Consider the following 144,179-nt stretch of genomic DNA (forward strand, 5'->3'; position numbering starts at 1 on the left):
CCCACAAATAGAGCTTTCTTTTGGTGGTATTTGATCACCTCTCAATTTTGAAAAAAATGCATTTTTTTACTTTTTGCTATAATAAAATATATATATAAAAAAAACATTTTTTTTCCTCAGTTTAGGCCGATACGTATTCTTCTACATATTTTTGGTAAAAAAAATCGCAATAAACGTTTATTGATTGGCTTGCACAAAACTTATAGCGTCTACAAAATATTTTTAAATATTTTAAATATATTTTAAATATTTTAAAATATTTTAAATATATATATATATATATATTTTTTTTTTTACTAGTAACGGTGGCGAACTGCGATTTTTATCGTCACCGCGACATTATAGCGGACACATCGGACAATTTTGACACATTTTTGGGACCATTGTCATTTTTACAGCGATCAGTGCTATAAAATTGCACTGATTACTGTAAAAATGACACTGGCAGTGAAGGGGTTAACCATTAGCTGGCTAGGAAGGGGTTAAGTGTGTCCTAGGGAGTGATTCTAACTATTAGGGGGCGTGGCTACGAGTGACACGTCACTGATCACTGATGCTTGTTTACATTAGCATCTCCCCGTTTTTCAGCTCCGTGAGACGATCGTGGGTATCCCCGCAATCCTACTCACGGAGCTCGCGGCAGGGTCGTGTGTGTGCTGCCGGCAGCGCGCACGCAACCGCATGCCGGCAAATTTAAAGGGACGTACAGATACGCCCATTTGCGCAGCCGTGCCATTCTGCCAAGGTATATGTACATGCGGTGGTCGGCAAGTGGTTAAGTATTTCTCTTTGTTTTCCAAACTCATTATATACCCCTGTCATTGTGATATATAACCAGTGTTTATTTTGACCTCAGATTTCGATTTCGTTTTAGTCATAGTCTTTTGACTAAAATGCCATTTTAGTTTTAGTCTTATTGTAGTCATCTTAATTGTTTTAGTTGTATTTTAGTCCAATAAAATAGTGTTTATTTCCTCGACTAAAATATTTTCATTGAGGGAATTAACACTGTTCTTGATTTTATAGCTTGGAAGGAAGTCATTAAATTCATGTGAGATTTTGTAATACTTAACAAGAGCAAAAGTCAGTAGAGCGAGGCCGTGGCAGGTTTTAGTTTCAATTTTGAGCCTTTATCAATTCTTGGATGTGTCATGACAAGTCTTTATTAGCTGTACCTGTAATCGCCCCTACAGTCCCTAAAGCAGTGAATTCCATCTGTACAACCTTTCATAACAAACCGGAGGAAGTGCGCCTGTTTACATGACATACCTGAGGCGGGAGGGGTCCCTTTCCTTGGGGGAGAGATAAGATTCACCTTCCTAGAGCTGCTCAGATAAAACCTCAGTCAGAATATACACATCATGGAATCAGCACACAGGAAAGGCTTCTACACTCAGGAGATCAATAAAACAAAATGGGAGGTTCCGGTGCGCTACAAAGAACTGAAAGCCATCGGCTCTGGAGCTTACGGGACCGTCTGGTAAGTCCTTAGAACTAGGGAGTTGGGTCAACTCATACATTTTTCAGATCTGTACTTAAAGAAATACTGAGGCTACCATCGCTGACCTGATACGTTTTGTGGCTTCCATCTCGGATCTGGAACAAGCTTTAGCCAGTAAAGTCAGAACTCTTGACTTACTTGCAGGTCAGTGACACGGGATCCACTGGATCAGAAATCTCAGAAGAAGGTCAGCAATGGTAGGCCATATGTTTTTCTTACATAACCTTTCCTTTAGAAGACCAGTGAAGACGACCGGTAACACTTGTAAGCAGTGGCGTCGCTAGGGGGTGGCTTTTGGGGCTATAGCCCCGAATCTGGGGCCCATAGCCCCAAGTCTCTGCAGGAGTCCCCAAGGGGAGGGGAGGCTCTCTGGGTACCCTGATTTTAAAGGGGAGGCTCTCTGGGGACCCTGATTTTAAGGGGGAGGCCCTCTGGGGACCCTGATGTAAGTGGGGGGCTCTCTGGGGATATACACACACATGTATATTACATGTGTATGCCCGCCCAAGCGCATGACTTTCTTTACTATGCTGCTATGGGCTCTAGCCCCAGATCTTTTGTAGACCTAGCAACACCCCTGCTTGTAAGGGTGCTGGACTGGGACTAAACAGGAGACGTGACTGAGTTGCCCAGCTCAAATTATAAAAATGATTGGATAGTAATTTTTATTTGCAGATTGCCCTATTAGCAACTATTTACATTATCAGCGATGTCTTCCATTATTACATGTACTGTGTATATTCCATGTACATACCTCCCAACATTTTGAGATGGGAATGAGGGACACCTACTAGAAAAAGTATGTAGGCAGAGGACACGCCCTCTGCCACGCCCCCTTAAAGGAGAATTACCTAAAAAAAAAAGATTCATTAAATCCACAAGGGCTTTTTCTTAACCACTACTATTCCTTTATATTGGCTTTTACATTTTAGAAATGCAGCCATTTAGAATTTGGGCGAAAGGTTTAGCACTTGGAAACACTTTTTGAAAGATAAAAAGTGCATTTTATATACAACTATATAGATCAAACCAAAATGAGGGACAAATGAGGAAGAAAGATGGACTGGGGGACATTGCTCCAAATAAGGGACAGTCCCTCGAAATCCGGGACAGTTGGGAGCTATGTACATGGTGCAAGCGATGGAAGCAATGTCCACACTTTAGCTCCCGTTCACATCAAGACACATTGTGCTGGTAGGGTTGCCACCTCATCCCATTAAACCTGAACACATATGAGTTACACAGGTTCTGAGGCTAATTTAATGCAGATAATGCACTAAGTGAGTTTAATTACCACCTTAATCAGCCACAGAACCTGTGTAAACAATATGTGTTCGGGTTTAAAGGGATGAGGTGGCAACCCTATGTGCTGGGCAGCCTTCTTTAACTCAGCCCACCGAATAGACAAGTCAATTTGCCTTGTGTTCTGTGTATTCAGTTCACACCACAGCGTTGGAAAAAAAGAGGACATGCTCTACTTTTTTTTTCACCGTAGCTTACTGCAGTGTTGCAATGCATTACCCTGCTGCAATGCGTAAAGGTGAATTAAATGTCATATTGATATTTCAATAAAGTTATTTTTAAAAAAGGTAAACGGTGTGATACCATGAACTCTGTGTACAGTGCCTGCAGGGCATGCATAGTGCAGAATACACCCTGACTCATTGTGTAAGGCTGGATTCACACCTATGCATTTTTAGTGCTTTTTTGCATTTTGCAGATTTGCCCTACAGAACCTGTTCCATAGGAAACCATGTTAAATGGACTGTAGTACAAATCTGCAAAATGCAAAAAGGCACTAAAAATGCATAGGTGTGAATCCAGCCTAAGATGCCTGGAATGGAGCTGGGTGCCGCGTGTCGTGTGTACGCGGCATAACTGGTCCCAAAAGCTTGCATCTTCATTAACTTAAAGTGTATGTAAATCCTACCAATGAGTTTCTCTTATTTGGTCCCTTTTGATCTATTTAATATACCATTGTACCATTCCCAGGATTTACAGAATGAGCCGGGGTGTATTCTGCACTGCAAATGCACAACAGGCACTGTACAAAAAATAAAATAACTTCTGATGCCACGTACACACGAGCAGACTTCCCAGCAGACTTGGTCCGGCGGACCGGACTCCGTCGAACAATTCTATCGTGTTTGGGCTCCAGCAGACTTTTTTTTCCCAAAAGTCAGACGGACCTAGAAATAAAACATGTTTCAAATCTTGCCGACGGACTCGGGTCCAGTCGAAAAGTCTGCTCGTCTGAATGCTAGTCCGACTGACGAAAACCCATGCAAGGGCAGCTATTGGCTACTGGCTATCAACTACCTTATTTTAGTCCGGTCGTACGTCATCACGTACGAATCCGTCGGAGTTTGGTGTGATCGTGTGTAGGCAAGTCCGCTCGTTCGGAAAGTCCGTTGGAAGTCCGCCGAAAGTCCGTCGGATAGACCGTCAGACCAGTCCGGTCGAAAAGTTCGCTCGTGTGTATGCGGCATTAGGGGAAGATACTTTACCATCCCAAAGTTTTTTTTTTTTTTTTTTTTTATACTTGAGTTTAAAAATATTGTCCTAGCATGTATGTTTATTCTTGTGCAAATAAGAGGAGTAAACACAGGCAGATACCAGAAATGTTGGAGGACATCATTGTTATTGGCCAAAAATATCCAGCATAGATAATAGATAATTGACAGGGGGGGGGCAGCCTGCTGAACCAATAGAAATAAGGATTATCACCTTTCTTGCCAAAACTACAACTACTTTGAGTATTATGATATTAGGTGATAAAATTTATTTCATCTAGTCAAGCTTGTAGTCTGTTGTTACCCCATATAATCAGGAATGAGCACCCTCAGGTTGCACATAGTGTAACTCTTGACTACTGTGTAATTATCCATCTCTGATAAAGATAAGTGGGAACATTTTGGCAAATTTTTTTTTGCCACAATATATCACCAAAGCACAATTTTGCTCACTAAGGTGAAAATGTAAAAAATGCTTGAAAAAAAATGGACATTTTTGTGTATTAGAGTTCACATATGTGCAAATTGGATGCAGTTTCTCTACATCCGATTCGCAATTCCCTGTATTTAGGCCGCTGTCCGCATTCCAAAAGTGTCCTGTGCATCTTTGGGTCCAGATAAAGTGCAAATTCAGGCAAAAATTTGGAACCGGTGAACAGGGACGCACTGGACCCCATGCTGTGAACCGTGGCTGCACATATGTGAACCCAGCCTTAAAGAGGAACTTGATTCCCCCTTGTGTATATTTTAATCTCCTCTTACCCTTAAAGCTGGGCTATCTTCAAAAAATTTACTCACACATTAGTTGAATCAATTATTGATCTGCTGTGATCCACCACTCCATGCTGCATGCTGGTCCTGCCATCTTGTCTTTTTACATCATCAGGAGCCTGCTGTCTATTTCTGGTTCAGACAGCCAGCACCATAATGACGTGCTGCCAGGTCCACCTTCCACCGGCCACTGTAGTAAAGTTATACTGTAAAGTTGAAGCCTGGAATATGTGATGTGCATATCTCAGAGGGCTGTAGAAGTGGAGACATCATTCTTGCCCAGACAGGGTTAGCCTGGAACGTGGAAAAATTAAACCAAATCAAAATGGCAAATTTAGATTGCGGGGTTTTCCAGAAAAGTAAACATTAGGGTTTTATTCAATTATTATGATTAGTATACAGGATTTATATAGCACCAACAGTGTATGCAGCGCTTTACAACATAAGGACAGACAGTACAATTACAATACAAGTTAACACAGTAGGAATCAGAGGGCCCTGCTCGTTAGAGCTTACAATCTAAGATTGAGGGTCAAGAGATACAAAAGGTCTTAACTGTGGGAGATGAGCTGATGGAGAAAGTGGAAATACAGTTGTTCGGTGGGAGCTGGGTAGGCCTCTCTGAAGAGAAAGGTTTTTAGGGATCATCTAAAAGTGGACGGAGTAGGAGATAGACAGATCACGGTAGGGAGCTCCAGAGGATGGGAGAGGCTCGGGAGAAGTCCTGGAGGCAAGCATGGGAGGAGGTGACAAGGGAACTAGAGAGCAGCAATGTTTTGGGAGGAACAAAAGGAATGATTAGGTTGGTATTTTGAAACAAGGTTAGTGATGTAGGTGGGGGCTGAGTTGTGGATGGCTTTGTAAGTTGTTGTTAGTATTTTGAATTTAATTAGTTGAGTGAGCAGAAGCCAATGGAGGGAAGGTGGTAAGGTCAATGAGTCTGGCAGTAGCATTTATGATGTACTGAAGGGGGGATAGCTTATTAAAGGTAAGCCAGTGAGGAGGGAGTTGCAGAAGTCAAGGTGGGAGATGACCAGGGAATGAACTACAGTAGGAGCTTTGTGGTGTCATTGGTTAGGAAGGGGCGTATTTTGGAGATGTTGCGAAGGGTGAGAACATTGATTGGATGTGGGGCCAAAAGGATAGTTTAGAGTCCAGGATTACACCTAGAACCTTGGCATGTAGGGATAGTTAAGCCATTGATCTTAAAAGAGAAGTCAGGGGAAGAGGCACATGGGGAGGAAATATTATGAGCTTGGTTTTGGGTAGATTGAGTATGAGGAAGTGGTGTGACATCCAGACAGATATGTCTGTTAGTAAATTAGTAATGCGTGTGGAGACTGATGGAGTGAGCTGAGGGGTAGAGAGATATATTTGGGTCCCATCAGAGTACAAATGGTATTGGAAGCCATGGGAGGCTATTAGCTGACCCAGGGAGGATAGGTCCAACAACAGAACCTTGAGGGGGACCCCGACAGAGAAAGGAAGAGGAGAAGAGGAATTAGAATTGTAAGTGACAAGGTGCGGTGGGATCGGTAGGATGAGAATCAGAGTACAGTCACGGAGACCAAAGGAGTGAAGTTGAGGGAGTGGTCCACGGTGTTAAAGGCAGCAGAGAGGTCCAGGTGTAGGAGTACAGAATAGTGTCCATTGGTTTTAACCATTAGCAGTTTGTGAGTTTTAGGAGAGCAGTTTCCATGGAGGGCTGAGAGCAAAATCAAGACTGTAGGAAGGGATCAAGAAAGTTGTTCTCAGTAAAATGGTCGCTTAGTCAGTTGTTCAAGGAGTTTGTAGGAAAAGGGTAGCAAGGAGATGGAGCAAAGATTATTATGATTGGTGGGGTCCAAGGAAGTCTTTTTAAGTATGGGTGTGACTAGTGCATGTTTTAGAGAGTTGGGGAAGATGCCAGAAAAGAGGGAGAGATTGAAGAAGTGAGTTAGAGAGAATAGAGCCAGAAGGTGACCATAGCATTTGCGAGGAAACAGGGTCCAGGGGGCAGGTGGTTAGGTGGGTATTCAATGCTTTTTGTATTTGTGAACTGTTGCTATAGTCTTTTATTGTATCCTTTTTTTATTATCTCTCTTTTTCTTTCTGGCACTAGAAAAGGTCAAAGATAGTTAAAAGGATCTTCTGTAACCCTGAGGAGCCACTTAATGCCCATTGTACCTTTGTAAAGCACCTTAATTTCCAATTGCCCATTGACTCCAATGTATATTACCAAAATGTTAAAATTTCACCCAAATCTCCAAATTTCTGCTCAGTTTTTAGGGAAGTAAAACTCCCTTTCTCATCCCTCGTCTCAGATAAACCATGATGGATTTAGCCCAGGAAACCAGAGAGCAGTCTAGTATACCAAAGATTTATGGGTAGCTATGCTGGAAACCGTCCATTATCAGCAAACACAGAGAAAGTAATTCCCTTTTAATGGCCCTGTTATCGTTCAGTCAGAATGATGCAGATTTGTTTCCATGAATTTGCATTTGCATTCACATAGCTCATGCTGGCACATTGCCTCCAGGGGAATCAGACAATCAAATGGTATAGCCAGTGGACGATCAGGGTGTTTCTTTCACGATTCAAGGCTAAAAATGTAATTATAGCTACTGACAGTAATGCAATATATAAAAAACTTGATAAGTGTAGGGAGCCAGCAACCCCCACTTATCTATTATGGGATTCCTCAAGCTCGTCCATATACTTTCTATATATTATTGTGTAAATTCCTTCTTATTTTTTTGTGGTATGCCCTATGATCTAAAAAATATGTCTCACCATCTCAAAATTTTCTGTGCTCCTAAATGCTAAATACAATTTGTCCCATTTAGATTGGTGCAATTGATCCAGAGTTAGCATGGTCAGCAATGCGCCCCCCTCTCCCAGTCCCTACCACTGTCTGACCACACAGCTTTGTAGGAAATGGATAACTAACTAGTGCTAATTGACAGTCTTCATCTCTGGTTGCAGGTGCACAAGTACTGGGCACAGCGGGGGGGGGGGGTTACCATGGATCACAACACGGGTTACAACACAGGGAATGACAACAGTAATTGCTGGCTGCTAATAAATATTCCCCTGTTCTCATAGTAGTAAAGGATCAGTCAGCTCTGATGGGGCTGTGTGATCGATCTGACAACTCCTAGTAAACATTCACTGCATAGTACTTTGGAACTTTACTAGCAGCTGGCAGGTTGATCACACAACCCCACCAGCGCTGACTGATTCATACCTATTGTGAGTGTCGGGGGATATTTACTAGCAGCCAGCAGATAAATCACACAGTCCCACCAGTGCTGACTGGTCCTTTACTTTTGTGGCTGCATTTACACTAGAAGGAGGCTGTGGCTTCAGTGTTGAGCTGTAACTCCCACATGCAAATATCAATAAATTGGGCTTCAGCCTGGGCTGGAGCTGACAGCTGGCACAAACAGAAATAAAGAAGGGTGTATTAATGCAAAATAAGAGCACAGATCAGAATGGGACCAACTGCTACATGCAATGGGTCCCCTGGGGGATTCAACAAGGATATTCTAATTGCAGTGATACCTCTTCTTTAAAGGATCAGCTCTAATTAGAGCCAGGAATATGTATTCAAACTGGCCATCTGTTTACTGGTTTTAGTATTTTGATATTTGCACTCTAATAAAGAAAAAAAAAAAAGATCTAAAACCCATTTTTTTTTATTTTGCTCATTGCTAGCCACGGGTAGAAAGTTTAAAGTTGGACACAATTACATATAGAAAATGCTTTGAAAGGTGTTACAATTATCCTCTCCCATAGGAAGTTATGAAAAAATTCCTGTCCCTTAACCCCTTCCAGCCCCAAGAGAATGGAAGAAGCTATGAGTACTGCCAAATTACTGGGAGCAAGCAGCTGGCAAATCTCGTACTTACACAGATAAATACATTGGGAGTAATTATAAGTTAAGCTAACGACCTGCAGTGATGACTGCTCAGTGCAGCATGAAAATAGCATTACGTGGATGGGCTTTTCATGTTCGTGCAATGCCTGGCCTCTTCCATACATAACCTGCTCAGTTATATGGAAGATGATTTGTCTGGCTCCGCCGTACAGTGCGGCCCATTAAACAAAGCCTGAATGGTGATTCTGCAGAGGCTGCCGGTAATTAGGCCGCAATTAAACAGTCATTACATTGAAAAACTGCTGACGTTTACAGTGAATCATTAGAGGACATATATCCCTGCGCAACCGACTTTAAAACAGAATTTACTTCCAGTCAGCAGTAAATAAACTTATATAATGGCAGGTAACCACTTGGTATTTTGTATTTTAAAACCTAACTCCAGGCAAAGAAAAAGACAAACATTAATGTGGGTCAGTAGTTATTAATACAGCATTAAATTATTTTTTTTATTTACAGTTTAGCAGTAAATCAGGCTTCAGAAAAACTGGAATTGTAGCGTTGATCTAGCCCCCTGCTGGTTGCAAGTGGTAAATACAATAACATACAGTATTTTCCTACAGCTCAACTAAGGACTCCGTGACTGAGGAACGTGTTGCCATTAAGAAATTGCTGCGCCCATTCCAGTCTCTGATTCACGCCAAGAGAGCTTACCGGGAGCTACGCCTTCTAAAACATATGAACCATGACAATGTAAGTCCACATATCTAGACCAGACATAATGTGAGTAATGGTGGTGTTGCTGAGAGCAGCCAATCAAATTTCAGCTATTATGTTCCTGGTGTACAATTTAAAATTAAAATGAACAATGATTAAAATTTTCTATGCATGCCAACCTTGTCAAAATGTCTTATCATTTAAGTATGAGGCTCGTTCATACCTTAGAACTGGAAGACTGCTTGAAGTGTTGCATGTTCATCACATGTGTTAGTACATGTATTTTGGGGTGATAGATTGTTCTTGCTGCCCGATGCTGGTAGATTTAAAAAAGGGCCACAAAAGACTCTTCCAAAAAAAAAATCATTCCCTACACTAAAACACCCCCTAGCACTTAAAGTATATCTAAAGACAAAAGATTTTATTCTAGTTTTGGAAACAGCAGGGAAGGTTTAGACTGCATATGTCAAACACAAGGCCCGTGGGCTGAATCCGGCCCGCTAGGCCTTGTCATGTGACCCTCACACCCAGTTTTGCTGCCAGAACATGGAGGAACTCCATTCCACCTATTCCAGCTCTCACTCCTCACTGTCACTTGTAAACACAGGGGTTGTGGGTTGCACACTGTGCATAGTTCACCCTTAAACCCTGCACTCTGTACACAGAACACCCCTGAACCTTGCACTCTGTACATAGCGTACTCCTGAACTCTGCACTCTGTACCTAACGCTCTCCTGAACCCTGCACTCTGTACGTAGTACACGTGCAAACCCTGCACTCTGTGCAAAGGGCGCCCTTGGAACTGAACTCTGTACATAGCACACCCCTAAACCCTACACTCTATACGTAGTGCACTACCGAACTCTGCACTCTGTACGTAGCATAATCCTTAACACTGCACTCTGTTCATAGCATAATCCTGAACTCTGCACTCTGTACGTAACGCACTCCTAAACATTGCACTCTGTAAGTAGCGCACCCCAGATACAACCGGCCCTTTGAGGGCAACCATACGTCTGATGCGGCAGTTATGAAATTGAGTATTGCACCCCTGGTTTAGACCTTCTGCTAGGTTTACATTGTTCCCGTTATGGTGACAACTTTGGTGTATTAGTTTTCCCCTCAATGCATTCGGCCAACATAGAGTTTTGGCTATGGTTCTTCTTTAAATTAGCCTAAAAATGTCCATTTTGACCTCATGTAAATGTAAGCTGAGCTCTCACCACTCTCTTATAGGTTATCTCTCTGCTAAATGTCTTCAGCGCTGATGACTCCTTGGAAACTTTTCAGACATTGTAAGTATGTAGGCAGGTGCCTATTGCATTATTTCATGTGCTCATCGGGTTAATGTCCAGTACTGGATGGATTAATGTGATGTGGTGATTCGGCCCTTTTTGGTCTGTGATTAGGGTTGCCACCTCATCCCTTTAAAACCGAACACGTATTAATTACACAGGTTCTATGGCTGATTAGGGTGGTAATTAAACTCAGTTGGTAACTTATCTGCAATAAATTAGCCTCAGAACCTGTGTAATTCATATGTGTTCGAGTTTAGAGAGATGAGGTGGCAACTCTATCTGTGATGCTTTCTGTTATGGGGATATGTACAATATATATAGATATCTATATCTATATCTATCTCTCTCTCTCTCTCTCTCTCTATATATATATAGATACATATATATATATAGATATATCTATAGATAGATATATATATCTATATAAATATATATATATATATAGATATATCTATATATAGATATATCTATATATATATATATATATATATAGGTAGATAGATATATATAGATATATATATATATAGCGATGTGGGATGCATGAGCCAGGGGTTGTTGGTCATGGGAGTTGGAAAGACCATACACGTAGAGATGTTGTGTTGCACAGAGTGTGGTGAGTGGGGTTACCGAGTCTGCAGCCATATTTTTTGGGCTGGGAATGATCACAAACTAAAAGTTTGTGCACCACAGCATAGCCCAAATAGAGTATAGCAGCATATCATTAATAGAAAGCAAAGAAAAGGTATGTAACAATTGGAGAACTGTGATGTGGAAATACAATGGAATCATTGATTTAATACCCTTTTATTCGAAGCTCTGAGTTAGTAACAACGGCTGGCCTGATTTACTTTATGAAGAGTGAGAGTGTGCTCCTACAGTGAATGAGCATGGGAATTGAAGTGTAACCTTCTTGTTAACCTTCTGGGTAAAGGAGAGTAAGAAGAAGGGAAAGAGGAGCAGCCATCTTAGGAGAAGGGGAGGTGGTGGTCGGTGACGGAGGTTCTGTTGGCAAGGTGGACTTGGGGCTTTATGGTTTTCCCTTGTAAGCGGCAGGGTCCCTATGTTAGGACCCTCTGTGTAACAGAACCCTTCTAGGGACTGGGCCTTGACCACACAGCCTTGAGTAGTTTACAGCAGCTTACCTTCATACCTTCAGCTTGAACAGAGTACAGTGTAATGTTGAATATGTATATTAAATTGCAGGTGGATAGAATTTGAGCTCGGCACGATATCAATCAAAATGACTCTGTAGTCAGTGTCCATGAAGCTGTGTTGATCTGCACTACTCAACGCAAGGGCATAAAGTAAAAAATAGTTCTCTATTAGCCCTTCTCTCACCATAATGATACATTGAAGCCATTTTAAACCCAAAACCAATATTGCAATATATTGCAGTTTACAAATCATTTGATGTGGTGGCTGCATTCATTTTCCTTTGGTGATCTGGCCAGTAACACACCTCCTGCATAAGAATGCCTCCACTCTGGATGAAGGAGCACATGGGGCACCTATGGACAGCAGCATTGTCAGCCTGGGGGGAGGGGAGTGTTAGATGTACTAGCAGATTTAGATACACTAACATATTAAATTGATATAACTCCAGCTCACTCTTTATAAGCAGTTGCAGCCAACAGTTCATTCCTTTTAGGATAAAAGTTTTATATAAATAAATGAAAGTTGATCATTGTAAGCACCCCTGTTAGCGGTAAATGGTTTGTCTCATCTTTGTAATTGATATATCAGCAAGAGAGCTTTTTCTTTTGAAAAACAACAGCCTGACTGTCTAGATCACTAGGTGAAAATATAAAAAAGCATTAAAAAGAAAACAAATGCAGCCATCACATCTAAGCATTATTAAGCTGCAATATAATACATTCATACAGTAAACTAGAAAAGCTGGGAAGGAGACTCAGCACAGGAGTCTCAACTTGTTCCAAGGGCTTTACTGGTACCACATCCTCTATTACAAGAGACTGAAAAATAACCCAATCCCTAACGAGAAAAACTACTAGGACTTTAGAGGTACCACACCAACAAATTTTAAGATAAAGTTCACATTTTTTATTGTACAAAACATTAAAAAGAGGTAAAATACAAATGTCAGAGATCCAAGTGCTATTTCATTGGTCATAAGGAAGGTCTCATATAAATATCTTAATCTCTGACATGTTTTTCGCAGGACACCTTTGCTGCCATTGTGCTATATGCTGGATGTCCAGTGTGCTTATGTGCCTTTAAGGAGGGGCGGGCTCCCTCCAGGCTCCCCTTCCCTCTCCCTATCCATTATAAGACCCCTTTCACACTGGGGCGGTTTGCAGGAGGTATTGCGCTAAAAATACCGCCTGCAAACCGCCCCTAAACAGCCTCCGCTGTTTGTTCAGTGTGAAAGCCCGAGGGCTTTCACACTGAAGCGGTGCGCAGGCAGGGCGGTGAAAAAAGTCCTGCAAACCGCTTCTTTGGAGCGGTGAAGGAGCGGTGTATTCACCGCTCCTAAACCGCTCCTGCCCATTGAAATCAATGGGACAGCGCGGCAATACCGCGGCTATAGCCGCGCTGTACGAGTGATTTTAACCCTTTTTCGGCCGCCAGCGGGGTTAAAACCGTACCGCTAGCGGCCGAATACCGCTACAAGAACGACGGTACAGCAGCGCTAAAAATAGCGCTGTTGTACCGCCGACGCCCCCACCGCCCCAGTGTGAAAGGGGCCTAATGTATGTGCTTCTACTATGCAAGCTCTCAAAATTTAGAGTTATGACTACAGAAAATACTGGTGTGCCTTGGCGGGCTCTGTAGCTTAGGCATGTATTTGCAAATGTGTGTGGACTAAACCCCTGTTTTAAATGCATACTGATAGACAGGATAATTTGGTTGGTTGCAAGCTAGTTGGTAAGTTAAGCTGGGAATTTCTTCGGTTTTGTTTTGAATGCATGGCCCTTCCTTGTGCTCCTTGCTGCAAAGACCAGTTATAGGTGGGGGCAGTGGCCATTTGTTTGTACTTTCACATGACAAAGCCCACTTCCTCAGGGGGAACTGGCATATATCTTTGCATTCCATATACAGTGCCTTGAAAAAGTATTCATACCCCTTGAAATTTTCTACATTTTGTCATGTTACAACCAAAAAATTAAATGCATCTTATTGGGATTTTGTGTGACAGACCAACACAAAGTGGCACATAATTGTGATGTGGAAGGAAAATGATAAATGATTTTATTTGTATTCAGCCCCCCTGAGTCAATACTTTGTAGAACCGCCTTTCACTGCAATTACAGCTGCAGGTCTTTTTGGGGATGTCTCTACCAGCTTTGCACATCTAGGGAGTGACATTTTTGCCCATTCTTCTTTGCAAAATAGCTCAAGCTCTGTCAGATTGGATGGAGAGCGTCTGTGAACAGCAATTTTCGAGTCTTGCCACAGATTCTCAATTGGATTTAGGTCTGGACTTTGACTGGGCCATTCTAACATATGAATATGCTTTGATCTAAACCATTCCATTGTAGCTCTGGCTGTATGTTTAGGGTCATTGTCCTGCTGGAAGGTGAACCTCCTCCCCAGTCTCAAGTCTTTTGCAGACTCTAACAGGTTTTCTTCTAAGACTGCCCTGTATTTAGCTCCATCCAGCTTCACATAAACTCTGACCAGCTTCCCTGTCCCTGCTGAAGGAAAGCATCCCCACAACATAATGCTGCCACCACCATGTTTCACGGATGGTGTGGTCAGGGTGATGTTCAGTGTTCATTTTCCACCACACATAGTGTTTTGCTTTTAGGCCAAAAAGTTCCATTTTGGTCTTATCTGACCAGAGCACCTTCTTCCACATGTTTGCTGTGTCCCCCACATGTCTTCTGGCAAACTGCAAATGGGACTTCTTATGGCTTTCTTCTTGCCACTCTTCCATAAAGACCAGATTTGTGGAGGGCATGACTAATAGTTGTCCTGTGGACAGATTCTCCCACCTGAGCTGTGGATCTCTGCAGCTCCTCCAGAGTTACCATGGACCTCTTGGCTGCTTCTCAAAATAATGCTGTCGTTGCCCGGCCTGTCAGTTTAGGTGGACGGCCTTGTCTTGGTAGGTTTGCAGTTGTACCATAGTCTTCCATTTTCGGATGATGGATTGAACAGTGCTCCGTGAGATATTCAAAGCTTGGGATATGTTTTTATAACCTAACCCTGCTTTAAACTTCTTCACAACTTTATCCCTGACCTGTCTGGTGTGTTTCTTGGCCTTCATGATGCTGTTTGTTCACTAAGGTTCTCTAACAAACCTCTGAGGGCTTCACAGAACAGCTGTATTTATACTGAGATTAAATTACATACAGGTGGACTCTATTTACTAATTAGGTGACTGCTGAAGGCAATTGGTTCCACTAGATTTCAGTTAGGGGTGTCAGAGTAAAGGGGGCTGAATACAAAAGCACGCCACACTTTTCACATATTTATTTGTAAAAAATTTTGAAAACCATTTATCATTTTACACAATTATGTGCCACTTTGTGTTGGTCTATCAAAGGGGTCCCCAAACTTTCTAAACAAAGGGCCGGATTACTGTCCTTCAGACTTTAAGGGGGCCGGACTGTGGCCATCAGGAGTACAAAATCCCCCATCACTGGTGTCACTGGGAGGAATTCTGCCCCATCATTGGTCTCATTGGGAGGAATTGTGCTCTTCATTGGTGCCAAATAAAATGGCACCCAAAGGGCCGGATACATCAAGTAAAGGGCCGCATCTGACCCCCAGTTTGGAGACCACTGGTCTATCACATAAAATCCCAATAAAATACATGTATGTTTTTGGTTGTAACATGACAAAATGTGGAACATTTCAAGGGGTATAAATACTTTTTCAAGGCACTGTAGCTTGTTCCCAGAATTAAAGGGGCGCAGCCACCACATAGAGACCCGGCCAATAAGAACGTTGGAGACTGTATATAAACTAGAGAGGAGGTGGTGTAGGCTCCTTTAGATAAACCATAAGGGAGAGGGGAGAGAACACAGTCTGTCCACCATCACCCATAGTATGTAATGTAAAAATAGGCGCTACTCTGTGCCATTGAACAAAACATATTATATACAGTATGTGAAAATATTACAACCAAACATAACAATGAACCATGTATTAGAAATCTTAGTAGTTTTTCTTGTTAGGGGTTGGTTTTCGGTGCAATATAATAAATCTTTGGCTTTACTGCCTTGAGCTGCAAAAAAAATGCAGCATGTCACCGCACCACAGCAAGTTGCAACGTGCTGCAGTGCATAGACTTGAATAAAGGGCTATTTAATGACGCTTCAATAAAGTTATAAAAAAAAAAAAAAAAAGAAAGAAAAAGTAACAATGCATCACATTTCCTCTCAACGCTCCTGCACAACGCATGAGCTCTTTTTCCCATTCAATACTCACCTTTTCTTCACCCCCCACACTCCCTTCAGCCCTGGAAACTGACACCAAAGAGGGGAAGGCATGGTTGCCTGGTATGGCCTGAATATAATATATATTTGTGCTTCTCTCCTAGTTACCTTGTCATGCCATATATTCCCCTGGACCTGTCGCGGGTCATGAAGATACAAAAACTAAACCACAGCATGATTGTCTATCTCCTCTACCAGATCCTCCGAGGACTACAGGTGAGGCATGGTGTGAGTGTATTGATTGCTTAATGACATTCACTGTAAGAGAGAATCTTTGCCAAGTGAGGGGAAATCCCCTCAAAGAGCTCATTTACACTGGCACTGCCCTCTGAAGAGAGATCCGTGGTAGATCGCTTTTCAAAGGGTGTTTGATGGGGGGGAGGCATTATGCAGCCTATGTTTTAATCCTAAAAACCTGCGCCACAACTGCGTGCAGGGTGGTCCCATCACATTATGAACTGGTCACTGGGAGGATGGTTAGAGCAGGGGCACAGAGAGCGATAATACCTGATAGGGGTTCTAAGGCTAGAGTCACACTTTGTGCTTGTTGGGAACACACGCAAAATTGGGCACTTTCCTGACACACAACAAGTAACACCAGCGCTAAAACATGACCATCTGTGGATGGGGAGGAAAGGGCATGGTTAATCACATGGGATCTGAACACACATAGAAATGCGCTGCCCTTTAGCGGACATGTGATGGTCCTAGTAAATGTTAATGACACCCCTATGGATTGGCTAATGGGTGCATTTTTACATGCGCCAAACTGCATGGTGTTGCAGCGTAAAAAAGCATTTTCTTTTTGTAAGCCAGAGTTTAGTGTCTCTTGAAGTTTGTTCTGCCTATAGTTTGCCTTCCTTGGTAACTTTCACCCTCACTCTCTAAAATACAGTACTAAATATTTTTTTTTGTAAATAAAATCTTTCCATTTTCACTATATACCTAATTTTATTCCCAGTAAAGTAACTACTGGGTTTCTGTGCTTCTCAATGCAAAGCAGGGATATTAGACAAGTGCAATTAGTTTCATTTCAAATTTGTTTTTTAACGAAAATTTGACAAATTCATTCATTCGAAAATTTGAAGTTCGAAAATCTGGAAATTTGAAGTTCGAAAATCTGGAAATTTGAAGTTCGAAAATCTGGAAATTTGAAGTTCGAAAATCTGGAAATTTGAAGTTCGACAATTCAAAACCTCGGAAATTCAAAACCTGAAAATCCGGAAATTCAAAATTTCAAAAATCGAAAATTTGAAAATCTGAAAATTCAAAAATCTGAAATAATAACTAACTAATAATAACTTAACTATTACTAACTATATTATCTGTTAGTTAAAGTAACGAATACGAATTTATCCTTAAAGAGGAGTTCCACCCAAAAATTTAACTTCCGCTTTAACGAAGGTGACATCCCCTGATATGCTACATTTGGCATGTCATTTGTTTGGGGGGGAGCGGAAATCCTCAAAAATTAGGGTTCCAGCTCCCACTTCCTCCCGGGGCCCTGTGGAGCCAGAAGTCAGATCACCTCTCCCTCTCGGCAATCATCTGGGACACGTCACAGGTCCCAGATGATTGCCCAGCCAGTCACAGCGTGCCGCGCAGCTCACCCATGCGCAGTGCATGCCCACAGTAACAATGCCGGCGCCGCAGAGAGGAGGGGAAGACGAGCGGGGCTTCGTACGCCTGCATCGCTGGACCCTGGGACAGGTAAGTGTCCGATTATTAAAAGTCAGCAGCTGCAGTATTTGTAGCTGCTGACTTTTAATTTTTTTTTTTTAAGTGAAACTCCACTTTAAGTTACGAATTATCCAAAATAACTAATGCCGTTTCTAAACGAATGGAACTTAACAAATTAATAATAATTAATAATAATAATAATAATAAAAAAAGTTTTATTATTAATATAATTATTTATTATTCATTTGTTCTGTTCCATTTGTTTAGATGCGGCATTCATTATTTCAGATAATTTGTAACTTTGGATAAATTCCTATTTGTTACGTTGACTAAGCCAAATTTGAAAGGAAATTCTAATACCTATAATTTAATAGTTAGTAATAGTAATTATTATTAGTTAGTTAGTTATTATTTCGAATTTTCAGTTTTTCAGATTTTCGTTCTTTTGAATTTTCGGATTTTCATTCTTATTTTCGGGTTTTCAAATTTTTAGATTTTAAAATTTTCGAAATTCCGAATTGACGAATTTTCGAGTTACCGAATTTTCGAGTTATTATTAGTTAGTTAGCTATTATTTCGAATTTTCAGATTTTCTTTCCTATTTTTGGATTTTCTCAAAATTTTGACGAATTTACGAATTTTTGATCATAACGAATGACCCGAAAAACAAACAAAAAAACCCCCAAAAAACAAATGAAACGAAAACAAATACATTTTTCGGCAATGTCTAAGGGATATCATGACTGGTGGGAGTTGCTTTAAAAGTGGGCTTTAAAGATGACGCTTAATCCGTTTTATATTTTGAATAATCAGGTTCCTCATCTCCCCCTTGATCATCATGCTAATAATTTTTACCTTTATTAATATTTTATTATATTTATAAATGTATAATATAACATTATAAAAAAAATATAATATTATCCAATCAGTAAAACTGTCTTCCAGCAGAGGTCCGAATCGTATATTTGTTGTGCGACTCATATCCTTCACAACACAAACCCCCATTTTATATCAGAGTACTCGTTCCCTCTTCACATCACAGTCCCCTCTTTACATCAGTGTCATCAGTCCTCCCCTTCGCATCAACATCCCCCATTTACATCACAGTCCCTCTTTACTTCATAGTGGCCCATCTTTACATCAGGGTCCCCCCCTTTACATCAGAGTGCTCTTCTTTACATTATGGTCCTCCATTTTACAATCCACCTTTTACATCACAGTCCCCCCCCCCCCCTTATATTGCAGTCCTCTTTTTTACATCACAGCCCCCCATTTACATCACAGTCCCCCCCCCTTATATTGCAGTCCTCTTTTTTACATCACAGCCCCCCATTTACATCACAGTCCCCCCCCCCTTATATTGCAGTCCTCTTTTTTACATCACAGCCCCCCATTTACATCACAGTCCCCCCCCCTTATATTGCAGTCCTCTTTTTTACATCACAGCCCCCCATTTACATCACAGTCCCCCCCCCTTATATTGCAGTCCTCTTTTTTACATCACAGACCCCCCATTTGCATCACAGTGCTCCCCTTTATATCACAGCCCACCTAACATCTCAGTCCCCCCTTTACATTACAGTTTTCCTCTTTACATTAAAGCCTCCCCTTTACAATACCACCCCGCGTTATATTGCCGTCTGCAGCCTTTACAATGCAGCCCCCCCCACACACACACACTTTACATATCAAGCTACCCCTCTACATGACATCCCTTCTTTATGTTACAGTATCCCCCTATCAAATCCCGACCATGACACCATCTGCTTGGAGTTTGCATGTCCTCCCTGTGCCTCCATGGGTTTCCTCCGGGTACTCCGGTTCCTCCCACACTCCAAAGACATGCTGGTAGGTTAATCAGATCCTGTTTAAATTGGCCCTAGTATATGAATGTATAAATGTGTGTTAGGGACCTTGGATTGTAAGCTCCTTGAGGACAGGGACTGATGTGAATGTACAATGTATACGTAAAGCAGACCGCCGTCCGCCATTCAGTGATGCCTGACCTAGATGATGTTGGACGTCCTTCATCCAAAAAAATGAGGCAGGCTCTATATGACCTGCTGCAGCTTCTAATGCATATTGTGAGAAGCTCACAGTGTGCAGTGATATCAGAGTAAGCCATTTTAGTACAGGAGAGGAGTCTGTAGAACTGTGCAAGACTGGAGGGAGGACTGGAGGTCAACTTTAAGGAATTCCCACAGAAAATGCACAATTATCCAATAAACAGATGTTGATCTTAGTACATTGGGGTCAGGCTTTTGTATGAGAACATAACTTAGATATTGTCAGGGGACAATGGAGGAGAAGGAAACATCCCAGGACTGGGGGGGCACAGAACAGACCCCTGTGATCGCTGACAGCCCCTCCCCCTTTATTAATGTCACCCTCCGCTTGTCAGCCCATCTTATCAGCAGCTCCAGACAATAAAATACTCAGCAAACATTCCATCTACGTGTTCAGACACCTCGCCGCCCGTCCGTCCGCCCGCCACAAAACATGTCCTGGAAAAATAAAACTACGTTTATAATCTGCATTTATAGGAGCCGGAGGAATGTGCCCGGTGGAAGGGTAAATGTGAGTCAGTCTGCCAGGTACGGTCTGCACTCTGCATTCACCTTATGAAACGACTGATCGAAAATACAAATAATAACAAATATCAGACCAGAGCGGATATTTAAAGAGGAAGTAAAGCCTCTGAAAAAGAAAAAAAAAAAAAAAAAAATACACCCTGCAAGACAAAGGCATAATGAGCTAGTATGCATAGCATACTAGCTCATTATAAATTACTTACCTGAGATGGAAGCCCCCGCATCGGCCCTCGTTCGCCTCCTCTGACGGCACCATCTATCCCGGAGTGACTTCCAGGTATAGCCGCTCCGGCGCTGTGACTGGCCGGAGCCGCGATGACGTCACTCCCGCGCATGCGCGCTGGTGCCGCCACTAACGGCATGATCGCCGTTAGAAAAGGCACGCTCAGTGCGCCTGCGCCCGATGTCTACGGCACATACTTCCCCTTCAGTCTTGCACAGTTGTACCGGCTTCCCTGCTGTTCTGAAATCACTTCTTTTTGAGCCGAAAAAACGAAGGACAAGTTTGGAAATTTTCTGACGAACGAAAGAACGATAAATTGAAAAGGTTAATGTGTTTCCAGTCTGAACTGTTTGCACTAGGTATATGTAAAAAAAAACAAAAAAAAAAAACATGGATTCATTTATGTCCACTGAACGATTTATCGGTCATTACATGATGGCACTATCGTTTTCTCTCACGGTCGAATGTCCATTTTTTTTAAATGGGTTCGGCCGATTTTTCATATAGTGTATGGCCAGCATTAGGCTACTTTCACACTGGGGCGGTGGGGTGTTAGTGGTAAAGCGGTGTTTTACCGCTGTTATAGTGGCGCTTTTCGGCCGATAGCGGGGTGCTTTTAACCCCCCGCTAGCGGCCAAAATAAAGGGTTAAAAGTGCCCGCAAAGGGCCAAAGCGCTTTGCAGGTGCCTCGGCAGCACTGCCTATTGATTTCAATGGCAGGGGCAGTGGAAGGGCAGTGTATACAGCGCTCCCGCACCGCCCCAAAGATGCTGCTTGCAGGACTTTTTTTTTCGGTCTTGCAAGCGCACCGCCCCAGTGTGAAAGCACTCAGGCTTTCACACTGGGGTGGCTTGAGAGGCACTTTACAGGCGCTTTATGGGCGATTTTTTTTTTTAGCGCTAAAATGGCTGAAAAGTGCCTCAGTGTGAAAGTAGCCTTAGTGCCAGGCCCGGACTGGGACAAAAAATAGGCCTGGGCATTTTGGACTGAGCAGCCCATGACATGTTAACCGGCCCCTTCCCCACTCTCCACCCTGATGGATCGCCCGGGAGAGGGGGGTACCCAGCAGAGGTGCAAGGGGGGGCGAGGGGGACTGGGAAAGAGCATGAAGGGGGGGTGGAGAGCACAGGAAGGAACCTTGAGAACATGGGGTGGGGCAAGAGCACAGGAGAGAGGCAGTGAACACAGGGAGGGAGAGGAGAGTACAGGGGGGGTCGGAGAGCACAGGAGGTGGGGGGTTGGAGAGCACAGAGGGAAGCAAAAACATAGGGTGGGGTGGAGAGCACAGGGAGGGTGGAGAGTACAAGGGGGAGGCAGCGAAGAGCACAGAGAGGCAGGAGAGCACAGGGGGAGGCGGACAACACTGGGGGGGCTGGAGAGCACTGGGGGAGTGAAGAGCACTGGGGGGCTGGAGAGCACTCTGGGGGAGAGCAGGGGGGAGGTGGAGAGCATGGGGTGGGGGATTTGGAGAGCACAGGGGGGCAGCAGAGAGCGTGGGGGATGTGGAGAGCACAGGGGGGCAGCAGAGAGCATGGGGGAGGTGGAGAGCATTGGGGGGGTGTGGAGAGCACAGAGGGGCAGCGGAGAGCATGGAGGAAGCTGGAGAGCACAGGGGGGAAGCCTGAGAGCCAGAGGGGAGGTGGAGAGCACAGGGGGGCAGCGGAGAGCATGGGGGGAGGTGGAGAGCACAGCGGGGCAGCGGAGCGCATGGGGGGGGATGTGGAGAGCACATGGGGGCACCAGAGAGCAAGGGGGGCAAAGAGTATGGTGGGGAGCACGGGGAGGCTGAGAGCCGAGAGCCAAGGGGAGGTGGAGAGCATGAGGGGGCAAAGATGATGGGTGGGGCAGAGAGCACAGGAGGGGCAGCAGAAATAAGCAGGTTAGGAGGAGCAGTGGGGGTGGCCTGCTTCTCCTCTACCTTTTGCAGGCATTCAAAGACTGCAGGAGGAAGATGGAGAGAATGATTCTTCTATATGCAGCCACTCCCACTGCTCCTCCTATCCAGGTTACAGGGGGGCTGCACTCATGTTCACTATAATCTGGCTCCAGGGTGTCTGCAGCAGGTCTCCTCTAGCTCCTCCCTCTTCGTGGTCACGCCTCCTGGCACAGACAGCTTCACTATACATGCAGTTGCAGAGAGCTCCTTTATATGGTTACTTATGCATGCCTCCCAACTTTTTGAGATGGGAATGAGGGACACCTATCAGCAAAAGTATGCAGGAATAGGACACACCCCTTGTCACGCCCTCTTAAAGGAGAATTGTACCAAAAAAACACACAAGTACTTTTTTACCACTACTGTTCCTTTATATTGGCTTTTGGAATTTACAAATGCAGCAATTAAGAAGTCAGATGAAAGGTTTAGCGCTGAGAAACACTTTTTGATAGATAAAAAGTGCATTTTATATACAACCATATAGATCAGACCAAAATTGGGGACAAATGAGGAGGAATGAGGAACAGAGGGACAGAGGGACATTGCTCCAAATCAGGGACAGTTGGGAGCTATGCTTATGTCTGTCTTCTATCTGTTTCCAATTGGCAGCTGAGGACTGCGGTGATATGACTGCAGTGACATGCGTTGCGTACAAACCTACAATAAATAAATGGCGGCCTATGGCTCGGCGTTGTCACTAGTATGAAGAAATATGTTTAATGTCCTCATTTATGAGAAGACCTGTTTAAACAAACAAGTCATTCCCCCATAGCAGAGTTCTCAGGAGTAAACTTTTCGGTCCTATGCGGAGAGGAAGAATTATGGCCGAACATTCATCGATTTGTTCCCGCGCAGTAAATTTATGAACACCCCTGCACTGCAAGACTGCTGAAAATCAATCGGAAGAAGCCGTGTAATAATAATAATAAAGGAAGCCGAATCTCAAAGGATTATTTTGGTGTATTTCCTATGAGAAATGATTAATAGCAGAGTGTTCACCCAGGAAGTTTCATGGCGGTCCCTTCACTTGCTGTTATCAAGATCAGAGTGTCAGAACAAGCTGATGTTTCCAAAATATAAATTGCGTAATACCCTTCCTGACCTTCAATTATATACTATATTGTCAAAAGTATTGTGACGCCTGCCTTTACACGCCTATGAACTTTTAATGGCATCCCAGTCTTAGTCTGTAGGGTTCAATATTGAGTTGATAAAAAGATAAGATAAAAAAGTGATCACTGAATAAAATAATGGCAACGTGGGAAGCAAACGCCCTACGTGTTTCGACTGAAAAGCCTTCAACTGGGGCAGTTCAGGTTCAAGTCAACACCCTGTGTCTAAGAACTCCCACTGTTCGAGAAAACTGCTTTCATCTTTATTTATGGACTCTGGTTACAGAGTTTAGCATATGACATTACAGATATTTATACTTACTTCAGTAATCTTTGTGGTGATTCACTTCATTACTAGTTACTATATCATGTGTGTTGATTCACTTCATTGTTAGTTACCATATCACGCACAATTTCACATGTGTTATTTTTTTTGGCATTTATATGATTTATGGTTATAGTTTAGCGCTGCACTTATTTTATATATATCTGTTGTGACTTGGTTTGTCTGTGTGCTAGCCGCTACTCGTTATAATATCTACACAATTTTATTTTTGGGCCAGCGCAGTTTCTTTTTTATATCATGTGTGTCAAAGCAGCCCTTTATTGATCCATAAAATCAAATACACAGAAGATGAGACTTCTAACATGTTTCATGTACACAGGAGCTTAGTCATAGAATGAGTAAGAATGGCCTTCTATGACTAAGCACTTGTGTGCACAAAACACGTTAGAAGTCTCTACTCATCTCCTATGTATTTGATTTTGTGGATCAATTAATAATCCACTTTGGTATATGTGCGTGTACTGTTATCCATCTTCTCTGTAATAGAGATTGCCAGTGACCAGCTGTAGGAGCACCTGACTGCGGCACATAGGCCTAAGCCAACCTGAAGCGATAGCATGCTTTATTGATATAAGTCAGCCAGTCTCAACCAAGGTTCCAGGCAGTGGTGGCTGGTGACGTTTTAGGATGGGGGTGCCAGACCCCGCCCTCCCTTTTTGACCCCTCCCACATCTCATAAACCCCACTCCTTATAGAATCCACCCACTCCGTCCCCTGTATTCCACTTGCTTCCACCCATAGGAGGTTATTTACTAAAGGCAAATCCACTTGAAATTGCACTGAAAGTGCACTTGGAAGTGCAGTCGCTGTAGATCCGAGGGGGACATGCAAGGAGAATAAAAAACAGCATTTTAGCTTGCACATGATTTGTTAATAAAATCAGCAGAGCTTCCCCTCATTTCAGATCTACCCCTCAGATTTACAGCGACTGCACTTCCATGTGCACTTTCAGTGCAATTTCAAGTGCACTTTGCACTTGTAGTTTGCACTTGTAGTGCAAAGTGGATTTGCCTTTCGTAAATAACTGCCATAGTGTCAGGAGTATACAGCTCAGCATCACAGGACAGAGTATAAAGATCAGCCTCACAGATCAGGGTATATAGCTCAGCATTACAGATAGGGTATATAGCCCAGCAATACAGACAGTGTATACAGCCCAGCAATACAGATAGTGTACATAGCCCAGCATTACAGATGGGGCAAGTAGCCCAGCAATACAGATAGTGTGTCGCTGACATCACACCACCCCCCCCCCCCCCCCCCCCGTGTGGGGCTAGCAGCACACCACTGACAACTACCAACGATGGGGCACTATTTACGTCCACTGGACACCGGGACATTTTCTACTCCTACTGGCTCTAGTCCAGCCCCCCTAAAGTCTGAAGGACAGTAAACTGGCCCTTTGTTTAGAAAGTTTGGAGACCCCTGGACTATGGGATGTGTAATGTTCACAAAGCAGAGCACATGTGAGAGTAAAAACGAGAGTTTCGGGAGCTCACATAGGATGTTACAGGAAAGCAGAAAAACAAAGTAATGCCGTGTACACATGAACGGACTTTCCGGCGGACAATCCAATAGTGTGTGGGCTAGTCCGGTAGCTTTTCGGAATAAAAATCCGACTGACCTAGAAATAGAACGTGTTTCAAATCTGTCCGACGGACTCAAAGTCCGACGGACTAAAATTGGGAAAACTGTTCATCTGTGTGCTGGTCCAATGGACCAAATATGACGCAATGGAAGCTATTGGCTACTGGCTATTGAACTTCCTTCCCGTTTACGTCATCACGTTCAAACCAAACGGACTTATGAACGGACTTAGTCCTATCGTGTGTGGCCAAGTCCGTTGGTTCGGAAAGTCCGTCGGACCTAGTCAGAAGGTCCGTCGGAAAGACCGTCGGACCTAGTATGCCGGAAAGACCACTCGTGTGTACGCAGCACAGGGTCGCTAAAGCCAATATCCCCCCCCCCCCCATTTAAAAAGAAAAAAAAAAGCTCCTACTTACCTGGTGGTGAGTTCTGCACATTTCAGATACTTACCCACCCAGCGGTTACAGCAATGTCCAGCTAAGACCCTCTTCTCTTCTGGCAGCGCTTGGTCCCGCACCACCATTTTTTGGTGTGATGTCATCAATAGGCTGCTGGCTGTTCTGGGTTCCTTCAGTGCGCATGCGGCGATGACGTCGGCGCAAGCGTATATGGTAAATATCTCGTAAACCGTGCAGGTTTAGGAGATATTCACAGTACCTACAGGTGAGCCTTATTATAGGCTTACCTGCAGGTACAAGTGCTGTAACAGAGTCTACAACCACTTTAAGTGTTACTTAATCTTAATAGCCTTATAATATAGGTGCAATGGGCATTGGCCAAATAGCATACATACCTCGTAAGGTTTTCTGGGCTCTGCATCTCATCAATGCTATTTCGCGGCTATATTTTCACTTACTAAATGAGAATGTACCATCATTTATACAGCTTGCTATAGAACATGGAGCTTAGGATAGAAAAAAAAAGGTTTAAACTTTAAAAAGCATTTTTATGCCGCAGTAGGTGATCCTGTTTTCTCCAGTAAGGAAATCAATAAATGCGTTTATCATAAGGTCTAACACCCCTGTGCCAGTAGGAAGCACATTCCTCGGAGATATTTATTGCTTGGAGGGAGTAGAGACAGAAATAATATCAATCTTGCTCCTGTATGTTTACAGTTGCCTCCTACTCAATAAATGGGCCGTATCAGAGAGGAATGCCGGGATCACTGTACATTCCACCCCAATCTAGCTGTGCTTATCTGATCCTCCAATGCCGGGGACATTCATCACGGCTGTCAGCAGGCCTCACAAAGTGCTCCTGTTCATGTAACCAGCCAGACCCTCTGTGTAATATTTTATATTTCTCATATTTATATAGCCCAGACAGCCAAGTATGTAGAACCGTTCTCCAAATGCATTTACAATCTAATATCCTTATCGCGTACACACAATCACATACAAACTAGGGCCAGCTTAGCAAACACTAGAAAACATCTCCTCCCGATGGTCAGAGGGGGAGCTGTTCTGTAGTCCAGCAGAATAGAATTAGGGAGGACTGACAACACTACTTGGGATCTCAGTGTATCAGTGGTGCAGTGTTGTCAGCGCAAACAGGAAGTTAGAGCTGAATGCCTTTTTGCATCATTTATTACTGTTACAGCTATTAATATATCGCCGACAATTTATGCAGCTTTTTTACATACAGTATATATTGTGCATCCACATCAATGGGTTTTTTCTGTACTTGCAGCATTTTTAGGGCCTGTGTTGATGGGTTTTTCTTTGCTTCAGATGACTTTTGTACTCCTGCACAAGTCTAATGCCGCGTACACACGATCAGACTTTCCAACGGGAAATGCCGTATGTGAGCTTGTTGGCTGAAAGTCCGACCGTGTGTATGCTCCATCGGACTTTCCGCCAACAAATGTTGGCTAGCAGGTTCTCAAATTTTCCACCAACAAAACTTTGTTGTTGGACTTTCCGATCGTGTGTACACAAGTCTGTTGCACAAAAGCCCATGGACACTCGGAATCAAGTACGAGCCGGAAGCAAGTTTGAGTCAACATCCTTCGGAAAAAATCCACGGTTTTGTTGGCGGAAAGTCCAATCGTGTGTACGGGGCATAAGGCTTCATTACACTTATGCTCTATACACACGATAGGATTTTCCGATGGAAATTCCGACCGTGTGTGGGCTCCATCACACATTTTCCATAGGAATTTCCAACACACAAAGTTTGAGAGTAGGATATAAAATTTTCTGACAACAAAATCCGTTGTCGGAATTTCCGATCGTGTGTACACAAATCCGACGCACAAAGTGCCACGCATGCTCAGAATAAATTAAGAGACGAAAACTATTGGCTACTGCCCCGTTTATAGTCCCGACGTACGTGTTTTACGTCACCACGTTTAGAACGATCGGATTTTCCGACAACTTTGTTTGACCGTGTGTATGCAAGACAAGTTTGAGCCAACATCCGTCGGAAAAAATCCATGGATTTTGTTGTCAGAATGTCCGAACAAAGTCCAACCGTGTGTACAGGGCATTATTCTTTAATGGCACCCCAAGGCAATGCAATTCTGATCGTGGCGCGGTGCAATAGCGTGCCGATTGCGTCAAAACGTGAGTTTTAAATACGGGCTATTCTTGTCGCCCAAAAACGTGCATGAGCTTCTTTGTGGGTTACAAATGTGCTATGTGCGATACGCAGAATTGTGTGCAAATCACTCAACAAAATTTCGAGCGTTTTTTTCCACTACACAAAAAAATGTGAATGCAGCCTTAGGCTACTCGAAAACCAAATTCCCCCAAAATACTGGTTATATATCGTTAATATTTCATTTTTGATTATAATTAAATATATATTCCAAAAATTCTGCAAAAAAATGACCTGCCTGTTCGTAATCTTCTGTAGAATGTACACTGAGCTACGCATGTACAGCTCAGTTTACATTTCTGTCATGGAGCTAGTGTGAAGGGGTGAAGGACTCCACAAATGCCACACCAGCCAATCAAGACTGACAAAGACTGGCACCTGGAGGAAGCCAGGAGAAGATACCAGCGAGGGACCTAGCAGAACTGTTGGAGCAGAGGTAAATAATGCTGCCTTTAGTTCCATTTTAAAGCAGGTCAGAAAGGGGATCACTTGCAGCTATCAATAAATTCTGTAGGCATCTAAGGGCTCATTTACACCGGGGGGGGCGCACATTAGGGTGAGCATAACGTGCACATGCTAATAAGAGTTCTTTTTTTTTCCCCTTTTTAAACGTATTTTTTTTTCTTTTAACAGAAAATTAAACTTCTATTTAAATCTATGTGTGGCAGAATTTTTTTGTCCAAAAATTCAACATGTCCTATTTATTTTCAACGTACACCAATGCAGCATGTTGGTGTGAACTGAAGCAATAGGACCTAAGGCCAATTGTCTTGTCTATGCGTTGGAAATGTATTGGGCAATGCTGCCTAAAGCAGCCCAGTGGTTCTGATGGGGACCAGCCCTCAGGCTGATGCCATTGACACAACCTCAAGCCCATCTACACAGGCCTATAAGGAGACAACATGCACAAATGCATTTATTGGAGTACTGAATGTGCTTTTTTATTTTGCCCAGAATACACTTTGTGGTGTATTTATAAAACATTTGTGCAACGAATGCATATCTCCCAACTTTTTGAGATGGGAACGAGAGACACCTATAAGCAAAAGTATGCAGGCATAGGACACACCCCTTGCCACACCCCCTTAAAGGAGAATTGTACAAAAAACAAGATTGGTTAAACCCACAAGTGCTTTTTTTTACCACTACTATTCCTTTATATTGACTTTTGGAATTTACAAATGCAGCAATTTAGAAATCAGATGAAAGGTTTAGCTCTGGAAAACACTTTTTGATAGATAAAAAGTGCATTTTTATATACATCTATACAGATCAGATCAAAATGAGGGACAAATGAGGAGGAATGAGGGACATTGCTCCAAATCAGGGACAGTCCCTCGAAATCAGGGACAGCTGGGAGGTATGCGAATGTCAGAAACATTTGTGCAAGCTGAACAAAATGTCACCGTTTGCTAATAAATTAATTCCTGTATCATCAGCTCCATCTAGTGGACAAAATGCAGTATATTTTCTCATTGAGGTATTTCAGAAAACTATACTGCATTTTGGCCACTAGATGAGGCTGATGATACAAGAATTCATCTATTAGAGAACATACAGTGAAATTTCGTTCAGCTTGCACAAATGATTCTGACAGTCATGCAACAAATGTTTTATAAAGAGACCCCTTATTGCCATATTATGCTTGAAATGAGGTGACCTTAAATGCTAAGTACCAGCAGACACATTTTATTGATGATATTTTAATTATTTATTTGTATTTTTTTCCAGTATATTCACTCTGCGGGTGTTGTGCACAGGGTAAGTTCATTACACGTTCATTTACATTCCAACGCTCCCACAAAATGACTTTCTAGCATTGTCTTGGCAACATGTATTTAAGATGGAGGAGTGGACAACCCTTGACTGAAAGTGTTGAACAAATTAGGGAATCTGATTGGTGCAATGTGCAGAGTATGGCCATCGCACATAGGAAAATGTCCTGTAGTATCTTTTCTTGTTAGCTGCTGCAGTCTTCTGACGTTCTAATCGGATCAAGCGAGACATGTATCGCCCATACAATGCAAACAGCAGCGGAGTGTGTACTTTATTTACACATACAGAGGATTACAGCCATAAAAGTGTCAACATGTTTCTGCCACTCAGGCCTTATGAGTCATGAGTAAGACCTGAGCAGCAGAAACGCGTTGACCATAAGCAGTTCTGCAGAAGACCCCAGCAGACAAGTACTGTAGAAGTGCTCTATTGCAGAAGGATCACTGCATGTATCTTTTGTGATAAATAGCCTGCCTGACTGTTTGCAATTTGTTATAAAATGCCTTCAGTTTCACTTTAGTGAGTGGGGTTTTTTGGGGTCCATAGTTGGTCTTTAAAGCGTAACTAAACTGGCCTATCCTCTGCAGCCAAGGAAGCTGCCATCTTGGCTTCTGTTTGATCTGCAACTGCCATGGTGCTGCACATGTGATTAGTTATGACACCAGGCATTTCATAGTTTGACGGTTAGGATGAAAGCACATGCGAATGTAACAGTTAGCATTCCCAGCATGCTGCAAATGTGACTGTGTTTTGAAACTGTTAAAACGGAACTAAACCCTCCTATCCTTTTCAGCCAAGGAAGCTGCCATCTTGGCCTCTTTTTGATATGTACCTGCCATGTGATTAGTTATGACACCAGCCATTTGATGGTTTGACAGTTTGGTTGAGAGCACAAGCAAATGTGATGGCATTCCCGGCATGCTAAGAATGTAACTGTTTTTTGAAACCATTAAATCAATGGGTTTAGTTCCACTTTAAGTTGATGGGTTTAGTTCAACTTTCTAAATTCAAATATAATATTTATTAAAAACATATTTCTGAATCTTGAAAATAAGGTCATTCCATAATGTTTGTATAATGCTTAGTTATGCTGTGCCCTCATTAAGAATATTGTATCATATGCTTGTTTTCTGTATTTCAGGACTTAAAACCGAGCAATCTGGGTGTGAATGAAAACTACGAGATTAAGGTAAACGACCAACCCACTTCAAAATCCAGTATTCGCAATACTGATCAGTCCTAGGCTTGACATTGTTCTTAAAGGATAAATATAATAGTTTTTGTTCTTTTATTTTGCACTTTGTAACAAGGGGTTTGCCAGTTTATAAACTGAAGTTTTTCTTCCTTATTATGGCATCATATGATATCACAAGTATACTCACCCCATAATTTCCTGGACCCTCTGCCATTGGGGTCCTGTCATTACAACTCCTTTGTGAAGAGCTCTCCATCCTGGAAATGTTGGCGACCTTCCTAGTGATTGCGCCATTGGCCGTGTTTGTTAGATCCTGCTTGGGTCTGGTTTCTAAAGCGTTAATAAGAGCAGTATATGTCTCTGGAAGGCTGCAGAGGAGCCAGGGCAACAATATGGTTATCTTTGATGCAGTGTTAATTTTAGTCTTAGGACTAAAATGTCATTTTAGTTTTAGTCCCATTTTAGTCTTCTGCAGTTGTTTTAGTCGTATTTAGTCGACTAAATGTCCAGTACATTTCAGTAATTGCAATTTAGTTTTAGTCTTAGTCTTTTGACTAATATGGCATTTTAGTTTTAGTCTTATTTTAGTCTTTTGACTAAAATGGCTTTTAGTTTTAGTGGTATTTTAGTCATCTCAATTGTTTTAGTTTTAGTGGTATTTTAGTAGACTAAAATAGTATTCACTTAGTCGACTAAAATGTTTTAGTCATTTTAGTCGACTAAAATGTTTTAGTCGACTAAATTAACACAGCTTTGATGTCCTCTACAATGGTGCGTAGCTGCTCTATGATTTCTAGTATAGCTTTTTCGTGGTCACACATATGCTGGCCTTCTTCTAGTTTCATCTTATACAACTTTCTTAGCTTGCTGTTTAGACTTGAACGCTCATGCAGTTTCTGTAATGAAGTCCACATACCTTTGGCCATTTTCTCTGTTTTTTTTAGTGGATAAGCTGGTCATCTTCCACTAGTAAGCTTATGGTTGCTTTTGCCTGTCTATCCTTCCTGTCCCAGTCCTCCGTCTCTCCGTTTGTTGGTCTGTCTGTATTCAGCACTTGCCACTAGTCATTCTTTCTGAGAAACACTTCCAGTTTAAACTTCCACAGCTGGTAATTGTCATTGTTAAGCTTTGCAATTACAAACTTCACACCTGCACTGCTTGCCATCTTTCAGTAGCTTGTATACAGTACTCACTGACTCACTGTAGAATTCTTTCCAGTGCCTGCTTGGCTTGTAGTATCCTCTCCAATGCCTGGTTGCCAGGGACCCATAACCTGTTGTACAGAGTATTGAAACATGCGTTGGAAGCTTCTTGTATACAGCAGAACACCTTTACTTTCATTGAGGATATCTTTATCATGGCTTCCTGTTTCTGTCTACATGATGTAAAACCATGATAACGATATCCTCCATGAAAGTAAAGGTGTTCTGCTGTATACAAGAAGCTTCCAGCAGAAGGGCATGGGGGTACTACACCATAACTGGCGTCGTTCATAGGCACTATTTGGATACAGCAGGGAGCCAAAGCTGCAGTTCCCTGCTGTACATATCAGAATTGTTCAACGGAGGTTAGAGAGCCGCTAAAGTAGGAACATAAATAAGTGTTAATGTGGGTATTAAATAATAGGTTAAAAACATATATATAAAGCTGTTCCTGGAGAAGGACTTTGGAACGTAATACAAACCTGTGCTTTGCCCATGCATGGGAAAGTAACAGGTTTAATTGAATGACCCCTCCCCATCTTTCTTTGTTCCCCCACCACTTATGGTAGGAGCATGTAACTTACTGCGACTTCTCATGTGACGGCACTGGTGCTTTATGATTGGCCCAGTGCTGTCACATGGGGGTGGAAGATGGTCCAGTGTAAGCTTTAATCTGGACAAGCATATTTAACCACTTTCACCCCCTTCCTGCCCAGGCCAATTTCCAGTGCTGTCACACTTTGAATGACAGTTACTCAGGCATGCAACACATGCAAAACTTAATTTTTTTTTTTCAGGATTTTTTTTAGACAGATCAAGCTTTCTTTTGGTAGTATATAACCACTGGTGTTTTTAATTGTTGCTAAATAAATAAAAAAAGACCAAGAATGTTGAAAAAAGGAAAGTTTTTCTTAGTTTCTGTTACAAAATTTTGCAAATAAGAAATATTTCTTCTTCACTGATGTGTGCTAATGAGGCTGCACTGATGGGCACTGATGAGGCTGTGCTGATGGGCATTGATGAGGTCTTGCGCTGATTGGCACTGATAAGACTGTGCTGATGGGCACTGATGAGTCTGTGCTGATGGGCACTGAAGAGGCGGCACTGATGTGGCTGCACTGATGGGCACCGATGAGTTGGCACTGATGGGCACTGATGAGGCTGTGCTGATGGGCACTGATGAGACTGCGCTGATGGCACTGATGAGACTGTGCTGATGGGCACTGATGAGGCTGCGCTGATGGGCACTGATGAGGCTGCACTGATGGGCACTGATGAGATTGCGCTGATGGGCACTGATGAGGCTGCACTGATGGGCACTGATGAGGCTGCGCTGATGGGCACTGATAAGACTGCGCTGATGAGCACTGATGAGGCTGCGCTGATGGGTACTGATGAGGCTGCGCTGATGGGTACTGATGAGGCTGCGCTGATGGGCACTGATGAGGCTGCGCTGATGGGCACTGATGAGGCTGCGCTGATGGGCACTGATGAGACTGCGCTGATGGGCACTGATGGGCACTGATAAGGCTGCAATGATGGGCACTGATGAGGCTGCGCTGATGGCACTGATGAGGCTGTGCTGATGGGCACTAATGAGGCTGCACTGATGGGCACTGATGAGGCTGCACTGATGGGCACTGATGAGACTACGCTGATGGGCACTGATGAGGTTGCGCTGATGGGCACTGATAAGACTGCAATGATGGGCACTGATGAGGCTGCACTGATGGCACTGATGAGGCTGTGCTGATGGGCACTGATAAGGCTGCAATGATGGGCACTGATGAGGCTGCGCTGATGGGCACTGATAAGGCTGCAATGATGGGCACTGATGAGGCTGCGCTGATAAGCACTGATGAGGCTGCACTGATGGGCACTGATGAGACTACGCTGATGGGCACTGATGAGGTTGTGCTGATGGGCACTGATGAGGCTGTGCTGATGGGCACTGATGAGGCTGCGCTGATGGGCACTGATGAGACTGCACTGATGAGCACTGATGATGCTGTGCTGTTGGGTACTGATGAGGCTGCGCTGATGGCACTAATGAGGCTGCGCTGATGGCACTGATGAGGCTGCGCTGATGGGCAATGATGAGGCTGCGCTGATGGGCACTGATGAGACTGCGCTGATGGGCACTGATGACTCTGCGCTGATGGGCACTGATAAGGCTGCAATGATGGGCACTGATGAGACTGCACTGATGAGCACTGATGATGCTGTGCTGTTGGGTACTGATGAGGCTGCGCTGATGGCACTAATGAGGCTGTGCTGATGGGCACTGATGAGACTACGCTGATGGGCACTGATGGGCACTAATAAGCTGCACTGATGGGCAGGGGAGTGTTAGATGCACTAGAAAATTTAAAGACGCTAACAAATTGAAGTCATACTCCAGTTAATACTTTATAATAAGTTACAGCAACATTTTTTTTACTTTTGGTATAAAGGTTTTACATAAATAAAATCAGATCATTGTAAGGACCCCTGTCAGTGTTAAATGATTTGTCTCATCCCTGTAACTGCAAGAGAGCTTGTTCTATTGAAAAAGAGACTTATTGGCTGGATCACCAGATGAAAATAGAAGAAAGAAAGCCTGAAATTTTAAACTAACGTAGCCATCTAAGAATTGGTAGGCTGCAATACAATAAATGTTTGCTTTTGGGTTTTAGCCTCTCACAATATGATTTTAATGAAATTTGGTAAGAAAACAAATCATCCAAGAGAATTTGTTAACTTATAATACCATCAAAGACACACAATTCCAGGGTTTTACAGCACTTATTCAGCAAAGCAAAGAGCAATCCATAAAATGGAGCGAGCCATAATACCCAATTAGCAATCACCTATCACTGATATATCTATACAGTTTTGCTGCTCTTTGCGGTGAGTTAGAAAATAAACCAAAAACGGTCCAAAAAATGTCTGCATTACAAAAAAATGAGACAAGGAGACTGGTTCATTATTCTAATGTATTTATTTCTTTGGATTGAATAGTACATTATATGGAAATCCCAGCAGTAGCCTAGGGGCATGCTTGTAGACCAGAATAATTATAATCTAATTATGTCTAATGAAGCTTTTTTTGTATAGCAATGAGAATAATTTCTGCCTTTTAGATTTTAGATTTCGGGCTGGCTCGCCAAACGGAGAGTGAAATGACTGGATACGTGGTGACACGCTGGTACAGAGCGCCAGAAATTATTTTAAATTGGATGCACTACAACCAAACAGGTGACTGGGACTTCATTAGGATTTTCAGAAATGCCATGCATTTTGCAAAATTGAGGTAAAAGTGTAACTTGACAGAGTAGCCAACTGAGAAATACCAGTACGGGCAAGATATAGGGCCACATTCAAGATGGCAATGAACCATTTACACCAGTTCTTACTATCAAATGAGCTTAAAATCTGTTGTCTCTATCGTACAAATGCTCTCGTTTCAATCTGGGCAAAACCTGATTGACCTGCAAATATTTTTTATGGGTTTTGAGTGTAAAATGGTGCAGCTCAAGGAAATCCATGCACATATGGGAAGAAAGTGCAAACACTGTATAGTGACCATAAAGGATGACATCATGTGCAGGCAGCTTCAAAACAGTGTTATGTATGTCAGTAGACTAGAAAAAAGGAATAGAGCCTGATTGATTGCTATGGGCAACCACTTCCTATACAAGGCCCTCAGGCTTACTAACCCAACTCTTGCTCTTTTTACAGTGGACATTTGGTCTGTTGGATGCATCTTGGCTGAAATGATCACTGGCCGTGTTCTGTTTCCAGGAGGAGACTGTATCCTTTTGTGAGAATTTTGTATAAATGTCAGTAAGGGCCAGTTTTGGAAGTGGCTGTCATGTACCTGGTAGAGGAACCTCAAGTGATGTGGATGGCCTCTCCTACACCTCCCGCTCAGGGATCCCAGGAAAGTGACAGGTGGTGCAAGGGTGGCATGAGTGCCTCATAGTTCTTGGCAGCAGTTGGTATGGGTTGATAGGCTGAACGTCAGCAGAGTCAGGCCGGGCAGCAGGCAGAAGATCAGAGAGGTACAAAAAAGTGGCAACCACCCCAACCTACAACTGGCCTTTGCAGCAAGGTGCACATGGAAAGGTAATGCACAGTACAAACAGACAAAAGATTTCCTAGCAGACTTACCAGCCAGCCTGCAAAACAACCAGATTGACCCCATCTAACAGTTTATGTTAAAAACAGAGGGTTTTATTTGCACACATTTGCAAATATATGCGCAAGCCACAGTGCCCATGCTAAGGGACCTTTTTTTTTTTTTTTTTTCTTTTAATTCTCTTCATTGGTATTTCCAAAGAAGTAAGAAATTTACAATACAGAACCTTTGAGCATTCTCCGGCTCGAGAAATACAACTTATAAACAGGTACATAACAACAGGTTATCTACCTAACAATACAATAGATCAACCTAAAATTCTACCGCTCAGTCTTTCTATTTGAAAAAGCGATGGAATTAGAATGCACTGCACTTCTTCAATAGGAGTGAAATGTCCCAAGAGGAAATTTTTGTACTAGGCCTAGTATTCTGAGGGATTAAAACAGAGGAATATTGTGAGAGTCTTAGCTGGTCATAGTATAGAAAGAGAGTAATTAGAGCACATCAGATATAACCCCTATTCTTGAGCAGCATTAGTGGAGATAAATTCCAGCCATATTTTCCACACTTTGTTAAATTTAGCATTACACCCACTAGAGTGATATGTCATTTTAATAAATGGAATTGCAGAATTGATCAGAGATTTCCAAGAATTCAGGGAGGGAGCCTCTGATTGTTTCCATGTTAGTAATATTGCTTTACGGGCATAAAAGAGCAATAGTCTTATGAGGGTCTTGGTTGCTGTGCGGTGCGCCAGAGTGCCCACCAGGCCCAGCAAACAAACCGATACAGTCTGTGGGATTGGAATTTTTAAAAGCGAGGTTATGAACTGCGTTACCTCCTCCCAGAAAGAGTGAACTTTGAGACAAGACCACATCATATGACAGAAACCTGCCTCTAGATTAGCACATTTCCGACAGCTAGGGTAGGCCCCGGAATACATTTTATTGAGCCGTTGCGAAGTTAAATATACCCAATGTAGAATTCTAAACTGAATTAAGCCATCCTTTACCGCTACTAGTTGAAGAAAAGGGTATTTCGACATATCTTCCCAACCTTCTGTATCTACCTCAGGAAAATCGACTCGCCATTTAGCTTGTAGAGTTTCAAGACCAAAATGCATTGATGATAGTAGTGCCTTATATATGGTGGATAAGGGTATGTCCAGCTCGTTATCTCGGAGTAGGGATTCTAGATTGGAGTGGAGGAGTAATATTGGTTGAGACCCAAATTGGGAAGAAAAGGCATGTCTGAGCTGAAGATATCTAAAGAAGTAATGATTGGCTAATTCGTAGTTCTGATTGAGAGTATTAAAGGGAAGGATAGCCCCGTTTTCACATATATGGTCAAGTACCTTAATGTCCCTTATTGCCTATATTCTTGGTTCAGGGATAGTATGAATTTCTGCGAGGAGCAGATTAAACCATAAGGGGGTAGCTGGAGACCATCTATTTGGTTCTGCTGTATGTTTACATACTTGCGTTTACCACACCCTTATGGGACCTTTTATATATACTGTGGTTCTAACTCTAAATTTCCAGAGCCTCCATAGTAGAAGCACATATAAGAATGAATAGATTATTATATGTACTCCTACTATGGAGGCTTTAGCATTGTTTTGAAGGGAGGCTGGTAAGTGTGCTGGGAAATCTTTGGTCTGTTTGTGATGTGTATTGCGTTTCCATGTGCACCTTGCTGCAAAAGGCCAGTTATAGGTTGGGGTGGTTGCCACTTTTTTGTACAGTTGAATGAATTGGGTGCAGGGATGCACTGGGTGCCTTTGCTGCCATTGTGCTCTAGCTGGGCATCACGTGCATCCCTGTACCTTTAAGGAGGGGTGGGATTCCTCCAGGCATACCTGCCCTTAATCTATCCATCCTTATATGTGCTCCTACTGTGGAGGCTCTGGAATTGTGGGCACTGTGCATACTGTATATTTGCAAATGTGTGCAAAAAACCCCTCTGTTTTTAATATAAATTGTTAGACAGGGCCAATTTGGTTGTTTTGCAGGCTGGCTGGTAGGTGCGCTGGGAAATCTTTTGTCTGGGAAGATCAGAGAAGACCGGCTGGGCAACAGACAGATGATCAGTGGAGACTGGCTGGGTAAAGGGTGGATGACCAGTGGAAACAGTGATCAATAGAGTCAGACACGCCGGGTTTATAATTGGCGGTCAGATTGAATGTAATCCCATGGAATTCAGGCTGGAGACTGAATAGGGAAGGAGAAAGCAGAAGCGTGGTCCAATTGCAAGCCATGGTCTGTAGAGGCAGATATTAGAAGTAGTCAAGGCAGGCCAGGTCAATAGCAAGTTTTACAGGAATGCTGTAGACAAGACTGGTCATGTGCAGCAGATCAATAAATAGCCTGTTTGGTGCTAGAATCAGTGACAGGCATGTGCGCATTTTCTTGTGCATGCTTACAGTATTCGCATATGTGTGACTATGTGTGGGCCTGCACCAACATTTTTTCGATGCACCATTCCATTTACTGGTATGCCCTTCCTGACAATAGCATTGCAATCTCCTAGTTTCATAACCTGACACAGCAAGATTGGAATTTGCCAAGTATCTAGGGCTAGATATATGAAAAAAAAATGTTTCGATCCGGATAGCCGCACTCCAACAAAATCTAGGGCAAGGTGGCGGTGCTTTTGGAAAGGATACTCCCAACATCCTCATACTCACCTTACCTCACAGCTTCTTGCTAATCTGCAGTTGGTGCTGGAATCGGCTGTGTCCGCAACCCAGGCAATGGGGATTTTACTCACTGGTCATGTGACAGTGCTGGGGCCTAGTGGTTGGCTGCTAAGCCCCATCTACAGCTCCATCACAAGGGAAGCAGTTCAGATGTTCTCCATACCAAGGTGAGGTATACCAGGTACCAGGTAAGGTGAGAATATGGGAGTCATGGATGCCTTTTCCAAAGACACCTTGCCCTAGATGATTGACTATTTAAATTCTTGATGTGCCAGGTTATGAGAATGGGAGTTGCATGGACAAGTTAACAGTATCTCGTTGTTAACAGTAACAAACTAGCTTAAAAAAAGCAGTACCAAAGTAAAAATTCACCTCTCCTGTTGCCTGCACCTCCAAAAACCTTCCCATTGAAGAGAAATGCTCCACCAAAATATCTTCTCAAACAGTCCCTTCCAGGAGTGCTGATGTCCTGGGGGACTGAACTCTGTGGCACATCTTGCCAACTAACTCGTACGTCACTACAAGACACAATAGTGTCAAATCATGACCTAAAACCATTATAGTTTTTCTTTAAAATGCGGAAAAAGAGGCTTTTCTCTGTATGTGTTGTGGAATAATTGTTTACTTAATGTACATTCAGATTTTGATGAACTGAACAAAATTATTGAGGTAATAGGAAGTCCCCAACCATCGTTAATCAGCAAGATGGAAAGCAAACATGTAAGTACTTATATGTTCTACAGATCGACGTTGGCTAGGTATGTAGGCTGCCCCTCTGTGGCCATAATTTTGCATCTAGTCTTAAAATGGAGGTGTTTGGGACGATTGGCTGCTGGAGGTGCAAACGCTGCATCCTGGAGGGAGATCACATACTCCCCCTATACCCAGAAGAACCAGGTACTTGTAGTGTTCTATAAAGATCCAAAAAAAGTGCAGTGCATATAAACTAGACAGTGGCCATAAATGATATGTAAATTGCAACAATGCTTAAAGTGAATTACTTAAATTGAACATAGAAAAAACGATAAAGTAAACAAAACAGTGTTGTTTGCACTTTAAATAGTGTCCATAAATGTCCAAAATCACAAACTGTGAGAACATTGATGTAAACCACCAGAGGAATGAAAAAGGTGAACATTGATAAAATAAAAAGGAGAAGAAGAGTCCCACACTCAGTGATGAAGCTGAAAAGTGGCTGTTAGGATAGCTGAGGTGATACCAAATACCAGAGGCTTCCTGAAATGCCAGTGACCCCCTGGTTAGAGTCATCGTAAAGATCAATGTACACTCATTTAAACAGCAGGAACAAGCTCTATGGCAAAGGATGGAATGGTGACACTGGCACAGTTCACTTTGCTAGTACACAGGGACTCCTCCATTACCCGGCTTAGCCCAAAAGGCTTGAGATGGATCATAGAGTATATAAAATAAAAAGGCTCCTCATAGTGCAATACTGTAACGTGATCTGCATTTAAAAAGAGAAAAAATGCACTTACAATTTAGCAGGTAATAAAAGACATGTCATAAAACTGCCGTAGAAGGGAACAGAGTCTTCCTCCAGTAACTAAAATGGCCCATGCCGGCTGCGCATGCGTGGTAACGTGTGTGTGTGGCGCCACCCTACACGTTTCGTCATATATGACATCATCAGGGGAATTTGTTATGTTTTCATAGAAGAACAGAATGGCAGGGGAGAGTGGTGAAGGTTTGTATTAGTGGGTTGGGTTGTCCTTACAAATAAACCTAACACTTTGCCCTGAATGTGACAGATTTTCTTAAACTTAAAGAATCCTGAAAGCTCCTTGCATACTTCCTCCCGAAAATGCTAATTTCCTGGTAGTCTCTGGCTTTAATATTTTATAAGTTGTTGACTTGGAACAGGTACACAGATCGGGAAAGTTAGAGCAAAGGCATATTACTTGTCCTTTTCTGCAAGTGTGGGGGGCAATATGACTGCTGGGCAAGTCACATTTTTATGTGAAGAAATAAGCAATGGCAGCTTCCATTTTTTCTCATTAGAAGTTTCTTTTGACATAGATTTTTTTTTTTAGGCTAATAAAAAAATCAGTTAATATACAGTTTTTGTTTTTTTTAACCAAACATCTTTTAGTACTTGCCAATTCGATTATTATTTGCAACCCTTTATTTCTTTTTACAGGCTCAAGACTATTTAAAAATGCTACCATACAAGCAAAAGAAGAATTTTAAAGAGGTTTTCCCGACAATGAACGCACTAGGTATGAAAACTGCCCAATGAGACAACCCTTTATCCACCCATAATAGCACGAATTAGTAGATCATCTGTGAACTGGGAGTGCCCTGTCTTGATGTTTTCTAAATTCACCTTACTGTAATATTTGGGTATTTGCATAGTTCCTTCCTCTTTTTTTTTTTATATTGTGTCACAGGTGTACCCAGGACCTTGTCAGAAATGTCCATATCCAGCATTATTCCCACAGTCTATTACTTAAAGTGTGTGTATAGCCAAACTTTTCTTTTAGTTTTGGATTGGGTATTGAACCATTAAAATCTGTGCAAGTTCATTTTTGCTGTATTTATCCTGCTATAGAGGTTTCCCTTCACTGCTTGTCCTATGCACCATACAGGAAGTAAGAGGGAAAATTCTCCTAGATCCTAGACAACTGTCATCAGAACAGATGTCCCCACTGGAAGATTTCTCCTCACCTCTTTGTATAGTGACAACTGCAAAAATTAGATAAAAAATTCCAGGATAGTGGTAGCCAGGACAAATCGAGAGGATAAATCTACCCAGTACAGCAAAGACAAAATCCAGCAGGACCAGTCCCTACTCTATCCAAAACTAAAAGAGAAGTTGTGGCTTTACATACATATTAAATGATAACTGTACTTTCATAGAAAGTATAATAATCCCTTTGGCCTACCCAACTAAAGTAACCCCCCCCCCCCATCCTCAGATGCCTACTTACCTAAATCTGAAAGCTGTGGCCCAATGGAATCTGAAGAGCCTTTGACTTAAATCTTCTTTCCACCTGAGCAGTTGAACCCCCATCTTGTGAGATGCCTCAACAGAGGCCTAGCAGTGGTCATCAACCCTGTCCTCAGGGCCCACTAACAGGCCAGCTTTTATGTATTACCTTGGTGAGATGCAGACTAGAATACTGCAATCACTGAGCAGCGAATTATATCACCTGTGATGTATTTCAGTTATCTTGCAAACCTGGCCTGTTAGTGGGCCCTGAGGACAGGGTTGATGACCACTGGCCTATAGAGATTGACCATGCAGATGTGGCCAGAAATAAAAACTTTGACCAGAGGCTCTATAGATTCAGGTGATCCACAGCCAACCAATTCAAGAAGTAAGTATACACTATATTACCAAATGTATTGGGACGCCTGCCTATACACGCACATGAACTTTAATCGCATCCCAGTCTTAGTCCGTAGGGTTCAGTATTGAGTTGGCCCACCCTTTGCAGCTATAACAACTTCAAATCTTCTGGGAAGGCCGTCCACAAGGTTTAGGAGTGTGTCTATGGGAATGTTTGACCATTCTTCCAGAAGCACATTTGTGAGGTCAGGCATTGATGTGCACAAGAAGGCCTGGCTCGCAGTCTCTGTTCTAATTCATCCCAAAGGTGTTCTAGGCCAGGACTCTGTGCACGCCAGTCAAGTTCTTCTACCCCAAACTGGCTCATCCATGTCTTTATGGACCTTTCTTTGTGCACTGGTGCACACTCATGTTGGAACAGGAAGGGGCCACCCCCAAACTGTTCCCACAAAGTTGGGAGCATGAAAATGTCCAAAATGTCTTGGTATGCTGACACCTTAAGAATTCCCTTTACTGGAACTAAGTGGCCAAGTCCAACCCCTGAAAAACAACTCCACACCATAATCACCCTTCCATCAAATGATTTGGACCCATGCACAAAGCAAGGTCCGAAAAGAAATGGATAAGCGAGTTTGGGGTGGAGGAACTTGCCCTGACCTCAACCCGATAGAACACCTTTTGGATGAATTAGAGCGGAGACTGCGAACCAGGCCTTGTCATCCAACATCAGTGCCTGACCACACAAATGCACTTCTGGAAGAATGGTCAAACATTACCATAGACACACTCCTAAACCTTGTGGACAGCCTTCCCAGAAGAGTTGAAGCTGTTATAGCGGCAAAGGGTGGGCCAACTCATTGAACCCTATGGACTAAGACTGGGATGCCATTAAAGATCATGTGCATGTAAATGCAGGTGTCCCAATACTTTTGGTAATATTGTGTACATGGGGGCAGGGCCAGGACAAGGGGTGGACGAGAGGGCCACCTGCCTTGGGCGCAATGGTTTACTGTAGGGATGGGGGTGCAGTTTGGCATCTTTGCCCAGGGCGCTAAATGACCTTGTCCCGGCACTGCACGGGTGTGGTGAGAGGGTAGTTAGTTTAGGGCAGTGATGGAGAACCTTGGCACCCCAGATGTTTTGGAACTACATTTCCCATGATGCTCCACTACACTGCAGAGTTCCAGAGCGTCATGGGAAATGTAGTTCTAAAACATCTGGGGTGCCAAGGTTCGCCATCACTGGTTTAGGGGTTAGGCTTCTCCAACAGTACAATTACCTGTCATGGGAGTCATGGAGGCTGCCATTGCAGCCCCCTGCTTATGAAAGTGCTAGTTACCTGGCTGTCATGGCATCATCTTGTTTCAGTACTTGAATCTAGAGTCACCATTCCAGGACAAGTATGGAAATCAGGTCTTCTGACTTTTCTAATCCTCATACTTGTTCCAGGTCAGTGAACCCGAGGGTCAGTCCCCATATTTCTCTCATGCTATACTAGGGAAGGGATGGAGGTGGTCACATGGCTTACAGATCACAATAAAAAGTCAGTGAAATCTATATGTGGTTTAAAAAAAAAAAAAAATGAAGGCCGAAACCCAGGGGAAGTTTTTTTAAGCCAAAAGTAAATACATTTGTTAGGGAAAGAAGAAAAGTGCCCCAGATAAAGAAAAACGATTATTAAAGTGAACTTGTATTGAAATAACTGTACTGTTGGAATAGGAGTTTCTTCTCCTGCACAACATTGTGCATTATAATCTGATAATGGGGAACTGGAAATCCCATCTGAAATGGATGAAGATAGTGACATCCATTGCAAAATATCTTCTGTGTTCTGCACTTAATACTTTGTACATTGAAAACAATAAACTCAACTCACAAAACTGGCACAACAATATAAGCACACCTCCCAACTTTTTGAGATGGGAACGAGGAACACCTATTAGCAAGAGTATATAGGCATAGGACACACCCCCTGCCACGCCCCCTTAACCGCTTCAGCCCCGGAAGATTTTACCCCCTTCCTGACCAGAGCACTTTTTGCGATTCGGTACTGCGTCGCTTTAACTGAATATTGCGCGGTCGTGCGACGTTACACCGAAACAAAATTGATGTCCTTTTTTTTCCCACAAATAGAGCTTTCTTTTGGTGGTATTTGATCACCTCTGCGGTTTTTATTTTTTTGCGCTATAAACAAAAAAACAGCGACAACTTTGAAAAAAAAGCAATATTTTTTACTTTTTGCTATAACAAATATCCCCCAAAAATATATAAAAAAAACCTTTTTCTTTTCCTCAGTTTAGGCCGATATGTATTCTTCTACATATTTTTGGTAAAAAAACCCGCAATAAGCATATATTGATTGGTTTGCGCAAAAGTTATAGCGTCTACAAAATGGGGGATGGATTTATGGCATTTTTATTTATTTTCTTTTTTTTTATAGTAATGGCGGCGATCTGCGATTTTTATCATGACTGCGACATTATGGCGGACACATCGGACACTTTTGACACTATTTTCGGACCATTGTCATTTATACAGCGATCAGTGCTATAAACATGCACTGATTCCTGTGTAAATGACACTGGCAGGGAAGGAGTTAAAGCGAAGGTTCGCTGAAAAAAATATTAAAAGCCAGCAGCTACAAATACTGCAGCTGCTGACTTTTAATATATGGACACTTACCTGTCCAGGGAGCCCGTGATGTCGGCAGCCGAAGCCAATCCGTCTTTCGGCTCTCGGCTGCTGTTGCCGCCATCCTTGGTAAGGGAATAAGGAGGTGAAGCCGTGGGGCTTCACTTCCTGGCTCCCTACTGCGCATGCGTGAGTCGCGCTGCGCGTCCTCTCAGGTCCCTGCTGTGTTCTGGGACCTGTGTGTCTCCCAGAATACAGCGGGGAAGGACGGGGTAGGCGCCAGAAGTGGCATAGCGCCGCGGTCATCTATGCTAGGAAGTGGGAGCAAATACCTGTATTAGACAGGTATCTGCTCCCTCCTCCCCCCTGAAAGGTGCCAAATGTGACACCGGAGGGGAGGGGGGGGATCCAAAAAGTGGAAGTTCCATTTTTGGGTGAAACTCCACTTTAAACACTAGGGGGCGATCAAGGGGTTAAGTGTGTCCTAGGGAGTGATTCTAACTGTGGGGGGGGGGCGCACTACAACATGACAGCGATCACCGCTCCCGATTACAGGGAGCAGTGATCTCTGTCATGTCACTAGGCAGAATGGGGAAATGCCTTGTTTACATAGGCATCTCCCCGTTCTGCGGCTCCGTGATATGATTGCGGGACACCGGCGGACATCGAGTCCGCGGGACCCGCATGCATGGTCACACTGTACACGGCGGGCGCACCCGCGCCCAATAGACCCACCAATTAAAGGGGACGTACAGGTACGCCCATTTGCCCGCCGCTGCCATTGTGCTGACGTATATCGGCGTGCGGCGATCGGCAAGTGGTTAAAGGAGAATTTAAGTGCTTTTTTTTTACCACTACTATTCCTTTATATTGGCTTTTGATATTTACAAATGCAACCATTTAGAAATTGGATGAAAGGTTTAGCTCTGGGAAACACTTTTTGAAAGTTAAATAGTGCATTTTATATACAACTACATAGATGAGACCAGAATGAGGGACAAATGAGGGGGAAAGAGGGACAGAGGGTCTTTGTTCCAAATTAGGGACAGTCCCTCGAAATCCGGGACAGTTGGAGCTATGATATAAGGATATTGAATTAAAAAAAAAAAAAAAAAGTGATAAATATTTTGAGCGGAGTTCAATGAGATTTGAAAATAACAGTCACATAAAGACACTTATCTTTGAGAAAAGTTTCCTGAATTGAGGCAAAAAGTGCCTTAAAACTGAAATACGTGATCGCACCGTGCAGCTGTGCACAGAATCACCCTTCAAATCAACATGAGTCTCCCGCAGTCAATATTTGAATTGGCATTTACAATCTAGACAGGTAGCTGACGGATTTCCTTCCTGTCTCACCAGAGATTGATTTGCTGGAGAAAATGCTGGAACTGGACCCAGAGAAAAGGTTATCTGCTACCGAATGTCTGGCACATCCGTACCTAGAAGAATACCAGGACTCGGACCCTGACCCGCCTGCGGAGAAATACGACGATTCCTTTGAAAACCTGGACCTTGGTATCGCGGAGTGGAAAAGTAACGTACTCGTGTTTTATTATTAATCTACAAACAAGATCATAGGCGTGCGCACAGGGTGTGCCAGGTGTTCCCCCCTGTTTAGACCACTGATATTTCATCCCTAAAAAAAATGTTACAAAATAAAATACTTTAAAAAGAATAAAAATAAAACTACTGACACTGTCCACTGCCCTACTGACACCATCAGTACATATACACATGCATATGTATTTGAGCTTTGGGGTGCACACCCTAATGCAAGAGGCTGCGCACACCTATGAACAAGATATTCGGGGCACAGCCAGGCTCACACAATAAAAGCCAATGGGGTGGATACATAAAACAAGGCAGAAGGCTAGGGTCGAAGAATGCAGATTAGAGAGAAAGCTCCAGTGGATTACAAATTCCTTTACATATTTAAATACTTAAAATAAATGGAAAGTGAGGAGGAAAAGGAAGAAAGGAAAGAGAAAAATAGAGAGCCGAATGAGGAAATGAAAGAAAAGAGGGAAGAGGAAACAAAGGAATTTAGAATATACAGAAAAATATAAAATAAACTAAAGAATATAATAGAATATAGAATAGAATATAAAATAGAACAGAACATAGAATAGAATATAGAACAGAATAAAATATAGAACAGAATATAAAATAGAATAGAATAGAATGTAAAATAGAATAGAATGTAAAATAGAATAGAACATAGAATGGAATATAGAACAGAATAGAAAATAGAATAGAATAGAACAGAACATAGAATAAAATATAGAACAGAATAGAAAATAGAAAAGAATATAAAATAGAATAGAACATAATATAGAATAGAACACAGAATAGAATAAAAAAAATAGAATATATTATAGAATAGAATATATAATAGAATACAGGAAACAGAATAGAATAAAATAGAGAGTAGAATATAGGAGTAGTATATTAAAAAAATATACACTATATTGCCAAAAGTATTGGGACACCTGCCTTTACACGCACATGAACTTTAATGGCATCCCAGTCTTAGTCTGTAGGGTTCAATATCGGGTTGGTCCACCCTTTGCAGCTATAACAGCTTCAACTTTTCCGGGAAGGCTGTCCTCAAGGTTTAGGATTGTGTCTATGGGAATGTTTGACCATTCTTCCAGAAGCACATTTGTGAGGTCAGGCACTGATGTTGGATGAGAAGGCCTGGCTTGCAGTCTCTGCTCCAATTCATCCCAAAGGTGTTCTATTGGGTTGAGGTCAGGACTCTGTGCAGGCCAGTCAAGGTTCTCCACCCCAAACCCGCTAATCCATGTCTTTATGGACTTTGCTTTGTGCACTGGTGCGCAGTCATGTTGGAACAGGAAGGGGCCACCCCCAAACTGTTCCCACAAAGTTGGGAGCATGAAAAATTGTCCAAAATGTCTTGGTATGCTGACGCCTTAATAGTTCCCATCACTGGAACTAAGGGGCCAAGCCCAACCCCTGAAAGCCAACCTCACACCATAATCCCCCCTCCACCAAATGATTTGGACCAGTGCACAAAGCAAGGTCCATAAAGACATGGATGAGTTTGGGGTAGAGGAACTTGACTGGCCTGCACAGATTCCTGACATCAACCCGATAGAACACCATTGGGAAGAATTAGAGCGAAGACTGTGAGCCAGGCCTTCTCGTCCAACATCAGTGCCTGACCTCACAAATGCACTTCTGGAAGAATGGTCAAACATTCCCATAGACACACTCCTAAACCTTGCGGTTCGCAAAAGGCAGTGTGAACCGCCGGCGGTTCAGGTGCGATGTAGGAACCCGCACTTAATTCGAAGGGTTTCCCGCATCGCACCAGTGTGAACCGAGCCTCAATGTTAACATGTCAATTTAAAAGTCATTTTCAGTATCTTAAAATTTGAGGCTTCGATTAAAATAATACCCAGTAATCATTTTGTGAAGGTTCTTGTTCAGGGACTTTCTGTTATGGGGGACAACCTTCTGTCCTTTTCTCCCAAGTGTCCTCCTGCATTGGTACAAAGAAGGAGCAGAAGATATTGGAGCACCAAAGGAATGATCAGTCAAATGATTAGGGAAGGCCATACAGTAAGACATTTTCTTTCCTTCAACCACACTGACCATATTGATGGAGGAATCCCTCCTCTGCACTGCTGGCAGAATACAATGATCACTGCCGGCAGTGATCCAAAGAAAAAACCCAACAGGCTGGTTGTACTGTAGTCAACTGATATATCGACTTCAGTACAACCAACCTGCCCATTTTCGATCCATCTATGGCCAGCTTAGGTATGGTAAAGATTTTAACACATTCCATTGTCTGGCTGACCCTTAGCTTTCTATTATCTTCTATTAAGCTTTCACCCAATACCCCCCCAATGGTTGGTGGTATTGTGGTCTAAGCATCAGCCTAGTCACTGTATTTATGTCACAAGACTGACTTTTCCTTACATTATGATATTAAAGATTGAGACTTTTCCAATCTGTAAAACTTTTTCGAATCCAGAGGCGCCCTCAACCCAACTACCCTTTGGAAAATGCCAGTTCCCTGGCTGTGTCTGCCCAAAAATAATTTAACTCAGAAACAAGCATTCAGCAAATTAAAAGAAGAACTTCTGAGTTCTATACTTGTTCTAAGTCAGTGACTTGAAGTATTGAAACCAGATCACAAGTATGGCAGACAAGTAGATTATAAGATAATATAAAAACAATGGGGGAATTAAACTTGGCCATGAAATATACACAATAATTATTGTTAGGTGGCAGCAATGCTTAACCCCTTGGCGCTGACAGTACGCATATTTGTGGCCTTTCGGCAGGTGGGTAAGCCGGAGGGGACCAGCAAGCTCCCGATGCATACTTGCGATTGGGTGCTTTCAGATCATTTGATCGCTGTGACAGCCAATCACAGTGGTCACATGACCCGAATGCCCCCCCCCCCCCCCCCCCCCCCCGGCTTTTAGAACTCTTAAAGAGCCCGCCCAGAGGCGATTGGCAGGAAGGGGTTAAGCAGTCCATAACCATGGCTTGAAGGAAAGAAAATGGCTCAATTTCCTCATCAACAATTTCAGTAAAACTTGCTGAATTTCGATCTGTCTATGGCCGGCTTTAAAGAAATACCTAAGCTACTCGCTCATCAGCCCTTTGCTACTTCTTGTGTGGCCCCTAGGGGTCCCTGCAGACAGTAATCACTTTACCTTGCCTAGGTGCTTATTGAGGCCAGCGAGGGAAAGATATTCTGGGTTCTAATGGTTAAACAGTGTATTTTAATTCTTCCCCAGTATCCCTCTTTTTATGTGCTGCCTATGCTTTTTCACTTTTAGTGTTTTTTCCTTCTGATCTTTTACAATGAGCCTACTGAAAGAAATATCAAATGTTGCACAAATCACTTTTAAGGAGTCTGAAGGGAGCACATTGTCGGTGTATTGATTTATAAAAGGGCTGTAAAAACAGTATCTCTAGCAGACTCATATAATGTGTCTCTAGTCTATGACTCCCCAGTTGCCAACAACTCCAACATCACGTCCTCATTCTCTGACCATCATTTGTAGCATGCCCGTAGTCTCTGACCAGCATTTGTAAGTTGCCCGTAGTCTCTGACCATCCTTTGTAACTTGCCTGTAGTCTCTGACCATCCTTTGTGGCATGCCCGTAGTCTCTGACCATCATTTGTAGCATGCCCGTAGTCTCTGACCATCCTTTGTGGCATGCCCGTAGTCTCTGACCATCCTTTGTGGCATGCCCGTAGTCTCTGACCATCATTTGTAGCATGCCCATAGTCTCTGACCATCATTTGTAGCATGCCCGTAATCTCTGACCATCCTTTGTGGCATGCCTGTAGTCTCTGACCATCATTTGTAGCATGCCCATAGTCTCTGACCATCCTTTGTAGCATGCCCGTAGTCTCTGACCATCCTTTGTGGCACGCCCGTAGTCTCTGACCATCATTTGTAGCACGCCCGCAGGCTCTGACCATCATTTGTAGCACGCCCGTAGGCTCTGACCATCATTTGTAGCACGCCCGTAGTCTCTGATCATCATTTGTAGCATGCCCGTAGTCTCTGACCATCCTTTGTGGCATGCCCGTAGTCTCTGACCATCATTTGTAGCATGCCCGTAATCTCTGACCATCCTTTGTGGCATGCCCGTAGTCTCTGACCATCCTTTGTAGCATGTGTATTGATTTATAAAAGGGCTGTAAAAACAGTATCTCTAGCAGACTGATATAATGTGTCTCTAGTCTATGACTCCCCAGTTGCCAACAACTCCAACATCACGTCCTCATTCTCTGACCATCATTTGTAGCATGCCCGTAGTCTCTAACCAGCATCTGTAGCATGCCCGTAGTCTCTGACCAGCATTTGTAAGTTGTCCGTAGTCTCTGACCATCCTTTGTAACTTGCCTGTAGTCTCTGACCATCCTTTGTGGCATGCCCGTAGTCTCTGACCATCCTTTGTGGCATGGCCGTAGTCTCTGACCATCCTTTGTAGCATGCCCGTAGTCTCTGACCATCCTTTGTGGCATGCCCGTAGTCTCTGACCATCCTTTGTGGCAAGCCTGTAGTCTCTGACCATCCTTTTGTAGCATGCCCGTAGTCTCTGACCATCCTTTGTGGCATGCCCGTAGTCTCTGACCATCCTTTGTGGCATGCCAATAGTCTCTGACCATCATTTGTAGCATGCCTGTAATCTCTGACCATCCTTTGTGGCATGCCCGTAGTCTCTGACCATCATTTGTAGCATGCCCATAGTCTCTGACCATCCTTTGTAGCATGTGTATTGATTTATAAAAGGGCTGTAAAAACAGTATCTCTAGCAGACTGATATAATGTGTCTCTAGTCTATGACTCCCCAGTTGCCAACAACTCCAACATCACGTCCTCATTCTCTGACCATCCTTTGTGGCATGCCCGTAGTCTCTGACCATCATTTGTAGCATGCCTGTAATCTCTGACCATCCTTTGTGGCATGCCCGTAGTCTCTGACCATCATTTGTAGCATGCCCATAGTCTCTGACCATCCTTTGTAGCATGTGTATTGATTTATAAAAGGGCTGTAAAAACAGTATCTCTAGCAGACTGATATAATGTGTCTCTAGTCTATGACTCCCCAGTTGCCAACAACTCCAACATCACGTCCTCATTCTCTGACCATCATTTGTAGCATGCCCATAGTCTTTGACCATCCTTTGTACCATGCCCGTAATCTCTGACCATCATTTGTAGCATGCCCGTAGTCTCTGACCATCCTTTTGTAGCATGCCCGTAGCCTCTGACCATCCTTTGTGGCATGCCCGTAGTCTCTGACCATCATTTGTAGCATGCCCATAGTCTCTGACCATCATTTGTAGCACGCCCGTAGTCTCTGACCATCATTTGTAGCATGCCCGTAATCTCTGACCATCATTTGTAGCACACCTGTAGTCTCTGACCATCATTTGTAGCATGCCTGCAGTCTCTGACCATCTCCTGTTACATGTCTGCAAAGTCTGACAGATTTTTGTAGCATTACATTCATAGCATGTTATGTACAGCCATGATGTCAGGTGCCACACTTGAGTCCACTTGCGCGGGAAGGTTGAAAACCACCGATTAGCCCTGGTTCACACTGATGCGACTTTATATGTTTCAGAAAGCATGGAATCACACAACGAATCAAATAACATTGTTTTCTATGGAGGCCATTTACATATATGCAGCCTAAATGCAATGCGGTTTTAACCGCTTAACCACTTCACCCCCGGAAGGATTTGCCCCCTTCCTGACCAGAGCACTTTTTGCGAGTCGGCACTGCGCCGCTTTAACTGACAATTGCGCGCTCGTGCGACGTTGCTCCCAAACAAAATTGACGTCCTTTTTTCCCCACAAATAGAGCTTTCTTTTGGTGGTATTTGATCACCTCTGCGGTTTTTATTTTTTGCGCTATAAACAAAAAAACAGTGACAATATTTTTAACTTTTTGCTATGATAAATATCCCCAAAAAATATATAAAAAAATTTTTTTTCCTTCAGTTTAGGCCGATACGTATTCTTCTACATATTTTTGGTAAGAAAAAAAATCGCAATAAGCGTTTATTGATTGGTTTGCACAAAAGTTATAGCGTCTACAAAATAGGGGATAGTTTTATGGCATTTTTATTAATAATTTTTTTTTACTAGTAATGGCGGCAATCAGCGATTTTTATCGTGACTGTGACATTATGGCAGACAGATCGGACACTTTTGGTGCTATTTTGGGACCATTCACATTTATACAGCGAGCAGTGCGATTAAAAATGCACTGATTACTGTGTAAATGTGACTGGCAGTGAAGGGGTTAACCAGGAGGGGGCTCTGCAGGGGTAAAGTGTGTCCTAGGGAATGATTCTAACTGTGGGGGGTGGGGGGGGGGCTATGTGTGACACGACACTGATCACCGCTCCCGATTACAGGAAGCGGTGATCAGTGTCCTGTCACTAGGCAGAACTGGGAAATGCTTGTTTACATCAGAATTTCCCCGTTCTTCCTCTCTGTGAGACGATTGCGGGTATCCCCATGGACATCGAAACCGTAGGACCCGCGGTTGGACTCACGGAGCTCACGGCGGGCACGCGCGCACGTCTGCTATCCTGACCTCGCGAGATCACGTACAGCTACGTGATTTCGCGCAGCGGAGCCAACCTGCCACAGTAAAACTGCGGCGGCTAGTCCGAAGGCGGTTAAGGACAGCCACACGTACATTTACTGCAGCAGGGCGACCCTTAAACACAAAATTAAGTACCTGCGCAGTCGTGCGACGCTGTACCCAAACAAAATTGACGTCCTTTTTTCCCCACAAATAGAGCTTCCTTTTAGTGGTATTTGATCACCTCTGCGGTTTTTACTTTTTGCGCCATAAACAAAAAAGAGCAACAATTTTGAAAAAAAACCCAGCAATATTTTTTACTGTAATAAATATAAAAAAAAAAAAATGTCTTCATCAGTTTAGGCCTATATGTGTTCTTCTACATATTTTTGGTAAAAAAAAATCGCAATAAGCGTATATAGATTGGTTATAGAGTTAAAAGTTATAGAGTCTACAAAGTAGGGAATAGATTTATGGTATTTTTTTTTTCACTGGTAATGGCAGCAATGAGCGATTTTTAGCGGGACTGCGACATTGCAGCTGACAGATCGGACACTTTTGCCACTTTTTTGGGACCAATGACATTTGTACAGCGATCAGTGCTATAACAATGCACTGAATACTGTATAGTTCTCACTGGCAGAGAAGGGGCTAACACTAGGGGGCAATCAAGGGATTAAATGTGTTCCCTGGGAGGTGTTTATAACTGTGGGGGGGGGGGACTGACTGACTGACTGGAGGAGGAGAGAGATCGCTGTTCCTAATCACTAGGAACAGACGATCACTCTCTACTCCCTTGACAGAACGGGGATCTGTCTGTTTACATTGAGCGATCGCGGCTGCTAGCCACGCACAGCCACTCCCCGGCCATGCAGCGGCGCACGTGTGCGCGTGCACCTGCTATAGCTGTTTAAAGGGCTGATGTACAGCTACGGCGATTTGCAGGAATGAGCCGATTTGCAACAGTATAATGACGGCGGTTGGTTGGCAAGTGGTTAACAACAACAACTTTAACAATACATTCATTGAACTGACTGTGATAAATAATATAGGACTGGCTACTATAGGCACAGTACTCATCATTACTGCCTTGTTAAGTAAATAATTTAATGCTATATTAAATATAGCATTAAAAAAATAAAAACCAATGAATGACACGATCATTGGTTTAGGATGCAGAGACTTAAGCAAAGCACAGAACTGTACAGGGCAGCGGGAGCTGCCAAAGTCTACTTTTCCTATTGTCAAGCTGGCGATTGGTTGGTAGGCGGTCCGAGCAACCAATCACCAGCTTGTTAATAGGAAAAGTAAACTTTGGCAGCTCCCGCCCCCAAACCCCCCTCCCCATCAGAATGACAGGGGGCGGAGGCTGGGAGAAAAATCGGCTCCCCGTTCAACCCCACATATAGCTGGATAAAACAAAAACTGTGTCTGGCTTCATTTCAGGCTGCAAAGCAACAAAATGTGATCATTTTACCCCCTGTATTTCATAGTTTTGCTGTTTGCTTGGGAGTTCAACTTTAAGCTCTGCCAAACAATGAGAATTGTTATTGCTGGTACAGAAATCACTTCTCAAACATTTTTACAAGTTCACTAATCCAAGCATTTTAGTTCAAATACTGAAAATATTTTTTTTTTTTTTTTTTTTTCCAAGAGACACATAGGTAACCAAAAAAAAACATTTTAGCTCTGCCAGTCAGACTAAATATCTAGCAATGTATTTACTTTGTGAAGGGCAATTTTAAATCAGATTTATTTTGTCAGCCGATCTTCCAAGAAGTTTGCAAAATTCCATTTCTCATTTGTGTTTTCACAGGTTTAAGTCACATGGAAGTCATGACATTCGATCCGAAAACCCCGAGCCAACGCGCTACTTAACCACGCTCGTGCAGTTCCTTGTTGTCTGCTAGGCGGCCGCATCATGGAACTTTGAAGAGGATCCAGAACTGAATCAGAGCAAAGAACAGTCTGTTCATCGATGATGGATCCAACTTGCAAATGGAAAGACCTCATTTTTTCGTTACGGACCAAATAGGACTATGAACATAAAAATGAATTGTGTATATTTCTAACATGAATGTGTCTTTTACAACCTGTGGAGCTCCCGTTTTATTGGACATACAAGACTCAGCAAACAAACTTTTATTTCTGTTTTGGATGGTTGTTGGTAGACAGAGACACTTAATACCTTCTTATGACTATGAGGGACTACATCATCGAGAGCTCTGTACCCACCGGCTTCAGCCATTTTAAGGCTTTATTCACACTTGTGCAACTTGTTATGCAACTTTGGACACTAAAGTTGCATGACAACTGTTGAAATATGTGCGACTTAAAGCTGCAGTGACAAGAGCACCACTTTGGTCCAACTTTAATGCGACTTGTGTGCCATAGACTGCAATGTAAACCCTCAAAAATTCCATAAAAGTCGCACCTGAATGTCATACATGCAACAGTTGTCCATTATCATTGGTCAAAGCCAAATCCAAGTCGCACCTCTCCAAAGCTGCACAACTCGCAACTTTGGAGTCCTACAAGTGTGAATGGAGCCTTATGCCCCGTACACGCGATTGGATTTTCCGACAACAAAACCGTGGAATTTGGTTTGTTGGCTCCAACTTGTCTTGTATACACACGGTCACACAAATATCGGCCAACAATTACAAATGTGGGAACGTGGTGACGTATGACGACCCGAGAAAAAGGAAGTGCAATAGCCAGTGCGGCTCCTTCTGCTTGATTCCGAGCATGAGTGAACTTTTGTGTGTCGGACTTGTGTACAGACGATCGGAAATTCCGACAACAAAGTTTTGTTGGCGGAAAAATTTGAGAACCTGCTAGGCAACATTTGTTGGCGGAAAGTCCAACAGCAAATGTTCGAGGGAGCATACACACGGTCGGACTTTCAGCCAACAAGCTCACATCCAACATTTGTTGTCGGAAAATCCGATCGTGTGTACGGGGCATAAGGCTGGGTTCACACATGCTACGGCCAGGGGTTCGGTGTATCCTTGTACACCGTTTCAGGTGCGAATCAGGTCCAACTTCTTGCCTGAATTCGCACCTGATTCGGACGCAAACATGCACAAGACCCTTTCCAAATGCGGACCGTGGCCTCCCCGGAGCGGTGTGAAGCCGCTCCATTGTGAGCCAGGCACACTCTCCTGCCATGCGAATTGGATGCGGGAATACCTCATCCAATTTACATAAGTGTGAATCCAGCCTAAAGGGATCTCTTGTTCATTGTTGAATATTTCCTTTATAATATATTAAAAAAGAAATCCAGGCATAGTATATTTTTACATATTTACATAGGTCCAGCCAGTAGTGTATTTAGGTTTTGTGCTGCCCTAGGCCTGACTAAACTCGTGTATCCCCTAATTTAAATATGACCCACCCCTTCCTGTTTAAGACCTGCCCTGAAATTTTCAAGTGGGGACACTAGTTCTGAGGGCCTGGGGGGGGGGCAAGGGACTCCCTTAATTTGCATAGATTTCCTCTCACTTCCTGTTTGGCTATGGGGCAGGAAGTGAAGGGAAATCTCTGCAATGGGACAGGGATGGTAAAAAATAAACTGACAGGGGCTATAACCCTCCTTTACTCTATCCAAAATGGAAAAAAAAGTGTTGCCTATAGTTCTACTTTAGGCATACATTTCTGATAATTTTATGGAGAGAACTAAGAAGATATAACCATGCTAACGGTGCAGCAGAAAACATATAGCACAGTGAGGAAGGTTTGTGGACCAGGATGATGAGAGTCAACATTAGAAGCGGCGCCCCCCCCCCCCCCCCACAGTTGCGGAATGCCGGCCGCCTGCATACCGGAAGCAGTGCGGACACTTTACAGGGGGGCATTAGACTAATTTGCCTCTCAGACCAGTCTGCCTCATAAGACTGGCGCTACACTAACAATGTATCGCAAGCCGGCAGAGACTCTTTCCGTGCTGCCCCCCCCTGCAAAGTGCTGCCCTAGGCTTGGGCCTTGTCGGCCTAAGCCAGGATACAGCATTGGGTCCAGCAATATAACTATGACTGAACGAGGTGGAGAGGCTTGGCAGTGATGTCACACTCTCCACCTTGCCCAATCAGAGAATGCTTTGCAATCATTAAGAAAATGCAAAGGATTATCTGAATGGCGCCCATGCCAAGTGGCCAACCTCCTGTGTTCGCAATGCATCAGACCGGCTGCACAGATCACAGCAACAGTGTCTACTTCAGTGATTTCCATCTTTAAGGGGCATCAGCGAAGTATGCTCTATACATACTGTAGTTACATTGGTCCAAGCAGGCCCAGTGTATCTATATAAAACTATACCATGCCTGGAATTCATGTTTAAGAGAAATTCAACAATGGCACTAAGGCTCCTCTTTCTGCAGCAGGAGAAGTGAGATCCTGCTGCAGGTAGGGGGGACACAGAGCTGTCATCAGAAATTGTGAGGGTCCCCTATGCCTTTTCTATTGGGGTCCCTGTAGACGCTCGTCACAAAACATTCCCTTTCAGTCTAGCAGGGAAATTGCCTCTTATAGTCTTTGGTTGTCTAATGGGGTACTCCTGAAAAAAAAAAAAAATCACCATTACTTTGTCCTGGAGTCCTAAGCAGCTCTTTCCTCACATAGTGATAGCGTACACCAGAGCATGCCATCACTAAAGAAAAGATGACAGCTACTCCCAGTTACAGAGGACTGCAATTTTCTCAATGAATGTAAAGCGTCTGATTGGACAAAGTTGAGTCAGGGTGGTGACATCACGTTTTTTTCACCTTGCTCAATCAGAGAATGTTTTGCACTCAATGAAATAAAATGCAAGGTTGTTCTCTGAATAACATTCGTGATGAGCGGTCTATCCCCTGTGTTTACTATGCATCAGGGTACAGAACCTGGAAGACAACAAGGATCACTGTAGTGGCTTCATCTCTTACGGTGATTCTCTGCTTCCACAGGGATTGGTCAGGCATGGAATATGTATACTTCTATTGGTCAAAGTTGGACCAATGCAACTATGCAAAAAAAAAAAAAAAAACATGCCTGGTTCAGCAGTCACACAAATACACATTTTTTCTGTGTAATAATCTTTACATATTTAACGAAAACATCTGCTACAGTTTATGAAATTATAGAAAGGAAGGACCCCCACTATGCCAGCATCCAATGAATATATGTAAGAATTGAGAGTTTGAAAATTCTCCCAAAGAAAGGCTGACTTTGTGGGCAAAAAAAATGTGGGAAATTACTGCGCTAAACCAAAATATGTGAGAAAGCTGCTAACACTCAAACCAACAAAGTCCAAACAGAATAAAGAAATACAGTGTAGCGCTAAAAAATATTATAACAATAATAAACTGAATAATATATGTGCATAACATATAAACCAATATAGTAATAAAGCAAATATCCAAAGTTCGCTGTAGTGAACTAATGGAATAAAAAAAGTTCAAAAAGAAGTGTCCATCTATTACATAATAGTGAATCTTCAAATGAAAATAGTGCAGAAAATGTAAAAAACTGGCTGTGAAACTGTAGCTATGAAGAAATCCTCTGACAGAGAAGTATAGATGGGTACTCTTACCGGATACGTTGGACCCACTTACCAACGGTAGTGGGTCATTCAAGCTTATGTGGGCCGAATGCCTCACGGTTTAGGTTTGGCAGGAGGGAGATCACTCCAAACAGGATAAATCCACTCCTAGACAGTGATGGTCCAAGCGAGGTTCTTGAATTCTTATGGTTCTCCAATGCATGGAAACCACCTCAACCTCTTTATTGACTTTTGGGCATACCACGAGGCAGTATTTATATAAAAAATATTGTTTTATTACAAAATAGATTAAAATAACATACAACACCCTATTACTTGACAGGGTCAACAGATATCCAAAAAAGCAGACATAGAGGTTTGGATCCTTTTGTTGAGATAAATGTAAAATCTGTAATAATTACGAGATAGATATGTATATGTATCAAAAGGTATGATCCAACAACTCCTCCATGCTTGCTTGTCAACGTGTTTCGCAATTTAATAGCTTCCTCAGGACATACTGGGTAGGTGCTGACAGGCCTTGAAACCAAGTATTGGGGAACACCACACAACACACAATACGAAGCAGATTAATCTTGCCAGGGATCAGCTTCCAGATATTAAAGATCTTGTCAACGTGTTTCACAATTTAATAGCTTCCTCAGGACATACTGGGTAGGTGCTGACAGGCCTTGAAACCAAGTATTGGGGAACACCACACAACACACAATACGAAGCAGATTAATCTTGCCAGGGATCAGCTTCCAGATATTAAAGATATTCAACGTATATATATAACGTCCACACGAAGAGGAGGGAAAAGAAGGTCCAACCTCCACTGAGACCAAGGTCACTGAGTTCTAGTGGGAGTACACTAATATAGATCAATTGAAGTACAAAGTGGAGAGATAAAGGGCCACAAATTCAGCCACTAATGGTGAGAATTAAATATTGAGGGATAATGTATATATCGCTCAAAAGTATCACTTGTTTCATGTGTTTGCCAATTGAAAATAGTACGCCTAAAAATAGGAGAACCTTACACAAAATGTATAGAATATTCCTCATTAGGGGGCTTGCTAGTAGCAATCCAGCAATCCGCTTCACAGCAGCACTCAGCCTAGAAGAGGAGGGGGCAGGATTGGAAGTTAATTAAGTTTGTTGCATGCAGAGGGCCATGGATGCAGACGCTGCCCCCAGTTTGACAGCCGTACGGGTGCGTGCTGCAGAATGCAGAGTGTGCTCAGGTACACGCACCCTCAACTGCATAGCTGTCAAAAAAATGTGACCAGCGGCTCTGTCCTTACATCCTCTGTATCCCAATAGTCATCAATGAAACCGCCTGCATGCACATGTATGGAATGCCTGTGCAGGTATAGACGGACCATTGCACAGGTGTACGGAGAGGTATGTCTGTGTTAATGAGGTCTCAAATGCAAATAGTGTACCTGAATTTGACTTGATATCACCCTCCAGCAATCCACTTCACAGCAGCACTCAGCCTAGAAGAGGAAGGGGTAGGACTTGAGGCTAATCAAGTTTGTTGCATGCAGAGCAGTGGGATGCCCTAATCAGTCTGCTGCTTCTCTTTCAGTGTTCAGCCAGTGGTGGTGCAGCAGGGCACCAGTGTAAGCCCTTGCACATTGGGGTATCGAGCTGCATCCTGGGGAGGCAGGGGGCAGTGTCCATCCCCATGGCCTTGCGCCTGTAATATAGTCTATGACAGTCAGAGGCTGCACGGAGCTGAACGCTGTACCAGGACTCTGTGCGGGCCAGTCAAGTTCCTCCACCCCAAACTCGCTCATCCATGTGTTTATGGACCTTGCTTTGTGCACTGGTCCAAATCATTTGGTGGAGGGGGGGGATATGGTGTGGAGTTTTCAGGGGTTGGGCTTGGCCCCTTAGTTCCAGTGAAGGTAACTCTTAAGGCGTCAGCATACCAAGACATTTTGGTCAATTTCACGCTCCCAACTTTGTGGGAACCGTATGGGGTTGGCCCCTTCCTGTTCCAACATGACTGCACACCAGTGCACAAAGCAAGGTCCATAAAGACATATATGAGCGAGTTTGGGGTGGAGGAACTTGACTGGCCTGCACAGAGTCCTGACCTCAACCCGATAGAACACCTTTGGGATGAATTAGAGCTGAGACTGCAAGCCAGACCTTCTTATCCAGCATCAGTGCCTGACCTCACAAATGCACTTCTGGAAGAATGGTCAAACATTCCCATAGACACACTCCTAAAGTTATGGACAGACTTCCTGGAAGAGTTGAAGCTGTTATAGCTGCAAAGGGTGGGCCAACTCAATATTGAACCCTACGGACTAAGACCGGGATGCCATTAAAGTTCATGTGCGTGTAAAGGCAAGCGTCCCAATACTTTTGACAATATAGAGTATGTATTTTATTTTTGCATTTAGCTCCTTGCCTGGAGTTCAGCTTTCTTCAGCTTGAGAAAGAGGCAGGTGCCTCGAAATGTTGCCATAGAGACCAAGCTTAGCTTCTGTGAATCCGGAGACACCTTCCTGAGCAACATCATACAATGGGACATTTACTTCTGGTGATGTCACTTCCGATCTGCCATGGTTGGAGCAGACCAGCGGCTCTGTGTCCTCTGCCTTTTTTGAGCAGAGGGGATTCCCACCCATACCATCGCCAGCCAACTTACCACTCTATGCAGCCCCACCCCCCATGTGCCTTATCTTGATCCCCCTGGTGGCCACAGGTGGTATGGGTCTCAGCTACACCTGGAACAGTTTATTGCAGATAGAGCAGCTGGCTAATCCTTTCATGTAAGTGATTTTATCTCATTGATGGATTTCCATGCATCAGCACTGTTCACATCTGGACATTGAACAAAAGTGTTCGCTGTATGTTATCATCTTTTAATGCCATTGTTGGGAGTTTTCGGTTATTTTATCCCCTATATGGGACTGGCCTATAGGGCTTAACTAAAAAAATCCCCCTTCCCCCAGTAGAATTGGCGTTTCTAACACATCTCTGTGACCAGGGGTCGGATCCAGAGCCTAGTCTCGGGAGGGGCACTGCCAGAAAATATACATTTTTTGAGGGTAAAATTAATGGGGAAATGGCTGGTGTTAGCGCTTCAATCATCACAGCACCATGGTTGTTATGGTGTCAGGATGATTGAAGCGCATTATTACTATTATTACATTGTTATAAAAAATGAAATGGTTCAACTCACCATAGAATAAGTGGGAGCCCCGAGCGTGTCACTTGCCACGTCCCATGCCACACGTTGCGGATTGTCACTTGCCACACGTTGCAGATTGTCACTTGCCACGTCCCATGCCAAATGTTGCAGATTGTCACTTGCCACGCCCATGCCACACGTTGCGGATTGTCACTTGCCTGCTATAATTGTCTGCTGTGTCCCAGAGTCAGGCTTATTCAACTGGTGACCCCCTGTGTCCAAATCATGCTCTGATTGGCTGCCCGCTGCCCCCCTTGTGCCCAGATCGCGCTGTGATTGGCTGGCCGCTGCCCCCTGTGTCCTGTGACAGTGAATGAACTCCCAGGACAGCGCTGAACGCAAGCCACGCCCGCCCGTTCGACAAGCACCATCTACCCGAGCCACCATGGGCTGAGCACTGAGTGTCAGCCCCTCCCAGACTGCGCTGACATCAGTGCTGGGCAGGGAGGAAGGGGCTGGCTGCTGCCGCTGGGAGAGCGGAGAGAGAGAGCACAAAGGGCTCATCCTGAGCGGACGTGTCAGTGCTGCATCCCGACCCAGGGGCAGCAGAGAGATGATGTAATCTCTCTGCTGCCGTGGCTGCCTGTACATTGCACAGTGAGGGCGGAACTGCAGGGATGCAGGGCGGGCACTGGGCGGCGAGAGATGATGTTATCTCTCTGCTCCCCCGCCCGCCGGCTCCCTGATTGGCCAGCAGCCGCTCACACACTGTCACTGAGCCGCCCGTGCCCTCAGCCGTGGAGCTGCCCGCCGGCTCTCTCACCCGCAGCGACGCCTGCCCGCCCACTCACCCACATTCTCGGAGGGGGCAATTGCCCCGTTGCCCCCCCCCATGGATCTGCCCCTGTCTGTGACGGGAATCACTTTGGGCGGGGGGCTTGTGGAACTCAGCTTACCTTAGAGAGGTAAACTCCTTGTCCAGCTCCCCCGTCCCCTCCTATGTGTAAGTTACCCGGTGTCTATTAGGGGCACAGGGTGACCGAGAACTCCAGTCGGGTCTGCACTATTCAGACTCACCGTAAAACCACACCAGACTCAGCATTTTGTGTTACCCCTGTTATCTGGGGTTCTAGAAGTGTGGTTTGTGTTGAAAGAATGAAGTGGTTCTTTCAATTGGGACATTAATATTTCTGAACAATATCCCTCAAGAAATATATGAAGATAAATTCCACTTTTCGTCTCAGACCATTGCTAGATGGTTTGAGGTGGGGTGGGGGTTGTTATGTGTTTGTTTAGTTCCTGTATCCCATTGTTCTATTGTTTCTGTCTGCCTTTTGAGCAAATTATTATGGGATGTATATGTGTATGTGGATTACAAGCTGGGGGGGCGTTCTCCAGCAGCCCCTCCTAAAGACGGTCTACTGTTGGAAAGCTGAATACACCTGTGTGTCATGTTACCGGAGGAGGTAAAGTTTAAATAAAGAAGGGGGATTGTCCCCTGAGTGTAGATCTCTTTGTACCTGTGTTTGAATAAACAGGCTTATGTCTTCCACCACCCTACACTGATGTCTCGACAAGCGACTGGGTGTGCTAAGGGATCTTGGATCGTGCTGGTACCAGACAAGGGAAGCTTATACGGCGGACATACTCCTCTTGAGTACGGGGTTCCGTCACAATCTCCATCTATATATTGTGTTTGCTCTGGGATCAGGGTTTCACGCCTAAAGGGATGCAGACCCTGCCACTTTCCCAATTAGAACCCTGCAGGCCCAGCAGCTGATTGATAATAAAATCACTCCCATACAGATTCACTCTACATATGGACACAGACAGACAAACAAACAGCTATTTCTTCAGAATAACAAAAGGTTGGATTCTGCAACAAAGTTTGATAAAATCCCATGCAATGTACATGGATCAACCAGAGGGGAATATTTTTTTCTCAACAAAAATGGGAGTTATCCTTTAAACAAAAAGGTATAAAAACACAAAAAACAAAGACAAGCATATATTTTAAAACAGAGATTTGAAGAAGTTCTTTATTTATAGTTTGGCCATATTTAGTTCCCTTTGAGTAGGGCATACATTACTGGAAATGTTAATGCGACCACAGTACAAGTCAGTGCAGTGCTGTATATGGAATTCCTGTTAATCTGTGTTCCCAGTCTCTGCTCCGCATCAGCCAATTCAAGAATGACGTTTTGCAGGGGTGCTTCTGGACTTCCATCCCTCGGAATGTTAGCCGTAACTGGCAGCTCCGCAGTCCGCATGGAAACCTTCGAGTTGACGTTTTGCACATCTGTTGCTATTTTATTAATACTCTTTTCTAGGTTACTGTATTGCTGCTGTAAACTTTCCAAGTGTTTCCCTGTTGCCTTAGTGTAGGTCATGTGTTCTTTAATGTCCTTTAATGCCTGTTCTGCTGAACCTGATAAGTTTGCCGGAACTGCAGGCCCTCCGCTCTGCGTTTCTTGGCTCGGGGGCAGCACAGTTGGTACCATATCTCTTAACGATAAAATGAGCTCACCCAGGTCCCTCTGTTGGTCCTGATGCACCGAGGCGTGCTCGTGTATGGCTTCCTGTAAACTGATTGGTCCTTTCTGAGCTTCTAGAAGCAGAGACTTTAGTTCTTGCAGCCTAACGCGATTGATGTAAGTAGATCCCATCACCCCAATGACCGTCCCTAGAACCGATCCGATGATCGACCAGTTCTTAGTCCGTTCTGCTCTGGCCCTCTCTTTCTCATGACTCTCCCTTACAGAGGCGGAAAAAAGGGCGAACTTCTCTCTTTCACTCTCCTCTGCATGGATGTACGACGCTCTCAGCCTTTTTTCTTCCTTAAAAGGGAAAAGCATAAATTTACATCAGAAAGACAAAGTGATCCTGGTATGATAGCCCTACCCAACACAGATCAGGATCCCAAGCAAGGTCTGCCATTGCCAGACTACCAGAAGCAGCGCTCATTCCAATGCATGCGTTCTGGCTGTGCACTGAGGTTACGTAGTACCACATCTGGAAGCTGGCCAGTGGCAGCCTTCCATGGACGTGGCAGAGAACAGCGACCTGACAGGTTCTGGTTCCATTATCAGGCTGAACTGCTACAACACGGCTTACAAGAGGCAAGCAATTAGTTACTCCTAATAGCAGTCTCATCTCCACTGATCCTTCCTCCATATTAACCATAACTTCAGCATACAGTGGGGAAAATAATTATTTGATCCCCTGCAGATTTTGCCCACTTACAAAAAAATGAAGGGCCTATAATTTTTATCATAGGTGTACTTTAAATGATAGAGAGAATATCAACCAAAAATCCAGAAAAAACAAGATACAAATTTTATAAATTGAGTTTCAGTTCAGTGAGTAGAATAAGTATTCGATCCCCGAGCAATACATGACTTCGTACTTGGTGGAGAAACCCTTGTTGGCAAGCACAGAGGTAAGAAGATGTTTCTTGTGGTTGGTGACAAGGTTTGCACACATCTCAGGAGGGATTTTGGTCCACTCTTCAGTCTTTCTCTAAATCCTTAACGTGGAGCTCCAGCTCCCCCAAAAAAGTCAGCAGCTACAAATACTGTAGTTGCTGACTTTTAATATCAAGACTTACCTGTCCTGAAATCCAATGATGTCCGCACCCCAGTCGATTTTCCAATTGGCTCTCGGGTGCTGCCGCCATCATTCGTGGTAAGGGAAACCAGCAGTGAAGCCTTTCGGCCTCACAGCCAGTTCCCTGCTGCCCATGCGTGAAGTGCCCTGCACTTTCAAACTGGCCCCGGCGGCAGAGCAAGGAAGAGGGGGGCTAACTTCCAGGGGACCTCGCCGTAGCCAGGTCTCCCGGAAGTGGGGAAGGGTACCTGTCAAAAACAGGTACCCGTTACACCCCCCCCAAAAAAGGTGCTAAATATGGTACCGGAGGGGGGTGGGGGATAAGGGCGCAAACAAGCGAAGCTTCCCCTTTTGAGTGGAGCTCTGCTTTAAGGTTTCTTGGCTGTCATTTGGCACTTTCAGCTTTCTTCCGCCAAACACAGCAAGTCGAGTTAATGCCAAAGAACTTAATTTTGATTACTGCGACTCGCCGTGTTTGGAAGAAAAATGCTGACTAAGACCCTAATAACACCATCCCTACAGCCAAGCACACAGGTGGAAACATTATGCTTTGGGGCGGTTTCTCTGCTAAAGGTACAGGCTGACTTTGCCGCATTGAGGGGCCATGTATTGTAAAATCTTGGAGGAGAACCTTCTTCCCTCAGCCAGAACACAGAAGGTGGGTCATTGATGAAAAAGATACCGAGAAGCAACAAAGGAGTGGCTCAAGAAAAAGCACATAAGGGCATGGAGTGGCCTAGACAGTCTCCAGACCTTAATTCTATAGAAAATGTATGGAGGGAGCTGAAACTTTGAGTTGCCAAGTGACAGCCAAGAAACCTTAAGGATTTAGAGAAGATCTGTAAAGAAGAGTGGACCAAAATCCCTCCTGTGATGTGTGCAAACCTGATGACCAACTACAAGAAACGTCTTACCTCTGTGCTTGCCAACAAGGGTTTCTCCACCAGGTACTAAGTCATGTTTTGCTCGGGGATCAAATACTTATTTTACTCACTGAACTACAACTCAATTTATAACATTTGTATCATGGGTTTTTTATGGGTTTTTGGTTGATATTCTGTCTCTATCATTTAAAATACACCTATGATAACAATTTAATTTCTTTGTAAGTGGGCAAACTTACAAAATCTGCAGGGGATCAAATAATTATTTTCCCCACTGTATGTAAAGAAACAGATCTCAGGCTGTGATCAGGAGACGTTCTCTGAACATTGGCTGGGGCTCCAGATCACAGCCTTGGTGCTATTTGTTTACGACTAGTTTAGAGGGGGGGGGGGGGTAGAAGGCTAGAGGAAATAAGAGAATTTGACACAGAAGGAAGTGTCAAATTCTTCCATTTTTAAAATGTATAGCCCCCCCATCCCGAACTGAAAACAGGCTGGGTACAGCACCATCAATTAAGCAAGTTATATACACTTTGGGGCGGTCTCCATTTTGAAATGTAAAGACAAGCTCATAGTTATAGTTATATATACCCGTTTCCTGTTGGTGGAATATTTTTACAAATTACAGGAAAGAGAATTAAAAAGAGAAATGCAGTAGAAGGTAAATTGATAATGACATAAAGGAAAAACTCTTCACTCACCTTACTTCTGAGTTTAAAATTCTAACCAGATTCAGTAAATTTTTACACATTCTTTGGCTCGGACTACAGACATGTCACTTTATTTATTTGATGTGTAAATTTCTATTCGGTTTCACTGTTAAAATACAGCACAGGACAGACAGATTTAAGAGTACCTGGCCTTCACATGGGGCAATTAACTGCATGCCCCGTGCAGGGCTGTCTTTTACTGGCATGGGGGTGCACAGGTGTTGCGTGCATCCCTGTGCCGGCATCTCATTGTTGTCTATTGGGACACGTGGCTGCACGGACACAGCCGCTGTGTCCCAATATGACATGGAAGTGCGGATCCCCGAACTCCCCCCTGTGTGTTTTCAGGGACCCACAACCACACGTCATATTGGGACACAGCAGCTGTGTCTGTGCAGCCACGTGTCCCAATAGACAACAATAGGACACCAGCACAGGGATGCACGCAACACCTGTGCATCTCTGTGCTGGCAAAAACAGGGCCCTGCATGGGGCATGCATGGAATCACAATGTGTGAACAAGGCCTAAATTATATTAAACTAAGTGTAATTAATGACCTATTCACACCACTCGGCGCTATGTTACTATTAAAATTTAAACAGTATACCTATATCAATCAATGAATAATGTTTGTACAATATACACACAAATTTCTTTACATTGATTGTAAGCAATAGCAGCTACTATAAAAAAAACAAAAAAACAGTATAAAATGTGCTCCGTGACTGTGCCCACAGGACCCGCGGACTCGATGTCCACCAGTGTCCCACGATCGTGTCACGGAGCGGCAGAACGGGGAGATGCCTATGTAAACAAGGCATTTCCCCATTCTGCCTAGTGACAAGACAGAGATCTACTACTCCCTGTCATCGGGAGCAGTGATCGCCGTCATGTCCTAGGTAGCCCATCCCCCCCCCCCCCAGTTAGAATCACTCCCTAGGACACAATTAACCCCTGGATCGCCCCCTAGTGTTTAACCCCTTCCCTGCCAGTGTCATTTATACCGTAATCAGTGCATTTTTATAGCACTGTTCACTGTATAAATGACAATGGTCCCAAAATAGTGTCAAAAGTGTCCGATGTGTCCGCCATAATCTCGCAGTCCCGGAAAAAAAAAAAAATAAAAAATAAAATCGCATATCGCCACCATTACTAATAAAAAAAAAAAAAATAATAATAATTAAAAAAAAAAAAGGCCATAAATCTATCCCCTATTTTGTAGACGCTATTACTTTTGCGCAAACCAATCAATATACGCTTATTGCGATTTTTTTTTTTTTTACCAAAAATATGTAGAAGAATACATATCGGCCTAAACTGAGGAAAACATTTTTTTTATATATATTTTTTGAGGATATTTATTATAGCAAAAAGTAAAAAATATTTCTTTTTTTTCCTCAAAATTGTCGCTCTTTTTTTGTTTATAGTGCAGAAAATAAAAAAAATAAAAAATGCAGAGAGGGATCAAATACCACCAAAAGAAAGCTCTATTTGTGGGGAAAAAAAGGACGTCAATTTTGTTTGGGTGCAACGTCGCACAACCGCACAATTGTCAGTTATAGCGACGCAGTGCCGAATCGCAAAAAGTGCTCTGGTCAGGAAGGGGGTAAATCCTTCCGGGGCTGAAGTGGTTAAAAGGAACTATTTATTTTACAGATCCATGTTATACAGAAAGATGAGCATGTGCGCTATCAGAAGCGCTCCTCAGTAAAAAGGTCACAGATCAGAGGTATCATTGGCACAGAACTGCATCTAAGTGGTTAACATGTGCCTGCAGCTTGTCCCATTAGGGTTTTATTAATAACTTTTCAGCTGAAAATACGGAACACATGTTGGACATGAGGCCTTTTATCGGATTAGCTATGGCCTGGATGGAATAAATTTGATTAATAAATGACATATTTGAGGCTGACTCACTGTGTTTTTTTTCAGTAAGATCTCAGAGAGGAGGAGAACGTCACAGGAAACATAGGAAGATCTCTATCTCCCCTGATAATCCAAAATCAGTTTGACAAAATGTTCTAATTTTAAACAGACCCCTGGGGGCCCCCCGCTTTTCTTTTTCTTCAAACAATGGAAAACAAAATACTTTATAAAAGAAGATGGGTAATAACGGATGTGTCAGGGGAATCGGTGGAACACACAGACTGTTACTCTCCAGGGTATATATATGTCAGGCTATTATTTTGCTGTATGGCAAGAGCTCCCCTTACAGATATATGGACAGGGTATCGGTCATACTACTATTTTGTTAACAGCTCTCCTTACAGATACAGCGGTACCTTAGATTACAAGCATGATTCATTCCAGGAGAATGCTTGTAATCCAAAGCACTCATATAACAAAGCGAGTTTCCTCATAGAAGTCAATGGAAACTCAGATAATTCGTTCCACAGTGACTTCTGTTGTATGCAGTACTGCATGTGGCCAGAGTAAGGGGGCGCCGGAGACACTCGGAAACCGCTCTGATGAACTCGAAAAAACTTGGGAACGGAGTGTTTCAGAGTGGCTAAAACTGCATCCGAGTGTCACCGGCGCCCCCACACCACTGGTCAAATGCGGTACTGCACACAACAGAGGCTTGAATCCTGCTCGTTTTGCGAGTCAGGATTTTTTTAAAAATAAAAGCCTGTATTGTGAAACGCTCGTTAACCGCGTTACTCGCAATCCGAGGTATTACTGTATAAGAAAAGAAGAGGGATAATTCACAAAGTAGTAATGTAGACAAGGACTCACCCAAGCTCTACCGCACGATTGTAAAGTAATGAGCTGAATATCAGTGCTCAGGCTTGTTATGTCCGACGAACATCAAAATAGCAAGTAAGACTAGCAACATGATTGCTTCTTCTTACAAATCTTTATTGGGCACTAACAGCAGTGCTACATCTAGAATGCTAACGCGTTTCGGCCAGAGCATTCCTCATAGCATACAGGTTTACAATAAAATCAAGTTCCTCCTAAAAAGGGGGAGGTACAATCCAATTTAAAATCAATTGACAATTAAAAACATGTGAGGTTGGTGGAACCAGAGAGGGGGGGGGGGCAAATGGCGACACGGACCGAAAATTCTAGGGAAGAAATGAGTCCATAGTAGAGTCAAATTGTATTATTTTAAAAACAAATTCACATCCATTCTACTGTTCATTCCACTAGGGAATCGAGTGTTCAAATTGTGCATCCACCACACCTCCCGCTGAAGTTGATTGAATTGATTTTTGGATTGGATTGTACCGCCACCTTTTTAGGAGGAATTGATATTATTTCTATATAAACTTGATTTTATTGTAAACCTGTATGCTATGAGGAAGGCTGCGGCCGAAACGCGTTAGAATTATAGATATGTTACTGCTGTTAGTGCCCAATAAAGATTTTTAAGAAGAAGCAATCATGTTGCCGGCCTTTCTTGCTATAATTGACAAAGTATTTTAAAAAGCAGAGGTGATGTCATTGGTCTGCTGCAGGCAAAAGAAAAAAAAATCCTCAGTCTTCTCTCCCTCAGTCATCAGACTATGGGGTTGATTTACTTAAAGGCAAGCAGTCTGTGCACTTTGCAAAGTGCAGTTGCACCAAAGTAAATTAGGAAAATATTCACTTTTCAAAGAATACCCAATCATGCGCAAGGAAGAGAAAGAAAAAAAAAAAACAGTATTTTTACTTGGCACTACATTGGATGATGGAAGTCAGCAGAGCTTCTGCTCTTTTTCTAAGCTCTGGAGCAACTGCTCTTGCAGAGTACAATTGCACTTTGCAAAGTGCAGTTTATTTGCCTTTAGTAAATCAACACTTTGTAGCAAGTTGTCAGGTGAGAGGCTGCAGCGGGTGTCAGGAATGTGTGAACACAGCCAGGAACTGCACAGGCACCAGGATTTAAAGTGGATGTAAAGGCAGAAGGTTCTTTAGCTTTATGCATTCTATGCATGAAGATAAAAACCCTTCTGTGTGTAGCAGCCCCCCTCATACTTACATAAGCCCCCTCCGATCCAGCGATGTTGCATGAGAACCTCGGCTGCCCAGGACTCTCCCTCCTGATTGGCTGAGACACAGCAGTGGGCGCCAATAGCGCTCACTGCTGTCAATCAAAATAAGCCAATGAGGTGAGAGAGGGGGTGGGGCCGAGCCGCAGCTCCGTGTCTGAATGCTTGCTGTGGGGGAACTTGGCAGGAGGGAGGGGCCAGGAACGCCGGCGAGTGACCCGAGAAGAGGAGCATATGGATGGCTCTGTGCAAAACCACTGCATAGAGCAGGTAAGTATGACATGTTTGTTATTTTTAAACAAAAAAAAGAACGAGACTTTAATATCACTTTAACAGGGACGTGCAGTCAGGGGAGGCAGGTGAGGCAAATTTAAAAAAAAAAAAAAACGTTCGACTTCGAGGATCGTAGCTCAGTGACCTGAGGTCACAGAGAAGTCCTACCCCACCGCTTTTCAATATTTGGGGCTCCTACGATCTATGGTTCCGGAGATACGGGGCTCCTTGCGCAGCCTGTCAGAAGCTTCATACAGAGCGTCCAGTTTACATACAAGCTGGCACATTCTGTTTGCAGCAGACTGAGAGGATGAGCACAGTGCCTCTCCTCACTTCTTGTCAGAGGCACTGAGCTCAATGGACAGCTTGGAGTCTTGGACCAATGGTAAAGTATCATTAGCCCAAGCTGTCCAATAAAAATGCTGCAGTGTGGTGGCTGGCCTCTCTCTGCAGTGTCATAGAAGGGGGTGTGTCTAAAAGACACATGCTCCCTTCCAGCCCAGCCCTGCTAACTACAAGGAAAAAACATGTGATCATGGGTAAAAGATTTACCCACAATCCCAGGTTTTTCTCAGGCAGTTAAGAGGGAGAAATAGAATCTGCTGCTGCTGAAAAGGTACAAGCTAAATCATATATTATTATGCTATATGTTATAAGATAATAATTTATTTATTATCTATTTTACTGTGAAATTACTGGTTGGAAGTTATAACTTCAAACTTCAGTAATTTGTCCATTAAGCCACCTGCTTGAGTACAGATTTTGAAAATATAGTAAAATTACCTTAAAAACAATATATAATAATTATTTGTATATTCCTTATGGTAATTAACCCCTTGCCACCCTGGCCAATTCTGATACTTCTCTCCTACATGTAATAATCATCGTTATTTTGCTAGAAAATTACTCAGAACCCCCAAACATTATATATATTGTTTTAGCAGACACCCTAGGGAATAAAAGGGGGGAACCTGGGGGGGGGGGGCCTGGGTCCCCCCTTAATTTGGGGGTCCACTCCCCTGGACCTGTATAGCACCCTGCAGGAAAGCACCTTGGTCAGAACAAACACTGCACAGGGTTCCATCATGCAGGGTCCAGCGCCGTAAGGCTGCATTACAGGCAAACCTCAAGGAATCTTCTCTCCTTCCAATGAGGCTCGGGTACCATCCATTTAGGCTGACAGCTTTTTTGAATGGATCAGATTGAAGTCCATGATTCTTAATAGAACCGTCCAGACCTCCAAGAGCACATGAATAACATCAGTGACCACCACTTCCTGTATAGGAGGGGTTATATCAGAGTTGCCACCTCATCCCTTTAAAACCGAACATGTATTAATTACACAGGTTCTGGTGGTAATTAAACTCACTTGGTCCCTTATCTGCATTAAATTAGCCTCAGAACCTGTGTAATTCATATGTGTTCGGGTTTAAAGGGATGAGGTGGCAACTCTAGGTTATATAGAGGGGGGACTTCCTGTCTTTTGGGTGTGCCAGTGTCCATTCACCTATAGGTGGCGTATAACCCAGATAGTAATTACTATAGCTGCTCTGTGTCCCGTGATGTACGATAAAGAAAGTAAAGTGCCCCCCGTCCTTCGCCGTGCTCCCACGCGCATATGTAAATGGCGATTGCACACATGTGAGGTATTGCCGTGGATGTCAGAGTGAAAGCAATAATTAAAGTGCCAGACCTCGTGTGCAACTCTAAACTGGTGACCTGTAAAGGCTCTTAAAACTAATTTTATGCATAGTGATTTGGTGCCATTCCAATGAGCGTACACAATTTTTAAGCACGTTTGGTATCTATTTACTCGGCGTAACATCATCTTTACCAAACAATTGGGTATAATATTGTGTGCATTAAAATTAAAGTGTATTTTTTCCCCAAAAAATTGTGTGACATAAAAAATATGCAACATCCACCATTTTATAATTTTCACTCTGCTTAAAAAAATATATATATGATGTTTGGGGGGTTCTAAGTAGTTTTCTAGCAAATCTGCTGATTTTTACCTGTAGAAGAGAAGTGTCAGAATTGGCCCAGTTCACCTTTAGGCCCCTTTGACACTGTCGGACCGTTCAGGTCCGCCTGTCAGTTTTGACCGCGGACCTGAACGGGCGCTCCATGCTAGTCTATGGAGCGACATATGTCAGCGGTGACATGTCCGCTGACATCCGACCCGGTCCGATCCGCTAAAATCAGACAGATGGCCCTACGTTCGCATCCGTCCCTGGCGGTTCGGATCGGGTGAGATCTGATGAAAACGAACATGCTGTCCGTTTTCGTCCGATCTCTCCATAGGAAGCAGCGGCGCTCCACAGGCCCCTCCCCGCTCAGTGAGCAGAGAGGGACCTGTCATCCGCCGGCTCAGCGGAGATCAACGGACAGATCTCCCGCTGAGCTGGCGGAAAGAGACGGACTCCGAGGCAGCGGATCCGCCTCGTGAGAATGATGCCTAAGGGACATGTTACACTCATATTTATTCTGAAATGCCTGCTTCCCACCCCCAAGCCCCCCACCGTGACAGAGAGCTTAGGTTCCTATCCCTCCCTTTACCACATTTAAAATTCAGGGCTCCGCCTGCAAAGCCACGTCATTCATTCACAGAGATCTTTAAACCAGTAACCACCTTTACATCTTTTTTTATCAACTTTATTGCCATCACAAGGGATAAACAAAATCCCTTGTGATAGTATGGGCCATGACAGGTCTTAATTATGAAGAGATCTGGGACCTATTAGACCCCAGATCTCTCCTCTGGCCTCCAATGCAGCCGATCAGATACAGATCGGTCTGATTGGCTGTTTCGCTGGCTGCTAAAGGCCAGGTAAACAAGGAATCGAAACCAGAAGTGACGAAATCCTAGTCGCTTCTAGTTCATGACATCACAGAGAGCGAGGAAGAACAGTATCAGTTCCTCTCTGTTCAATGCATCAGATGCCTCCGGTTGAAGCGGTCCCAGGGGGTCCCTGATTGGATGGGGGAGCCCAGGAATGGACCACCTTTCGCCACTGTAGAAGTAATCGAGTGGCTCTATAGCCACTCAGATCACTTCTACTTTACATACCATCAGCTGCTGAAAATGTGATGATGCCTGCAGGTGACTGTATCATCCCAGTATAACTACTGAAAATCCAAGAGGTCATATGACGTCCTACGGACAAGAAGTGATTATAAAACAAATTCACCCAGCCTGTTTTTTTTTTTTTTATTCTTTTAGAGGTTATCTTATTATAAAATGAAGACACAGTGTGCCTTTCATGCCAGGGTTCATGGAGGACACAAGTAGCAGACTAGTGGAATGCTGTACCTGCAGTAGTTTATGCTCCAGAGTGGCCAGCTCCAAGTACTGCACATCGTCCCGAGACACGCGGTCCAATCGATCCCGAACTTCTTTCAGCTTTACCTGCTGGGTCTCGGCGTTCTCACGGGCCTCTCGCACTATCCCACGGGCCACCATGAAGTCTTTCTCTGCCTGAGGATTGAATATTTGGCATAGGATGTTGTTCTTCATTACACTGTAGTCTATAAATACTCAATAAAAAGGTTTACTTTCAATAAATCACAGATTGTATTGTACCTTTGTAGTGATTTTTTTGTTGCTCACAGTAAAGCTGGCAATACACTAGTAGGATTTTCTTCAAACTTTTTCATTTTAAGAACATTTGCTTCATTTTCTAATAGTTAGTGAGTTCAGATCGATGTTCGTTTCCAACAATAATGATGAGAAAATTTAGAGTTAGGAGTAGGATGGAATTTATTTTCTCTTGAACGAACGTGGCTTCCACTAGGGAAAGTCCATTCAATCCAAAATCAAATGTTAAAAGCCAACTAAATTTTGAAGTAAGCGGTGATCTACGAGGGATGTTTGGCCCCTCCTCCTTCCAGAAGGCTTCACTGCCAGTTTCCCTTACCTAAGATGCTGGCGCCTGCACCCGAAGCAGAATGAAGAATTGGCTTGGGTGTTGACATCGCTGGATACCTGGACAGGTAAGTGTACTTATATTAAAAGTCACCTGCTACAGTATTTGTAAATGCTGACTTTAAATTTTTTGGGGGGAGACTAGAGCTTTAATTTCCATCAGTGCATGTCCGACTTTTGGTAATGATTAAAGAGGAAGTAAACCCTCTGGAAAAAAAATAAACACCTGCAAGACAAAGGCATAATGAGCCGTAACCTCTGCCATAAAGGTGCTTAAAGTCTCATGGGTCAAGTGAGCAGGTTTGGTTTATAGCATAACATACTAGCTCATTATAAATTACTTACCTGAGATCGAAGCCCCCGAAGCAGTCCCCGTTCCTCTCCTCCGTCGCCGCCATATGTCCCGGAGTGACTTCCAGGTATCGCGGCTTGGGCGCTGTGACGTCACTCTCGCGTCTCGCCGCCACTAACGGCACGATCACCCTTAGAAACAGCACGCTCAGTGCGCCGTTGTCTATGGCGCATGCACCATAGACATCGGTGCCTGTCTTTTGCAAATATCTCCTAAACCGTGTAGGTTTAGGAGATATTTCTTGCACCTACTGGTAAGCCTTAATCTAGGCTTACCTGTAGGTAAAAGTGGTCTGTAAGGGTTTACAACCACTTTAAGCACAAGATGTATGTGTGAAATGCGTCTATGTGACCGCAGTTTGGTGTCTCTGGTGTTATCTTTGTGAAGCAAAATAAAAGGCAATCGGAAGTTCTGGATGTGCAGCCATTTCTTTTATCTTTCCTATGTCCGGCTTTACACAGGGTTTGGACCACCCGGCTCTGACACAGTAATGGTACAGCAGGGGGCAGTGAGTATATATGGGTGGTGGTGACTGTTTTTCCAAGAGATTTTGGGGGAGATTTCCCTTAACCGGAGAGTGCAAAATCTGGTGCAACTCTGCATAGAAACCAATCTGCTTCCAGGTTTTATTGTCAAAGTTTAATTGAACAAGCTGGAGTTAGAAGTTAATTGTTTTTTTATTTACAGCTGCACCAGATTCTGAGTACTCCAGTTTTAGTGAATCTCCCTCTCGGTCACGTTGCCTTGAATGAGCAAAGCGACAGAGTCTCTCGAGGATCTACATATTGAGAACAGTGACCTGACACTCCTTTTAATAGGAATACCAGATTCCCTTTAGGAGTTAATTGCGAATAAAATAAAATGATTTCACCTCTGCTACGTTTCCCTGAGCTTCTCGAACTTCTACAAGGCCCACAAACTCTTCATATCGGTCCCACCAGTTCTTGGCTGTGGTGGACACGGCCTGCATTGTGTTTCTGCCCATTGTCTTTCCCACATCCTTCCATCGCTGCAGGGGGCTCACACCGGGATCCTCCGCAGGGGGTTTGGTGTCGGGAAGTTTAGACGCAGGAGAACAAAGAGTCCTAATACAGAGGTGGGTGACTCGACTTCTAAGAAGAGGGGACTGCCGAGAAGGTCTTATAGAGCTAATGACACAGATGTGTTTCATCCTGAGATGCTATAGAATTACGCAACACCTGCAAGTAAAACAAATACAAGTTATTATTTTTCGCTTTAAATTTATTATATAATATATATATTATTTATTTATATTTTTAATTAATTTAAAGTCCATCTTTGTTGTTGTTCTTGCTCCATTTAAATTTTAATTAATTTAGTTTTACAGCAGAATTATGGGGGGGGGGGAAACAACCTGTCCCTAGCATGTGCACTGACAAAAAATTTGTTCGTTTTCCTTTCATTCGTTTTTTTGCTTTTTTCGGAAATCCAAAAACTCTGATTTTCAAATTTCCCGAATTTCCGGAATTCAAAAATCCGAAAAAAAGAAAGAAAAATCAGTAAAATTTGAAATAATAACTAACTATTAAATTATAGGTATTGGAATTTCCTTTCAAATTCGGCTGTTTGTGAACGTAGCGAATACAAATTTATCTGAAGTTACGAATTTTCCGAAATAACGAATGATGCATCTAAACAAATGGAATGGAACAAATTAATAATAAATAATAATAAAAAGGTTTTATTATTATTAAGTTTTATTAGATCGTTCCGTTCTACTTGTTATTTCAGATAATTCGTAACTTCGGATAAATTCGTACTCGTTAAGTTCACAAACAGCCAAATTTAAAAAGGAAATTCCAATACCTATAATTTAATAGTTAGTTATTATTTCGAATTTTACTGATTTTCTTTCTTTTTTTCAGATTTGTGAATTTTCGAATTCCGAAAATACGGAAATTCTGAATTCGAAAATTTGAGATTTTGGAATTTCAGAATTTGTCAAAATTTGTTAAGAAACGAATTCGGAACTAAACGAATTGCACAAGTCTAATTGTCAGCACAATTTCAATGCAGTGTGATTTCATCTGCGACTTGCCAACATATGTGAGCCTTCATGCAAGTCGCACATGAAATCGCCAAAAAATAGTGCAGGAACCTTTTTCAAAATCGGTGCGAGTCAGAGTCGCACCAATTTGAACGGTTCCTTAGGCACAAATAGGATGCGACTTGTCATGCAACTTTAAACTGTCAAGCCGCATGACAGGTCGCACTGGTGTGAACCGGGGCTAACCCTTTAAAGCCCAGGATGTTTTTAAATGGCCTAAGGACAGCGGGTTGTTAACATACTGCACTATTGTAGTGTTTATGCTGTTCTTTTCGGCCTTACTTCAGTACAGTTTTGCTCGCCCTCCTCTCTTCGAAAAGTTGGCTGCACCGTCGTCATTTGATCAGTATTGGGGCTTGTTCCCAGGCGCCCCCCCCCCCCAAAGCCCACCTATAGAAGGACATGCAGCCAGCAAAAGCAAAAATGAAACAGCCTGTTGAATTTGGCAGGCCATGCAGGTGAATGAGGTTGTACCACAACCACCCTGTAACCACACGCAATGCACGTGGTTGTGGCGCGGTGGATCTGGGATTCAGCATTTTCAGGGTTGAAACAGGTGTTGAGAAGGAGACATATCACCTTCTCACCACTACAGATGAGCTCAGGAGAGTTCCCACATGAGTCTGAGCTTGAAAGCTGTCAAACGCGTCAGCCAATCATAGACGGTGGAAGTATTCCCCGCCCCCACAGCCGCACGTATGCGAGGGGCATGTATACGTTCGGCTGTAGGCCAAGGAATGCTTCCACCATCTATGATCGGCTTCTGACAGCTTCCCAGTGGGATAGCTCAGGCGGGTTGGCCCTAACCTGCTGAAGCTCATCAATACTCACCACCTGTCAAACACCCCCACTAAGCCCCCCGATCACACCGGTGCGGTTTGTCAGTTCCAAATTGCATGACAAGTCGCACCCCATCGTCCGCAATGGAACCGTTCAAATTGCCGCGTCTCTAAAAAAAAAAAAAAAAAAAAAAAAAAAGGAAGAAGAAGATTCCTGCATGACTTTTGGCTGATTTCATTGTGACTTGCATAGCCTTCTGTTAAACGAAGTCACAAATGAAATTGGAGGTACAAATCGCACTGATCTGCAGCTTTGAAATCGCGCACTTTCAAGGCCACACCAGTGTGAATCAGGGCTAAAAGTGATCCACCCGGGGGGGGGGGGGGGGCAGCACTGTCACAGGTGAAAAAGAGCCCTTAGCTACATAATAATTAGCATCTAACTACATCCATCCCCACATTTCTCTTTTATTGCTAATACTATTCTATGTCAGAATCATCTATTTCTAGGACTAGGGACCCTTTTTCTTACAATTGTCTTTTCCTTCTCTCTCTTTCCATTCCTGAGCGCCGCAGTATTTTGTTTATTCATTCCCTAATAAAAACACTAGGGGTGCACCGATACCCCTTTTTTTTTTTTTTTTTTTTTTTAGTGAGTATGAATACTTTCAGATCAAGCACTCGCTGATACCGACTACTGATACTCTAAGGTGCGATTTGCACCCCATACAAAATGAATGGGCCCAAATATCACTGCACAGAATCGCAGCGCGATTTGAACACAAATGTGGTGCGATTCCTGTCCGAATCACATGCAGTTTTTCACACCGCTCCTGTGCGAACCCCAGGCACATCATAGAGATTTCAGCCTGGGTGTACACAGGAGCGGTGCAGGGAACCTGCATTTAATTGGGACAGGAATCGCACCGCAGGCCTCTTCAAATTGCAAGCGATTCTTTGCAGTGCGATTTGAGTCCAATAATTTTGTATGGGGCGAAAATCGCCCTGCAAAGTATTGGGTTGGGTATTGGAGCATTCTCACAAACACGAGTACCGGTGAAAATACTCGGCATCGGTGCATCCCTTAGAAAAAACACCAGGGTGCTTCGCACATTTTATTTATTTGTCCGCGGTGGTGCAAAACCTCGAGCAAAAAACAAAAACGTAAGCGGACAAAAAACGTGCATGCTTCGCACGTTCTGCTCTGGGCGACAGTAGCGCACCAGAGTGCACACCCTCACTGAATGGAGAGTTCTGTAAATGGAGGGGGTGGGAGGGGTGGAGGTGGGGGGTAAATTGTTCACTCTTCTACTTTATAGAAAATTGGGCTGGAGGATCTGATACATGTAGAGCCCAGAAGTTTGAGATATTCCACATGTGGGATGATTTTATATACACTACACAATATCTCAGGGTATGGGTGCTGACACAAAGCCATGTCTTCTATCACTTATAAAGAGTGCAGGCTAAGGACATTATAAAAATGTCACAGAACATACAAATAAGCACAATAATAAGAAAAGCTGGAAAATAGTGATTACCACTCAGAGTCTATAGCAGCATAACAAGCTGTCAGTGTTTCCTGTATATGACATCACACATTGCTCTGTTACCTGACTTCATCAGAGACTGGCCCTGGGTCATTTCTCTGTCCTGTGAGCCCTGCAATGGTCAACAGTCCGCTTCATCCGAATGACAGAAGGGTTACACTGCACTCTATACACTTCCTACAACTACTGGGTGTACCAAGATGGCGGCCCAAGCACTTCCTGTACTCATTGGTCAGCAACAGAAAAAAAGGTGGCACTGCCATAATCAGCGTATTTTCTTAACAGAATTTGCCTAACGTCATTTAAGTAAACATAGCAAGCTGAGTAACCATAAGAACTAAATCAAAGTGTGCAAAGCCACAATTGGCGTACCAATATGGCCGAATTCCTATAGTCAATGGCTTCAGCTAGCAACGTATAGGAGTACCAATATGGCCACAGTCGTATTTCCGGCGGCTTCAACTAAAGCCATGTATTGGAGTACCAATGTGGCCGCACTCCTACCTCTTTGGGTTAAGCGAAGTCAATGTCTTGGCGTACCAATATGGCCGCGCTCCCACATCCCACCTGGTTTCAACGTAACGTAATATGATACCAATTTGGCCATTCCTCTCCATCCGACGCCATGTATGGGAGTACCAACATAGCCGCGTTTCTACATTCGTCAACTTCAGCTAACTCAATGTATTAGATGTACCAATATTCCTGCATTTGGCGACTTCAGCCAACTTAATATAAATGAGTACCAGTGTGGCTGAGTTCCCACATCGCCAGGCTTCAGCTAATGCCATGTATGGGAGTACCAATATGGCCGCGCTCCTGCTTAGACGCTGTCATTGCGTACCAATATGGCCGCGCGTTGCGAACGCGACGGTGTTCTGTCATTACACCTCTGCCCATCAGATCATGTAGCGGAAGTGACGTTCGTCAGCTGCGCATGCGTTCCACCGCAGCGGCTTCAGCGAACTCATTGTATTAGGTGTACCAATATGGCCGCGCCCCCTCATTTAGCGGCTGCAGCTACTTCAATGTATCAGTGTACCAATATGGCCGACAACAATTTTTTTAATTTTCTTAGAATATTCCACGCAAACAAAGCGTATTACTTTAAAAAATAAAAACAATGCAATATATTCATTGTCAAAATAGTAAACTGCTTATATATAGTGTTTCACGATTAGAAGGCGGAAGTCCGAACGCGGCGCGCGCAGGCAGTGCAGCGGACAACTATTTCCGGTGCAGAGAGGGGTTCTTGTCCTCAAGTCGCGGCAAAGATGTCTGGAAGAGATGGTATGTGATTTGAATGGGGGGGTGGCGGGATCCGATGCCATCCTGTGTGTGAGGGGTGATATGGAGGGTGTGGGGAGCTGTATGGGGGTGAGGTGTGCCCGGGGTGTATGGGGGTGTGGAAGATGAGGGTGATTGGAGCACACACACCTCCAATGTCTCTATAGATCAGGTGGAACTACAATGACCAGAGATGTTTCCCACCGGACTGCCATAGAGCCCTCAGTCCCGGGGAATGTACATTTGTGTGCACCCAGATAAAGAGAACCTGTCATCAGGTGAGGCTAAAAGTGTCATTTCCAGGTATTTATTCCTGTCTGTACTCCTGTTATGGAGAATCCCGCTATATATTTATATATTCACTGGTCACTTTATTAGGTACGCCTTGCTAGTACCGGGTTGGACCCCCTTTTGCCTTCATTCTTCGTGGCATAGATTCGACAAGGTGTTGGAAACATTCCTCAGAGATTTTGCTCCATAGTGACATGATAACATCACTCAGTTGCTGCAGATTTGTCGGCTGCACATCCATGATGGGAATCTCCCGTTCCACATCCCAAAGGTGCTCTATTGGATGAGATGTGGTGACTGTGGAGGCCATTGGAGTACAGGGACCTCATTGTCCAGTCGTGAGATGATTGGAGCTTTGTGACATTATCCTGCTGGAAGGAGCCATCAGAAGATGTGTACACTGTAGTCATAAAGGGATGGACATGGTCAGCAACAATACTCAGGTAGGCTATGGAGTTTAATTGATGCTCAGTTAGTACTGAGGGAGCCAAAGTGTGCCAAGAAAATATCCCCCACACCATTACACTACCACCAGCCTGAACCGGTGATACAAGGCAGGATGGATCCTTCTTTCATGGTGTTTACACCAAATTCTGACCCGACCATCTGAATGTTGCAGCTGAAATCGAGACTCATCAGACCAGGCAACGTTTTTCCAATCTTCTATTGTCCAATTTTGGTGATCCTGTGCGAATTGTAGCCTCAGTGTCCTGTTCTTAGCTGACAGTGGCACCCGGTGTGGTCTTCTGCTGCTGTAGCCCATCTGCTTCAAGGTTCAATGTGTTGTGCATTGAGAGATGCGCTCCACATTTCTGGCTAAAATGAGAATTACACATTTTTTTTCTGCTTAGAATAACAATCACAATTCTTGTGGCATACCATCGCCATGCGCAAAAATAGTATGACAAATAAAATATTGCAACAACCACCATTTTATTCTCTAGGGGTCTCTGATTGTATGTGTGTGTGTGTGTGTGTGTGTGTATATATATATATATATATAATGTGAAATTGTGTGAATGCATCAATGCAGGGTGTGTTATTTCAGCTTGCAAAGCTTGGATTCGTTGAATGAGTTTACCAAAAATGTAAATCTTGCAGAATATAAAGCCTCATGCTACATAACTAAGCTCCATTTCATGCAGAATAAACTAAATTATTAATATATCTTAAAAAAAAAAAAAAAACCTCTCTCTTTTAAAATAGATTTTTACTCCAAAAGCATTTTATTAAACTAAATTTGATTTAAAAAAAAAAAAAAAAAATCTTTATCGATTTTTAGCCACCCTGCCCCCAAGCTGTCTTGTGGTGTGGATAGGACACATAGAAAACAATTGTTTCCTAGCAGTGACTGGAATCCTTTCAGTGCACTCTGTGGCTATTGCCTGCTTGAAGGATCTAAACATTGTCTGTCCCCCCGCATAGACCAAGCCATTGACAAGATTGTTCGACATCATAATAAATATGTTTGGATAGCGATACCATTTTAAAGTACCTTTTTTATGTTTTCATTTTGCAGGTGGAAAGAAGAAGCCACTGAAGCAGCCTAAGAAAGCCTCCAAGGATTTAGATGAGGTACTTACCAGTTTGTCTCTCGCTCTGTACAGTGATCAGTTGTGTACAGACCTTCCCAACTACTACATTCATGCAGTGTGTTAGACTAAGGCAGGACATTGGGGGGAAAAAATGTAAAGATGAATTCCAGGCATGGATATCTTATACATGGGTACACTGATCCAGTCTAAGCACATGTAACTATGGATATAAAGTCTACACACCCCCTGTTAAAATGTCAGGGGTCCTGTGTGTAAAAAAAAAAAAAAAAAAAAAAAATGAGACCAAGATAAATAATTTCAGAACTTTTTCCACTTTTTTTTTTTTTTTTTTATGCAACCTATAAACTGTACAACTGTTGAAAAACAAACTGAAATCTTTTAGGGGGGGGAAGTAAAAATAAAAAAACTAAAATAATGTGGTTGCATAAATGTGCACACCCTCTTATAACTGGGGATGTTGCTTTGTTCAGAATTAAGCAATCGCATTCAAACTCATGTTAAGCCCAGGTTCACACTGAATGCCGGTTTGAAATCGCACGAGTTACTTGCACAATCTCAAACATGCATTTTAGTCAGACTTCGGAGGGGCGATGGGTTCCTGCACAGATGTCTATTGAAATCTCCCCCCAACATCACCAAAAGTAGTGGAGTAACTAGTTTTGGGAATCGGGGCGTCGCACTGATTTGGACGTAGGCAGCGATTTGACATGTCAAATCGGCCCGATGTGAACGGGGACCAAATAGGAGTCAGTACACACCTGCCATCACTTAAAGTCCCTCTGATTAACCCCAAAAAGTTCAGCTGTCCTAGTAGGTCTTTCCTGACATTTTCTTAGTCGCATCCTTCAGCAAAAGCCATGGTCCGCAGAGAGCTTCCAAAACATCAGAGGGATCTCATTGTTGAAAGGTCTCAGTCAGGAGAAGGGTACAAAAGAATTTCCAAGGCATTAGATATACTATGGAACAGAGTGAAGACAGTCATCATCAAGTGGAGAAAATATGGCACAACAGTGACATTACCAAGAACTGGACGTCCCTCCAAAATTGATGAAAAGACAAGAAGAAAACTGGTCAGGGAGGCTGCCAAGAGGCCTGCAGCAACATTAAATAAGTTGAAGGAATATCTGGCAAGTACTGGCTGTGTGGTACATGTGACAACAATCTCCCGAATTCTTCATATGTCTGGGCTATGGGGTAGAGTGGCAAGACGGATAGTGGAGATCACTGGAGTAGCGGGGTCTGCTTCAGTGATTTCCAGGGGGGATCCCACAGGTATGGTGTATATACACAAGTTACTTTTATCCAAGATGGACCATTGTAACTGTGTAAGAATATACCATACCTGGAATTCTTCTTTAAATACTAGGACCATGGCTGCAGCTGCCCAATCACTTACACAGGGCTTCCTCCCTCTCCCCTGTGACGAATGAAGCAACAAGGATTTCATCACTTTCAGTTCAGTGTTTTGCTGGCATTCAAATGAATGAGTTGTATTGGAATTGCACAGGAATGCGGACAATGTTCTGTGATTCAGGTATGAACCGGCTCTTACATGTACATTTTGCTTTTCTTTTTTTTTTTTTTTTTTTTTTTTTTTTCCCCCCTTGCATGTATTTTTGTATTTGCTTTTAGGCCCCTTTCTCATGGGCGATCCAATGAGGTCCACCTGTCAGTTTTTCAGGCAGACCCCATCGGATGGTCCATGTATCTCTATGGACCAGCGGCCTCCAATTTAATCCGGTCTCCCAATAAAGAAAAAACTGAAGGGGATCCATCTAGTCGAATCGGAGGGCAGTCGGGTGTAAACGGACAGCCGGTCAGTTGCCACCCATAGTGCAGAGCAGGCTTTGTGTCCGCTCTGCAGAAACTGATTGGAAATGGACCTGTCATCTGTCTGCTCAGCAGGGGATCAACGGGCAGTTCCCTGCTGAGCAAATCATATGCTGCCCCATGTAAAAGGGGTCTCAGTGTCCCTTACTGTGGGCTTAATTGTTCTATGGACAGATGGCTGCTTTGCTCAGCAGGTCTCGTCTATAGCTATATAGTTGCCCATTCAGAGAGAAGTGATGACATAGGCAAGAGCTTCCCAGGAAGTGAGGGGCCCTCTCCAGAAAAGGGGGCAGTTGTTTGGACTCTTCACAATTTTAGATAAACTTTGATAAGTGCAGTTGAGGTCACACAAATGTATTTTTGTGTGATCTCAATGGCATCTTAAAATTTCTGTCTACTTGAGATGTTTTGGGTGTTTTATAAAACTTTGGGATGTGGCGTTTAGTGCTAGCCCCTTGTGCCATCCCTCTTCTTCTTTTTTTTTTTTTTTTTTTTTTTTTTTTTATTTTTTTTTTCCCTGGAGTCCCAAGTTTTAAAGGGGATGTGTGGAAAATCAAACCAATTGGTTTGATGCTGCAGCTGTCCCCTGCTGGCTCCATGCTCCAAAAGTGAGCGATCACATGATCTCTCAGTTCTCATTCAGCTTTGAGCAGAGAATGGTGACTGGCCCTCCAGTGCTCAGTGGAGCGCTGGGCTGTAGAGTGGGTGGGAGTGGCTGGCTCAGGCTCTCAGCACCATGCTAAGAGACCTACCCAGCTGACAGGCATCTGGGTGGATCCCAACATTGTCGAGATCCTTCCAGAGCCTGGACCGACTCTGTGATGTCAGCTGACAGCAGTCTTTAGCCTGCTATTGGCTGATTCTGGGTCACAGGAGTGCAAAAGTAAGTGCACTCCTGTAACCCACAATAGTAGAATGACCCAAAAAACTATGGCCATACTACTTTTTTAATGCTAGCTGTTATTGTACAATTACACAAATTGTTGCTACTAATGCAAAAAGTAATGGGGGGGGGGGGGGATTTATTAAATCTGGAGCATCTGTGGAAGGCAACCTTTTAGCCTTCTTTCCTCAGCTTGTTCAGTTAAGCTTTGAAAGAGCTTATTTGATTGGTTGCTGTGCACCCCTGCTCCAGATTTGGTCAATCCCCCTCAATGTGTTTTAGGGCCTGCATCAATAGGCAAATGCAAGCAGAATGTGACCCAAAGCAAGCTGCATTTGACATCAGTTTTAGATCATTCAGAGTGTAAAGCTGCTCTTCCTTAGCTGCATCAATCTGATTACAGCTGCTTTTACTTTCCCGGCACAGGGATATGCATAAACCTTCTCTAGCATCTGAATTCTGGTAATAGGTCTGCTGTTGAGACGACCGCAAGACCTTTTTGTGTTGTTGGAGCATTCCCCCGCTCTTATGTTTTTCAGTTAGTGTGGCCCATGGATGGACCAGTGTTCTACCCTCTGGCATTAGGCACACCTTTTCCTACAATAGCTAGATGTATGGCCATTACAATTTAACTCCTTGGTAAGACAGCTGTGACAGCTGTCTTGACAGCTGTGGGGAAGGATGAGATTTTATAATATAAGCTTTTATAAACTAACGCCTTACCTTGTACTGGTGCCTGGAGTTTTGATTCCAGCATGACAGCCATGAGTTGCCTTGGTGGTGTTTGATTGTGGGTACTGATTTTATTTCTGGGTTGTGTCTGTGTCACAAGTGACCATTGTACAGCCCTGGCCAAACATTTTGAGCATTACACAAATATTAATTCTCACAAAGTCTGCTGCCTCAGTTTTTATGATGCCAATTTGCATATACGCCAGAATGTTGTGAAGCGTGATCAGATCAATTGCAATTATTTCCAAAGTCCCTCTTTGCCATGAAAGTGAACTTAAAGCGGGGGTCCACCTATCTATCGTGTTTTTTTTTTTTTTTTTTTTTTTTTTTTTTTTTTTTTAGTTCATTCACAAACTTTTCTTCTCAGCATTACACACTCACATATTGTGTGTAATATGTCCGCCTGTGTCAGATTTCGTCGGAAAGAATAACTTATATTATTCACTGCAGGCGGTTTCCATCTTCATTGTGGGCATTTGAAGCCCACAAGCATTTATTTCCTGGATGTGGTGAATGCTGTGCTCCCAGCATTCACCGCTCGTTCCCACACATGCTCAGTGGCATCCTGGGAAGCCTGAGACTAGCTCCCAGGAGTCTGGGAGAGGATAGAAACACGCCTACTCCCACGGGAGGAGAACCAGGAAGTGCAAAGAAGAATAGAAAAATAAAATGTAATTACGGCGATTTAAATTTTTTTAAACGGCATGTCAGCATCTAGGCAAGGAAGAGAATACATACAGATATTGTTCAAAATTTGGGTGGAACTCCACTTTAATCCCCAAAAAAACATTTCAACTGCATTTCAGCCCTGCCACAAAAGGACCAGCTGACATGTCAGTGATTCTCTTAACACAACTGTCAAGCCAGATTCACATGTGCGGCTGCGGTTCCCAGCATGGGGTCTGGTGCATTCCCCGGTTCCTGTTCGTGTTTGGGTCTGGTTCAGGTGAGAATTCAGGCAACAATTCGGACCTGATTTGCACCTGAACTGGATCCAAACGCGCACAGGACCCTTTTGGAAAGCGGACCGTGGCCGCCCCAGACATGTGTGAACCGGCTTCATTAACCGCTGGCTACACTCGCATGTTATTCGAATTGGATGCAGAGAAACCTGCATCCAATTCACATATATGTGACCTTGGTGTTGGTGAGGACAAGGCTGGAAAGCACTCTAATGCTGATTGCGTTAGAACGGGGATCTCCAAACTACGGCCCTCCAGCTGTTGCGGAACTACACGTCCCATAAGGCATTGTAAAACTGACACTCACAGACATGACTAGGCATAATGGGAATTGTAGCTCCTGAACAACTGGAGGGCCATAGTTTGGAGACCCCTGAGTTAGAATAACAGACTGGAAGCTTTGAAAGGAGGGTGGTGCTTGAAATCATTGTTCTTCTTCTGTTAGCCATGGTTACCTGCAAGGAAACGCGTGCAGTCATTGCTTTGCACAAAATGGAATTCACAGGAAAGGATATTGCTGCTACTAAGATTGCACCTAAATCAACCATTTATTGGATCATCATGAACTTCAAGGAGAGAGGTTCAGTTGTTGTAAAGGTTTCAGGGCACCCAAGAAATTCCAGCAAACTCCAGGACCATCTCCTACAGTTGATCCAGCTGAGGGATTGGGGCACCACCAGTGCAGAGCTTGCTCAGGAATGGCAGGCAGGTGTGAGTGCATTTGCACACAGTGAGGAGTAGACTTTTGGAGGATGGCCTGGTGTCAAGAAGGGCAGCAAAAAAGCCACTTCTCTCCAGAAAAAACATCAGGGACAGGCTGATAATCTGTAAAATGTACAAGGATTGGACTGCTGAGGACTGGGGTAAAGTCATTTTCTCTGAATCTCCTTTCCCATTGTTTGGGGCATCTGGAGAAGGAAAGGTGAGCACTACCATCAGTCCTGTGTCATACCCACAGTAAAGCATCCAAAGACCATTCATATGTGGAGTTGCTTCTAAGCCATGGGAGTGGGCTCACTCACAGCCATGAATAAAGAATTGTGCAAAAACAACCTCCTAAAACTTCTCCTAACCATTCAAGAACAGTTTGAGGAACAATGCCTTTTTCAGCATGATGGGGCACCTTGCCATAAGGCAAAAGTGATAATGAAGTGGCTTGGAACAAAACCTGGACATTTTGGGTACATGGCCAGGAAACTCCCCAGACCTTTATCCCATTGAGAAGTTGTGGTCAGTCTTCAAGAGGCGGGTGAATAAAAAAAGCCCTACAGAATTTCTGACAAATTCAAAGCATTGATTGTGCAAGAATGGGCTGCTATCAGTCAGGATGTGGCCCAAAAGTTGATTGACAGAATGCCAGGGTGAATTATTGCAGAGGTCTTGAAAAAGAATGGTCAACACTGCAAATATTGACTCTTTTCATAAACTTAATGTAATTGTCAATAAAAGCCTTTGACAATTATGAAATGCTTGTAATTATGCTTCAGTATACAATAGTGACATCTGACAAAGAGATCCAAAAACAATGAAGCGGCAGACTTTTGTGAAAATTTAATATTTGGTGTTTTCAACACTTTTGGCCACGGCTTTACTGAAATATCTGGTCCCTGCATCTTTTATAAGGCCCAATAAGTTTAGAAGTTGTTCTTTTAAGCAGCCGATTTGTTTTATTTCTGACACCTTTCATTCTACTTGTAGGAGGATGTCGCCTTTAAGCAGAAACAGAAAGAAGAGCAGAAAAAGCTGGAAGAGTTGAAGAGTAAGGCCTGCCAGAAGGGGCCTCTCAGTAAGTCCTCCAATAATAAAATGTTCACAGCACAGGAAATCACCTTTGTTATAAAATGCATCTTTTGTCTGATCAAGATGAGGGGGGACAGATGTACATGAACTGCTCAGGCTTTTCGCTAGCGCCTCCCCCTCTTCCTGTAGAATGTTGTGATGGTTTTTTTTTATGGATAGTGCAACTGAAGCAGTGGGGTTTGTAAGCGATGAAGAGAAAGAAGCTAGGGAGTGGTGGCATAGCCCACCAGATTCTGCCTTTCCCTTTAGCATAACACTTGTCATTTGAGTCATTAAAGTAGAATTCCAGCCTCAACCTAACTAGTCTTAAAGTGATTGTAAACCCTATTATTTATTTTTTTTTTTTAATGAAAATTTCCTACCTGTTCTGTGCAATGGTTTTGCACAGAGCAACACACTCCTGGCACCTCCCCCCCTTGCCAAGTTCCCACCATTGCAAGACTCTTGCAATGTTGCAATGGGAGTACTTGCGTGGGCTCACTCCCAAGCCGTACTTTTGTGTGTCCAATGACTCAGCACGCAGCTCGGCCCCTCCCCCTCCTCACTGGGCATGATTGACAGCTGTCTCTTGAGTCTATGAGAAGGGAAAGAGCCACTGCTCTCATGCACAGCAATCAATCAAGATTCAGGGTCAGGTAAGTATAAAGGAGGAGCTGTACTCCAAAAGGTTTTTTTTACCTTTAAAGGGGTTGTAAACCCTTGGTTTTTCGCCTTAACACATTCTGTGCATTAAGGTGAAAAACCTCCTGTGATGCAGCAGCCCCCCTTTAACTTGCCTGAACCTGGTCTTTCCAGCGACAGAAACGAGCAGACCAGCCGCTATCTTGGGTCCTGATTGGATAGATTGATAGCAGCGCTTTTTTTTTACCAAACCTTTTAAAGCATTTAACCAAATAAAAAATGGATACTGTCCCTTTTTTTTTTTTTTTTTTTTTTTTTTTTTTTCCCCAGCACAGTGCTTGTGCAGTTGTCCAACACAGTGCTTGTGCTGTGTCATTTAGCCCCCTGTAATGCCTGGCTATACACCCCCCCCCCCCCTGTAAACTGACCACAGTTCATCTTGGCTCCTGAGCCCAGACACCGTGGTCAGTTTACGTGCCTCTGTCATCCACAGCCCTCCTGTCCTCCTGTGTCCTCCTCCCCGTGCCTCTGTGTCAGTGCCCGCCCCCTCTGCTCGTGCTGCTCTAATGACTGTTAAAACGTTATTTAAGCCCCTCTGTGTCCTAATAACAAGTGCTCCTGTCTGTGTGCTTTATTAAAAAAAAAAAAATACCTCCTTTACCGTATATCACAGCGGTTCCCTGCGATCATGTCACAGCCAGCGCGCTCTCTCTTGTCATGTCCTGGCTGACGTCAGCGGGGGAATCTCGGCCCCGCCGACTGCATCTGTCAGCTGAGCAGAGGAGAGATGGCCGGTGACGTGAATGCAAGGAACCGCTGTGATATATGGTAAAGGAGGCATTTTTTTAAAATAAAACAGACAGAAGCACTTGTTAGGACACATAAGGGCTTATATAAAGTTGTAGAAGTGGGTTAACAACCACTTTAATGCAGAAAATGCATTAGGGTTAAAAACCTTCAGCCTTTAGAACCACTTTAAAAAGTCTCGGCTCTGGTCCTGTCACATGATCCGGCTCCCATTTGTCAGCCAGCGACAGCTGCAGCAGAAAGGAGAGTGCTGACAACAGCTGGGCCATGGGAGTCTATGGGTGACGTCACCACTCCCAGGCATTCTTGCCACCGCTGACACACAGGATCACATGACTGGACCAGAGCGGACTGAATATAGGTAAGTGTACACAGGTTAGACAGCGTAGGTGTTAGGCGAGGACATTTTTAAGACTAGTTAGGTTCAGGCTGGTATTATACTTTAAGGCCCCTTTTTTATAAGTTTGTTTTTGACCTGTGATTACATGGATCAAAAATAGACTGCAGTCTATCCCAATAGTCCGCCTATATCCACCCACATCTGGCCATGTTCAGATTTGTCAGACTGAGCCCTGCTTCACACTGATGCGATGCAGGAAATGCAGAAAATCTGTGTTTCCTGCACTGCAATTGCATGGTGTCCATGAGATATGCTGTGGGCGTCCATGTTAGATAAACGACACAGCTAAATGAAACGGCTCACAAAATGCAGTCAGATTGCCAGAATCGGATTGCATGGGTGTCAACACACGAGATTGCTAGAAAACAAAAGGATCTTGCACCATTTTGGTGCGGATGCTATTTGAACCATACAAAATGTATGGCTCAAATAGCACTGCACAGACCTCGCATGTGATGTGCTCAGGAATGCAGTGAGATTCCTGTGCAAATCACTTGCGGTATCCGGCGATGCACAAGTGTGAACCTAGGCTGAATGTATGATTTGTGTCTATCTCCACTTTTACTCACCTGACTGACTTGATGTGGGTAGATATAGGCGGACGCATGTCCACTTACATCCGCCTACCCAAAAGGGATTACATGGATGTCACATGTAACATCCATTTCTGTTCTGTCCAACTCAGCAGAACACTACTCCAGGATCTCCTGAGAAGGAACGCAAGGTGCCCATGTGAATTTTCATACATTTGGGCCCTGTTTTATAAAGCTTTACTGCAACCATGCCTTTGCTTTAAAAGGGGAGGGGGACACAAATTTCTAAAACGGACACAGGGAGAAACCCAGGAATTCAAAGCAGCCAAGCCTGTTAGAATGAATTTGGATCAGAAGGGGAGACTGGTCTGTCAGTGTTGTCCACAGCAGTACACGGGAGGACCCAGTCTGCAATGTCTAAAGCAGGGGTCTCAAACTGGCGGCCTTCCAGCTGTTGCAAAACTACAATTCCCATGAGGCATTGCAAGGCTGACAGTTACAAGCATGACTCCCACAGGCAGAGGCATGATGGGACTTGTAGTTTTGCAACAGCTGGAGGGCCGCCAGTTTGAGACCCCTGGTCTAAAGTGACCCTGTCAGACCAGGGTCACTTGTGTACAAAAGGATACCTGCTAAAAGAAAATTGAATATAATTGCTTTTGTGGTGGTCCATGTCATGAAACGCCACTGCTTCCCTGCTCGCTGGCTTCTTCAATTATTCTACACTTTTTTGGGGGTATGTAATACCTGCTCCCCTGCCACATGCTGTGGTTTTTCCCACCACCTTGTTCATCAGAACAGTGTATGGTGGAACCAGTGTGCAGCAGAGAAAATAGGTGTTTGGCTCACCCAAGGGTTGACTTGTGGAGGCGATTAAAGCCTAACCTGGTTTAGGCCCCTTTCACATGGGCGATACGATCAGGTTCGCCTGTCAGTATTTCAGGACCTGATTGGACCCTCCAGTCTTCTATGGAGCGGCGGATGTCCGCATGCCCGCGGACACCCGCCGACATTCGATCCTGTCTGCCAAAAACAGATGAATGGTGATCTTATTCCCCATTTGTCGATTGGATGGAAATAGAGCCTATTGCACCATAGAGGAGAGTGGTGCGTGCCATCTGCTCTGCATGAGCGGAGTGGACATGGACCTGTCGTTCGCCTGCTCAGCGGCGATCAGGGCAGAGACCCCCTGCTAAACAACTGGATTCCGCTTCACAGGGGCGCCTGTGTGAAAGGGGCCTTGGTTAACGTTAAATAGTTTCTTTGAATCAAGATGGTCCAAACAATTTCCTTCTCTAACTCTCGCAGTGGCTGTCAGCGCTGTATTAATTGTATGGAACCTCAGTTACATACAGTATTGAATGCTGTGTTCTTCCAGCTATGAACTTCCTGTCCTTGCTTCCAGAACAGAATCGAGTCTTGTGCTGCTCAGCCATTCACAGGAACCTTTGTATCTTCTGAATGCATGCAAAACCTCCTCTGATTTGCTAAGGAGAATGTCATCTGCCCACCTCTCTGCCTCAGCCAATCGGAGGAAGCTTTGTATTCATTCAGAAAATAAAAAGCTTCTTGTGAATAGATGAGCAGTGCTCAACCCGACTCGATTTTGTTTTAGGAGTTTGATGGGAAGTTCACGCCCCACTGCAGGAACACAGTGCTGTATACTGTATATAGCTGGGGTTACACACAGCTCACACAATGCTGACAGCTGCTGCATGAGTAAGTGAGGGAAAAAAACCTAATTAAAGTTTATTTAAACATGGATTTGGGCTTTAGGTGGCAGCATTCAAGACATGGACCACTAAAAATGTAAGTATATTCACTCCCCCCCCCCCCCCCCAATCAACAAGGCTCCCACAGTGCTATTGTGCTCTGTCGATGTTGGGGCTTTCCCTGCCAGCTGAACACAATGATCACTGCTAGCAGCTATAGCTGTGGGCAGTAATCGCATGCAAAAAAATCCAACAAGCTGGTTGTACTGAAGTCAGTCCATCAATCAACCTGCCCATAAATGGTTCGAATCTCAGCTGGTCCATGCTGAATTGGTTGAGATTTGATCCATCTGAAGCCGGCTTTAGTGTGTGTCAGAATCTACTCTAAATTTCTTTTTTTTTATAGAAGACCTCTCTTTTTTTGAGGTCTTCTATAAAGTCACCTTGACGTTGTTATACTCTGGGTTTAGTCAGGACATTGGCTGTCTTTCCATTTTATGCTTGCTCAGTTACATATCTGGATGTAATCCTATTTTGTCTCCTGTAACACCATTTATCTATAAGCTGGCTTACCCTAGAATATCCTCCAGCCATTCTGAATTTCCCTGTATGACTGAGGATTGCTTGTAATGACATTTGTGCGGAATCTTCCTCTCTATGCAGCTCTGCTCGCCAAAAAGGAATATTAAGAAATAACACATGGTTTTCTTTCAGCTGGCGGCGGGATAAAGAAATCGGGAAAGAAGTGAGAAGATTGTTTACATGACTCTGTTCTGGTTGTGGCGTTGGAACTGCGAAGATCTGCCAAAAGTGACAGCTCAGTGGATCTCTTGTATGTTTTGTGTACAGTGATAATAAACAAGTGTTTTTTTGTTTTTTGTTTTTCTCCCTTCGTCTTGAATGTAGTAGTATCTGTGACTAAAACGATGTTCATTATTCAGTAATTCCCATGACATGTTTCTTCCCAAATCAATAAATATGTAAAGAAATTCTATTTCATTTTTAAACATATTGCAGGGATTTTTTTTCTACCATAAGTTTATCTGCCATAGTCTTAAAGGATAAGTTTCACTTTTTGCAAATAAAATTAATGCATATATTTTGCAGGTAAAAAAAATTGTTTTTTTTTTTTGAGCCTTTAACCACTTCAATACCAGGCACTTAGACACCTTCCCGCCCAGGCAAATTTTCAGCTTTCAGCGCTGTTGCAATTTGAATGACAATTGCGCGGTCATACAACACTGTACCCAAACAATTTTTTTTTATTTTGTTCCCACAAATAGAGCTTTCTTTTGGTGGTATTTGATCACCTCTGCGGTTTTTATTTTTTGCGCAACAAATAAAAAAAGACCGGAAATTTAAAAAAAAAAGTTTTTCTTTGTTTCTGTTAAAAATTTTTGGAAATAAGTTTTTTTTTCTTCTTCAATGACGGGCACTGATGGGCACCGATGAGGTGGCATTGATGGCTACTTATTGGTGGCACTGATAGGCATTGATGGGCACTGACAGGTGGCACCGATGGCCACTGATGGGTGGCACTGATGCCCCTAAGGGTGGCATTGCTGGGCATCAGGGCTATATAATGGTGCCAATCAGTGCCCATTTGTGGGCACTGATTGGCACAGATTGGGCATTGACTGGGCACATGTGGATGGCCATGGGGTACATACCTGGCCATCCACATGTTGCCCCTCTCCCTGGTGGTCCTAGTGGCGATCCCTGGTGGTCCAGTGTGGTTTTCTGAGGGGGGGGGGGGGCTGCGCTGATAAACAATCAGCACAGACCCCACCCACCCACCCCCCCCCCTCAGGAGAACCGCCAATCGGCTCTCCTCTACTCGCGTCTGTCAGACGCGAGTGAGGAAAAGCCGATCAACGGCTCTTCCTATTGACATTGTGATCAGCCGTGATTGGACACAGCTGATCACGTGGTAAAGAGCCTCCGCCGGAGGCTCTTTATCAAGATTGGTGTAGCGGTGTGTCAGACTGACACACCACACCACCGATCGCCGCGATGCGTGCCCCCATGGGCGCGTGGCGGCATGTTATCCTGCTGGACGTCATATGACGCCCAGTCACTGAACCACCGCCCGGCCGTCATCTGCTATGGGCCGGGCGGGAAGTGGTTAAAAAAGGGGTAGGTAATATTATTTTTTTCTCTTTTAAAAAAAAAAAAAAAAAAAAGGTGGAGATCTACCTGAACAACATGGTAGATGTCAAAGATCACAGGGCATAGTGTCGCCTCCGCACACCTGATTCAAACCTCTAATTGATGTACTACCGTGTCACAATCGTGTGTTACTGTTCTGAGCCACTGCTGCTTTCACACGAATGTGCTGCGATTTACCTGCACCACGGTGCATCTGTGAGCTTCCTCGGTTGGCTGCGCTTTGCCATAGACTTCTATTTATATCCTGCTGGTGTGGTGCTCTTTCTGAAAACACACCAAAACTCCTGTATTCAGAAAGTGTACCAAACCCACAAGATATAATTTAGTCTATGGCTAAGGGCAGGTACACTTCGCTTCACCTGCGATGTGGGGTGGCGAAACCCCAATTTGTTGATGTTAAGCTGAGTAAATAGATACCGAACATGTCATGCTTTAAAATTGCGCACGCTCGTGGTATGGAAACAAACTATGCTACTTAAAAATCTTTATAGGCGACGCTTTAAAAATCTTTACAGGTTACCTGTTTAGAGTTACAGAGGAGGTCTAGCGCTATAATTATTGCTTTCGCTCTAACGTTTGAGGCGATATCTCACATGTGTGGTGTGAACACCGTTTACATATGCGTGCACCACTTATGTACAGTATCTCACAAAAGTGAGTACACCCCTCACATTTTTGTAAATATTTTATTCTATCTTTTCATGTGACAACACTGAAGAAATGACAGTTTGCTACAATGTAAAGTAGTGAGTGTACAGCTTGTATAATAGTGTAAATTTGCTGTCCCCTCAAAACAACTCAACACACAGCCATTAATGTCTAAACTGCTGGTAAGAGAAGTGAGTACACCCCTAAGTGAAAATGTCCGAATTGGGCCTAGCTATTTTCCCTCCCAAGTGTCATGTGACTCGTTAGTGTTACAAGGTCTCAGGTGTGAATGGGGAGCAGGTGTGTTAAATTTGGTGTTATCGCTCTCACTCTCTTGTACTGGTCACTGGAAGTTCAACATGGCACCTCATGGCAAAGAACTCTGAGGATCAAAAAAAAAAAAAAAAGAATTGTTGCTCTACATAAAGATGGCCGCTCGGACTGCTTTTGTGAGAAAGCCAGCAGCTGGCTGGAAAAAAAAAACGGAGTTTTGGCTGATAGCTTCAGCCTTAAAGGGGTTGTAAACCTTGTGGTTTTTCACCTCCATGCATTCTATGCATTAAGGTGAAAAACCTGCTGTGGTGCTGCAGCCCCCAGTGCCCCCGTTTTACTCACCTGACCCCGATCCTTCGCCAGCTGGGAACCAGCACACCAGCTTTTAAAAAAAAAAAAAAAAAAAAAAAGCCAAGGTTTACAACCCCTTTAATCCCAGTAAACCACTTGCAAACTACAAATATATACGTATTGTGGTCAGCAAGTGGTTAGTCTAGGTGGCCATGCACACATAGGTGATGCGTTCCAGTCCCAGAAAAAGTAGAACGTGCTGCATTTTTCCTGCACTGGACTGTACTGGAACGCTGTAAAAAGCATCAAAAACGCAACAGAACGTACCTAAATGCACCAAAAAACACACTGGAACACAAATGTCCTTATTTAAGTTTAAGAAAAAAGGGGGGGAAATGCACTGGACTGCATCAAAAACGCGCATGCAGAAAAGCATCTGGAACGCATCAGGACTGCGTTTCTATGGCGTGAACTTCCTAAACAATAAATCTAATTCAAAAATTTGCACTGAAGTGTTGAAATGAATACAAATGAGAAAAAAAGAATAAGACTGCAGCTGCTGCACAAAGGTGAGATGCACAGTTTAGAGTAAACACTGCAATGTCTATTAACCCTGTCAGACCAGGGTCACGTGTATAAAAAGAATAAAGAATAAAAGAATAGTTAATATACTTGCTTTCATAGCGGTCCATGTCTTTGTAGATACGTTAGTAGCGGTCTACGCTGCTGCTTCCCTGCTCACTGGCTTCTTCAATTATTCTGCACTTTTGGGGGTATGTAATACCGGCTCCCCTGCCACATGCTGTGGTTTCTCCCACCACCTCATTCACCAGTACAGAGCGTATGCAGCAGAGAAAATAGGTGTTTGGCTCACCCAGGGGTTGACTTCTGGAGGCGAATAAAGCCTAACTCTTCTATGGTTTAGTGGACTTTAACCACTTGACCTTCAGAAGATTTACCCCCCCCCCTCCATGACCAGGCCATTTTTTGCAATACGGCGCTGTGTTACTTTAACTGACAATTGCACAGTCATGCGACACTGTACCCAACTGAAATGTATGTAATTTTTTCTCCACAAATAGAGCATTCTTTTGGTGGTATTTGTTTAACACTGCATTTTTATTTATTTTTTGCACTATAAACAAAAAAAATTTAAAAAATCGAACTTCTTCATAAAATTAGGCCAATATGTATTCTGCTACATATTTTTGGTAAAAAAAAATTCCAATAAAAGTATATTGATTGGTTTGCGCAAAAGTTATAGCGTCTACAAACAACGAGATATATATACTGGATATTATATTTATTTATTAATTTTTTTACTAGGAATGGTGGCTATCTTCAACTTATAGGGGGACTGTGATATTGCGGCAGACAATCGGACACTAACTGCCACTTTGAACACTTTGTGGGAACCAGTGAGACTAATACAGTGATCAGTGCTACAAAATATACTCTGTCACTGTACTAATGACACTGGCAGCGGCAGGGAAGGGGTTAAACATATAGGGCAATCAAAGGGTTAAATGTGTGCCTAACCAGCACTTTGGTGTACTATGTGTGCTGCTTTTACTAAGGGAAGTGATGGATTTTATTCCTTGCTTTGCGGGGAAAGAAAATCCATAACTTCCCCACTGACAGGACAAAGCTCTGCCCTGTGTGTCTTCCTGACGATCGGCAGGTGCCGGAGGTCATTCATTGGCTGGCAACCGCTGATCGGCATCTGTTGTGTATAATCACAGCACAGCCGGGTTGCCAGCAGTGTGCGCGTGCCCCCTACCCGGAGGTGCCAGAACATGCACCTAGTATGTGATCCAGCGCAGTAGAGCTGTCTTGCCACTGTACAAGTGATACGGTCGGCAAGCCATTAAATAGTTTGTTTGAAACAAGCTGGTGATAACAAACTTTCCCTCACTAACTCATGCATTGGCTGTCAGCGCTTCATGAACTCTATGTAGCCTTAGCTACATACAGCATAGAGCGCTGTGTTCTGCCAGCCCGAGTCAGGTTGAGTGCTGCTCAGCCATTCACAGGAAGCTTTGTAATTTCTGAATGAATGTAAAGCTTGCTTGGATTGGCTGAGGAGACCATGAAGTCTTCCACCCACCTGCCTCAGCCAATCGGAGGAAGGGTCACATTCATTCATAAAAAACAGAGCTTCCTGTGAATGGCTGAGCTTACTATACATGATTTTTGATACTTTTTTTTGCCAATTTATGGAAAAACAAAAGCAAACAGTGGTCACCAGTTTAGTTTAGGTGATATACAATGTGCACCTGCTTTAACTAAGGAGTCAATTCACTAACGTTTTCCACATCCGAATATGTGGTCACGTGACTCATTTGCATAAATTATTGCATGCGGTAAGTTAAGTCCCAATTCATAAAAAAAAATATAACGAATACTGCAAAAAAATGTGGCGGTAAACATAGTTTAAAAGTTTAAAAGTCCAATTCACAAATGGACCAGAGAGTAATAAACCATGCAATATTTACCACCAGGGTTTTGTTGGAGGTATCACATGTGGTAATTGTCAAAAAACATCGTGAGGGTCGGGGGATGAGGCCCTTGTCCCCAAAGGATCCACCCCCATGTTGAGGGCATGTGGCCTGGCATGATTAAGGAGGGGGGGGTGTTCTCTCACCCCTCCCCTTTCCTGACCTGCTAGGCTGAATGCTCGGATATGGGTCTGGTATGGATTTTTGGGGGGGTCCCATGCCAAAATTATAAAAAAAAAAGCATGGGGTCCCCCCCAAAATCCATACCAGACCCGAAGGGACACCACTCTTTGTTTTTACCGACTGATCGGCTATTAAGGATGCTTCGGCCGGCTTCCCGGCCCCGCTCCTTAACAACCAGCTTTTACTGCACCCTGCTTGATCAAAGCTCTGCCAAATCAGGGCGCAGAATACACTGCAGAGGGTGGCTGTTTCAGTTTTATTCCGGGACACTGTATTGTCCCAGAATGAAGGTGCCTGGTACCCGGGAGAGACCTGCAAAATGCGGGACTGTCCCGGGCAATCCGGGGACACGTGGTCACCCTAGAGAGACAGGAAGTCCACATTTTACTGCAGGAACAGCTGAGGCTACATACAGTTCACACAGCACTGACAGCTGTATGAAGGAACAAGCTATTTAAAGTTCACTAAAACATGCAGTTAGACTTTAAGTGGCAGTTTCAAGACACAAGCTACTAGAAAGGTAAGTATATTCACTCTTCTTTGAGCAGGTATGCTTTTGCATACAAGAGACCCTGTAGTGACAGGGTCACTTTATTGGGCCCCTGAGTGTCAGGGAATTTAGTGTGGATCAGAAATTGAAATTCCCCTTTTTTTTATACTATGAGGCCTTAGATAAAGTCACCTTAGTATGATCATTTGTGTATAAGTATAATTACCTGTACAACACACTGTTAAAAAAAAAAAGTTTATAAAAAAAAGTGTATTATATTCATTAACATCAAAGATATTCCATTGCAAGCATTATAAAACAAATTAATGAAATACACTGATTATATTTTTATGGACATTTAATGACATTGATGTATCTCTTGGCCACAGAGGTCATTAAAGGAAGCCTTTCTTAAAGTACTGTATATATAAACCCTCACCTTGTAAAACAACCCATTCAGTTTAAAATAGAAATGAAAGGTAAAAACATTTGTGTATAGATATAAAAAACATTATAAAAAATAATTTCCCTTTTTTATAAGTGGTTACATAACCTCTGTTCTCAACTCTATCAGGAGCCCAGAGAGCTGGGGGAGGAAAAACAGCAGCACACTAGTCTTCCTAGAGAATAGCTGTGTGGGTGGGGAGCTGGGTCTCAGGACAAGTCTGATCATTGGAGGAGAGCAGGCTGAGTTCTCGGCACAGCCAGAAAAACTGACCACGCTGTGTGATCAGTTTTTAATAGGAAAGCAGAGGGACTGGCAGGAACACCAGGGATTTTACACAAAGGAAGCATTTCAAAGAGAATAGCATACTTTTTCATACAAGTACATGGTACAGCAGACACATATCAGGAATATGAAATATTGTGTTTACCTTAAGAGAAACTTGAGGAATGCCATTGGTTACTGTGAGCTATCTGATCGTTATACTCAAAACTTTGAGTATTCAAATCAGAATTAAATTATTGGAAGCAGAACTCCAGAATATTAAGAAAAGTCTGTCATGCCCCTACTAGCACTGGTTGTGGAGTAAGCATTGTCACTCCTGGGTAAGTACTGTGTTATTGGCAGGTAAAAATAAAGGGATTAGAAGCCTGAAATAAAAATAATGCAGCTACCACATCCAAGCACTAATAAGCTGAAATATATTATATTTTTGTTCCTGGGTTTAGACACTTTTAATCCAGGAATTTTCTGGCTGGTCATGTCCTGTGTTTGGGTCTCCCCCCAGAGATGGCATGCAGTCTTCAATACTGTAGAGTGGTGCCATGTTTACAGCTATGTGCTGTGGGCATACCTCCTAAAATTTTGAGATGGGAATGAGGGACACCTACTTGCAAATGTATATAGGCATAGGACACGCCCCCTGACACACCCCCTTAAAAGGAGAATTAACCAAATATCGGTTAATTAAATCCACAAGGACTTTTTTTTACCACTCCTTTTCCTTTATATTGGCTTTTAGATTTACAAAGGCAGCAATTTAGAAATTGGATGAAAGGTTTAGCACTGGGAAACAATTTTGAAAGATAAAAAGTGCATTTTAGATACAACACTATGCATCAGACCAAAATGAGGGGCAAAGAGGGATAGAGGGACATTGCTCCAAATCAGGGACAGCCCCTCCAAATTAGGAACAGTTGGGAGCTATGGCTGTGGGGCCAGACCAACATAGTGATGCACCCCCAGGGGGTTCACCGTGACACTTTAGGTTCGCAGGAAATAGGTTGAGTGATGTTAGCCACCATTCAACTCAGAAGAGGAGTGCTGCTGGACACAACTGAGTCTGCATTGTACAGTGCTAAAGAGGAGGTGTATAGTGCAGTGAAAGATGCATTAAAGTACTTGTAAACCCTTACAAATACCCAGTGAAGTGACTGGCCTCAGGTGATACACAGAGATGAAACAAATTTTCCCACATACATTGTATCTGTTTATCTGCAGTCTTCTCTACATCTGTTCAAAGTGCATAATTTGTAAAGCTTATCTGTGAGTTCAAAAAAAGGTGCGGAGAGCTGAATTTACACTCTGCAGAGCTTAGTGAGGAGAGCTCTGAGAGCTGATTGGAAGGGAAGGGACACACCCCCATTCACACAGCACACAGGAATAGAGCTGAGGCTGTCAATCAGCTGAAGGTCCCTCCCCTGTCACTATTTGTCTCTTGGTGTCTCTTGGTGTCAGGAAAACTTGTGAGAAATTATTCATGCTGATAGCAGGGGAAGGAAGCAACAGACAGAAATTACACTTAGTGCTCTGGACTAAGACAAGTACACACTATAGAGCAGTGATGGTGAACCTTGGCCCCCCCAGCTGTTTTGGAACTACGTTTCCCATGATGCTCACGCACTCTGCAGTGTAGTTGAGCATCATAGGAAATGTAGTTCCAAAACATCTGGGGTGCCAAGGTTTGCCATCACTGCTATAGAGGGATATGCTTTGCTCATATTTCATGTCTGAGGTTTACAACCACTTTAACCTATTTTTTACAGTGCTTGGGTAAATGTAATTAAAAACAAATGAAGTTCTGTTAGAAGCCACCTAATCAGCATGACAGCCACATGGAGCTTACGGAATAAAAAGTTGGCAATTGCAGCCTCCATATTTCTCTCAGGAAAGGTTTCATGGGAAAAATCTAGGCCTCGATCTTTGGCACATTGGTTCACCACTGGCAAAATGGCTTTGCCATGATTCTGACAGCAAACGAAATAATGTGAGGTAGATCATGGTTCTGGAGGTTGGTCCATACTGCTGCACGGAATATTCAGTAGCAGATCACATTTCTGGAGTATGTTCCATCACTGTTTCTTTCCACCTTTTGCTTTCGATGGTTCTAGTTCTACTTCCACTGGGTAGTGATCGCTGACATCCAGAGCCTGTAATAAACATATATTATCATGAATGTAAGATCATCAAATGGGGTTTTACAAGCTTCTTGTGGGATTGTGAACCTTGATCCTGTTATTTTAATGTCAGAGGTTAATAGTGGATATACAGGAGACGTGGCAGGAACAAAAAACAACCCTGGCTGTTTGTACCGACTTGTAATGTATTTTGCTGATGTAAACTGTTTGAGATCTAAAGAAAATTGGTCTTCCAAGTTCACCTGTCATGAAAGAAATTTTTAGTTCACATTGGGGTTGATTTACTAAAGGCAAATAGACTAAAACTTTGCAAGTGCGGTTGCTTCAGAGCTTAGTAAATGAGATAAAGCTTCACTTTACAAAAAATACCCAATCACATGCAAGGAGAAAAAAAAAAAAAAGCATTTTTCTTTGCACATGATTGGATAATGGAAGTCAGCAGAGCTTCCCCTCATTTACTAAGCTCTGGAGCAACTGTCCATGCAACATGCAAAAGTGCAGTCTCTTCACGTTTACTAAATTGACCCCATTGACTGCTTCAGCATTTCCTTATCAAAATGGCCAATAAGCTTCTGAAACTTTTCTTTTTTTAATCACAAGATTTCTGTCTCCTAGAAGGAGGACCTTGTAACCTCTGGTGTTGGCTATAGCATCTGGTGTCATTCCAAACAAGGACTAATAAACTTTAGATTTTTGGACTCTACAGCTATTTGTGTGGTGCTCGCTATTTGGTGGCCGAAAGTTTTGAGAATGGCACAAATATAAATTTTCACAAAGTCTGCTGCCTTACTTTTTATGATGGCAATTTGCATCTACTCCAGAATGTTATGAAGAGTGATCAGATGAGTTGCAATTAATTAAGTCCCTCTTTGCCATGCAGATGAACTTAATCCCATAAAAAAAACATTTCCACTGCATCTGTGAAGAAGGCTTTAGGGGGCCCAAGAAAGTCCAGCAAGCTCCAGGACCGTCTCCTACAGTTGATTCAGCTGCGGGATTGGGGCACCAACAGTGCAGAGCTTGTTCAGGAATGGCAGCAGGCACGTGAAAGTACATCTGCATACACATTGAGGAGAAGACTTTTGGAGGATGGCCTGGTGTCAACAAGGGCAGCAGCTAACTGTGTCTCTACCCTCACCTCAGATCGAGGCTTGGTTATTACTGTTGTGTATTTAAACGTGATGCGTCAGTGCGTCGCCCGTGCCCCAGACGACGTCATCCTATGACGAAATGCGCGTCGGGTGGACTGGTCGTGCTGACATCATCGCGTTTGATCCTCTGAGTGAACGGGTGTTCGCATACCGGCCGGCTGCTTATGCTATTTTTATCTCTTTGTTTGTAAGTGTATTTTTTATCTTTTACATTAAAACATTTGTATCAGTATTACACCATGGGAAGTTCTTCTTTCTATTTCTGGGTGACATCTGGCATACATCTAAGAGTCTCCATAACACAAGTGGTATATTGGCCGCATTGAATCCTGGTTTGATGCCCTCTGAGTTGTATATCCCGGATCCCTTAGGACAAGGCCCTGGCTGGGTGTTTAGCCGCAAGCTTTCTTTTGCTTGCCTTCCGGTAAGCGTACATTTCTCACGGTGATCAGCACTCAATGGTGATGGAAGATTGCACATTTATATCACATTATCTTGGTTGATAATTTGGACTTTGTCTAACATTTGTTTTTTTCATTTGTTTTCTTCATTAATTTTCACATTCACTTTTTTGATACTCTGACATTAAGTTCTTTTGGACTCTTTATCTATTTAAACATTTTGTGTGTTGTCAGTCACTTGTATTTTTAAATATTTTTACATTCATGTACACTTATTTATTTATTCACTTAGCACTGGTTCAATACTAGTGGTTTCACTGTCTAGCGCAGCTCTTTCTCCCCTATTTGATGTTATATGTATGTATTCCATATATTAGCTGCTGCTTTATGTTCACTTTTAGTTTAACTTATTTTGTTGGGAGCGCGGTATTTCCCCTTTTTCCATATGACCTTAAACAGGCCGTTCATGCTGGAAACCTTCCAATGTGGCTGAATTAAAACAATTCTGCAAAGAAGAGTGGGCCAAAATTCCTCCACAGCGATGTTGTTCCCGCCAAGGGTGGCACAACCAGTTATTAGCTTTAGGGGGCAATTACTTTTTCACACAGAGCCACGCAAGTTTGGACAGCTTTTTTCCCTTAATAAATGAAATCATCATTAAAGTGGTAATAAAGTCTCTATTGTTTACTTGTACCTACAAGTAAGCCTAAAAAAAGGCTTACCTGTAGGTACAGTACATATCTCCTAAGCATGCACCGTTTAGAGAGATTTACTATAGTAGCTGGCGACCTCATTAGCGCACTGTGCTCACAATGGACCTCGTGCCGTAAATTGAGAAAGTCGTGCCAGGACTCCTTTGCGCATTGTGCGGGAGTGACATCATCGCGGCTCGGCCAGTAAAACAGCCATAGCCCGCGAACCTGGAAGGAAGACTGGGTGAACATGGAAGCCTCTGCTGCTGGAGGACCTCCTTTAAAGGCAAGTCTTTCATGATGCATACTAGCACATTATGCTATTATCCTGCAGGGGACCATTTGGTGGAAGTTTTTTTGCGGTTTACTACCGCTTTAAAAAACGCATTTTCCATTTATTCGGCTTATATTTGTGTAATATTAAAATTTGTTTGATGATCTATATCATTTAAATGTGACAAATATGCAAAAAAAAATTAAAAAATCAGGAAGTGGGCAAATACTTTTTCACAGCACTGTAAGTACATGATAGCACAGACACATACTGTAAATTATATATTTTGTTCCCTTATTTGTTCATAGTACAGTTTTAATTTTCCACTATGGACCCATTATTTTATATAAGGTTATTTTAGTGTATCCAAAAAACAAAAACAAAAAGCAGACATGAAGAAATGGCTTTTCAATATAAATTCACTATTGATTTTTTGTCCTGGCCGGAGTTCCATTTATGAGTTTAATAGAAGTCCTGATGAAATTGAAATTTCTGGGGTGAAACCTTTCATCTGTAAACATGTCCCCCCTGATTTACCCCCCAGCTCACCTCTTCATTTGTCAGTTTATACTCCTTTTGGAAGTTAAAGGGCTTGGCGGAGTCTGGAACAATGTATTTGAGGAGATCCTGGTGGACAACTATTCTAAAAGGCAAGAAACACAATAATTTCTTAAATCAGTTCACATTTTTATTAATTAAAAAAAATTGTATAACTTTTTTTTTTAAGTAAATGTCAAAAACAGCTTTCACTCTGTTTACCCCAAGGTAGGGGTAGGCAACCTTTCAGAGGTAAAGATCAACCTGGACATCATGGACATCATGGAGGAGATCACTGGGGTGCGGCACCCTTTTTTTTTTTTTTTTTCTAAGAAATTAACTACCCTGTTTCCCCGAAAATAAGACCTAGCGTGATTGTCGGTGATGGCTGCAATATAAGCCCTACTCCCCAAATAATCCCTACCCTGTTTCCCCGAAAATAAGCCCTACCCTGAAAAGAAGACCTACAAGGACTTTAACTAGGGCTTATTTGGGGGGTAGGGCTTATATTGCAGCCATCACCGATAATCACGCTAGGTCTTATTTTCGGGGAAACAGGGTAGCAAGCCCCCAATAAAAAGTAAAGATGGCATGAAGAAAAATCTAACAAAACTAATGTCAATGTAAAAATATAAACTTATCATCCTTAAAATTTATCTTCAGTGAGAAACTCGGCATTCACTTTAAAGTGATATTAAAGTCTCATTATTTATATATATATATAAAAAAAAGTACTCACCTGCTCTGTGTAGTGATTTTGCACAGAGCAGCCCAGTTTCTCCTCTTCTCGAGTCCCACGTCGGCACTCCTGGCCCCTCCCTCCTTCCGAGTGCCCCCGCAGCAAGCAGCTTGCTATGTGGGCACCGGAGATGAGCCACTGCTCTGTGTCCATTCAGACAACGAGCTGCGGCTCGGCCCCGCCACCTCCGTCTCCTGATTGTCTCACTGGCTGTGATTGACAGCAGCAGGAACCAATGGCTCCTGCTGCTGCCAAAGGCCAATCAGGAGTGCAAGTCCCCAGAGAGGCAAGGCTATCCTGGACATCGCTGGATCAAGAGGGGGAACAAGTAAGTATTAGGGGGGCTGCTGCATACAGAAGGTTTTTTACCTTCATGCATAGAATGCATGAAGATAAAAAAACCTTGTACCTTTGCAACCACTTTAATTCACAATTTTTTTTCATGTCTGGGGAGTAATTGGTCACCCCCACACGGCTAATTCCAGAGTTCATCATGAAAGCAGAACATCTGGTACTTGAGGCTGATTGAGGCTAAACCGAAAGTGGATCAGGCTTCAGAGGCAAGGGAGATTTGGACGCATGTCTAAATCTACCCTAAAAGTGTAAAACAAATAAGCAGTACATCTTTGCATTACATGCACATTTCTCCCTGTTTTATCCCGATAAAGATCCTGCAAGTATAGAGAAAAATACCTGTTGATTTGCCAGAAATGCAATCAGCTCCTAATTTCCTGTGTTATACCGGGATGATGCCCGCAGCTGCAGGCATCATCCCGGTACCGTTGTTTGGAGCCGGCGATTGGCTATCCGTGTATAACAACCGATGCGGCTAAAAGCCGCTCGGCTGTTACACCGGAGGAGCGGGAGGGGACGTCCCCCCCTCCCGCCGCTCTTACAGGGCCTCCCGGTCGATCCGGAGGCTCGGTGACCATTCCGATGCCTCCGGCGGCTGGGGGCGGGCTGGAACGAAGCTGTGGGCGGCTTCGTTCCAGCCTTCAAATTGTAAACGCGGAAGCGACGTCATGACGTCACTTCCCGTTTACTCGGCTGCCAATGGCGCCGTTTTTAAAAAAGTACACAGTATTCAGAATCGCCGTTTTCGGCGATCTGAATACTTTGAAGTGTAAAGGAGGGATGGGGGGTCTTTTAGACCCCCGATCTCTCCATAAAGAGTACCTGTCACCACCTATTACTATCACAAGGGATGTTTACATTCCTTGTGACAGCAATAAAAGTCATCAAAACATTTTTTTTTTAAACACAATTTATGAATTTTAAAATAAATAAAAAAAAATAATTTTTTTTTTAAAGCGCCCCCCCCCCGTCCCCACGAGCTCGCGCAGCAAAGAAAACGCATGCGGAAGTCGCGCACGCATATGTAAACGGTGTTCAAATCACACATGTGAGGTATCGCCGCGATCGTCAGAGTGAGAGCAATAATTCTAGTACTAGACCTCCTCTGTAACTCTAACCTAGTAACTGTAAAAAAAATTTAAAGCGTCGCATATGGAAATTCTTAGGTACCGTAGTTTGTCGCCATTCCACGAGTGCGTGCAATTATAAAGCGTGACATGTTTGGTATCTATTTACTCGACGTAACATCATCTTTCACATTATACAAAAAAATTGGGGTAACTTTACTGTTTGGATTTTTTTAAATTCATGAAAGTGTCCCTTTTCTAAAAATTTTTAAAACACAGCTGCACAAATACCGTGTGATATAAAATATTGCAACAATCTGCATTTTATTCTCTAGATTCTCTGCTAAAAAAATATACATAAGGTTTGGGGGTTCTAAGTAATTTTCTAGCAAAAAATACGGATTTTAACTTGTAAACACCAAATTTCAAAAATAGGCTTAGTCATGAAAGGGTTAAATATATTTTTATACCGATCATAGGAGAAGTCCGTTGTAATGGTGGCCGTTGTGTCTTTGTCATCTGCGATCAACCAGTGAAAACTCTTATCGCTCCTCAGTTTGATTGTTTTCATTTTCTTCCCGGAGACGTAAGCTCCATCAGCATTGAAATCTCCCAGCACCATAATATTCTGCATTTAAAAAATAAGAAAAAATATATAAATTTAAAAAAAATTGAAAAATCGAAACCTTAAAAAGCCCAGAACAAAAAACTCCTGAGCACACATATAGAGTATAATTGGGTAATGTATTGTGGATTCCTCGCTAATGCCTAATACATGCAATGAGAAAATTGGAGGAAAATAACCGCCATCAGATCACTCCTTCGATAATCTAATCATTAATACACAGCTTTCGACATCGGATCATGACAGTTCAGACAATAGTTTCCAAAGGAACACAAGTGAAAATGTTTCATGTTTGATAACAAAATGAACGATTTTCGTGTAATTAGTATTGTATTCGTACGAAACAAATCGTGTGACCAAAGACTGCGCATGACTGGAAACGAAGGAAAGATTCGGAAGAAGAACATGGCAATGAAAACAATCATCATCTACAACCAAAAATATTTTTTACCACTTGACCCTTGGAAGATTTACCCCCCCCCCCCCCGACCAGGCCATTTTTTGCGATACGGCACTGAGTTACTTTAACTGACAATTGCACGCTGTAACCGAATAAAGTTTATGTGCTTTTTTCCCCCACAAACAGAGCTTTCTTTTGGTGGTATTTGATTATCTCTGCGTTTTTTACTTTTTACGCTATAAACAAAAAAACAAGCGTCAATTTTTGAAAAAAAAAAAAATATTCTTTACTTTCTGCTCTCAAACAAAATAAAGAAAAAAAAATCGAATTTCTTCATCAATTTAGGCCAATGTGTATTCTGCTACATATTTTTGGTAAAAAAAATCAAAATAATAATAATAAATGTATATTGATTGGTTTGTGCAAAAGTTATTGCATCTACAAACTATGGGATATATTTATGGAATTTTTATTCATTTTATTTTTTTTGTTTACTAGTAATGGCGGCGATCAGCGTCTTATAGCGGGACTGCGATATTGCGGCGGACAAATCAGACATCTAACTGACACTTTTGACTTTTTTTTGGGGGACCAGTGACACTAATAAAGTGATCAGTGCTACAAATATGCACTGTCACTGTACTAATGACACTGGCTGGGAAGGGGTTAACATTATGGGGGATCAAAGGGTTAACTGTGTGCCTAGCTGGTGTTTGAGTGTAGTGGGGGAGGTGCTTTTACTAGTGGAAGGCAAGGATTCGTATGGATGCTTTGCAGGAACACAGGATCCATGCCTTCCTTACTGACAGAACAGTGATCTGCCTTGTTTACATAGACAGATCGCCGTTCTGCCTGTGTAAAGAGCGATCGGCGGGTGCTGGCGGACATTAGGTCCGTGGGACACGCTGATCTGCTTCCTCTGTGTAGAATCACAGCGGAAGCAAGCCGCCGGCGGGGCGCACTCGTGCCAGATACCCGGAAGTGCAGGATCATGTATATACGCGTGATCCTGCGCAGCACGGCCGCCCTGTAGCAGTAAATGTGCTACAGGGTGGTCGGCAAGTGGTTAAATCAATAGTTTGCAATTTTTGAATAATATTTTGTTATCATGGTGATAGAGGTATGGACTATTATTTAACTTGTTATGTAAAAAATATTTACTCAGAGCAAAGAGCAATGCATGAAAACTCCTCAACACCCCGATCGCGTATCGCTCTAGGCGTGGCTAGAAGAGGGGTCACACGTACATTACATCACTTCCAATTACACGTTAGAATGTAGCAACATACGTGGGAAGTTGTATTCTGTCATAGGAGAATTTTCATACTGTAAGTCCCTTGGACTTACAGTACTAATTGGATCGTTCGTCCAATCTTCTCATCATGTGTAAAGTGGTTGTAACCCTAAAAAAAACCCACAAAGATCCTGTTCCTTTAAGGCATGATCTATAGCACAGTGCTTGTGCTGTGTAATTTGTCCCTTCCTATCTTGTGAAATACCTAGTTGATCCTGCCTGTTCCTGTGTTCTGAGCTGGGCTGCTGAGCTCTGATGAAGAAGGGATGTTCCCTTCGAAACGCGTCAGCTGGTAGTGATGCTTGTGCGTTCCTCCACGACCCTTGGAAGGTATCGCTCATCCTAGACCGCATGCTGTCAGTCGGTGCATTTTCACGTTGTGCCTTCTTCTACAATTGCTTGTGAGTTATTTCCTTTTATCATTTTATTCAATAAATATTTTTATAAAAGATAATGCACAAGGCTGGTGCGCCCCTTCTTCTCTCCTCTCTCGTTGTCTACTAGGATTCCCCGTCCTTGAGGGCAGCAAGGCCTGTGTCGTTGTACTACCTGTCTGGTGATCCACTTGTGCGCAGGAGTCGTTTTTCTTTTTGTTATCACTGTTCCTGTGTTCCCCTGTCTGTGCTGACCACAGTAATCAAGGCTGCTGAGCCCTGATACCGTGGTCAGGTTACGTACCTTCGTCATCCCTCTCTCTGCTGTGAGTCTCTTCCCTCTCCCCCTCCCTTCCTGCCTCAGCATGAGAGTCGCCTCACTCCCTGCCCCTCCCGCCGCTATTCATCTGCAATATGCAGAAAATATACATCCTCTCTGGATTAGGCGGCCTTTAACTACTGTGTACTGTATGTGGTTTTCTTTAATGAAAAGGCTAAATAACTTTTCCCACACCACCGCTGTCCGGTCACGTGATCCACCTCTGCTGGTCGGCTGACATCACAGGGAAATCTTGTCCCCTTTCGCTGCTCTCCATAGATCAGGGAATAAGAGCGGAGGGGGATCACGTGGCCGCACAGCGGCAGTGTGAAAAAATTTATTTAGCCTTTTCATTAAAAAAAAAAAAACATACACTACATAGTAGTTAAAAGAGAAGTATGGGGTTTGGGTTTTTTGCAGATCTATACCTACCTAGCTGGATGCAGCATTGGTCCAATGCTGCATCTTTCCCCCGCCGGGCTCTAACACTGGGAACTGAGCAATCTAACATCGCAGATCACTCGGTTCTCAGAGCTACCTGAGCAGAGAACTGCTGACCAAGATCAGACACATCGATGTCTGTCGCCTGTGTTTACCCCATATATGGATGGAGCGCCAGACCAAAAGATAAAAGAGTCCAAATTCATTATTGATATTGTGTTATATTTTGGTCTGGCGCTCCTTCCATATATGCACGTCTGTAAACACAGCCGACATCGATCTGCCTGATCTTGGTGTTATAGACGCACCTGTTTGGAATCCTTCTCCATTTATTGTTAGTGTGCAGCATCAGCCATGAGGAAGGGGGAGTCTTTGTTCCCCCGAATCGCGTTGGCTTGATCACTTGTTGCGACTTTTAATAAACGATTAATAATCCACGTTCAGACTTCATCGGATTAAGCATTCAGCATTCACTGGATATCGGTCACTTCTTTTTGCATACCTTCTATGTGCCGTAGCGGTGATCTGTGTTGATCCACTGCAGGAAAACACAAGTCACCGCACTGTGAATGAGCCCTTATTAGACATGTGCACTGACAAAAAAATTATTTGTTTTCGTTTCATTCGTTTTTTTGCTTTTTTCGAAAATTCGGAAATTCAAAAATCCAGAAATTCAAAAATTTGAAAATCAAAAATTTAAAAATCTGAAAAAAAGAAAATCAGTACAATTCGAAATAATAACTAACTAATAATAACTAACTATTAAATTATAGGTATTGGAATTTGTGAATGTGACGAATACAAATTTATCTGAAGTTACGAATTAATAAATAATAATAATAATAATAATAAAGGTTTTATTATTATTATTGTTATTTATTATTATTAGATCGTTACGTTCCATTCTTTTAGATACTGCATTCATTATTTCAGATAATTCGTAACTTTGGATAAATAACGTTCACTAACAGCCAAATTTGAAAGGAAATTCCAATACCTATAATTTAATAGTTATTATTAGTTAGTTATTTCAGATTTTCGAGTTTTCAAATTTTCGGATTTTCATCCTTTTGAATTTTCAGATTTTCATTCTTATTTTCGGATTTTCTCATTTCCAAATTTTCTAATTTCCGAAATTCCGAATCCGAATTTATTCATTTCGAATTTTCCAATTTCCTCATTTCGAATTTTCCAATTTCCTCATTTCGAATTTTCCAATTTCCGAAATTTCAAATTTTCCAATTTCCGAAATTTCAAATTTTCCAATTTCCGAAATGTTGGATTTCCAAAAATTTTGAATTTCCGAAAATTTCGAATTTCCGAATTTTTGAAAATTTCGGAATTAACGCATTTGTCAAAATTCATTAAAAAACTAATTCGGAACTAAACGAATTGCACATGTCTAGCCCTTATTATATTTCCGGTCGGGTCTGCTGTTACGGCAGTGTGTTGTTACCTTTGTATCCCATTTTTTGCTCACATCAAGGTACACATCGAACAACTCGTCTATTTCTTGCACGGAATCTTTGGGAGTCGTGTGGATGGGGATGAGGACAAAGTCCTTTACAGCTGGAATGAAAACAAATGAATATCATATCACTAGGGGGGCCAGCAGTGACCACAGTTCAGAGTAATGAAAAGAATAAAAGATAATTGGTGGTTATAGATTACTGCACAGCGCAACTCTTTTCTCCACAAAATAAAAACTGTGCAATACGATAAAAAAAATATCCAAAATCCCTACATAACCCAGTCACACCTTGTACAGGCCAGGCAGAAGGAAGGGCCTGGTGCAAAATTTGTTCGTTTTCGTTGCATTTGTTTTTTTTTGTTTTTTTTGTTTTTCGGGTCATTTATTATGATCATAATTCGCAAATTCGAAAATTCATAAATTCGAAAATCTGAAAATTAAAAAGAAAATCTGAACATTCGAAAGAATAACTAGCTAATAATAACTAACTATTAAATCATAGGTATTGGAATTTCCTTTCAAACTTGGCTGTTAGTGATTGTAACGAATACGAATTTATCCGAAGTTACAAATTATCCGAAATAACGAATGCCGCATCTACACAAATGGAACTGAACAAATTAATAATAAATAATAATGATAAAAAGTTTTTATTATTATTAATATTATTGTTATTTATTATTAATTTGTTACGTTCCACTCGTTTAGATGCGGCATTCGTTATTTCGGATAATTTGTAACTTCGGATAAATTCGTATTCGTTATGTTCACTAACAGCCAAACTTGAAAGGAAATTCCAATACTTATGATTTAATAGTTAGTAATAGTTAAGTTATTATTAGTTAGTTATTATTTCAGATTTTTGAATTTTTGGGTTTTCGGTTTTTTTGAATTTGGAACGTATGAATTTAGGAATTTTCGAATATTCAGAAAAAATCTGTTAAACAGGTTTTCGTTAATTCGGAATATTTCCAAATTAACAAATTTCTCAGAATTCGTTAAAAAAATGAATTCGGAAAGAAATAAATTGCACATGTCTAATGTACAGCACTCTTCCGTCTCCTCCCACTTGTTATGATCTACCTGCTTTGCATAGAGAAGCTTAGAGACCCAGCGATGACATCACTGGGTCTAAAATAAGGTAAGCTTCACTTTGTCACATGGAAGATGGAAAATGCAAAACACCGTTCAATGTGACACACCAGGTACTGCAAGAACACCATCTCTCCAGAGGGAAGGGTATTCTGAGATCCTTGGGGGCGGTTCTGGGGAACAGCTTTTCCTCCTCCGAGTAACATAGGGACAAAGGTATGCTGAAGCAAGGCTGGATTAAAAAGAAGCCAGCAGTTTTTCTGAATTTTATTATGCAAGCATAAAACGATCTAGGACAATGATTTGGAGGCAAAGCAAAAAAGAGCACAGTGAGGCATTTTGGAACACGGCTTTTTCCAGAAGCTGAATTAAATGAGGGAAAACCAGTAAAGTAATTTGGCAGGCTCAATTTAAAGTGTACACATACCTAGTGACGTGAACAGCCTCAGGTGATACACAGAGATGAAACAAATCCTCCTACATAAGTTGTACCTGTTTATCTACAGCCATCTGTCTCCTACACCCATTCAAAGAGCAGCATTTACACAGGATCTCTAAGCTCTGAAAAGCAGGGGGCAGAGAGCTGAAGATACATACACTCTAAGAGCTGATTGGAGGGAAGAGACACCCCCCCTTCACACAGCACACAGGAACACAGCTGAGAGCTGTCAGTCAGCTGGAGGTCCTTCCCCTATCACCATTTTCTCTTGGTGTCAGGAAAACTTGTCAGAAGTGACTCATGCTGATAGCAGAGGAACGAAGCAGTGGACAGAAATCACACTCAGTGCTCTGGATTGAGACAAGTACACACTATAGAGGGATATGTTTTGTTCATATTTCATATCTGAGGTTTACAACCACTTTAAGGGACTGCTGGCTGTGAAACAATTCACTGTTGGCATAATGGTGGGTGGCCTTGTCAGTCCCCTCCTACCTGATATCCTTCTATTGAAAAATCAAAGGAGACGGGCTGAAAAAATTGTCAGCTGAATAGCAGCTGCATCCAATCAGATGCAGCCACTGTTCGGGTGTTCTGACAGGCACTGCCAGCAGCTGTCAAAATATAAAAAAAACAGCAGGGAGAATCTGTTCTAATTTTCTTTGTGTGCAGTCCTCAAGCTTAATGAAAAAATTCAATGGTGTGCGGCTGGCTTAAAGAGGAACTACTAGACTCACCTGTTCTCCAGCGCTGTGATCCCCTGGAGCTCCCTGACGGGCCGCTGACATCTTCAGCCCGATGACTTCCAAGTATCGATCCCCGGCCTTTTTAATTGGCTGGCCTGAGATGATATCACTCCTACACACGTGAGTTCAGTCACTCGGCATTGCCGAAATTCTACATTGAGCTGTCCACAATATTTAATCTTTTCATTAAAGTTCTACTTTAAAGTGTTACTAAACCCACAACAAGTGAAATCAGTCTGTATATGCAGTAGAGCATGCTTGTTATACTCACTGTGGAACCTAAGGGGTTAATCCTCCGCATTGTGTAAAAAGGCTGTTTGATCCTGTCTTCTCTGATCCTCCCCTTTTTTCACAGTCTATCTGGGGAAAGCCAGATAACACAGGCATAGCTCCCAACTATCCCTGATTTCGAGGGACTGTCCCTCATTCTGAACAAAGTCCCTCTTTCCTCCTCATTTGTCCCTCATTTTGGTCTGATCTATATAGTTGTATTTAAAATGCACTATTTATCTATCAAAAAGGGTTTCACAGTGCTAAACTTTTCATTTAATTTCTACATTGCTGCATTTGTAAATGTCAAAAGCCAATATAAAGGAATAGTAGTGGTAAAAAAGCACTTGTGGGTTTAGCCAATCATTTTCTTTAGTACAATTCTCCTTTAAGGGGCGTGGCAGGAGGTGTGTCCTATGCCTGCATACTTTTGCTAATAGGTGTCCGTGTCCCTCATTCCCATCTCAGAAAGTTGGGAGGTATGCACAGGCAGGGTAGCCGACCTGCACATGCTCAGTTGTGTGTTTTATGCTGGAGAGAACATTTACTTGTTCTCAGAGATAGCCAGGTCACATGATATTGACATCACACATGTGGGCGTGTATACAGGCTGTAGTGGAAATCTCCTCCCACCTAAACTCTCAGCACTGGAGAAACTCTGCAGTTTATCACTGACCGTGGTATACAGATCATCCAAAAAGGTATATAGTGATAAGGAACTATTTTCATATTACTGGGTCTAGTAACACTTTAAAAACAGGAATCTGACTCTCCCTTTGCTGTAGCATATAGCAGAAAAAAAAAGTAAAAAGAGGCCTATTCCTTTTTGTATTTGTTGCCGACTACATTACAGTAATAACTTAGGAAGGTTCATCTAGGCTTTAAAGTGATTGTAAAGGATCGTTTTTTATTTTTTAAAAATAACAAACATATCATACTTACCTCAACTGTGCAGTTTATTTTTGCACAGAGTGACCCCCGAACATCTTCTTCTGGGGTCCCCTGGCGGCTCTCTCCTCCCCGTATCAGATAACCCCCTAGGAGAGATGCTCTCCCAAGGGGGTTACCTTGTGGGCGCGCTCCCAAATCCAGCATTTGCATCCATAGACACGAATGCCGGCCCCGGCGCCATCATTGGATTTGATTGACAGCAGCGGGAGCAGTTGGCTGTGCTGCTATCGATCTATCTAATCAAAAGCCGGGACCCCGTGGAGAGAGGGACAGTGTGTCCCCGCCGAGGAGATGAAGGGGGTCAGGCAAGTAAAACGTGGGGGCTGGGGGGGCGGTGACTGCCAGGTGTTTTTTCACCTTAATGCATAGGATGCATTAAGGTGAAAAAACACGAGAGTTTACAACCCCTTTAATTACGTGTCTCTGTAACTCAGTAAACATTTTCTTTTCAGAATATTTAGGCCCCATTCACATCTCCCGATTTGGGATCTTGGGCAAAATTGCAGTGATTCTGCCCGCAATCTCAAATCGTGACAGAACGAGCATGGCGCTTTTGGGTGCTATTACTTTTTAACGGCACCCCAAAGGTAATGCGATTTAAAAAAAGCGCTATGCTTGTCGCCCAAAAAGGAGCATGAACTTCGGGATACAAACGCACAGAGGGCAGCGCATGAAGTAAATGGGTTGCTTTATATGCAACACACAAAATTGCGTGAAAGTCGCTCAACCAAAATCGCGAGTCAGTACGCTTCTTCCCACTACACAAAATGTAAGTGCAGCTTGCATATAAATCTTTAAACACCATAACTTTGTTGCTTTTGTACTTTATAATGTACATGACCCTGCAGTAATAGGTAATACATGTAGTAATAGTATTACAGTAGACCAATAGTAATACATATTACATACATATACAATAGTAATACATAGTAACAATACTACATGTATGAATGTACATTAATACTTTATTTTCACATACCGGTCTTTTTTGATTCAAATCTGATGATAAATGGTTCACGTGCAAAGGAATCCTCGTCGCCCTCCTGCATGTCAGCATATTGATACTGTTCTTTTACCTTCACCAAGTCTCCCCTGCAACAGCAACCACATATAACATGTAACCATGGATGGTTATTATGGGTTTTGATATCCTAACATTACTCTGTATAAACAGGACATTTTATTTCAGATGGATTGGAGAAGGGTTAGGACATTTTTCAGGTTTCTTTTGCTGTCTGTGTCCCCTTTGGCAAGATTTACCCTCCCTTCCTGTGTCATTGACAGTGTGTGATTGAAAAGCTTGCAGACCTATGATTACCTGCAATACAAACCAATCACAATAGGACCCATGGGGGACAAGGCAATTCAAAGCAGGTCAAACAAACCTCAGAACTGTCACCTATACTATACAGTTAGGGGTCCATTTATAAAACATTCGTTGGAAGAATTTCAATCACATTTGTGAAGGTTGGATGAATTTTCCTTGTATTTTCTGTAATAGATTAATTCCTGTGATAGTCAGCGCCATCTAATGGCCAAAAATGCGTTATAGTTTTCTTAAAGCGGAGTTCCACACAAAAATGGAACTTCCGCTTTTCGGAACCCTCCCCCCCTCCGGTGTCACATTTGGCACCTTTCAGGGGGGAGGGGGTGCAGATACCTGTCTAAGACAGGTATTTGCACCCACTTCCGGCATAGACTCCCATGGGAGTCTGCGCCTCGTCCCGTCCCCACCGCGCTGTCTCCTGGGAACACACAGCTCCCAGGAGAGAGCGGGGACCACTTGGGACGCACAGCGCGACTCGCGCATGCGCAGTAGGGAACCGGGAAGTGAAGCCGCAATGCTTCACTTCCTGAGTCCCTCACCTAGGATGGCGGCGGCAGCTGCCGAGAACCGAGCGGGTTCTCGGCGTCGCCTGCCGACATCACTGGACCCTGGGACAAGTAAGTGGCCATTTATTAAAAGTCAGCAGCTGCAGTATTTGTAGCTGCTGGCTTTTAATATTTTTTTTTTTTGGCGGTGTGGGTGAACCCCCGCTTTAACTACCTTAACCACTTCAGCCCCGGAAGATTTGGCTGCTCAATGACCAGGCCATTTTTTGCGATACAGCACTGCGTCGCTTTAACTGACAATTGCGCGGTCATGCAACGCTGCACCCAATCAAAATTTACGTCCTTTTTTTCCCCACAAATAGATGGGGACCGGTAAGCATGGAGGCTTTAGTTCTGCTTTAAGAATTTTTACTGCGCTTAAACGGACTCAGATGAGTATGTGTGTGGGTGCAGCAGCCAAAATTCACACACAGTCCAAGTGCAATTGGAAGAACTTGTATTGTAATAAAGGCAAAAACAGTTTACAACAAACCCGATGAGAGAAGGCCCAACTGGGAACACCCACAAACGCCAAAAGCGTGTAGCAGAGCATGTATCAGCCGAACTGACAGCGTCTGTCTGGAGGGGCAGAATGCGGCTTGGCCATCTCATACCCAAATAGGAAGATGTCCAAGGATATTGCAAGCCCCAAGCCTTCCCTTCTCTTCTGGAACCTTTCCCTGACGCTAATATTGTCCCTGACAGACGGGTAACCTGTGCCTAAACTACCCACCTGCGAATGCACGCCAAACATGGGAGCCAGGGCCCTAAATAGGGCCTCTAATAACACCAGGGAGGGCAAAGAAGGACAACCGGCCAAAGTAGCTTCACTAGAGCAGTGGTTTTCAACCTCAGTCCTCAAGTACCCCATGTTTTGGGAACTTCCCTTAGATAAAATGGCTCTTATCAACACCATGTCATTGATATTGATTTAAAGCAGCTGTGCACAATAAAGGAAAACCAGAAAACATGGCCCATTGGGGGTACTTGAGGACTGAGTTTGGGAACCACTGCCCTAGAGGACCAACAGCAATGTAACCAGTAGAAAACCTTATTCAGAACACATATCAAAAAACAACATTGAGGCTCCATACACACTGGACGTTAAAATAACGTTATCAAAATGCCAGTAGCTTTGCATTTAGTCTTTCAAGGTTTTTTAACGTTTTTGCAATAGCGGTTTTCCGCGTTAGCGTTTTTTTTTTTTTCCAATGGATCAAAAGTGTTAAAAACACTGGTAAGCTGTGTTTTTGAGCGTTTATCGACGTTTATGAGCGTTTGCCGTTTTTTGTGGTCAGAAAAACAACTCCTGAACGCGATTTTATGGCGTTCAGAAAACAGCCCATAAACTCCACTGCTGATAAAAGTTCAAAAATGTCCATGTGTGCATGGACACATAGGATAGCATAGAGGGGAGTTTATGGGCTGTTAAAAAAAAAAAAACGCCCAAACTCCAAAAAACGGCCCTTTATGAGCTTCAGTGTGCATGGAGCCTTAGCCATAAATGCATAGAAAGTCCTCCAATCACCATTAAAATCAAGGATTGACACCGTTGTCACCTTAAAACCACTTGAGACCGGGCTACCATCACATACAAAGTGTTCAAATACGAAACGCTGGCGGTTTAATACTACTTTAACCCATTCATGAATGGACACACATACAACTATATCACTTACCGGTATATAAACAAGTATTGCTCTTTATAATCACCTCTTCCCAATGGCTTACTTATAACGTACTGGTATGAAGCTCCTTTCTCACCCATGCTGTTCAAATAAATAAAAAGAACATAAATACGTGCTAAAACAAGGCACACAGAGAATTAACTTCAAAGGAATGTATTCCAAAAAATGTAGCAGAAAAGGCTGCAATTACTTTTTAAACACAGTTACAAACACAGCATTGTAGGCGTGTTCAGGTCCCCAGTGTTCCCAGTAGCCCCCTACATTTCCCACTGGCCAAAATGAACGATTCCACCATGAACTGGCAAATAGCACAATAGCAATGCTGTATATTACATTGATTACTTCTCTTTCCCACCTAGTCAAATCCAGTTCACTGGAACTTCTTGCACTTGTTTAAACCCGTTTATTGGAATGTGTGAGTGACGTTTATTTTTACTATCAATGAACACTTGTGTGTTGTAGTATTTATTCAGGCATGTGCGCTGTCATGTGATGTGGAACCATATACCTCAACTAGAAAAGGTACAATTTCTGGGGAAATTGTGAAAGTGTTCTTGCCTCTACAACTGGAGTGGGCGGAGTAACTGGGTGGGGTGGAGTGGCTTGAGTAACTGTGAAAAGTGTTAAAAAGCTTAATATTTTAAAAAGTATAAATAGTAGTAAAAAAGTTCCATCATTCGCTGAAAGAGCTGAACATTTTTTTCAAAAGTAATTTTTTTTTTCAAAAATGAATTTTTTTTTAATCAAAAATGATTTTTTTTTCTTCAAAAATGATTTTTTTTTTCAAAAGTAATTTTTTTTTTCAAAGGTAATTTTTTTTTTCAAAAATGAATTTTTTTATTTCAAAAATAATTTTTTTTTCGAAATTATTATTTTTTTAAAGTAATTTTTTTTTAAAAATAATTTTTTTTTTTCAAAAATATTTTTTTTTCAAATATATTTTTTTTTTCAAAAATAATTTTTTTTTAAAGTAATTTTTTTTTCAAAAATATTTTTTTTTTTCAAAAATAATTTTTTTTTTCAAAAATATTTTTTTTTTCAAATATATTTTTTTTTCAAAAATAATTTTTTTTTAAAAGTAATTTTTTTTTCAAAAATATTTTTTTTTTTCAAAAATATTTTTTTTTCAAAAATATTTTTTTTTTTTTTCAAAAATGATTTTTTTTTTTCAAAAATTATTTTTTTACTTTTTTCAAAAATTATTTTTTTTTTTCAAAAATTTTTTTTTTTTTACATGGGGCGGTCATAATGTTTTGGCTGATCATGGGGTGGTCATAATGTTTTGGCTGATCATGGGGTTGTCAGCTTTTGTCACTTCCCACTCTAGTTTTGAACATTTCGCCATTCATTCCTATGGGACCAATTTCGCCGCAAAAACTTCATTTCGTGGACCATTCGGCAAAACATTCCACAAAGTAATAACACACCAATCGGGAACAATCCGCTCGTTTCGGTATATTATTTGTCTCTGTAGTGTGAAAACTGTGGGAGGAGTCTACAAGCATTATCAAGTCTAGCAGATGAAGTCACATGCATTTGGAGTGTCTCAGCATCTTGTGTTTACAACCACTGTTTCCTAGCAACGCTCATGCCCTGTTTATGCTTCCCAAATACTACTTCATCAAAACTGCCCCATCAGAATTACCCCATCAAAACTGCCCCATCATATTCCTCTATTATAAATCAGTACATGGTGTGTCTGTCCCCTCCCCTGGGCTCTGTAATCAGCTGAGATGCTCCAGCCACCTTCCCCCCCTGTGTATAACAGAAGCTTTGGTAACCATGGCAACAAAACAAACACTAACAGTACACTCTGATTAATGGCTAAAATTTCCTGAAATGACCTCTAAACAAATGGCCGTATTTTAAAAACTATACATCCTACAGCGAAGATCTTTATATTGTGAGAATCACAAGACCCAGACCTAGATTTTGATGTATAGTATGTCTCTGAAATATTAAAAATGAAGGCACAGTCGCAGTTTAGAAATTGCCCTTCAAATTTGGAGGGGGCTAGAGTGTAGTTTCAATGAATGTCAATGGACGGCGTGAGTTGCAAACAAATGGTCATATTGTGAAAACTATCAGGACTATGGCTTAGCCGTGGACATGTTTAGTGGCAGCAGGGATAGCTGAACGTTTTGATATAAGATTTGTGTAGGTGGGCTTGAAAATGAGGGAGTGGCGGCAGTTTAGAAATCATGTTCTGATTTTCCAGCTTTTGTCATCTCCCACTCTAGTTTCCCCATTCATTCCTATGGGACCAATTTCGCCGCAAAAATGACGATATTTCGTGAACCATTCGGCAAAACGTTCCACAAAGTAATAGCACACCATTCGGGAACAATCTGCACGTTTCGGTATATTACTTGTCTATGTAGTGTAAAAACTGTGGGAGGAGTTAGGGTGGTAAATTTGGCTATAATAATAAGAATAATATATATGTGAGATAACAGTAAGTGGTCTTGCTATGCAAGAACACTTAATAAACAAGACTAGAGCCAGCCTGTTATAACATAATAGACCAATTACAGCCATTAAAAGTGTGCGGAACGTACATCAGAAAATTTTAGGTACTGTTTTTAAATCTTTACTTTAAAAAAAAACAAAATAAATTTTGAATTTTCTGAAACAGAAAAGTGGTTCTTTGACCTGTTTAAAAAAAAAATAAAAGTCAGCAGCTACAAGTACTGTAGCTGCTGACTTTTAATAAAAAGACGTTAACCTGTCCCAGGGGTCCAGCACCATTCTCACCCAAACCAGTCGTTCTCCTGTCTTCAGGTCCCCGACGCCGGCATGTTTACTGTGGGCAACCGGCTGTGATTCCATGCGGCTTCACAGCCTGCTGCCCACTGCGCATGTACGAGCCGTGAATGGTCCTGCAGCCTTCTGGGACCTGTGATGGTGGGGAAGAGAACTTCCGGTGGATCGCTGGGGCATACCGTCTGGAAGTGGGAGCAGGTAGCTGTCAAAACCAAGTGCCCCCCCCCCCACCAAAAGTGCCAAAAATATGTAGCTTCCAAGGGCCTGATGGTGACCCCCAGAGCCAGGGAGAACTGACATTCCTCCTCAGGGTGCAGGTTACTAGGCTTAATGGATGTGGTATTAGGTGAAAAGATTGGACGCCAGTCACTTTTTGTAAAAATGAACAAAAGAGAGTTTTATTTCTCTTAATAGGAATGGTGGGAGAGAGGGTTAGGGCTCAGGACACCCTTAAGCAGATGCAATAACAATTAGTCAAACTCCATAGACAAAAATAAAACTAGGCAGACAGCAATACAGATAAATGGCCTTTAAGCTGAATGTATCTTGTAGCAACTGCTGTCTCCTATAGCCACAACTTCTCTCACAGTATCCCACTGTAGATCCTTAAGCTTAGCTCGCCATCTCTCACTAGACTTCTTGGACTCTCAGCTACCTGCTGGATCCCTCAAGTTTCACCCACAGCTAACTGCTCTACTTATCTTCAAGCTTTACTTACAGCTACCTGCCGTACTCCTTCAAGCTTTACTCACAGCTACCCACTGTATTCCTGGATGAGTCTCCACTGAAGCTTTCCCACCACTTCACCATCCCTGGCTAGTGAAGCGTTTGCTCTGGTACTCCTTCAGAACTTCATCCCTTCCAAACTTGCCTCTGGTAACAGGAGCGGTCGTCCCTTTGTGGCAACTGGTTTTCCTTTACCTCCAGCAATAATCAGGCTCCCCTTGGGGTGAGCCTCTAACACAGGCTTCGGGCTTAACCTTGGCTGCCCCTCCTTTGCGGAACCCTGAACTACTGGATAGGCCTTATGTAGACCTAGCAGTCAGTATGACTCCTGGTGTAGGCCACAGACTTCAGACCTAGCAACCAGGTGTTACTCGACACACACACACCCAGGCCGCAGCCCTGGCGGGAAGAACCCCGATCGTCTAACTCCTCCCGAATAAATATCCTATCCCAGCATTCACAGTGGCCAAAAGAAACTCCTGCTGATTGGCTGAGATAACTCATTTACCCATCACCTGAATTCACTGTAATCCATCATCCTAATGCCAAAAGCAACAGTGCCACCTATTGACAGACGGGAGAGACTACCAATTAAACTCAGACTTAGGACAGAAATCAGTGGATCAATCTATCAATCAGCCAGGCTAGTTACCACCTAGCACAACTAGATTTATTAGCAGCCCTGTTTAGGACCAGGGTGCAACAAATAGAAGAGGAGGGGGGAGGAGTACTATAAAGCAGAACTTTCCCTTTAGCGCGAAGTTCTGCTTTAAATCTAAAGACTAACTTACAAGAGTGTGCCGTTCCATACACCTGTGCGAAGGGCTGTCTTCGTCTGCACAGGATGCACAGGTGCTTCGTGCAGCTGTGTGCAGGCAGCCTGTTCAAATCAATGACAGGTGGACAGCTCTCTGCAGATCTCCAAATGCATCCCAGTTTGTACATCAGGACTGGATCGATGTATGGATCAGCAGTGGCGTAGCGTGGGGGGTGCGAGGGGGGCGTAGGCCCCGGGCGCAACATTTGGGGGGGGCGACATCCTGCTCCAGTATGTGTCACCCTCTCTCCATACAGCTAAATTCTGTTCTGTGACCCCGCGCTCCGGCCGCCATGATAATTCTCAGGCCGGCCCCTGGCGCCCTGTGATTGGGGCGAAAGGGGTCATGTGCGGCAGGTGGGGCTGGCCTGTACTCAATCGCAGGGGGAGCGGGGCTGGCCTTTGTTGTGGCCGCCGTCTTCTCCTGCTCCTCCTCTCCAGCCCGGGTCACCAATCATGACGGCCGTTGCGGAAGGCAGTCTGTGGCCGCTGTCTTCTCCTCCTCTCCTCCTCCTCCTCTCCGGCCCGGGTCACTGAACATCATGACCCTGTCGGCCGTCGCGGCAGGCAGTCTGTGGCCGCTGTCTTCTCCTCCTCTCCGCCCCGGGTCACTGATCATCATGTCCCCGCCGGGGCAGGCAGTGTGACAGTCGGCGGCGCAGAGGCAGAGCAGATGGAAGAAAAAAAGGTAAGAAAATCACTCGGCCCGGGGGGGAGTAGATATGGTCTGAGGAGAGTGAGCAGCCAGAAAGTTAGCGTATAGTGTAAGGTATAGTGTTGTAGGTAGTGTATAATGTATTGTGTGTAGTGTATTGGTCTGTGGGTAGAGTGTTGTGTAGCAGTCAGTATGTAGTGTATTGAGTAGTAGTGGTCTGTGTCTAGTGTATTGTGTAGTGGTCAGTGTGTAGTGTAGTGGTGTGTAGTGGTCAGTGTGGTGTGTGGTTGGTGTGTAGTGTAGTGGTCAGTGTGTAGTGTAGTGGTGTGTGGTTGGTGTGTAGTGTAGTGGTCAGTGTGTAGTGTAGTGGTCAGTGTGTAGTGTAGTGGTCAGTGTGGTGTGTAGTGTAGTGGTCAGTGTGGTGTGGTGTGGTGTGTAGTGGTTAGTGGTGGTCAGTGTGGTGTGTAGTGGTCAGTGTTGTGTGTAGTGGTCAGTAGTGGTCAGTGTGTAGTGGTCAGTGTGTAGTGGTTAGTGGTCAGTGTGTAGTGGTTAGTGGTCAGTGTGTAGTGTAGTGGTCAGGGTGTAGTGTAGTGGTCAGTGTGGTGTGTGGTCAGCGTGTAGTGGTCAGTGTGTAGTGTAGTAGTCAGTGTGGTGTGTAGTGTGGTCAGTGTGTAGTGGTTAGTGGTGTGTAGTGGTCAGTGTGTAGTGGGTAGTGGTTAGTGGTCAGTGTGTAGTGGTTAATGGTGTGTAGTGGTCAGTGTGTAGTGGTTAGTGGTGTGTAGTGGTCAGTGTTTAGTGGTATGTAGTGTAGTGGTCAGTGGATAGTGTAGTGTATTGTGTAGTAGTATAGTGTAGTGGTCAGTATAGGAATCAGGTAGGTCAGTGTGTGGTGTTTAGTGTAGTGGTTAGTGTGGTGTGTAGTGGTCAGTGGATAGTGTATTGTGTAGTGGGTAGTGTAGTAGTATAGTGTAGTGGTCAGTATAGGAATCAGGTAGGGTGGTGTGTAGTGTAGTGGTCAGTGTATAATGGATTGTGTACTGGATTGTATAGTGTAGTTGTCAGTGTGTAGTGTAGTGGTCGATGTAGGAATCATGTAGGTTGGTGGGGTGTGTAGTGGTCAGTATAGGAATCAGGTAGGTCAGTGTGTAGTGTAGTGGTCCTTGTAGGAATCGGGTAGGTCAGTGTAAGGGTCAGTATAGGAATGAGATAGGTCAGTGTATTGTATAGTGTAGTAGTATAGTGTAGTGGTCAGTATAGGAATCATATTAGTGGTCAGGTAGGTCAGTATTATTGTAGGAAGGGAAGGGACTCAGGGAGTGCGAATTGTCCGCAGGTTAGGGGGCGCAAATTACTTGCCTTGCCCCGGGTGCTGGCAACCCACGCTACACCACTGTGGATCAGAATACATTAATGAATGGATGCAGCTGATTAACTGCAGCAATTGATCGATGGAAAATCTTCCAACATTTCCCTTGAACTGAAGTTGATTAAACAATCATCTTCTGTCAAGTGCAGGAGCCCATACACTGATCAAAATTCAGAGTATGGCCAACTTAAGCTACATTCACCGTGGAACTAATAACCATGGGCATCTTTTTAAGCACCAGACAGGAGTGTTTCCTGTATGCGGCATTGTGGCATCCATTATGGTTGTTTCAGCACTGGAGCAGAGGTACTGTACATGTGTAAGCAGGGGTTAGTACCCCTTTTTAGGGAAACTCCTTCCTGGATACTTGGCATTGGGCTACCCTTTCCCTATAATCCGGGACTATAAGTGAACCCTTTGGGGCAGGCCTAGTTTTGGCTTCATTGGAGAACCCACCTAAGGGGACCTACAGTGAGGAAACTGGAAGCACTGGTCGGCATCCTGTGTTGAAGTTGAATTATGTAACGAATATATCGCGCTGACCCCCGAATAGACAGCAGCCAGCACAGCAATAGAAAAAAATGCAAAACTAGTGATTAGAACAATTGTGCAGAGCTAGTGAAAAAAAAATCTCTGCAAGGCTACAGAAATCAATGATTGTTAATGCTCATAAATCTATAAAAAGAAATAATAATCATAAATATAGTAATAATGTCCGTGAAAAGAGTCCATATAGTGCAAAAACTGAAAAGTTGTGATCATATGTGATAAAACTGGATCTAATAGGAAAATGTAATCCTTTAAGGCGTAAATAGGTGTGAAAGACGGCCACCACCGATTGCAGGAAGGCTTACCGGAACAAATGGACCCAAATGGGCATATGCCCAATGAGTCGCCAAAGCTTGTGGTGATAACACCAGAGGATGGATCATCCGCACGTATGGTTTATGCCAAGGTGGAAGATGCTTCCATATACTAAAAAGGGCTCCGACCCGACTCCATTTAGAAAGACCGGTGTCCACAAGGAAGTGAGTGACACGGTGCTGAGGAGACAGTGAGAGGACGATCGCAGCACAAGGACTCCATTGAAGAGGGAACTTTCTCAGGGGATACTGAGGGGAGAAGGTTAAAAACACATCCCACCGAGACTTGGGGACACCGGTCTTTCTAAACAGAGCGCGGTTCGGAGCCCTTTTCAGTATATGGAAGCATCTTGGCATGGCTGTCTTTCACACCTATTCACGCCTTAAAGGATTATAATTTTCCAATTATATCCAGTCTTATCACATATGATCACAACTTTTCAGTTTTTGCACTATATGGACTCTTTTCACGGACATTATTACTATATATATGATTATTATTTCTGTTTATAGATTTATGAGCACTAACAGTCATTGATTTCTTTAGCCTTGCAGAAATATTTTTTTCACTAGCGCTGCACAATTGAAGTTGAATTTAAACTGTACAGTGTAATTGATGTGGGGATTAAAGAGGCAGAGGCAAAGGTGTGTTATGGCAAAGAAACTCGTTTCCTGCTAAAGTAATGCCGCGTACACACGGGCGGACTTTTCGACCGGACTGGTCCGACAAACTTTCCAGCGGACTTTCGACGGACTTTTGACGGACTTTCTAACGAACGGACTTGCCTACACACGATTACACCAAAGTCCGACGGATTCGTACGTGATGACGTACACCGGACTAAAAAAGGGAAGTTGATAGCCAGTAGCCAATAGCTGCCCTAGCGTCGGTTTTTGTCCGTCTGACTAGCATACAGACGAGCGGATTCTGGGTCTAGTTACGACGTAAAGATTTGAAGCATGTTCCAAATCTAAAGTCCATCAGATTTGCGACTGGAAAAGTCCGTTGAAGGTCCGGTGAAGCCCACACACAACCGGATTTGGTCCGTCGGCGTCCGTCAGACCAGTCCGGTCGAAAAGGTTAAAAAGGCTGAACCTGTAGATATTCCTTTATTTCTGGAGATGGGCCTTGGGCTAGGAGAAAATGAGTAGCCAAGATGGCGGAGTTCCTTCATGTTGCCGTTGTCTGGTACCCTACGTCGTTCCTTTTGCAGGAAGATGGTGGGAGGTGCCCTGGGCCAGCATGACCATTGCTGGCGGCAAGTCCTGCTTACACACCAATGTCTAGGCCTATGAAGCTTAATAGTCTCAGTGGCTTAGTGGTTAGAGCTTCTGCTATGCAGTGCTAGGCTCCTCAGTACAAATTACAATCAGGGCACTGTCTGTTTGGAGGTTGTATGTTCTTCCTGTGCCAGTGTGGGTCTCCTCTGTATACTCCGGTTTCCTCTCACACTCCAAAGACATAGTGGTTGTTAAATTGGCCCTTGTATGTATCAATGTGAGTTAGGGCCCTTAGATTGTAAGCTCCTTGAGTGCAGTGAGTGTACAATATACTGTATATGTATAGTGCTGCGTAAATTGTAGCTGCTATATAAACACCTGTAATAGTAATAATAGTATTTTAATCTCAACACTTACCTGTTTAGCTCATCTACAAGCATTTTTGCAGCTTTCTCCTTTGCATCAAAAACTTCCAGAAATACAATGATATCATAACGTGCTGCAATCTGCAAAGTAGGATGGAGATTGTTATTTCATCATCTTTAGCCTGTCACTAGGAACTTTGTACAGGATACATACCAGAGGGACCAAAAGTGGGCTGCCATGTGTATACTCATACACAGCCAAATCTATATCTCATAGCATTTTATTGCAAGCGAATCAGAAACTATAGGTCCCCCTGTGACTTTCTGAAACCAAGATCTAGACATATTTGGCCAAAATCGCGTACACCTTTTATAGCACTTAAATCGGGACAGATTGGAATCTACTGGTCGTGGCATTTAGCATATATTCTATTACCTCATTAAAAGCTTGATCAAAAGGAAAATCAAATGTTCCAGCTTAAGCTGGAAAGAACCTATTTCTTTGGAACTTTTTTGCTTTCTCCTTAATATCAAAGCAAATGTATACTGAGACGGACCCCCCTTCTCATAAAGGTACATTCAAAAGTCTTGTTAAAGAGGAATTCCAGCCCAAAGTGGATTTTTCTTTTTTTCCTTTTGTTTTACTCAGTTTATATTCAAAAGTTTTTACATACATTATATAAATCAGTTTGGCCTAACAACACTCGGTTCGTAATACAAAATCTCAAAAAAGAAAAAAGAGAACGGGGACAAATACATTAAAAAAAGTAACATAGCTCTAGACAATAGCTTAACCGAATTTCCATATTGGCAGGTAAAAAGAGTAAACAACTCTAAAAGAATTCAGCCTGCCATAGACGGAGCGATTTTGTTTCCTGCAACCTTGGCTTGCAGGAAAGAAAATCACTTGATTCACAGTCAGTGTTGATGAAGGAATCCCTCACAAGGAGCCATTGCGTTCTCCTGTGGTGGGGCACAGGGAGCCATCCCCGCCGGGAGAACACAGTGATTACTGCTAGTGGCTATAATAACTGCTAGCAATAATTGCAGGTAAATCGCATGTCGATCGATCAACTTGGGTACATTCAGCCTGCCTATACATGGTTCGAATCTCAGCTGGTATGAAACTGTCTGTGGCCAGCTTTAGTTTCCAGTAGCATAGCTCAAGGAGACTCATATTAAAGTATATCTATGATATGATAGGTAAGGTGTGGAATGGTAATTAGGAGACCCACAAAACAACAACAGTCAAGCTTCCGAGAATAAAGATATTGTACCCTCGGCTTTAAATGTCTGTAAAGTCACGCATTCTACATAAGTTAGAAAGGGTCAGCCATCTATAGCTAAATTAAACATTATGTATGTCGATGTGACTGTACAATAGGATCAAGCCCCTGAAATCAAATGTGTGGCATTGACTGTATTTTGAAATATGGAGATCAATATCATAAAACATGAATACGTATTAACCAGCCCAGTAGCCTATCTCTAATCAGCTGTAAAATTACACCTGGTACATCCAGCCAGGCATTCCATAGTTTTGTAAATTTGCCAGGACTGCCCGTTGGCATGTTAAGCTTTCCTGAATAAGGACATCATTAACCGCTTTCACCCATAAGGCATGTGTTGGAAGAGCTGGAGAGGTTCACTTTTGGGCTATAAGATTTTGAGCTAAAAACAGCAAGCGGGAGAATTGCTGTGTATGTGTGTGGAGTGGATTTTTCTTACTGGCTGTAGAGGAATAGAGCTCAAGCACCCCCCCAGACGTCTTGCATTCCAGGCATTTATCACTTGTTGCATACTGTCCTAAACATTAGTACTGCTAAGTTCAATGGCGCCAATAGCGGAGAGCGCTGATTGGAGTGTTCTGACGGGGAGGGGCGTCCCGCTGTCAGAACACAATGGTTCAGCAGGGTAGATTGCTGTACTAACTGACAGTTTTTGTTTGCTCAAAAAACTCATAGTGTGTACCAGGCTTTACAATCTGATTGGATACTGTAATAAAACATGTGCGTGTTATACGCCGATACTTCAATTTTTGCTGCCTCGGAGGGGACAGGGAGGGGGGCAGGACAAGCGCCATCAGATTACATACAGTGAGAATCTCCTGTTTACTTGGCGGCCTCTGTAATAGGAAGTCCCGTCTCCTGGGCCACCATTGGACCACGGTTCTGTCTATCATAGGAGATTCTCACTGTATGTAATCTGTAGGCGCTCATCCCGCCCCCCTCCCTGTCCCCTCTAGGCTGCAGATGGGCATCGATCAGGCTGCACTGATGGCAATGTTGAGGCTGCTGCATTGATGGCAATGGTGAGGCTGCTGCATTGATGGAACTTGTGAGGCTGCTGCATTGATGGAACTTGTGAGGCTGCATTGATGTGGACTGATGAGGCTGCATTGATGGCACTTGTGAGGCTGCAGATGGGCATTGATCAGGCTGCATTGATGGCAATGGTGAGGCTGCAGATGGGCACTGACCCTTATTTTGCTTCAAAGTCCCTTATTTAAATTTTTTTTTTTTTCCTGAAACTTCGCTCTTAAAATGAATGTACGTGTTATACGCCTGTGCATGTTATATGCCGATAAATACGGGTAATTAGAAAACTAATTTCTTTTACAAATTTAGATAAGTGAGGCTCTGTATTATTACACACAGGCATTTGTTTTTGTTAAACTCACCTTTGTGATGATTGGAAACACCTTGCAGTCTTTACATTTCTTCAGCCCGAACCTCCTGGCATTGAATGAAGCAATCTTCATTCTTTTAGTGTTTCTAGGATTAAAACGACACAGACAATCCATTTTTACTTTACTCATATTGCTAAAAACCACACTTCGCTCTTCTTCTTCCTTTGCGTGACTTTATTACTGAAGTGAAAGTGAAAACCAACTATTCCGCCTCAATAGAGATAAGCAAATGCAAAGTTAGCTCATGAAAGTACGGCAAGGAAAATGCAATGTCATTCCTTTATGTACACTGTGTGAAGGGTCTCTAAATTACAAGGCGGTCACTATAAAATAGTTGCATTGACAAATGCATGAAAGATGGAGACAGATGAGACCTTAATGTTTCCATTGAAGATGATGTAATACGTGTTTTTTTCTAACCACACAGCCGACTTCCTGTTCACTCACAAGATCACATTAGGCAATAGTTTTTAAAGAGAATGTAAGGGAAATATGGACCCTCCTTGCTAACCTCCTTCTAAAAATGTTAGTTTCCTGGCTGTCATGCTGATCCAATAGCTTCACTATGTTTGGAGATACACATATATAAAAATGTACATTAATGGTCAATGGACAGCCCATGCTAATAAAAGCCCCATCTATCATGGTAGCTTGTGGAAAAGACAGAACCAAATAATGTAAGCCTTAGTGGCTTTTGCATTGCTTGTTACATGACTTTTGCAAGTGGAAATGCAGATCTGACAGGCCCTAAATCAGACCTGAAGCTGAGACCTATTTACAGTGCCAACTGGCATCTGGGGCTTCCAAAGAGCACCTCATTTGTATAGGCATCTACAGGAATGTATTGATGTCTGCATTTAGCAGCACTTTTATAACTTTATAAAAACAAATCATATTTGCTTTCTGGCTCTGGTTAGGAATCTCTCAAACAAACAGTCCTCCAGGCAACCTGGAAGTAACTGTCAGAAACCATGAAATCAGACCGAGACAAAAGTACAGTTAAATCACACTTGTTTAATAATAAAAGTAAATAGCACAAACGTAGTCAAAACATAGCCAGAGTTCAGGAACCAGAACGGATAGTCAGACAAGCCAAACGTCAGGGAGCCGGAGATAAGCGTAGTAAAACAGCAAGCAGGATCTGGAGCCAGAAGGGATGACAGCCAAGCAAGTCTTTCAACAGGAATGCAGGAGAGCGTCCCTGTGATGTTGACTAAGGCGAAGGCAGAGATCCTCTGGGCTGGGCGGCTTAAGTAGGCAGGACTGACGAGCAGGATATCATCAACAGCTGACTACTTGTGGAGAGATAGGAGCTGGCCATAGCCGACAGCTGAGCGTGCAGCTCAGAGAAGGAAGGGCTGAGCCCAGCCCTGATAGTATCCCCTCCTCAACGACCCTTCCCCCTCGGAGTAACACCAGGCTTGAGGGGAAATCATCTATGGAAATCACGGAGGAGGACAGGGGCATGTACGTCTGAGGATGAGACCCAAGAGCGTTCCTCCAGACTGTACCCCTTCCAATGCACCAGGTACTGTATGCGCCCACGGAAAAAATGGAAGTCAACAATGGACTGTACTTCATACTCCTCATGGTTCTCAACCTGTACAGGGTGCGGACATGGCATTGAGGTGGTAAAGCGGTTGCAGACCAAAGGTTTTAATAAGGAGACATGAAATACATTCGAAATACGCATGTTAGAAGGAAGGTCTAATGCGTACTGGGTTAATCCTAAAAAGAATACGGAAAGGCCCAATAAGCTGAGGTGCGAACTTCAGTGAGGGAACACGAAGTCGAAGGTTGCGAGATGACAGCCAGACCCTGTCCCCAACCTGGTAGGAAGGCGTGGGCATGCGTCTGCGGTCAGCATGAGGTCTGTACCTATCATTAGCATGTCGCAAAGCCTCCTGGACTTGTGCCCAAGTGGGACGAAGACCATGGAGATGCTGCTCTAACGCAGGAATACTCTGCGGAACAAATGAGTCAGGCAACATGGGAGGTTGGAAACCATAGTTCGCCATAAACGGGGGCAATCGGGAAGCAGAATTCAAGGCACTATTGTGAGCAAACTCCGCCCACAGTAATAGGTCTGACCAGTTGTTATAATGGTCAGAAATATAGCAACATAGGAACTGCTCCAAGGACTAATTGGCTTGTTCTGCCGCCCCATTAGACTGCGGGTAATACGCAGAAGAAAAATCAAGCTGAATTCCCAACTGTGCACAAAAGGCTTACCAGAACCAGGACACAAACTGACTACCCCTGTCCGAGACAATCACCTTGGGTAGCCCATGTAAGCGAAAGATCTTCCGAGCAAAAATGGAAGCCAGTTCCTTAGAAGTGGGCAACTTCTTAAGTGGAATACAATGAGACATTTTTGAGAACCGGTCAACCACCATAAGGATAACCGTGTTGCCCTGGGAGTTGGGTAACTCCACAATGAAATCCATAGACAAGTGGGTACAGGGCCTCTCTCCATTGGATATGGGTTGTAGGAGGCCCACTGGAAGGTGTCGTGGAGTCTTACTCTGAGCACATGCAGAACAGGCAGCTACGAAGGCGGTTACATCAGCACGTAGACTAGGCCACCAGAATTGGGAAATGGCCCAAAAGAGTTGATTCCTCCCAGGGTGGCCAGCAGCCTTGGGAGAATGGTAAGTCTGGAGCACGGCAGTATGGAGACTCTCTGGGACAAAGCAGCGGTCACAAGGTTTCTCAGGAGGAGCATTCAGTCCGCTGAAAGTCCGCTGAAAGTCCGGGGAAGCCCACACACGATCGGATTGTCAGCCAGCTTTAGTGCGTCGGCGTCCGTCGGACTTTTGTAGACGAAAAGTCCGACCGCGTGCGCGCGGCATTAGTATCAGGTAAGAATGAGACAATGTAATTGAAACTTGACAAAAAAAGAGTCCATAGCGCCCTTCTGGGAGAGAGGCGTTTAGCCTCAGACAAGAATGTGAGATTCTTATGGTCAGTAAGAATGAAAACTGGCACAGTGGTACCTTCAAAGAGATGTCTCCATTCTTTCAGGGCTAAAATGATCGCCAACAGCTCTCTGTCACCAATCTCTTAATTGCACTCTGCAGGTGACAATTTCTTGGAAAAGTAGCCACAAGGATGCAAAGCGCTCTCAGAGGTAGGACGTTGAGACAGAAGGGCGCCAACTCCAGTCTCAGAAGCATCAACCTCAAGGATAAAAGGTAATGTAGGATCAGGATGTGCTAACACAGGAGCAGAAACAAAGGCAGCCTTGAGACTCTCAAAGGCCTTAACGGACTCCAGAGACCAACTCTTTAGGTTACCATCCTTTCTGGTCATATCAGTCAGGGGCTTGACCAGAAATGAGAAGTTACAAATAAACTTCCAATAATAGTTGGCAAAGCCCAGGAAACGCTGCAGAGGACGTAAACCCACAGGTCGAGGCCACTGTAGGACTGCAGAAAGTTTCTCTGGGTCCATCGAAAAACCAGCAGTGGAAATGACAGGAATTTAACCTGTTCACGATGGAACTCGCACTTCTCCAATTTACAATAGAGATTGTTCTCTCTTAGTCTCTGAAGCACACGACAGATATCTGTGTGGTGGCTCTCCAGGGACTTGGAAAATATGAGGATATCATCGAGATAAACCACCACATATAACTGCAACAAATCTTGGAGGACATTGTTAATTCCTGGAAAACTGCCGGGGCGTTACAAAGGCCAAAAGGCATTACGAGGTACTCATAATGGCTTGTTCTGGTATTAATCGGAGTTTTCCACTCGTTGCCCTCCTTAATCCGCACAAGATTGTATGCCCCTCTCAAATCAAGCTTCGTGAAAACCGTTGCTCCCTTGAGGCGGTCAAATAAGGCATTCTTAATCGTAAAATGATTGAAACCCCTATAATCAATACAAGGTCTCAGTTCACCACTCTTCTTTTTCTTCACGAAGAAACCAGCACCAGCAGGGGACGACGAGGATTTGTGGATGAAACCTCAAGAAAGTGCGTCTGCAACATACTCCTCCATGGCCTTATCCTCCAAGACCGACAAAGGGTAATCCCGGCCACGAGGGGGTATGGCACCAGGTTGAAAGTCAATTTTATGTCTTTTTTTAAAAAAAGTCACAAATCTGAATATGTCCATGCTGATTCACCCTGTCCTGTGTGAACTGGAATTGGTATTTTATGAATGAGATTGGATTAGAGTAAAGTATGAATATTTTGTATAATGTTAAACTTAATAAAAAAATAAAAAAAAGTCGCAAACTGCATAGGTGTGAATGGGGCCTTACACTGGCAGGCATTATTCATGCAAAACCTCTGTAACTGTATTTAAATCAGCTAATACATTTAACCCAAGTATGCTGGGTTTATCAGAACATGCTGATTAATAACCCATGTTTTTGGAGAGGGAAACATAAGGAAGTTATCTAATTAAAGCTGTGTATCATCATAGGCGTAGGCACAGGGTGTGCCAGGTGTGGCACAGGGTGTGCCAGATGTGGCACAGGGTGTGCCAGATGTGGCACACCCTGTGTGGTGCAGATAATAAAAATTAAAAAAAATATACACAGACACTCATATGTTTTTGAGCTTTGGCCAAATTATGTCATACATCCCAGGAGTCTTCATGAGCATTTGTTTTTTCTGGAGGAGGGGAGGGGGGGCTTTCTCAGCTAAGCACACTCTCTTGCATACATGCATGCTTGAGCTAAGGGCAGATGGATTCCAGGAAGTAAATGCTACAGGAATTGTCTGCCCTTACTCAAGATGGTTGCAGCTAGAAATGCTAGGGGGGGGGGAGTTTTCAAATTGATTCCTCAACAAAATAAAGCATGGAGACATGGATGGATGGGGGTTTGCTTTCAATAGTAAAAATGAATTAAATAGTGTTTTCAGTTTGTGGTGCTGAGATACAGTTTAGTTCTGCTTTATGTTTACAATTTGTGATAATCACATCATGGTCAAATGAAATTTCTACTTTTTATCATAGATTTTCAAAAGAAGATATGGTAATGCTCAAAGCAATCAGGTAGTTTTTGCAGTTAAATAAGTGCAACAACAAGGTGCTCTTTCATACCTTTAAAATGAATCTATATTGTTTCTTGAATATTTTAATTCTTATATATTACAGTATGTTCAATGCTAATATATATATATATATATATATATATATATATATATATATATACTTAATTCTGTTTATTTAGGTTAGTATGGATGATTAGGGCTCTTTCACATTGCTCTGTTGCAAAAATGTGGTAAAAACACAAGTTTTTGCCAGGTTTTTGCTGTGTTTCTGGTGCATTTTGCACCTGTGAAAAAGGGATATGTGACTCAAAAACGTGTGTTTTTGATCAGTATTTCTGTGTTCGGATGTGTTTTCCAATCATTTCAATGGGGAGGTGTGTGTTTTGGTGTTTTTTTTTACTGCACCAAACATGCACCAAACATGCAGCATGCAGGACTTTAAATCACTTGCCTACTGGGCACTTTCACCCCCTTCCTGCCCAGGCCAATTGTTCAGCTTTCAGTGCTCTCACTATTTGAATGACAATTGCGCGGTCTTGCAACACTGTACCCATATTGCATTTTTATCAATTTATTCAGACAAATAGAGCTTTCTTTTGGTGGTATTTGATCACCACTGGGTTTTTTATTTTTTGCTAAACAACTGAAAAAAGACAGAATATTTTGAAAAAAGTTTTTTCATAGTTTGTTATACAATTTTGCTAACAGATAATTTTTCTCCTTCACTGATGGGCACTGATGAGGCGTCACTGATGGGCACTAATAGGTGGCACTGATGGGCACTAACAGGTGGCACTGATGGGCACTAATAGGGGGCACTGATGGGCACTGGTAAGGCTGCACTGATAGGCGGCACTTATGGGCACTGATAGGCGGCACTGATAGGTGGCACTGATGGACACTGATAGGCAATCCAATATGGATTTCACCAGTTAATTGCCATCTACCATTGAGACAAAACCATCAGCTGAGTGTATAAAAATGCATGCTGGATGGAAACCTGTGTATAGGTAGATGCTACAGTCTTTTAAAATACAAGGAATGGCTGGAGGTCATGTCTGTCCATGAATAGCTTTTCAATCTGAATTCCACCTTTATCTTATCATGCCCTTGCCCTGGGGGGGCTGGTACAAATCTGCTTTTACCTCTTTATTAGAACAGCCTTGTATATCATGTAGGAAAGGTAAGAGTAGGTTTTAAGCAGTGCAAAATAAATCACAGCTACTATGAAGACTGAATATACTGAATATACTTAATGACTTTTTAATGCAAACACTTTCCTGATGGACTAGTATGACCATGGACAACATGGACAACATGGACAACATGGACAAAATGCTCAAGTGATACATTAAGAACAATACAACTTCAATGAATAATCATTGGACATAGTTATATGTTGTAGTTTAAAATAGTATGTATTTTTTTTTAAAAAGTCACAAATCTGAATATGTCCATGCTGATTCACCCTGTCTTGTATGTACTGGAATTGCTATTTTATGAATTAAATTATGAGTAAAGTATGAATATTTTGTATAATGTTAAACTTAATAAAAAAAAAGAAAAGCAAACTGCATAGATGTGAATGGGGCCTTACGCTGGCAGGCATTATTCATGCAAAACCTCTGTAACTGTATTTAAATCAGCTAATACATTTACCCCAAGCATGCTGGGTTTATCAGAACATGCTGATTTATAACCCATGTTTTTGGAGAGGGCAACATAAGGAAGTTATCTAATTAAAGCTGTGTATCATCATAGGCGTAGGCACAGGGCGTGCCAGGTGTGGCACAGGGTGTGCCAGGTGTGGCACACCCCGTGTGGCACAGATAATTAAAAAAAAAAAACTACTGACACCAATCTCTGCCCTACTGACACTGTCCATTGCTCTACTGACATCTATACACATGCACAGACACGCATATGTGTTTTAGCTTTGGGGTGCACACCCTAATACAATGGACTGTGTATACACCAGTAGATTTTCAAACAAAAAGTTGTTGTAAAAGTTTGATTTTCAATCAAAAAATGCTTGATAAATGTTGTCCCAAAGTAGTTCAAAATCTAATTTGCTTATAACATTTGATTTTGGAATGATGGACTTTACTAAACAAAAACTGCATACACTGTTACAAATTTGTTCCTTAATAATAATTTTGCATCCCACTTCTTCAAATGTTCTCATTACTACAGTTGAAAACAAATGTCAGTTTCACCCCCCCCGCTAACAATAATGCCTCGTACACACAATTGGATTGTTGGCCAACAAATCCATGGAATTTTGTCCGAAGGGCGTTGGCTCAAACTTGTCTTGTCTTGCATTCACACGGTCACACAAATTTTGGCCAACAATTACGAATGAAGTGATGTTCTACGTGGTTTTTCAGCTCTTTAGCACCACCCTTTGGGCTCCTTTTGCTAATTTCGTGTTAGAAGAAGTTTGGTGAGTGTTGATTCGCGCTTTTCTTTTCGTGTTTTTGGTTTAGCGCTTTTCAGTTCGCGCTTTTCAGCTTGCGCTTTTCAGTTCGCGCTTTTCAGTTCGCGCTTTTCAGTTTGCGCTTTTCGGTTCGCGCTTTTCATTTCATGCTTTTCAGTTAGTTTCTGAACGGCCGTTCGTCAACCAGACATGTTGCGGAATCGGAGGAGATAACGTGTTATTTATTATTGGCCTTGGAGTTATTGCTTTGACATTATTTTTTGGTTGAATAATAATGATTTGATTTAGTATTTTTTCTATATTTTTGGATGCATAGAATGCACTTTTTGGTTAAATTCTATTGGCAGATAGCATGTCTAATTTTTATTTTTAAAATTGTTTTAATGCACAATAAAAAAAATTGTGGAGAATAATACTTGGCTATGTGTTTTACTTCAAATGACAGTTTGGGAGTCGGCAATTACATTTTAAAAAATACAATGTAAAATTGTAAAATTAACAAGGGACACCAACATAGTTGTATCTTTGTTCTTAAAAACTACGAGATAATGGTGGTGTGGTAACTTGCACAAATAAAAAAAAAAAAAATAATAATATTATTCTTGATATCATTAGAAAAAAAAAGCCTTTGAAATTTTTTTGCAATAACTCCATCAGTATCACCAGCAAAGCAGCTTCATTATTATCCCATTAAAGAAGAAGAGAATTGTGCGCTGCATTTGAAGATTTCATAATTTGCCGCATCACGAATGTTAATTCTCCATTACGAACGCTAGTTTACAAGACCAACCACTTCTGCTTCCGAGCATGCGTGTTTGTACTTTGGACTTTTGTCCGACGGACTTGTGTACACACGATCGGAAAATCCGACAACACACATTTGTTGGAGGAAAATTTGAGAACATGCCATCCAACATTTGTTGGTGAAAGTCCGACAACAATTGTCCGACGGAGCGTACACACGGTCGGACTTACCGCCAACAAGCTCACATCAAACATTTCCCGTCGGAAAGTCCGATCGTGTGTACGGGGCTTTAGGAAGTCCAATCGACCTTCTTAAAATTTTAACTTTTTGTTAAAAAATCTAGCAGTGTGATCCCAGCTCACTTGTGATTGATCTTCATTGCAATGTGTGCAGACGAGCATCCTCTACTATATCCATGAGATCGCACCAATATAGTCCAGAATGGGCCATTGTCATCCCATGTCAGTGACCAGCTTTAAAATACAAAAATACACTTACTTGTGTGTTGTGCTCCTGAGATTATCTGTAGAAGAGACTCACTCCTGTTGTGGGAGACCCAACACAAAACCTCTTCTTTAAACCTGCCCACAGGAAGAACTGGTTTCTAAAGACTTCTACTACGAGTGTCTTTGTGTCTACACTTATTTTGTCTGTAACCAAACAATCATACAACCCAAGAACATCAATGGCATTCCTTCTTGTCACGCAGGAGTGCTAATAGCTTCAGGGCTTATCAGCATGGAGTATCCCTTCCGTTTACTGTACAAGACTCGTAAAAAGTATTTACAAGAGCTTCAGGCTGCTTTAACATGCATGCGTTTTTTTGCTGCATTACCATGCTGAAAAAGGAACGAAAAAGCAATCCTTTTAAATATTATAAGACTCTTCACAACACTTTTCTATGGGCGCAGAGCGTTTTGAAAAGTGCTGCATGCTGCATCTTTTGTGTGGTTTTCGAAAACCCACCAAGTAAGCAGGTTCCCATTGATATGAATAGAAAACGTGGCAAAAAAATGCTGCAAAAACGCGTCAAAAACGCACCCGCGTAGCATTTCTGGTGTGTTTTTTGAGTTACATGTCCATGTTTCACAAGTGTATGCTGGGTACTAGGCACCCAAAAAACGCACCGAAAACGCATCAAAAACACGCATGCGAGAAGTGTGAAAGCAGCCTCCCTTTTCCGTTTTAAATCATTTGAATGTGTTTTTTTTAATGATCTGCAATGCTATTCAAATAAAAATGATTTAAAAAGTTGAATATTTTCTTTGTTGTATTATTATTATATTATACAGGATTTATATAACACCAACAGTTTACGCAGCGCTTTACAATAAAAAGGGGGGACAGTACAATTACAATACAGTTCAATACAGAAGGAATAGGAGGGCCCTGCTCATGGAGCTTACAATCTAAATGGAGGGGGAGGTGGTACAAAAGGTAATAGCTGCAGGGGATGATCTGATGGAAGTGACTCAAGTACAGTTCTTAGGTGGAGGTGGGGTAGGTTCCCTGAATAAGTGAGTTTTCAAGGATAACCTAAAGGCGGACAGAGTAGGGGCTGACCGGACATACTGGGGCAGGGAGTTATAGAGGATGGGAGATGGCGGCTGGTGGGTTCTCCTTTTGGGGGGGCGGAAAACATGCACCAACCCCCCGCCCCCGGGCAGCACGGCACTGACCGCTCACGGCTGCCGGACCATCCGAGGCACTGACCATCTGCGACACTGACCCGTGGGTGGTCCAGCGGCACTTACCCACTGTGTGGCATGGCTCTCCTCCTCTCCTGCAGTGACGGGGCTGTCCTCCGCCTCTCCTCCAGTGCGGGCAGCGGTGGCTTCGGTGTCCACTCCTCATGCTTCCTCCCCTGTGTGTCTCCTCTTCCGCCAAAGCGCTAGGTGTCCAATAGGGTCGCCTGGCGTTTTGGCCAATTGGGAAAAAGGTCTCACAGACCTGCCTCCTGATTGGCAGGGAGAAACTGTAGTGTGACCATAGCGAAAATTATTTCGCTATCGTCACAGAACAGGGTGGGATGGGGATGCAGAGCTCCAAAGCCCACCCTATTTTGAAGCCTTTTAGAGCCTCTGGCTCTAATCACATGCTTCAAATTACACAACCCCCGCCTATCCCCTCCATAGGAATTCATGTGTCCGGCATCCTGAAAGGGGCCGGGCACATGGATAGGGAGGGTGGCGGAGGTATTGGGGAGGGCGGCGCCCGTGCGCCCACAATGCACAGGCTGCCACTGCTTTGGAGAAGTCCAGGAGGTGAGCATGGGAGGAGGTAACAAGGGAGCTAGAGAGCAGGAGGTCCTGGGAGGAGCGGAGGGGAGGATTTGGGGCGATATCTGCAGATGAGGTTGGTGATGTAGCTGGGGGTAGGGTTGCCACCCTTTCTTCAAGCCAAACCTGAACACTTTAGCGGCCTGGGACACCTTTGGGTGCCCCAAGGAGAGTAGTAATGTGGTGCGCTAAGCCTGCTGCCGCAGAAAACAATGGGTGTAGCCAAATTGCTCTTACTGATATCATCACCCTGCCCACCCAGCGATGCCCAACCTGCCCCCAGACAGCCGCCCACATTTCCCGGATGGCAACAGATTTGTGTGAGACTATCTTGGTTTTTTGTGGAGTCACAGTCCGGTCTGAATAATGTGTCTGCATTTCAGTCCACCTAAAACCCGGACACATGATTCAAAACCCGAACTGTTCGGGTTAATCCCGGACAGGTGGCAACCCTAGCTGGGGGCGATGTTGTGGAGGGTAGTATTTATAATTTTATACGATGGGGTAGGGGAAGCCAGTGAAGAGATTGGCAGAGAGGGGCAGCAGTCATGGATCAGTTAGTGAAGTGTATCAGTCTGGCAGCAGCATTCATAATAGATTGAAGGGGGGATAGCCTGGGTAAAGGTAGGCCAGTGCGGAGAGATTAAGTTGTTTTGTGTGTCGTTAGGAAGGGGCGGCAAGATTTAGCCAGTGATTGGATGTGGGGGCTGAAGGAGAGATCAGAGTCTAGGACAGTGATGGTGAACCTTGGCACCCCAGATGTTTTGGAACTACATTTCCCATGATGCTCAACTACACTGCAGAGTGCAAGAGCATCATGGGAAATGTAGTTCCAAAACATCTGGGGTGCCAAGGTTCACCATCACTGGTCTAGGATTACACCCAGCACCCTGGCATGTGTGGAGGGACCAATAGTTGTGCTGTTGATTTCAGTGGTAAAGTCGTGGGGTGGGCATCGGGGAGGGGATCGGGGAGGAGGAAATATTACAGAAATATTGCAAATATAATATAGTTATTTTTGTTATAGTTACTTAAAATGTAAAGTAAAGGCGGCCATAGACAGATTAAAAATTTTCCGGTTCAGCCGGACCCAGCTGAATTTTGATCCATCTATGGACAGGCTGGTTGTATTGAAGTCGATCAGGTTTTTTTTTTTTTTTTTTTAGGATTTCAGAATACAATAGCGTAGCAGGAGGGATTCCCCCATCAACACTGACTGTGTTCATGGAGGAATGGAGCAGTTTTCTTTCCTTCAACCTGTGGGTGAAAAAAAGAAAATTGCACAATGTATGGCCTGCCTAAGAATGTCGTGCTGTCAGCAGGACAGGAGGTGGGATAAAAGCTCTCTAATGGATGGCAGTAAAAGCCCAATGGGGAATCTTTTTTCCTTTTTGGGTTAACCAACCATTCAGAGATAAAAAGCGTAAAAGTTTGTAGCTGCCCGTGTCCATGAGGTGTTCCAACTGGAAAATCTGAGTCTTCCAGCAATGGAGTCCTTGGCAAGGGTTGCGGAGAGAGTATGGGCAAGGAAAAACTCTGCACTGTGACCTATTTATAAAGCATTTGTTGGATGATTGTCATGCACATTTGTGTAAGATGAATGAATATTCCCTGTAATTTCTGTAATAGATTAATTCATGTGATCGTCAGCTCCATCTAGTGGCCAAAATCTGGTATAGGTTTTTGAGAAACTATACTGCATTTTTGGCCACTAGATGGTGCTGTTGATCATGGTATTTCATCTATTACAGAAATTACAGGAAAAATGAATCCAGCCTTCACGGATGTGTGTGACATTAGGCCTATAGTGGATCCCATAGTTAGGTGGGTAATTAGAGTGTTTGAGTGGCTTGTGGGGAACCACAGGAGGCACAACAATAGTATTGGGCTGTATTCCTGCTCAACCTGGATCTCCTGTTTTGAATGAGGGTTGTTACATCATCCTACCACTTAGAACAGGTGGAGTGCCTTGTAGTATTGCCTCGGGAAGAAATTTGTGAAAAAGAAGAGATGAGAATATACAGAGGATTTGTTCTCCCAGATGTATTTCCCCAGTAGAGCGTGTTAGGGGAGAAAAGGACTGATGGAATATAAATGGGATTGTTTTGGAACAAGTACAGAATTTTTGGAAGGGTGGCCTTTTTTAAAGCACTGCTTCTCCCAAACCACGTTTATTGAATGTCAGTGCCCAACAGGGGTTCTAACACCTCCTTACTATCCAAAGCTATTTGAAAAAAAATACACCATAAAAAATGCAT

At 43.1% G+C, this 144,179-nt stretch overlaps 3 protein-coding genes across 7 annotated transcripts in view; 1 reads left to right on the forward strand and 2 right to left on the reverse strand.

Annotated features, from left to right (window-relative positions):
- The first annotated feature begins 1,229 nt into the window (after window positions 1-1,229).
- LOC141102953 (mitogen-activated protein kinase 14-like) lies at window positions 1,230-55,263 on the forward strand. The gene is made up of 12 exons (XM_073592013.1): window positions 1,230-1,480; window positions 9,268-9,397; window positions 10,598-10,656; window positions 16,169-16,280; window positions 29,869-29,898; window positions 31,055-31,102; window positions 35,433-35,547; window positions 36,031-36,102; window positions 39,769-39,848; window positions 41,287-41,365; window positions 46,429-46,602; window positions 54,986-55,263. Exons 1-12 carry the CDS (start codon window positions 1,362-1,364, stop codon window positions 55,045-55,047), a joined length of 1,080 nt encoding a protein of 359 aa, XP_073448114.1. The 5' UTR covers window positions 1,230-1,361; the 3' UTR covers window positions 55,048-55,263.
- An 8,587-nt stretch (window positions 55,264-63,850) lies between these two features.
- CCDC51 (coiled-coil domain containing 51) lies at window positions 63,851-80,831 on the reverse strand. 3 transcript variants are annotated; one of them, XM_073592017.1, is made up of 4 exons: window positions 80,710-80,831; window positions 76,438-76,765; window positions 74,603-74,767; window positions 63,851-64,678 (listed from the first exon to the last, which is right to left on the reverse strand). In XM_073592017.1, the coding sequence occupies exons 2-4, from the start codon at window positions 76,735-76,737 to the stop codon at window positions 63,902-63,904; spliced, it is 1,242 nt and encodes a 413-aa protein (XP_073448118.1). In that variant the 5' UTR covers window positions 76,738-76,765; window positions 80,710-80,831; the 3' UTR covers window positions 63,851-63,901. The 3 variants fall into 3 exon arrangements, with proteins under 3 accessions (XP_073448118.1, XP_073448115.1, XP_073448116.1); XM_073592014.1 differs by lacking the exon at window positions 80,710-80,831 and adding an exon at window positions 80,027-80,182; XM_073592015.1 differs by lacking the exon at window positions 80,710-80,831 and adding an exon at window positions 79,955-80,182.
- Window positions 80,832-100,269: 19,438 nt separating this feature from the next.
- LOC141102955 (deoxyribonuclease gamma-like) overlaps window positions 100,270-144,179 on the reverse strand; it is a 55,556-nt gene continuing 11,646 nt past the window's right edge. Inside the window, exons 1-9 of one of the 3 annotated variants that reach the window (XM_073592020.1) lie at window positions 140,141-140,265; window positions 131,445-131,538; window positions 128,817-128,905; window positions 119,980-120,069; window positions 117,408-117,520; window positions 112,916-113,028; window positions 108,477-108,634; window positions 105,859-105,952; window positions 100,270-102,803 (exon numbers count right to left, since the gene is read on the reverse strand). In XM_073592020.1, the coding sequence (XP_073448121.1) occupies window positions 102,726-102,803; window positions 105,859-105,952; window positions 108,477-108,634; window positions 112,916-113,028; window positions 117,408-117,520; window positions 119,980-120,069; window positions 128,817-128,905; window positions 131,445-131,525 (816 nt within the window). In that variant the 5' untranslated portion in view covers window positions 131,526-131,538; window positions 140,141-140,265 and the 3' untranslated portion in view covers window positions 100,270-102,725. Of the gene's footprint in view, window positions 102,804-105,858; window positions 105,953-108,476; window positions 108,635-112,915; window positions 113,029-117,407; window positions 117,521-119,979; window positions 120,070-128,816; window positions 128,906-131,444; window positions 131,858-140,140; window positions 140,266-144,179 lie in introns of those variants that run through there. The other 2 variants (XM_073592019.1, XM_073592018.1) reach the window with 2 other exon arrangements.

Source organism: Aquarana catesbeiana, linkage group LG07 (assembly GCF_042186555.1).
Source record: "Aquarana catesbeiana isolate 2022-GZ linkage group LG07, ASM4218655v1, whole genome shotgun sequence".
Classification (NCBI taxonomy): domain Eukaryota; kingdom Metazoa; phylum Chordata; class Amphibia; order Anura; family Ranidae; genus Aquarana; species Aquarana catesbeiana.

What these genes read in the sequence shown, in the direction of transcription:
- LOC141102953 (XM_073592013.1), top strand. Translation starts at nt 1,362, where the DNA reads ATGGAATCAGCACACAGGAAAGGCTTCTACACTCAGGAGATCAATAAA. An exon ending in GATGCACTACAACCAAACAG is followed by an intron (nt 35,548 to 36,030) that starts GTGACTGGGACT and finishes CTCTTTTTACAG; the next exon opens with TGGACATTTGGTCTGTTGGA. An exon ending in CCCGACAATGAACGCACTAG is followed by an intron (nt 41,366 to 46,428) that starts GTATGAAAACTG and finishes CTGTCTCACCAG; the next exon opens with AGATTGATTTGCTGGAGAAA.
- CCDC51 (XM_073592017.1), bottom strand. Translation starts at nt 76,737, where the DNA reads ATGAAACACATCTGTGTCATTAGCTCTATAAGACCTTCTCGGCAGTCC. An exon ending in CTCAGGGAAACGTAGCAGAG is followed by an intron (nt 74,768 to 76,437) that starts GTGAAATCATTT and finishes TTCAATCCTCAG; the next exon opens with GCAGAGAAAGACTTCATGGT. An exon ending in TGGAGCATAAACTACTGCAG is followed by an intron (nt 64,679 to 74,602) that starts GTACAGCATTCC and finishes TTCCCTTTTAAG; the next exon opens with GAAGAAAAAAGGCTGAGAGC.